At 43.8% G+C, this 121896-nt stretch overlaps 2 protein-coding genes across 3 annotated transcripts in view; one reads left to right on the top strand and one right to left on the bottom strand.

Moving 5' to 3' along the window:
- The first annotated feature begins 9189 nt into the window (after window positions 1-9189).
- SWAP70 (switching B cell complex subunit SWAP70) lies at window positions 9190-88186 on the top strand. 2 transcript variants are annotated; one of them, XM_057553329.1, is made up of 12 exons: window positions 9190-9376; window positions 33810-33950; window positions 50215-50388; window positions 67403-67630; window positions 70046-70192; window positions 71320-71428; window positions 73140-73321; window positions 78154-78261; window positions 79827-79993; window positions 85356-85554; window positions 86506-86602; window positions 86971-88186. In XM_057553329.1, exons 1-12 carry the CDS (start codon window positions 9278-9280, stop codon window positions 87075-87077), a joined length of 1758 nt encoding a protein of 585 aa, XP_057409312.1. In that variant the 5' UTR covers window positions 9190-9277; the 3' UTR covers window positions 87078-88186. The 2 variants fall into 2 exon arrangements, with proteins under 2 accessions (XP_057409312.1, XP_057409313.1); XM_057553330.1 differs by lacking the exon at window positions 67403-67630.
- Window positions 88187-114982: 26796 nt separating this feature from the next.
- The window catches only part of SBF2 (SET binding factor 2), a 481484-nt gene continuing 474570 nt past the window's right edge, over window positions 114983-121896 (bottom strand). Inside the window, exons 38-41 of the mRNA XM_057553258.1 lie at window positions 121132-121325; window positions 120324-120411; window positions 117805-117936; window positions 114983-116788 (exon numbers count right to left, since the gene is read on the bottom strand). Coding sequence (XP_057409241.1) covers window positions 116690-116788; window positions 117805-117936; window positions 120324-120411; window positions 121132-121325 — 513 coding nt within the window. The 3' untranslated portion in view covers window positions 114983-116689. The remainder of the gene's footprint in view (window positions 116789-117804; window positions 117937-120323; window positions 120412-121131; window positions 121326-121896) is intronic.

Genomic DNA, 121896 nt, shown 5'->3' with positions numbered 1-121896 from the left:
TCTAGAGCGCAGGCTCAGTAGTTGTGGCGCACCGGCTTAGTTGGTTCGCGGCATGTGAGATCTTCCCAGACCAGGGCTCAAACCCGTGTCTCCTGCATTGGCAGGCGGATTCTTAACCACTGCACCACCAGGGAAGCCCTGACTTGATGTTTTGATATATGTATACATTGTGAAATAATTCCTCCAGTCAAGCTAATTAACATATCCATCACCTCACATAGTTAACCAGTTACCGTTTTTTTTTTTTTGGTGATAAGAACTCTTAAGATCTACCCTCTTAGCAAATTTCAAGTATACACTACAGTACTGTTAACTATATTCACATTTCTGTACATCAGATCTCCAGAACTTATTCATCTTGTAAAACTGAAACTTTGTGCCCTTGATCAACATTTCCCTACTTCTCCCTCCCCCCAGCCCCTGGCAACTATCATTCGCCTCTTACAGTCTATGAGTTTGAGTATGTTAGAGTCACATACAAGTGAGATCATGCAGTATTTGGCTTTCTGTGTCTGGCTTATTTCACTTATCGTAATGTCTTCCAGGTTCACGCATGTTATTGCAAATGTCAAGGTTTCCTTCTTTGTAATGGCTGAATAATATTCCATTGTATATGTATATATAGGTATATGCCACATTCTTTATCCACTCCCCATCAATGGATATTTAGGTTGTTTTCGTATCTTGGCTGCTGTGAATAATTCTGCATTGAACATGAGAGTGTAGATATCTCTTCAAGATGCTGATTTCAATTCTGATGTGTGAGTGTTTTCCCTACACCAAGCAATCCTCCAACACCAGCTGGTGTCAATTCCAACACTATCTACCTGGAGATAGCATCACATCTCATAGGTTAAAGGCTCAGACCCACAAGACTCACATGACTTCAGATGCCAATTCCAAGTCCAAGTTGTTACCTGTGCTTCTGACCCACTGGCTCTATATCAGAGGTTCCCACGACCCCCTCCTTGGCGATTTGATTGATTTGCTAGAATGGCTCACAGAAGTCAGGAAACCAGTTTACTTATTAGATTACTGGTTTATCACAGAAGTTATTAAAGGATACGAATGAACAGATGAAGAGATACACAGGGTGAGTTTCCGAAAACAGGAACTTCTGTTTCTGTGGAGTTTGGGGCCTGCATGTGGATGTGTTCTGGTTCACCAACCAGGAAGCTCTCCAAATCCTGTGTCTGTTGGTTTTTGTGTTTTTATTTATTTGGCTGCATCAGGTCTTAGTTGTGGCATGTGGGATCTTAGTTGCGGCATGTGGGATCTTTTGTTGCACTGCGCGGGCTCTTCGTTGTGGTGCGCGGGCTTCTCTCTAGTTGTGGTAAGTGGGCTCAGTAGTTGCAGCGCGTGGGCTCCAGAGCATGCGGGCTCAGTAGTTGCAGCACATGGGCTCTCTAGTTGTGGCGCATAGGCTCCAGAGCACACGGGCTCAGTAGTTGTGGCACGCGGGCTCTAGAGTGCGCGGGCTTAGTTGCCCTGCGGCATGTGGGATCTTAGTTCCCCGACCAGGGATCCAACCCACGTCCCCTGCATTGGAAGGAGGATTCTTAACCACTGGACCACCAGGGAACTCCCTCCTTTTGGGTTTTTATGGAAGCTCCATTACATAGGAACAATTGATTAAGTCATTGGCCACTGGTGATTGAACTCAATCTCTAACCCCTCTCCTGTCCCCAGAGGTCAAAAGGGGTGGGAGTGAAGGTTCCAACCCTCTAATCAAATGGTTGGTTCCTCTGGCAGTCAGCCCTTATCCTTAGGTTCTTTCCAAAATTCACCTCATTAACATAACAAACGACACTATTATGGCTCTCAACACTTAGGAAATTCTAAGGGTTTTAGGAGCTCTGTGCCAGAAATGGGACAAAGAGCAGATGTATTTATTATAAATCACGATATCACATAGCCAAAGCACCATTCTTTTTTTTTTTTTTTTTTCTTTCGTACTTCTGTGCATGCAGCTAGCTACCTCTTTCTTTCTGGAATGTCCTTCCTTCTCTTGTACAGCTATCTGTGAACTTTCACTAATTCTCAAGACTCAATCTCCATGTCTAACAAGGGCTTAATCTCTGAAATATACAAACAGCTCATACAACTCAACAACAAAAAAACAAACAACCCAATGGAAAAATGGGCAGAAGACCTTAATAGACATTTCTCCAAAGGAGACATACAGACGACCAGTAGGCACATGAAAAGATGCTCAACATCATTAAGTATTAGAGAAATGCAAATCAAAACTACCATGAGGTATCACCTCACACCGGTCAGAATGGCCATCATTAAAAAGTCTACAAATAACAAATGCTGGAGAGGGTGTGGAGAAAAGGGAACCCTCCTACACTGTTGGTGGGAATGTAAGTTGGTACAGCCACTATGGAAAACAGTATGGAGGTTCCTCAGAAAACTAAAAATAAAATTACCATATGATCCAGCAATCCCACTCCTGGGAATATACCCAGACAAAACTGTAATTCAAAAGATACATACACCACTATGTTCACAGCAGCACTATTCACAATAGCCAAAACAAGGAAACAAGCTAAATGTCCATCAACAGATGAATGGGTAAAGAAGATGTGGTACATATATACAATGGAATATTCAACCATAAAAAAGAATGAAATAATGCCATTTGCAGCAACATGGATGCAACTAGAGATTATCACACTAAGTGAAGTAAGTCAGAAAGAGAAAGACAAATACCATATGATATCACTTATATGTGGAATCTAAAGTATGGCACAAATGAACTTATCTACAAAACAGAAACAGACTCACAGACATGGAGAACAAACTTGGGGTTGCCAAGGGGGAGGAGGTAGGGGGGAGGGAGAGGGATGGACTGGGAGTTTGGGGCTGGTAGATGCAAACTGTTACATTTAGAATGGATAAACAAGGTCCTGTCGCATAGCACAGGGAACTATATTCAATATCCTGTAATAGACCATAATGGAAAACAATATAAAAAAAGAATGTATATATGTGTATAACTGAGTCACTTTGCTGTACAGCAGAGATTGGCACAGCATTGTAAATCAACTATACTTCAATAAATTGAAAAAAAAAAGACTCAATCTCCACATCTGAGAAGCTTCTAACTCTACCCTCATCCCTATTCTTAATGGGTCAGGCTGACATGGAGTTTTCATGCATTCCATGAGGCAATAGATATGGCCTTGGTCTCAGTGACAGATGATTAAATCAGGATTTTCATTGGAACATGGGGTTCAGCCTAAACTCCAGCTAGTGATGTTGGAGGAGGCTTTCAGAGTTAACCCTGTCACACAATTCTTACAGTTACAAGATCAGATTTTGCTGCTTTTGCACCTTGAGCAAACCACCCAACCCTAAGGCCTCAGAGGGTTTTGTCCTTGTTGGCATCAGAGTTCCATTATTCTCCTCCTTCCTGTTTTTCATGATTGCCCCTCCCATTTGGATGGGCTTTAGTGACTATGCCATGCTTTCACAGCTGTTATTTTATTTGATCCTCACAATAACCCCATGAGGCGGAGAGAGCTGTTTTCACCAGTTGAGGAGACTGCAATTTGTCCTGGTTCTGAGAACTTAAATCCTGGCATTGGTTTATGAAACTTCCCATGGAACCAGAAGCTTCCTCTCAGGAAAGCTTTGGGGTAATGGCAGTCACAAAGATGCTATCAGCCGCTGAGTGGCCAGGGGCCGGACACCACTCCCACATCTGCCGGCTTCAGGCACAGTTGCTCAGCATTTCTGCTTCTTGTTGCCAGATTGTGCCCACTGATTACAGGGCATTTCAGTGATGGGATAAAATTCATATTTTATTTAAAAATTTTCTCCATCTGTTTGGGCCTCTTCCTTCCCCTTTAGTGTGTGTTGTGCATCTGCATTACCCAGACCTCCTTAGGAGAATTTTTTTTAAAATTTATTTTATTTATTTTTGGCTGCGTTGGGTCTTCGTTGCTGTGCGCAGGCTTTCTCTAGTTGTGGTGAGCGGGGGCTACTCTTCGTTGCGGTGTGCGGGCTTCTCATTGCGGTGGCTTCTCATTGTGGAGTACGGGCTCTAGGCACGCGGGCTTCAGTAGTTGTGGCACATGGGCTCAGCAGTTGTGGTTCGCGGGCTCTAGAGCGCAGGCTCAGTATTTGTGGCGCACGGGCTTAGTTGCTCCGCGGCATGTGAGATCTTCTCGGACCAGAGCTGGAACCCATGTCCTCTGCATTGGCAGGCGGATTCTTAACCACTGCACCACCAGGGAAGCCCTAGGAGAATGTTTTCCTTCTTAATCTTATAAGGGGTCATGATGACCCACTTCGTATGTGCAGATCTGATTGTGTCCACTGTCAGTATGTCTTTTGATGTAGAACCCTTTGTCTCAAAAACTTATATACCTGTGCTTTGACCTCTAACAGGCAGAACAGTCCTCAGAGCTTTCTGAGAGACTGCTTCCTGCATTATAATCCTCAGGTTGGCTTGAATAAAATCTTCCATTTCTTTCTTAGACTGACTATGAGTTGATTTTTTTCTTCGACACAGGCCTTTGGCCAAGATAAGATGAGAGCTCGATAGAGCTCACTGGCAGGCCTAGTGCTCCTTGTCGGTTACCAGGAGAGACTGGGGATTAGGAAGAATTTTATTTTTGAAACCAGCATATCTTGGCTCCTTTACAGTCCCTCTAGATTCTACTTGAAAATTGAACAATTCAAACTTAGTTCCACTCCCTTTTTGTATTTTGTCTTAGAGGAATAGTAGAAGCCAGTTGGCAATTTCAGTGTTATGATTGGAAATCTCCTTAGCCAGATCCACAGAATCATTAAGTATCTTTACTAGTTTTCATTAGATACTCTTCCTAGTTTTTACATTATCTCAGGCAACAGTGTTGCCGAACTTTTCACCAGCTATAACGTTTTGTCCAACTCTATTAGTTTGCTAGGGGTGCAACAGAAATTTATTGTCTCACAGTTCTGGAAGCTAGAAATACAAGATCAAGCTACCAGCAGGGTTTGTCCCTTCAAAAAGCTATGAGGAAGAATCTTTTCCATGCTTGTCTCCTAGCTTCTGGTGATTTGCTGGCTATCTCTGGTGTTCCTTGGCTTGTAGACCCATCACCCTGATTTCTGTCTTCATGTTCACGTGTCATTCTTCCCGTGTGTGTCCAAATTTCCTCTTTTTATAAGGATACCAGTCATATTGGATTAGGGCCCACCCTAATGACCTCATTTTAACTGGATTACCTCTGTAAAACTTCATCTGAGACACTGGAGATTAAGACTTAAACATATGAATTTTGGGGAGAGACAATTCAACTCAAAGCAGCAACTTTCAACAACAAGTCCCTCACTGTCTTTCAAACCTTCACTTGAGATCCTTTTAGCTTCTGCCACCCCCCTGCCCAAAGCCAGTAACACATGCTTTTTGTTAACAGTATCTAACTTCACAAATTTCAGTATCAGTTAGGGGCTGGTCAGGGAAGCAGCACCACTAAGGAATACAGGATTTATCACAGGGATTAAATATAGCACAATTGTAGGAAAAGCTGGGGGAGAAAAAGTCTGGAAGGAGATGGCTGGAGGATCAAAGGAAACTAACCAGGGATCACAAAGGAAAGCTGGTGAAGAATTCTATGGAAGGTTGTAGCCTCTGCATCTGGAAATGGCCTGAAACTGATAGGTCATCAGGGCTAGCAGTCAGGAAGACAGCTTGGATTGAACTGGGGGAGAGTGAGGGCAAACTAGAATCCACAAGGACAAACTGGAACCTATGAGGACAAAACAGAACCCATAGCTATCTCTCATGCTGCTGATGCAGGTGGTCTGCAGGAGAAGTTGATGCATTTACCACAGAACTACATGTGTGCCTTGCCCCAGAGGCTTGGAGAAGCTGAAATAGGAGATGCGGTGGGAGCTGGAGGAGCTGGGGACCAGTTGCTGCTCTGCACCAACAATGTGCCAGCAGGTCAGTAACAAGTTTACAATCTGCAGCTGGTACCTGGCATCTTCAGAGCACAAGGGCTGCTGCTTCACTTGCTCCTCTCAAATCTTACACAAATTTCTCTTGTGACCAATCCTATCTTGGAACCAGACTGGGAAGGGAAATTTGGGGGACTAAATTTCAGTTTAGTTAAATTGACACAGCACAAAACCACCACATGAGCCAAATATCAACAGTTGCATGGTACCAGGATGCTGTGTCTCATATGTACTAGTATCTCATTTAAGCCTCATCATCACAGTTTTGCAAGATAAATATTAGCCTTCCCACTTTACATATGAAGAAATGAAGACTCATATTTGCTCATAGGTAAGCAAATGGTGGAGTCTGGATTCTGCCCTACATCTGTGTGGTAGCCAGCTTCCAAGATGGGTCCCAGTGGTTCTTGCCTTCTGATACTCATGCTCTTTTGTATTTCCCCTCCCACCTTAAATAGGTCTGACCTGAGTAATCAGTAGAGTATTGCAGAAATGATGATAAGTGACTTTTGAGGCAGGATCATAAAAGACATTGCAGCTTCCACCTTTCTCTTTCTTGGACCACCTGCTCTGGGAAAAGCCAGCTGACATGTTGTAAGGACACTCAAGTAGCCTGTAGGTGGACCCATACAGGGAGGAACTGAGGCCTTTTGTGAACAAGTCCATGTGGGTGAGCCATGGTACAAGTAACTTCTACAGCACCAGCCTCCCCTTCAGATGACTACAGTCCCATATCCTGACTGAAACCTCTCAGGAGACCTCAAGCCAGAACTATATGGCTAAATGGCCTTTAAATTCTGGACCCATAGAAAATATGAGATAATGTTTATTATTGTTTTAAGCTGCTAAATTTTGGGTTAGTTGGTTACACAGCAGTAGATAATTAATATAATCTGTTAGGTTCCAAAGCACAGCTCCTTCCATGACATCATTTTGCTTTAAAATTTGTTCAGATTATGAGAGTGGGGATTGTGGAAGAAGTAGGAATTTTTTTTTTTAATATACATTTATTTATTTATTTATTTTTGGCTGCGCTGGGTCTTTGTTGCTGTGCACGGGCGTTTCTCTAGTTGCGGCGAGCAAGGGCTACTCTTCAATGCAGTGTGCGGGTTTCTCATTGCGGTGGCTTCTCTTGTTGCAGAGCACAGGCTCTAGGCATGTGGGCTTCAGTAGTTGTGGCACGTGGGCTCAGTAGCTGTGGCTTGCGGGCTCTAGAGTGCAGGCTCAGTAGTTGTGGCACACGGGCTTAGTTGCTCTGCGGCATGTGGAATCTTCCCGGACCAGGGCTCGAACCCGTGTCCCCTGCATTGGCAGGCAGATTCTTAACCACTGCACCACCAGGGAAGTCCAAGAAGTAGGAATTTGAAAGTTCAGAATGTACTGGTCATGTGATCCCCCCCCCCAAAAGTTTTGAAATATCTTTTTTTTTTTTTTTTTTTTTAATTAATTAATTAATTTATTTATTTTTGGCTGTGTTGGGTCTTCGTTTCTGTGCGAGGGCTTTCTCTGGTTGTGGCAAGTGGGGGCCACTCTTCATCGCGCTGCGCAGGCCTCTCACCATCGCGGCCTCTCCCGCTGCGGAGCACAGGCTCCAGACGCGCAGGCTCAGCAACTGTGGCTCACGGGCCCAGCCGCTCCGCGGCACGTGGGATCTTCCCAGGCCAGGGCCCGAACCTGCGTCTCCTGCATTAGCAGGCAGGTTCTCAACCACTGCGCCACCAGGGAAGCCCTTGAAATATCTTTTTGATGCTTCCAGATACAGAGAGAGAAGGAGTGTCATCTAGTGGTTAATCTGAACCTTGAGAATTAGGAGGGTTTCTTTTTTGTCACTACCTAGGGAAAGCTGAGTTGGCATGAAGAAATTAGAGGTTAAATCATGTGTTTTTGTTGACTGGCAGACTTGAGCTGGAGTTGGGGAAGATCATTGATACAGACTGGATTCTGGCAAAGCAAGAAAAGTCCTGACAAATGGAGAAGTGGGGCCTCTAGGGCACTCACACTGAGAGACTGATAGTCCCTCTGCTTTTGCCCCTTCCCTTCAACTGGGCCATCCTTTCCTCTGCCCCACCAAGTTCCCTGTGGCCTGAAGCTCACTGAAGCTGCTCCTTCCTTTTCTGCTCTTTCCAAATCCCCCTTCCTTATGATGCCCTTTTCCTTTTAATAAAGTTCATATATGTGCATTTAGGAACATAAAAGAGGAAAACAAAACCAAACTTCATCTGAGAACCGTTTCCCTTTGAAAACTCTTGGTATTTGTTTTTCTCTCCATTTTATCCAGATTTGGTCTTGGATTGGAGATGCAAGGCACTGTGCCTGGTGACTTAATCAGACTGGAGTCAGCCAGCAATATTTATTATCTTAGGATGTGAGCACTAGGAGAACCCTTCCAGAACATCTGGAGCAACCATGCTCATTTCATACGTGGAACATTTGAAGCCCAAAGAGGTCAAGTGATCATTGTTAACAGATATCAAATGAACATCTACAATGCGGAGGACGCTCTTCCGGGCATAGATAGGTTCTTTTAAATGGTCCACCCAGTCTGATTAGTAAGATAGGTGGAGTGATTTGCTGGGGTCCTTCCAGATCTCCTATTATGCAAGCACAGAAACATCAGGAAACAGCAGCATTACCCACATCAAACCCTTCCTAAATTGTGAACTGTCCCTCAACAGCTGAGAGTTAGAAAAGGTTGCCTGACCCTCTGATTTCGAAACCCACCTTAAACCTCAACTCTTTGCCCCCGGAGACCACTACACAGTAGGCATCAAGAGATGTTTGGGAAATGCATGAACCAACTTCCCTCGAGGCCCTTCCCTGCTTCCCCTCCCCCTCCTCTCCCACTAGGTACTGTGCCAGCATTTGAGCCCCTGACCGGGGACTTTTGGGGATCTTGTCTGGCCTCCTCAGACAGTAACCCCGTCCCCGGGTCAGGAGCAGGGCTCCATTTCTCACTGTGGGACGCCGGCCTCTCATATTTTTTCTCGGGATAGGGGCTCTTGTTTGGGGGGCATGCGAGCACCTAAAATGGCCCGAGCTGGTCTTGGGAGCACTAGGCGGATGCGTGGTGGCGCTTGCCGTTCTAGCCGGGAAAGACGGCCGGGCGTCCCCACAGGCAGGGAGAGGCGGACCACCCGACCCAGCGCTCCCGCTGCACAGCGCGGTCCGCCGCGGGCGCCGAGTGGGCGGGGCCTGTCGGGGGCGGGGCCTGCCGCTGTCAGGTGACAGCGCGGCGGGCGGTGGCGGCAGAGGCCCAGGGGCGTCAGACGCGCCGAGTGGCTGGCAGGACAGTCGCGGCAGCCGGGGTATCAGGGCCGCGGCCATGGGGGGCTTGAAGGACGAGCTGCTCAAGGCCATCTGGCATGCTTTCACCGCGCTCGACCTGGACCACAGCGGCAAGGTCTCCAAGTCCCAGCTCAAGGTGGGCGCACCCGCCTCCCCCGGGCCCGCACTCGCCCCTCCCCGGCGCGTGCTCTACTACCACCGGGTGGAAGCGGGCAGGCGGGCGGTGACCCTAGGGAATGGCGGACCGGAATGCGGCCGAGCGGCCTGCTCGGGGTGGAGGGAGCCGAGACCGGGATTTGGCATTTTTCGCCTCCCTCTTACTTTCGGGCCTCGCGCTCGGACCGGTGCGTTAGTTCCCTTAGGGCTCCTGGTGAGCAAGGGACGGCGCGGCTGGGGGCTCTGAAGGGCGAGCCGGTCTCCCTGTTGGCGCGGGAGGCCCAGAAAGTTTGACTCGGAGAGTGCGGTGGGAAGCTCCCTTAGGAAACCTATCCAAAGTTTCCTCCCCGTTCTGGGAGAGGAAGGGACTTGCCCAAGGTGACTGGTCAGAGCCCTCTAAGGGGCACGCTCCGCACCGGGGCAGTTCTCACAACGACCAGCTGGCAACCAGGCAGTTCCGAGAAGGGAGAAGTGCCCCAGAGCCCGGCCCGCAGCGGCCTCCAATTTTGGGGCGCTTTGGCGGTGGGGTACCCTTTCCGACTAGGGAGGAAGACCTAGCGTCCTCAGGTCTGGAACGAATCGAGGGTGTGCCGTGTCCCGCAGGGACCTTAGTTTCCGGGTGAGGAGCTCTGATCTGGCACTTTGCAAAAGCAAGTGCTTTTGCAGAGTCTTTATTGTGACTGCCAAAGACCCCATCATTAAATGAGCGTATAAGGTATAAATAAAGGAATGCTTGTAAATTGAGTAACCCCAAGCAGGGTAAGTGGCATTTAGCCAGGAGAAATTGGCAGCTTCTTGAAAGTGTAAAATATGGAAACAGACAAGAAGAGCCATTCATAGGCATTTAAAAATATACACATTTTGGATCTGAATGTCTGGTTTTCTTAGCCTCTTCTGGGAGTGAATTTCTGAAGATTGAGTTTGCTTTGTATACTTTGTTCAGTAATCAGGAGGTTCTTATGACTAGTGGCTTTTATGCCAGTAGGACTTAGCATTCTGCCTGTTTTCCTTTTACCCTCTTCTTTTTTTCTCATTCATAAAGTCATAGTCTGGAAGAATTCATAGAGATCATCCATTTAATCTTTATTTGACTTTATTTTTAAAATTAACATAGAGTAAAATTGACTATTTTGGTGGATGGTTCTGAGTTTTAACATATATAGATTTGTATAACTACTACCAAAATCAGGGTTCCATCAGTTCCGTCATCCCCCAAAATTCCCTCATGCTGCCCCCCTCTTCCTCAACTGCTGGCAATCAATGATCTGTTCTTAATTGCTATAGTTTTGTCTCTTCTACAGTGTCATAAAAATGGAGTCATACAGTATGTAACCTTTTGACAGTGACTTCTTTTGCTCAGCATAATGCCTGAGAGATTCACCTATGTTGTTGTGTATCAATAATTCTTTTTATTGCTAAGCAATATTCCATTGTATGGATGTACCGTAGTTAATCCATTCACCCTTGAAGAACATTTGTGTTATTTCCATTTTTGGTGATTATGAATAGAGTTGCATTTTACTCTTCACTCTTTTTACTTTTAATTTACCTATACCACTATGTTTAAAGTGAGTTTCTTATAGATGGCATGTAGTTGGGTCTTGTTTTTTTTTAATCCATTCTGACAATCTTTTAATTGGTGTGTTTAGACCAATTACATTTAATTATTGATGTTCGATTTAGGGTTACCATTTTACTATTTGGTTTCTGTTTGTTTTCACTATTTTTTCTCTTCCAATTGATGGCATTAACGAAATATTTTCTATTACTTTTGTTGTACACCATTCAAAATTGTCTTTGTGGCTGCTTATGGAAAAAGTGTCCAGAGGATTCTTGACTGCAGGCTTGGCAGGAAGTATTAAATCCTAGTTCAGAGCTTTTACCCACAGGATGTTGATAATGCAAATGTGCAGTTGTATTTTGTCTCTTTGTCTGCTTAACTGAGAGATTTTGGGATTGATTCAGTTCTGTTCATCTTGCCAGTGTTTCTGGAATTGGAAATATTAAAAAGTTTCTATTTAGTTCTCTCCTTTTTGGAGTTTTGACTCTAAAGTTCGAGGTTCATTGATCCATTGGCTAGGAATAGAGATTTTGCCTTAATTTGCTCATTCATTCATTTGTTCATAAATAACCTTTTGCATATACTTTGTGTAAGGTACCATGCTAATTTCATAAAAAGATCAGTATTTTTAGGCTCTTAAGAGTTAATATCTCCTTGGAGGAAATATCATACAATTGATTTATTAAATAGCAGACTAAAAATTACATACCCAAATTGAGGTTAAAATTTATCGCTTTGGAAAACTGTATGGGCATTCTAAAATAGTTTTGACACTTGTCTTTTTGAATTACCTTCACAGTTTTTGACGTGAGTGGTGACACTTCATGTGTTAGATACTGTGCCTAATTCTAAGGGTGATATGATAGTGAAGGTGGCGGAAAAAGAAACATACGAATTTTTGCCTTCAAAGAGTTTAAATGTTAGTAGGCAAACTAAAAGAATAGGCAACCGTTAGAGAAGTCTCTCTGTCTTTCTGTGTATATATATATATAGATTATATTACTTAGACAATTACCCTATCCTTAAAAAATGTAAGATCTGGTGGTAGAGATAAGAAGTACAGGAATACTATGGAGAGGAAGATGTTGAATGTGATAGAAGATAAGAGCCCATGAGATTTTAGAGGAAGAGACCAGTACTTTTTACTGGTGGAATTACTTCATGAAAAAGCTTTGAAATTGCCTCTGAAGAAAGCTAGAATGTGATTATGTGGAAATGGGGGGAGGATTAAGCCCATCCTATTCATTCATTCATTCACTCATTCTTTCAATGGGTATCTATTGACTGCTTTTAGCTCTAAGGGATCCCTGTGAACTACTGCAGGCCACAGGAATTAATCAGGCATTTATAGGGACTTCTGTGTAACTTATTTTGATTGGAGTGTAGGATATGAGTGTGTTTGTGTGTATGTATAAGAAAGAGTTTTTGATGGATGGACGTTTAGCTGGAGATGATGTCCCTGGGTAAGTGTGGGGCTGTTGGTACAGGATCTTGGTAGTTGAAGCTTGGAAAAAGGAGAGAAGAGGTTCAACAGTGGCCTTGGGGAATGGCTAGAGTAGGTGGTGAGAGGAAGAATGGAAGCCAGGGGACCAGAAATGGGATATAAGAACCACTTTGGGGCAACACTGGCGCTGAGGAAGAAGAGATTTTCAAGGAAAACATCGTCTGTTATCTTTGAGAGTTAATTTATTATTATTATGTACATATATTTTGGAGATTGTAAAGTTATGATATTGATTCTTCCCTGCCGTAGCTCATAAACTACATTATTTCTTCTTTTGTGAAGAGAAGTTGTGAAAAGTTTGGAGTATTGGCATCATCTTGGGAATAAATTTATTTTTGACTTTTAAGGAGATTTCTTTGCAGTACAGTACTCATTTAGATAAATGTGTTTGGGTCACTGATATAATTAGTAAATATTTTCCTTGAGGGCCCCCAGTTTAGTACAAAAATCTTACTATTTTTCTTTTGGCTGCGTTGGGTTTTCCTTGCAGTGCGCGGGCGTCTCATTGCGGTGGCTTCTCTCGTTGTGGAGCACGGGCTCTAGGCGCAACGGGCTTCAGCAGTTGTGGCTTGCGGGCTCTAGAGCGCAGGCTCAGTAGTTTTGGCGCACGGGCTTGGTTGTTACAGGGCATGTGGGATCTTCCCGGACCAGGGCTCGAACCCGTGTCCCCTGCATTGGCAGGCGGATTCTTAACCATTGTGCCGCCAGGGAAATCCCCAAAAAGCTTATTTAAAAAAAATTTTTTTTTAATTTTAAAAATTTACTTTATTGAAGTATAGTTGATTTAGAGTGTTGTGTTAATTTCTGCTGTATAGCAAAGTGATTCAGTTATACATATATTCATTCTTTTTCATATTCTTTTCTATTACGGTTTATCACAAGATATTGAATATAGTTCCCTGTGCTGTACAGTAGGACCTCGTTGTTTATCCATTCTATATATAATAGTTTGCATCTGCTAATCCCAAACCCCCAATCTATCCCTCTCTCACCTCCCCTTCCACTTGGCAACCACAAGCCAAAAAGCTTATTTTTTATACCTAAATTTTATTATTAACTAATAGCATTTTAAAAAACATCTTTATTGGAGTATAATTGCTTTAGAATGGTATGTTAGTTTCTGTTGTATAACAAAGTGAATCAGCTAAATGTATACATATATCCCCATATCCCCTCCCTCTTGCATCTCCCTCCCACCATCCCTATCCCACCCCTCTAGGTGGTCACAAAGCACCGAGCTGATACCCCTGTGCTATGTGGCTGCTTCCTACTAGCTATCTCTTTTACATTTGGTAGTGTATATATGTCCATGCCACTCTCTCACTTTGTCCCAGCTTACCCTTCCCCCTCCCCATGTCCTCAAGTCCATTCTCTACGTCTGCGTCTTTATTCCTGTCCTGCCCCTAGGTTCTTCAGAACCATTTCTTTTTTTTAGATTCTATATATATGTGTTAGCCTATGGTATTTGTTTTTCTCTTTCTGACTTACTTCTGTATGACTTCTGTATTACTCTGTATGACAGTCTCTAGGTCCATCCACCTCACTACAAATAACTCAATTTTGTTCCTTTTTATGGCTGAGTAATATTCCATTGTATATATGTGCCACATCTTCTTTATCCATTCATCTGTTGATGGACACTTAGGTTGCTTCCATGTCCTGGCTATTGTAAATAGAGCTGCAATGAACATTGTGGTACATGACTCTTTTTGAATTATGGTTTTCTCAGGGCATATCCTCAGTACTGGGATTGCTGGGTCGCATGGTAGTTCTATTTTTAGTTTTTTAAGGACCCTCCATACTGTTCTCCATAGTGGCTGTATCAATTTACATTCCCACCAACAGTGCAAGAGGGTTTCCTTTTCTCCACACCTTCTCCAGCATTTATTGTTTGTAGATTTTTTGATGATGGCCATTCTGACTGGTATGAGGTGATACCTCATTGTAGTTTTGATTTGCATTTCTCTAATGATTAGAGATGTTGAGCATCCTTTCATGTGTTTGTTGGCAATCTGTATATCTTCTTTGGAGAAATGTCTGTTTAGGTCTTCCACCCATTTTTGGATTGGGTTGTTTTTTTTTTTTTTTTTTTTTTTTTTTAATTTTATAGCTACTTTATTTATTTATTTATTTATTTTTGGCTGTGTTGGGTCTTCGGTTCGTGCGAGGGCTTTCTCTAGTTGCGGCAAGTGGGGGCCACTCTTCATCGCGGTGTGGGGACCGCTCTTCATCGCGGTGCGCGGGCCTTTCACTATTGCGGCCCCTCCCGTTGCGGGGCACAGGCTCCAGATGCGCAGGCTCAGTAGTTGTGGCTCACGGGCCCAGCTGCTCCGCGGCATGTGGGATCTTCCCAGACCAGGGCTCGAACCCGTGTCCCCTGCATTAGCAGGCAGATTCTCAACCACTGCGCCACCAGGGAAGCCCCTGGGTTGTTTTTTTGTTTCGATATTGAGCAGCTCATCTTAAAGGAGATTAAGCCTTCGTCAGTTGCTTCATTTGCAAATATTTTCTCCCATTCTGAGGGTTGTCTTTTCGTCTTGTTTATGGTTTCCTTTGCTTTGCAAAAGCTTTTAATTTTCATTAGGTCCCATTTGTTTATTTTTGTTTTTATTTCCATTTCTCTAGGAGGTGGGTCAAAAAGGATCTTGCTGTAATTTATGTCATAGAGTGTTCTGCCTGTTTTCCTCTAAGAGTTTTATAATATCTGGCCTTACATTTAGGTCTTTGATCCATTTTGAGTTTATTTTTGTGTATGGTGTTAGGGAGTGTTCTAATTTCATTCTTTTACATGTAGCTGTCCAGTTTTCCCAACACCACTTATTGAAGAGTAATAACATATTTTTGAGTAAAACAAAAATTACCGTCTCTATAAATTTTGAAACTTAAAATATAAGGAAAAAATTAACATAAGAAAGATATTTGTTGGGACTTCCCTGGTGGTGCAGTAGTTAATAATCCGCCTGCCAATGCAGGGGACACGGGTTCAATCCCTGGGAAGATCCCACATGCCACGGAGCAACTAAGCCCGAGCGCCACAACTTCTGAGCCTGTGCTCTAGAGCCCGTGAGCCACAAGTACTGAGCCCGCGTGCCACAAATACTGAAGCCCGTGCGCCTAGAGCCCATGCTCCGCATCAAGAGAAGCCACTGCAAAGAGAAGCCTGCACACTGCAACGAGAAGCCTGCACACTGCAACAAAGAGTAACCCCCGCTCGCCACAACTAGAGAAAGCCCGTGCGCAGCAACGAAGGCCCAACGCAGCCAAAAAGAAAAAAGTTTATTAAAAATAAAACATATTAAAAAAAAAAAATAAAAAAATAAAACATATTTGTTGAGGCAAACATAGATTTTCATTAAACTTATGATTAAGATAAAAATACAGAACACAGAATTTAAAAACTACTTGTGACTTACATAAGCTACTATAGAAGCAGATGTTGGGTTGTCCTCTAGTCCAGCAGTCCCCAACCTTTTTGGCAGTGGGGACTGGTTTTGTGGAAGACAGTATTTCCACAGGGCGGCGGCGGTGGGGGGGGATGGTTCAGGCGGTAATGCGAGCGATGGTTCAGGTGGTAATGCGAACAGTGGGGAGCGATGGGAATGGCAGATGAAGCTTCTCTCGCCTGCCACTCACTTCCTGCTGTGCGGCCAGTTCCTAACAGGCCACGGACCGGTACTGGTCTGCAGCCTGGGGGTTGGGGACCCCTCCTCTAGCCACAGTGACGTTTCTTGTTAAAACAGCTGGACATGAGGTCATTGCAGGTCAATATCTTGATCTTCATTAAAGAACACCCCTTATCACCTCCATGCCCTCCAACAAATACGGAACCAACTCTGCCTCACTTTCCTTACCTTGATTCTTTCTCCTTCTTCCTCCCACATTCCCTGTGATTTCCTTGAGCTTCCTCCTGGCAATTTGTGCACCCTCTCCAGGGTACCTCTGTCTCTTTGGCTCCAGTTGTGGCATTTCTGGCTCCCTACCTGAGTTGTAGCTGTATAGGTCTCCACCGGCACAGTCAGCCCGTGCACCCCCATAGCAGTCATCAGCTGTATTAGCTTAATCTGTAATTGGATTTTTAGAAGGCAACTCATTTTTTTTTTTAATGAATTTATTTATTTTATTTATTTTTATTTTTGACTGTGTTGGGTTTTCATTGCTGTGCGCAGGCTTTCTCTGGTTGCAGCGAGCGGGGGCTACTCTTTGTTGAGGTGCGCGGGCTTCTCATTGCGGTGGCCTCTCTTATGGTGGAGCACAGGCTCTAGGCGCACGGGCTTCAGTAGTTGTGGCATGCGGGCTCAGTAGTTGCGGCATGTGGGTTCTAGAGCGCAGGTTCAGCAGTTGTGGCGCACGGGCTTAGTTGCTCCATGGCATGTGGGATCTTCCCGGGCCAGGGCTCGAACCTGTGTCCCCTGCATTGGCAGGCGGATTCTTAACCACTGTGCCACCAGGGAAGCCCGCAACTCATTTTTGTAATTGTCATTGATTTGCTGTCACTATTTTTCAGGCTGGAATACAGAGGGATACTAAACTAAGTTATTGTTTTAAGTTAAGCTTGTTCTAATTGTGTAGAGATCTACTTTTCAGCTGCTGAAGTAGATAGCAATAGGCTTATGGTGGAAGAGAAATCTTCAGAAACACATTCTTTACTTGCTTTTATACTTGTATTCATTAATAGCCCTTCCTTAGAAAAAACTGTGTAGTTTAAGGCTATGTTCATCTTGAATGCAGTTAAAAACTACTGGGAGAGATTTTGATGGAAACCTTTCTTTATATCTATAGGAAGGTGCTCCATACATGTAGGTGGCTGAGTAAACATTATTGAACTTTTTTTTCACCAATTTTTCCCTTGGTTTTGATGTTTGTGCCCTTCTTTTGTCTTTTTTTTTTTTTTTAGTGAGGGACATTTGTGTGTGGATTCCATATTTTAGTAAACTTTATTAATATGCCATCTGAAACAGACATTGTTACTTTTAGGTTACGTAAATTTGCAAAAGTCATAAGGGAAATAGGTATTGGACATATTATTTGAAGGAGAAGCATTCTTCTCCATTGGTGTTTAAAAATTATTTTCAAATTATTTAGAATTTTGATGGTCTTGCAGAAAGATACTAAATCTCCAGTGTTACTTAGAAATACATGCAATGCCAAGAAGTTGAAAAGATGAAGCCTATCATTTAAACAAATGTACATCAAAAAGAAACTTTTTGAATAGTTCATATATACATATGGTATAAAATGCATAATGTACTAAAGGGCATTTACAAAAGTGAAAAGTAAGTTTCCTCCAACCCCTGGCCCACACTAGTTACCTGCCCCTGAGGTAACCATTGTTACTAGTTTTTTTTGTACTCCTTCCAGAAATCAAAATGTACCTTAAAATTGAACTCTCCTACACTGTTGATGAGAATGTAAGTTGGTGCAGCCACTTGGGGAACAGTATGGAGGTTCCTTAAAAAACTAAAAATAAAATTGCCATATGATCCAGCAATCTCACTCCTGGGCATATATCTGGAGAAAACTATAATTCAAAGAGGTACATGCATCCCAGTGTTTGTTGCAGCACTGTTTACAATGTCCATTGACTGATGAATGAATAAAGAAGATGTAGTGTGTGTGTATATATATATATATATATATATATATATATATATAACACACACACAAACACACACACACAATGGAATATTACTCAGCCATAAAAAAGAATGAAATAGTGCCATTTGCAGCAACATGGATGGACCTAGAGATTATCATACTAAATGAAGTAAGCCAGACAGAGAAAGACAAATATCGTATGATATCACTTATATGTGGAATCTTAAAAAAAAAAACAAATGAACTTATTTACAAAACAGAAACAGACTCACAGACATAGAAAACAAACTTGTGGTTACCAAAAGGGAAAGGAGGAGGGAAGGATAAATTAGGAGGTTGGGATTAACATATGCACACTACTATACATAATATATACAGTATATTCAACATTTTGTAATAACTTATAAGGGAAAAGAACCTGAAAAAGAATATATATCTGTATATATATAACTGAATTACTTTGTTGTACACCTGAAACTAACAGAACATTGTAAATCAACTATACTTCAATAAAAAAGTATCTTAAAATTAGTACTCTTATTGTTATAGTTAGTGTTGTTTTCTTAAATATAGCAAAATCTAGTGATAGTTTTCAAACATCTGTTATAATTTTACTTTACAGTTATGGTTGCAGTGTGAATTACATGTCAGTGCTGGAAATGTCTTGAGTAAGCTTATTGGCTCTGCACTCTTATCCTGTTGTTTTTAGAAATGCAGGGTTTTGTTTTGTTTTAAATTGTGCCCTTTTGAAGTAAAAGAGCTCACAACTAGTGAGGATGTAAATGAAAAAAAACTGAGGAACAACATGGGTAGTTTGAATCTTTATTCATTTCTCAATGATAGATTTTCAACTAAATGTTCTTTAATTTTTGCCCTGCAGTTGATTTGCGTATCTTGTGAATAATGTCATGTGCTCTGTTCCCATGTAGGCATTTAGCTTCAAAATTTTTTAATCTGGCTAGTTACAAAAGTAATTGAGGCTTCCCTGGTGGCGCAGTGGTTGAGAATCTGCCTGCTAATGCAGGGGACACGGGTTCGAGCCCTGGTCTGGGAGGATCCCACATGCCGCAGAGCAACTAGGCCCATGAGCCAGTTACTGAGCCTGCGTGTCTGGAGCCTGTGCTCCGCAACAAGGGAGGCCGCGATGATGAGAGGCCCGCGCACCACGATGAAGAGTGGCCCCCACTTGCCGCAACTAGAGAAAGCCCTCGCACAGAAACGAAGACCCAACACAGCCATAAATAAATAAATAAAAATAAACCCAAAGTTAAAAAAAAAAAAAAAAATTTGAGCTTTAAAAAAAAAAAAAAGTAATTGAGCCAGGCCAGTGGTCTGTTGAAAATATAAAGGAAGCAAGTTGCAGTAAAGGGCTTTTATTGTGTGAAACACAATGTAAAAGATTTGGTTAATTCTTGTGAACTTGGCATGTATAGTATTCCCTCCCTAATCTTTAGTGTTATGTTTCTGTTAACCCCTGTGGTTAAAGTTGTTTCTGTTCTAAAAATCTAATTTAAAAAAAAACCCATTTAGAGAACCAGAGCATGACTCACGAGCGAGCCTGTGAAAGTCTTTGTAAATATTTTTTGTATCTCACCAAAATGAAACAGTAAAGACAGCTCTCCAAATAAAGAGCATGTAAGAGACATTTAAAAATCTTAAAATGGTAATAATGGATTCTGGATTATTTCCTTTTTCCGTTTCTTACTTGCTAGAAACTTTTCAGTAAGATAGACTGGAAGTTTTTGTTTTTTAGAAATATATGTAAACTTTTGCTTTATTGAGGATTATATTCAATCCACGAGGCACTTTTGTGTGTGTGGCCTTCCATCTTAATAGCCAGTGCATTTCTAATCTTATGACTCAGAGGCTCTTAATCTTCCTGGTCCCCATTTTGTATTTCCTTTGGGGTCTTACTGCAGTCCCAGAGGTGCATAGTAACTGGAAGCTAGAGACGGAAGAGGCTTTGAATGACCTTTTCTCACTTATTCAGTTTGCCCTCTCATTCCCCGTCCCACCCCGCCCCCCAGGAGGGTTATTGTAATCCCCTCAGTGATTATTAACACATTGGAATCCAAATCCTGCAACTAAGTCTAAGTTAGTCTTTGCCTCAGCTTCCTTTATGTTTCCCAAGGCTTCATTTCATAAATCTATTTTTCTGCTCTGCTTTCTGCTTTATTTCCTTCTTCTCATTCTACCTTCAGATTCCTTTTTTTTTTAACCCAAAATCTGTGTCTACTTGAAACTGCAGTTTTCAGAAATTAATTTTTAATTGTGGAAAGGTATTTGGGAGTAAATCTGCATATAGTCAAATTTCACATAAGGAGATCTTACAGTTAGGAAGAGATTTCTACAATATCAGAAAAACTAGTTTTTTCGTCTCAAGGTTCTATGCCTTCTTTACCCTTTGCTTCCTTAGGAATATTCAGCTTTACAGCCACAATGGCTTACCAACCAGAAGTGACAGCAGTTAGGATAAAAGTTGTTCTGTCAGATGGACAATGTCGAAGGTATTATATTTCACTGGGTAGGCACCTCTGGGAGGATGGAGCGCTACCTGCATTACCAGGCAGCACATCTCCATCAGTTCTTTTTCTTTTTTTAATTGAAGTATAGTTGATTTACAGTGTTTTGCCAATCTCTGCTCTACAGCAGAGTGACTCAGTTATACACATATATATATTCTTTTTTTATATTCTTTTCCATTATGGTTTATCACAGGATATTGCTATACATGTGGTATACATTAGGACCTTGTTTATTTATTCTAAATGTAATAGTTTGCATCTACCAACCCCAAACTCCCAGTCCATTCCTCATCAGTGCTTTTCGTTCATAGGGTGTTGTATGTCTCAGGCAGATGCTGTTACATTGGAGTTGAGAGCAGGAGCTGGTAGGCAGCTGACTTAACTCTCAGTGACTTCCTTCAGTGATGATTTGAGAAAATGCTGTTAGATAATGGGACACCAGGCTGTTAGATCGAACTAGGTTGGAATTCTGAAGTTCTTCACTGGGGTGATTTTGGGGAATTTGCTTTGCTTGTTGTATTTAGGACTCGCTGTTAAATGGGGATAATAAGACATTTTAACAGTATACTTGCTTGTATAGATGGAGCTCACAACCTCTATGTGTTACAACAGAACATTTACTAGCCAACTGTTTCTTACCAAACACTGATGTTGAAGAAAATTGATCTACAAAACAGTATATAAATTTGAAGGTTTTAGTCTATACCTTTTGCTAGGTACTCTGGGGAAGTGAAAAATATACAGCATTGTCCCTTACCTTGAGGAGTGTGCAGTTTAGTAAAGAAGATAATACATGAAATGACTACAACAAGATAACGTATAAGCAAGTTCTAGAAAGTGTGGAAAATGAGGTCTGTAGGCCATGCTGTCCAGTACATTAGCCGTTAACCACATCTGGCTATTGAGCACTGAAAAGTAGCTAGTCCATGGGACTTCCCTGGTGGCACAGTGGATAAGACTTTGTGCTCCCAAATCAGGGGGCTTGGGTTCCATCCCTGGTCAGGAAACTAGATCCCACGTGCATGCTGCAACTAAGAGTTCGCATGCCGCAACGCCCGCCTGCTGCAACTAAGACCTGGAGCAACCAAATAAATAAATAAATAAATATTTAAAAAAAAAAAGAAAAAAAGAAAAAGTAGCTAGTCTGAAGTGAGATGTGCTGTAAATATAAAATATACACAGGATTTCAGAGACTTAGTACAAGAAAATAACGTAAGATATCTCTTTTAAAAATATTGATTACATGTTGTAGTTATAATATTTTGGATACATTAGTAAAATTAATTTTACCTGTTTCTTTTTGTGTTTTAAAAATGTGGCTATTAAACATTTTTAATTCCATATGTAGTTTGCATGATATTTCCGTCAGATGGAGCTGCTGTAGAAGTTTAAAGGAAATAGAGAAAAAGATGCAGACAGTTTTAGGGGCTTCCCTGGTGGCACAGTGGTTAAGAATCTGCCTGCCAACGCAAGGGACATGGGTTCGAGCCCTGGTCTGGGAAGATCCCACATGCCGTGGAGCAACTAAGCCTGTGTGCCACAACTACTGAGCCTGCGTGCTGCAACTACTGAAGCCCGCGCGCCTAGAGCCCGTGCTCTGCAACAAAAGAAGCCACCACAATGAGAAGCCCGCACACCGCAATGAAGAGTAGCCCCTGCTCGTGCACCTAGAGAAAGCCCACGCACAGCAACGAAGACCCAACTCAGCCAAAAAATAAATAAATAAATAAATAAAATAAATCTGTAAAAAAAAAAGATGCAGACAGTTGTAGACAAGAAGCGTTTCATGGAGGAGATGGAATGTCAGCTGCTTCTGGAGGGAATGGGGCAAATCTTGTCCAGTATAGTCACAGAAAGATGACAGGTATGATGGTGGCATTGTGGATAAGAGCAGGAGCTAAAACTTGGAGTATTTGTGAGCAGTAAGGATATACTCTGGGTGGAGTAGTGTTTAATTTGAGGCATGGTGGAAAATTAGGATTTAAAGGAAGATGGGGTTACATTTTAGACGGTTTCATTCTTGTACAGAATAGATGATTAATATGTATTTGTTGACTATGTTAGAATGAGTAGTTTAGAACTGATCCTGTAAAGAGGGGAAGTTATTAATACTTTTTGGGTAGATATATGACAAAGATAGAGTTTTGAGATTATTCTAACAATGTGGGTGTGTTGACATGAGGGGAGAGGCTGGAGATGGGGAGACCAAGTGGGGGACTGCTGTGAAAGTTGATGCGTGCTAGACTGGGAAGGTGGCAGGGGAATCAAAACCGATATGCTTCCTACCCTCATAGAGCTTGAAGTCTTGTGAGTGATATAGATCAGCAAACCAACATTTCAAATATGATATAAAGTACATAGTGCTGGGAAACACAGAGGAAGGGAACCTACCTAGCCTGTGGTGAGGATTGGAGGAGTTAGGTCAGAGAATGCTTCTAGAGGAACAGTTGTCACTGACCTTAAGAAATGTGTGAAGCTCCTCTATAAGAACAACCGTGATGAAAGATTTGGAAAGTAAATCCCTCAGAGGCACAGGAAAAAGTGTCAGGAGAGAGAACACTGGTTAGGGAGTCAGGAGACTTGTCTCTGCTCTGTTATTTGTGTGACCCTGGAAGGTTTCTTCTCCTTGCTGGGCTTCATTTTCCTCATTTGCGAAATGTGGAATAGCAGACAAGATCTTCAAGGCTTAGCCTTCTAATTGAACTTTGTCAGCTCGATATGTTTACCACAGTCTTATCCTGGTGAGTGGTCTTTGTTAGGGCCTCAGAACGGAGAATGGGAGCTGCTGCTGGGGGCAGGGAGCCCTTGTTTCCCCAGTCCCACATTCTCTGGTTAGCCAACAGAGAAGCTCACTCAGTGGAGAGAGGAATGGCATTGGGCGAGGGGGCTGAATTGGATCCAGAAATAGGACAAACTATAAATTTAAAAAGTACAAGAATAGGAGAGTCCATAGTTTTGTTGTTAAGGGAATGGTGGTACCAAAGTTAGAATCAGGGTGGGAAACCTGTTCTGGGGAGAAAGGTAATGAACTCTCCTTTGGATTTTTTGGATGTGAGGCAAATTTAGCATAGAAATCTTTCATCTTAGTGATATAAACCAGAGCTCAGTTGATAGGTCAAGACCAGAAAGGGATCTGAGAGTCATTAAGGTGACTTAATGTTTTCAGAATTGAAGCACTTTTTTAAGAACTTGGGGCTCAAAATTGGGCTTTGGGAAATGTCCAGATTGGGAGAATGAAGGGTAAGGGAGGTGACCCCATAAAGGTAGACCAAGATAGAGTAAGTTCTTTGAGAAATTTAGAAAATAGTATATCATGGGACCAAAAAAAGTCTTGAGAGGATGATCCAGACTGCCCAGTGCCAGAGACTTGGGAGAGTGAATTGTTTAGAAGGTATCTATCCCAGGTTGGGTTCTCCAGGAAACAGATGCTGAGACAGAGCTGGGAGTGCAAAAGGGTTATTGGGAAGAAATGCTTATGGGAAAAAAGAGAGGAAACAGGATTGGGAAAAGGAGCTGTCCAGTCATGATACAGACTTAACAAAAGCAGGAGCTCTGGAGCAAAGATGGCCTGTTAGAGGACGTCCACCCTGGGCAGAAATGGTGTCACCAGCTTGCTTAGTCATTGGCTGAGGTGGACCCCGGAAGTACTAATAACTAGAGGCTCTCAGCTAACCACAGTCCTTGTAGCTGGGCAGCAGTTCCTTTCTTGAGTGGTGCAGCTCTGTGTCTACCACAGAATCTTTTTGAAAAAGCTATTTCATAACATTGATAGGGATAGAAAGAAGCCATATTATAGTGACTAGAAGGGGACAAGGGGACAGAGTGGTCAGAGGATGGGGCAGCAGAGGTAAACCTCAGATTTGTGATCTTTATCATCACCTTGGGTGTACACTGTGGCTTCAGATCTCCTCTTGGAGAAGAGTGTACTAAATTGAACTACCTAATTTCTCTGTCTTCTGCTATAGACTTCTCTCTCATACACTGTTAATTCCTCTTGAGTCCTTTCCTAAAAAATCTTTAGTGGAATTTTTAGAAACTGGACTGCTTTACTAGATCTCAGGTCAGATGAGTACTGCCTGCTAGTTCTGGTAGTGTTAATAACTAATGGAGGTATTATTTTTTTACTTCAAAAATGACCTGAATTAGAGATTCCAATTAAACAAAAATTCTTCCTGGAAAGAATATACTGGTAGTATAGTGAAATACATTGAAAGACTCACATCTAAATAAAGGTGATAGAGAAGCAAACTAAATGAAACTAAACAACAGCAACAAAAAAAAAAAACAAAAAAAGAAAGAAAGAAAATTCTTAAATGGGACTCATTTAGCAAACATTTGTTGACATCAGGCACTCTCCCCTTGGCACTTTATTAGGTTTTGATATTGCAGGATAGATACAATAAAGATCTTCTCTTTAAGGAGCTTACAGAGTAGTGGGAGAAATAGAAACAGAAACTTACTGGAGTTAAATCTTCTTATACGTGATTTATCTTCCTTTTTAAATAAAATATTTATTTATTTAGGCTGCTCTAGGTCTTTGTTGTGGCACGCAGGATCCTTTTTTTTTTTTAATATTTATTTATTTCTTTGGTTGCTCTGGGTCTTAGTTGTGGCAGGCGGGCTCCTTAGTTGCGGCATGTGGGCTCCTTAGTTGTGGCATGCAAATCTTAGTTGTGGCATGCATGTGGGATCTAGTTCCCTGGCCAGGGATAGAACCCGGGTCCTCTGCATTGGGAGTGTGGAATCTTACCCACTGGACCACCAGGGAAGTCCCTGATTTATCTTCTTAAAGACATTTGTTTATGCTGTGATCCAGTGGGAGGCTGGAATCTAAGGAGGCTGCCCAGATCAGGAGACTTTGTTGCCCATAGTGTGACTTCTTCAAGAGGCATGGCAAAGCATAGTTCTTTGTGAATGACTCAAGTGAGTTAATTTCATCAACTTTATAGTCCTACAATGATGTCTTCATATTTTATAATTTTATTGGTGCTCTCTAGCTGAAACCCCAGATAGAGAGCACTAATAAAATTAATTTAAAAAATTAATTTAAAAATTTTACATAAATATAAAAGCTTCACTTTTTCTGATTATAAAGGCAGAACATAGAATATTCAAACAACACTTTAAGGCAGAGGTCCCCAACCTTTTTGGCACCAGGGACCGGTTTCATGGAAGCCAATTTTTCCACGGAATGGGGGCGTTGGGGAGGGTATGGTTCAGGCAGTAATGTGAGCGATAGGGAGCTACGGGGAGCAACAGATGAAGCTTTGCTTGCTCCCCTGCTGCTTACCTCCTGCTGTGCAGCCTGGTTTCTAACAGGCCGCGGACTGGTACTGGTCCATGGCCTGGGGGTTGGGGACCCCTGTTTTAAAGTATAGAGACAGGGACTTCCCTGGTGGTCCAGTGGTAGAGAATCCGCCTTACAATGCAGGGGACGTGGGTTTGATCCCTGGTCAGGGAACTATGATCCCACATGCCGCGGGGCAACTAAGCCTGTGTGCTACAACTGCTGAGCTCGTGTGCCTCAACTAGAGAACCTACGTGCCGCAAACTACAGAGCCCAGGTGCCCTGGAGCCTGCGTGCCACAGCTAGAGAAGAGAAAACCCACCACCACAACTAGAGAGAAGCCTGGGCACCACAACAAAAGATCCCGCATGCCTCAATGAAGATCCCACGTGCCACAGCTAAGACCCGATGCAGCCAAAAATAAATAAAATAAATAAATATTAAACAAATCTTTAAAAAAAAATAAAGTATAGAGACAAAGGTAAAAGTACCTGAAATTCTACCACCAAAGGCAGATGCAGTTAACTTTGCAATGATTTTCTAACATCTTTCTCTCACCATCCTTCCTCCCTCTTTCTCCCTCTGTCTCCCTTGCTTCCTACATGTATACACATGCATGCACATATGTGCATATACTCATACATATATATCCTTTTATATAAATAGGATCCTATTTCATATGCTTTTGTAGCCTATTTTCTTAAACAGTGTGTTAGGGTCATGTTTCCATGTCAGTGCACATAGATACAGACACCATCATCCTTTATGGCTATGAGCTATTTCACTGTGTTGATGAGTTATGCTTTGTTTAACTACTTTACTATTCACAGATATTCGAGATGTTTTGATGTTTTCAGCCAGGGATGCTGCTAAACTTCCTACAATGCATAGGACACCTCCCCCTGCTCCCCAGCAAAGAATTATCTGGCCTAAAATGTCAGCAGCGACAGAGAAAACCTGCTCTATACCTTCTCCAGTGTTGGGTGTCGGCAATTTTTACTCCCCTGTGTCTGCTTAAACACCAGGTGTTGTTTTTCAGGCAAAAAGTAGTAGCTCTTTTAGTTTGCATTATGTTGATCACTAGCGAAGTTAAGCATCATTTCCTATACTTATTAGTCATTAGCTTCTTTTGTGAATTTTCTATTCGTGTCCATGGTCCATTTTTTTTTTTTTTTAATTTTATTTATTTATTTATTTATTTATGGCTGTGTTGGGTCTTCGTTTCTGTGCGAGGGCTTTCTCTAGTTGCGGCAAGCGGGGGCCACTCTTCATCGCGGTGCGCGGGCCTCTCACTACCGTGGCCCCTCTTGTTGCGGAGCACAGGCACCAGACGCGCAGGCTCAGCAATTGTGGCTCACGGGCCTAGCTGCTCCGCGGCATGTGGGATCTTCCCAGACCAGGGCTCGAACCTGTATCTCCTGCATTGGCAGGCAAATTCTCAACCACTGCGCCACCAGGGAAGCCCCCGTGGTCCATTTTTAAAATTAGGTGTTCACCTTTTATTTAATAATTTCTAGGAGTAATTTGAATATTGGAGCTATTAGCCTTTTTTGTTTGTTTGTTTATAGTGTCTCTTTTTAAAGGGAAATTTAAGAATTTTTATGTGGTCAAATTTACCAGTATTTTCTTTCTGTTTTCTGAAGAGGGCTAACTTAGTGAATTATCCAAAATAACTTATTAAAGGTAGCCTATTTAGAATGTAATCCAGTGGCATATACTGTAGTTCAATGGTATACGTTCCGTGGACACATCACAACAGACGGTTTTGAGTTAGACATCCTTCCTTAATGTGTCCATAAGTGTTATGCTCCCACTGAGTCCTCCCTTAACCCTCTGCTGGTCACCGTAAAGGATATGGAAGAACAACATTAGGCAGGGTTTCCTCCCTTACTGAGCTGCAGTTAGGTATTTGAGATATTACTGGTATGTGAAACAGAATTCACGTAAGTGCTGAATAGGAGTTCAGTGGACAGAGGGGGCGGTGAAGGTTTCCTAGAGCTTATGAAGAATAACCCAGTCTTGAAGGATGTGACTAGGCAAAAGAGAATGTTTCCAGGACAGGGCACGATTGTGGGACAGGCAGTTAGGAGACCTGGGTTCTTGTTGTTGATTTGTTACTAATCGGTTTGTGACTTAGGCAAGTCTCAGGCCTCAGTCTTTTTATCAGTGAAATAAGGAGATAGCGGTAGGATATTTCCTAAGAGCATTGTCATTGTTAAAGTATTATGGTTTTACTGTGAAAAGAGGATTTTTAGAAAGAATTTGTTCAGCATTTATTGAAAGCTGTCTGCAGGATTCTGAGTAGCACGTTAAGTGCTGTGGGGATGCAAGCGTAGGTGAGACATGGGCCTTTCAGAAATTTCCAGTCTTATGGGAGAGAGAAAATCATGTGTGGTAGTGTAAGATAAGAAATACATAGTGCTTGGGAAATGCAGAGTGGGGAAGACCATCTTGATTTTGGGTGGTGGAGGCTTCAGAAAGGGATGGCAGTTATGTTAGGTAGAAATGGAGGTGTAGGGGTGATTAGAGCAGAGGCCTGGAGGGGGCAGGGGAGTGATACAGGGTTTGTTTGGGGTGCTGTGAGTAAGCTTGTTTGACTAGATTTGTACAGTTGGTGCAGAGGGGTGGGAAAAAATAAGGCTAGAAATGTAAAGTGGGGCTGGCTTGCCAAGTGACTTAAATGCAGAGCTCAGATACCTCTTTGGTTTTTACTTCCATAGGCTTTTGATGACTTTCAGACAAGGTGATAATGTGAGGTCAGCAGCCTTTGAAGATTAATTTGGTAAAAGTGTCTAGGATGGTGATTGATTGCATTCAGGGACTGAGTCAGAAGATGACTGAGATTTCTGAGGCTGAGTATGATAAAAGATAATTTAACAGAAAGCAAGCAGGCCTTAAGCAGTGACAAGCAGGATGAAAAGATATTGTCGGGAAAGGGAAAATGAGTCCTTGTGGTAAGGGGCGGGACTTCTATTAAGACAATGCTCTTAAGGCAGGGCATAGCACTGGTAGGAAGTTGGTCATTCTGTTAGGAAGAGTTTTCTGGTAATTCGCCATGAGCTTGAAATTTTATAAATCAGACAGGAATTTTCACATTTAAAAAAAAAGGTTGCCCATTATGAATTATAGTTCTGTAATTGTGTCGGTTCAGATAAGCTTGTCGGAATAGCGATCCCTACCCCCCTTTTTTTCAGTGTTGAATTTTGCCCATTGCGCACATCCTGTAAAGGGAAACAGTCTGTGACTGGGGGGCTCATTTCAGAGAACCTTTGTAATCTCTACATCTTTGGGAGGGAGGAGGGTAAGCATTAGGCACTCATGTGTGTTAAAATACTGTTTAGTCATTCATCATCCTTGATATCGTTTCAGGATAGTTGGAGCAAAATGCTTAAAAAGGGTAAATGGCAAACTGCTGAAAAGGAACAGACCACACGAGCAGTTAATTAGTCATCTCTTGTCAGCGGAGGCCCTGCAGAGGCACTAGCAGACAGCTATGAAGGAACTGGAGAGATGAGGGTCTGGCATGGATATGGATCTTTTATTGTAGTAACAATAGTTTATTCTTCAAATTGGGGCCTGAGAGCAAAGTTGCTTAGCAATTATGTGGGCGTTGAAAGAATGGCCTTTGGAGGAGCAGGCATTTGAAGTAGGGTAAATTCAACTTTCTCAAGAAACTTGCAAACACTGATTAGAGTGATTCAGGGGCAGTCCTTTTACAAATCAAGAACTTGTAGTCCTATTTCCTCCTGATTGCTTTTGTCCTCATCTGTTTTCCAGCTTCCTCATCTGGAGAGGATGCTAGTACCTCTTGGAACAGTTTCCCCCAAAGGCGGGTGCTGAGAGATGAGGGCTTCCAGAGAGAGAGTGGTCCCAGATTTCTAGACGGATGTGTTCTTCACCACTGGATTTAAGTTGGCTCCGCTGAATAGCTCCAGCCATGTTGCTGGGTGCTGGAGAACTGACCGGGTGGGCACCAGTCCATCACTGCACCTTAGCAATAACATACATGCATGGCCACAGCATGCATGTCACTTTTGTATAGTCAGGGCTCTCTGTTTTTCCAGGAGGAGAGGGAATGTGGCAGGGCAGGGAAAGGGCACCAAAGTATAAGGTTTGGGTTCTAGACCTAGTTTCACGGCACATAAAACTCTGTCATCTGGGGGACATCTCCTTATCTCTCACTCAGCCTCTTCATCTGTAAAGTAGCCATACCATATACTTTCCAGGGGTGAGACTAAAACCAACTAATGGATGAGGTGAGTCTACTCTAAAAAAGCATAAACTGCTGTTTAAGCTTATGGAGATTTTACTTCTTGTTATTAGTTTATATTCTGACCTTCAAGAATTTGTTTTTTTAAATACATGTTACTTTAAAAAAAAAACTTGAGATACTGTCTAGGCTTTTAAAAAAGTTACTGATAAATTTTTTTTAAAGTTTAAAAGATGGCACTTTTTTTTTTCTTTTAGTTACAAAACTTTTCTAGTTATCTATTATTCAGTTTGTTATTTTGTTTGAAGAAGACTTCCCAGTTCTAGGCCTTACTAACAATGAAAAAAGCCGAATTTCTGATCTAAATTAAAGTTCTTTCTGTTGAGTTCATGAAATGAGTTTGGGTTGATAGTTAAGGATTGAGCTTTTAAAAACATTATTTTTAGAGACAAGTCACCAACTCTTCCTTTTGCAGTGAGGATACTGAGACTAAGCGAGTAAGTAGCAAAATATTCTAATATTTAAAAAGGGTAAATGGCAAACCACTGTACAGGAACAGACCACATGAATAGGGCTGGTACTCAGGTCTCCTCCTCCAGAGTCCTTTAATATAATCTGCTGCCTCCCTCACAGTTTGCTTAACTAAATGAATGTGGTTGAGAAAGTTATCACTGAATTCAGTTATCCCTGTATTTAATTGTCCAAGGCTGAAGTCTAGAGTTTAAATCTAAATCTTCAGTGGGATCACTGGTTGAACTAAAGCAGCTACGCAAAGATGTTGTTGACTTTAGAAAACTGGAAACATAATGTTCCTTGTTACTAGAGAGTGTTGGACCAGCAATTACAAAACCTGACTTCTAGTCTCAGTTCTCCTAAGTAACCTTAGTCAAGAAAAACAAATTTAATCTCTTTGAGCCAGTACTCACCATCTATAAGATGAGAAGGATGACAATATGGCATCTAAGGCCCCTGCCAGGGCTTTAGTTGGAGGATCTGTGAAACCCAAAGGCAAAGAAAGGGATGGGTGTGAGAGAGATTGGTGTCTGCTTTTTGTACCCTGAGGATTTTGCATTAATCAGTTACTTTTCTCATGTTATTTCTCTATTGGAAAGCTTTCCAATTGCCCTTTTCCTATCCAAAAGCTCTTTTTATTTTAAGGCCTAGGTTACATTTCACTTAATCTGTGAAGTCATTGTAGCACACACTATTCTCTCTGAGCTCATTTATTGCCCTTACATCTTATTCATCCATTAGTCATGGTACATTGCTGTGGAATATGTCTTCCTTTTATACCTAAACTCTAGGGAGTAAGTTAATGTAGAAGAAAAAGTGTAGAGTTCAAATATAAGTAGATTTAGCTGTATGGGCTTAAGCTGGCCATTAAGAAAAGTGTGTGTGTGTGTGTGTGTGTATGTGTGTGTGTGTGTATGTGCGTGTGTATGTATACGTGTGTGTATATATGTCTCTGTGTATGTGTGTGTATATGTCTGTGTATATGTGTGTATGTGTGTATATATACGTGTGTGTATGTGTGTGTGTGTTTACTTTTTAAAATAGTTATTATGTTTTTGAATACGTAAAATTTTTTCCTAAACTTAATGAAAAGGGAGATACAGTAAGAAATCTTTTGCTCCTGGTCTGCAGTCATACTAGTTTTCTCCCCATGGTTACTCGTTTCTTATATATCCTTCTAGAGTATCTTATTTCTTCTTCCTTTTTCTTTTACACAAAAGATAACACACTATATGTAGTCTTAGGTACATTGCTTTTTTCACTTAAGTTATCTTGTAGATCTTTATGTATCACTACCTAGTGAGTTCCTCACTGTTCTTAACGTTTTATGGACATACCATAGGTTAACCTGTGGTTGGGAATTTTTACTTGAAAAAAGTCCCAAGTAATTTTAAAATGTGAATGACTGTTGAGCCTTATGTGAGGAGTATGCTCTATATTTCCATGGTATGTTGCAGTTTTTAAGCTCCTTACATTCCTGAAGTTGATTCTCACAAAACCTTTTTGAAGGTAGATAATTACTCTGTAGGTTTTACTAGGTAAATAGAGAAAGGAAATGTCTAGGATTTTGCTGACTGTGGTGCAAGATTCTGTAAAAGCTCCACCGTGCCCTTTTCATGTGCTCTACTACTGGCAAATAGAAGTTTTACTTGAGAAAAACAACCTGCTTTGTAGGGGCTGATAGAAGTCTTCATTACTTCATTTATAACCATTTGTGAGTTTACTTCCTTTACTTTACTTACTTCCTTAAAACCAGTAGAGCATGTAGAAAAGGATCTCCACATAAATGAAGCTTTGAGAAACAAAACAAATGTACAAAGAAGATATGCAAATGTTTTTTTATAGGTTAATTTTTTTAATCTTAAAAAATTCTAACGAAATATGTGTATGTAGAAAAAAGTAACTTGCTTTATGGAATTGAAAGTATTCATTGAGATGAATTTGGCTCCTTAAGCGATTAAATGGGTAGGGCTGAGACAAATAGGGAAGATTTCAACCTGGGATTTAACATCTAATAAGATTCTGTGTCAGAGGCAGCATGGCCTTAGCTATGTAATTTGACCTGTTTAGAATGCACAAATGGGATGGAAGGGATTTAAGTTTTATATTTAGATGTTCATTTATAAATTTATTTATTTATTTTAGCTGTGTTGGGTCTTCGTTTCTGTGCGAGGGCTTTCTCTAGTTGCGGCGAGCGGGGGCCACTCTTCATCGCGGTGCGCGGGCCTCTCACTGTCGCGGCCTCTCTTGTTGCGGAGCACAGGCTCCAGACGCGCAGGCTCAGTAGTTGTGGCTCACAGGCCCGGTTGCTCCGCGGCATGTGGGATCTTCCCAGACCAGAGCTCGAACCCGTGTCCCCTGCATTGGCAGGCAGATTCTCAACCACTGTGCCACCAGGGAAGCCCTAGATTTTCATTTAATAAGAAACAAGATGAGTACTGAAAGAGCCCAGACTGCCCACTCAACTATCTGAATGTTAAAGTGTGCACTTCGATTATTGCAAGACCAGGACGCAGATTTTCGACAGAATGTTTTCAACCATTTTGGTGACTGCTGAGATTTTTTTGCTATTGATTTTTCATGTATTTCTAAATTGGGCCCTTGATTTCTTTCTCTTTTTATATTTATACTCTTTTATACTCATCCTGAAAACTTAGCCTAGCATCATAGAATTTTAGAGATGTTTGGATGCTTAGAGATTACTAATTAATATCTGGTATATTTGTATATTAACTTGGCCCTTTATATTGAACAAAGGAGAGAATTGAAGCCCATAGAGGTTGTGGCTGGGCCCAGGTCAGCCACCTTGTCCAGAACCCCCAGCTGCAGCTGTTCAGAACCAGGTTCTTTCTCTTACAGCTCTACTTGACGGACTGCTTTACTCGGGGAGAAGTTTAATTTTAAACACATTCTCTTGCTCTTTCCCCCCTTTTTCTTTCTAATGTGGGCCAATTAATAAAAGACTACAAGCAGTCTGGTAGTCACAGATCTTGCCTGGAGCCTGGCTCATTGTAAGGCATGTAAGAGAGACTTGTTTGAAGTGGACCAAAACTGGGGAGGGAATGAGACACTATGGGTAACAGGTGGGGAGCTGGCAGCTGGCAATTTATTCTTCATCTTTCTCTCCCCAGGACAGGGAGCAGCCAGTTGTGTTCGGACAGTGAAGGTGCCACGTGCTGGTTAGTGGATGCCTCTAAACTACCCTCTTTCTCCCTTAGGTTCTTTCCCATAACCTGTGCACAGTGCTGAAGGTTCCACACGACCCTGTTGCCCTTGAAGAGCACTTCCGGGATGATGATGAGGGGCCTGTCTCCAATCAGGGCTACATGCCGTATTTAAACAAGTTCATTTTGGAAAAGGTATGACTCTAATCTTTTCTTGCTTACAGCATTGTTCAGATTGCACATTTCAAGTGGGCCCCATAGCCCCTTGTTGGTGAGTTCACTAAGGAGTTTAGGTGTGAAGCATCACGAGATAAATCAGAAAGGAAAGAAAGAATGAGACTGACAGTACTTCCTATTTCTCTCTCTTCTCCAGTGTCTTCTAAAACTTCGTTCGGTATTTTTACGACTTGGCTCTTTTTTGGAAATTAAGTATTTTGTATTAATCTGTACCTGTCTTCTCTTAGGGAGCTGTTTTTTCTTTTTAAATTCTGGTTCCACATGTACTGGCAATGATTGTTAAAGCATGGATATGATGGGGTAAAATGTGATGTTAATTATCTTTATAGATATCATACAGCAAAGCTTTCATCCTAGACTTTTTCGGGTGCCACTTGGATGTTTCCTCTGGGATATGTTATGAGTAAAGATGCTGTAAAAAATGATTATGTGTTTGGAAGCCATACTGGTATTTTCTGCTGGGTTTGGTTTCTCCCTTGGTTTGGATAATTAAAAATTGACACATTAAAGTTTTGACTTTAATGTTCTTTTATTTTTTTTAAAGAAAATCTAAATTGATGGCACATTTAATTAAAAACATTGGTGATTAAAAAATTACAAAAGGTAGCTTTGTTATTAAATAGGCAATTAATACAAATATATGAAATAAAAAGTAAAATCTCTTTACCGTTTTTAGTCTGACTCTACAGGAGTAACCACTTTTAACTGTTTGATGAATATCTTTGCTGACCTTTTTATAGACATGCAAATACACACCTATACAATACATAGTGTTTTGTTTCTGTACCAATAGGGTCATGCTACACATAGTTCAACTTACTTTTTTAACTGAACAATATATTAGTGTCATCTTTCCATATCATGTACATTTAGTTTAGGTATGAAAGTAATCATATATGCACATGAAGGGTTGGGAATTACTGCTTTTGCTTATTTTTATAACACCAAGCTTGAAATTTTTGGATATATGTCAAAAATGTCTTTCAAAAAGTGACAGTAATAATACTTTTAAATTAAAAATAAAACACATTAAAAAGCCTGTTTTCCAATCACCTAAATGCCATAACTATTGACATATTTTTTTCTGTTGACTCTTTTGGGATTTTTATAGCTATTTATATGTATAAATTCTTTTTATAGTTAAGTGTCTTTTTTATAATAGCAAAGTACAGTAATTAAAATTTATAATAATAATTTAAGTTACTGGTATGGAAAATACCAAAATGTTGGTCAGCATTCTTTTTAAAAATCACATTATATCTTTCAGAAATTTTGCAGCAAAGATTGTCAAAATTACAGTGTATTCATCTAAGTAGTATTCTTTGTACCTATATCTATTATTCCATATCAGCCTCACAATACAATTTTTTGCTCTTTATTTGTGTGTGTATGTTTTATACATATACTTGGTCATGCTTTAATTAGAAACAACTGCAGAGGGAGAAACCACACCATAATGAAATGAAAGACTTGATCAAACTCACAAAAGCCACATATTGTGTGATCCAATTTATGTGAAATGTCCAAAATAGGCAAACACATAGAGATATAGAATAGATTAGTGGTTGCCAGAGGCTGATGGGAAGTGGGAATGGTGAGTGACTACTGATGGGTTTGGGATTTCTTTTTGGGGTGATGAAAATGTTCTAGAGTTACATAGTGATGATGGTTGCAAAACCTTGTGAATATACTAAAAACTACTAAAATGTACACTTTAAGGGTGAATTTTATGGAATGTGAGTTATATCACGATAAAAAAGATCCAAACAAATTATACAGAAACTGATGTGTGAGGTTTCAAAACTTCACAGTATGATGCTGTACTATTTTCTAAAGCTTTTTTGGGCTGCCTTTCTGTTTACTAATCAGGTAGCTCATTTGTGTTTGTAGTTGTATTATAAGTAAATATGTCTTTTTTTGTGAAGAAATTCTTTTTATTTATAAAAAATTCCCCCAGCTTTATTGAGATATTATTGACGCCTAATGTATGTAAATTGAAGGTGTACAACGTGATTGTTTTTAATATAAATATTTAAAAAATTTTATTTATTTTTGTCTGCGTTGGGTCTTCGTTGTGGTGCATGGGCTTCTCTTGGCGGTGGCTTCTCTTGTTGTGGAGCACGGGTTCTAAGTGTGTGGGCTTCAGTAGTTGTGACTCTCGGGCTCTAGAGCACAGGCTCGGTAGTTTTGGTGCATGCGCTTAGTTGCTCCATGGCATGTGGGATCTTCCTGGACCAGGGCTCGAACCCATGTCCCCTGCATTGGCAGGCGGAGTCTTAACCACTGCACCACTAGGGAAGTCCCCCAACATGATGATTTGATATATGTATATATTGCGAAATGATTACCACGGTAAGGTTAGTTGTGTTATCGTTGTCTCCCATAGTTACCTTTTCTTTTTCCCCTGTGGTTATAGCTTTTAAGATCTACTCTCTTAACAACATTCAAGTATATAGTCCTGTATTGTTAATTATTGTCACAATGCTGTGCACTAGATCCCAGATCTCATTCATCTTAAAGCTGGAAGTTTGTACCCTTTGACCAACATCTCGCCATTTCCCCTACCCACCAGCTCCTGACAACCACCATTCTACTCTCTTAGTTCTTTGAGTTCATTGTTTTAAATATTCTACATATAACTGAGAACATATAGTATTTGTTTTTCTGTATCTTAAAGAAATTCTCTTAACCATGATTAGTTACAACAGCTTCAGAATCCTTGAGTTTACCGTTTGATATTTCTGCACTAATTTAAATAAAAGACAAGAGGTTTTGAATACAACCATAGTGGTGAGAACATTTACACTCCATTAACAACCCCTAAGACAAGTGGTTAGGATATGGTGCATGCCCAGATCCCACAGAAGGGGTTAAAATTAGGTATATCCCTTTTTTTTTCTCCCAATATCTATTTTAATCAAATTTAGGCCCTATGAACTAGAAACAAGACAGTCAGTCTGCAATGGACCATCAAACCCAAAGGACTCCCTTTTCTCTGTGCATCTAGGACAAACAACGGCTAGTTCCCTAATTTTTTCCCCTAAAGTATGTGTTAGCACTCTGGCATCATGGACTTTAAATAAATAAAAATAAAAACTTATTGTCTTCCCTACTTTTAAAATACAAAAATGTATTTGGAACAGATAGTATAACCTCATCATATTTTTACTTTTTAAAAAATTTCCATTTATTTAAACTAAAATCAAAACCAAAGACAGTTCACATAGTAAATATGTCTTATATTCAGCAAATGTTTGATGACCTACTGTGTGCATGTGTTTAATCTTAAAAACTAAAGACAATAAGCAGAATTATGTCTGTTATTAAAATATATAGAACACGGACTTCCCTGCTGGCACAGTGGTTAAGAATCTGCCTGCCAATGCAGGCGACACGGGTTTGAGCCCTGGTCCGGGAAGATCCCACATGCTGCAGAGCAACTAAGCCCGTGCACCACAACTACTGAGCCTGTGCTATAGAGCCCAGGAGCCACGACTATTGAAGCCCGCGCACCTAGATCCCGTGCTCCGCAGCAAGAGAAGCCACCACAATGAGAAGCTTGCGCACCGCAATGAAGAGTGGCCCCCGCTCACCACAGCTAGAGAAAACCCGCACGCAGCAACAAAGACCCAATGCAGCCAAAAATAAATAAAATAAAATAAATTTATATATATTAAAAATATATATATACACATATATATAAATAAAACATACAGGGGGATTCTCAGAAATCTGGAAATTGCTTTGTTTTTCAGTGCTAGAATTTGTGTGGGCTGGACTAGTAGATAGAGAAACATGGTTGAATATCTTGAAGTGCTGTACCCTGATACCACATTTTGTTCTCCTTGATGTAACTCTCTTTAAACATCTTGAATTTTAAAGTTTTAAAATGTTCTTTGTTTTAGTATTTAGGTATTTAAAAGTTTTGTAACTGGGGGAGAAAATACAGCAGTATTTAAAAAGTCCAAAATTAGCCACAAAATTTGGAGAAAAACTTTATTCACAGAGCAAGTGAGGATGTGATGAAACAGTGAGCCCTTGTTTATTATTGCTAAGCCACCTGGAGTGGAATTTTGCCTGGCCTTCAATCCAAATAAAGCAGGCAAGGTTTTCGTGGTGTGGGTTTAAATTGAGCAAAGATTTGTGCCTTGTTTTGAAACTTGGTTGAAAAAAATGCCAATAGTGACTGAAGAATGTTAACATAAAAACTTAGAGATTGTCATCAGTTATGCAATGAAAATATGAAATAATTAAACATTTGCAAGATGTGCTTTCCTATATATATATGTGTGTGTGTGTATAAAGTCTCATTTGATCCTCATGGTAATCCTGTGATGATGCATAACTGGAATTCTTATCCCCATTTAACTCGGGAGGAAATAGAATGCATAAGGTTGCCTAGCTAAAAAGGGGTAGATAGATTTTGAACCTAAGCCATTTCACTTCTAGACCAGTGTTCTTTTAACTATATGTACTATTGAGGGATTAGTTACTCCCTTCCAGAATTAATGTGTTCCAGTTACTGGATATGTAGGGGCAGGGGTAGAATGGTTTAAAAGCCATTCTGATCATCTCAAACTATCTCAGCCTCCTTCTAGTTCTCTTAGGTTCTTTCTCAAGTGTTTTAAGGTGATTTTTTTCTTCTTAATTAGTATCTGGTGTCCCTCAGTGTTCATTTTGGTCATTTTTCCTCCAGGTTATTTGAGAGATTTTCTGCCTTTGCCTAAGAGAATTACTCAGAAGGGGTTGAGACCAAGAGATAAATTATAATGAAACTTGCTTTGCAGAAATTAATTTTTCTATTTGGTTTCTATATTTGCTTCTTCAGAGAGAAAAATTCCTGTTTTTCTTCACATTGATAGAATTTATTTTCAGCTTTCCTGAGGCTTCAGATGATTAACATGTGTGTTCTTGTAGCAAATATTTTGCCTCCGCTGATTGTTAACTTTTTTTTTTCTTATTTGTTAAATTTCTTCTTTAGTAAATAGGATTCTGGGGACTTCCCAGGTGGCGCAGTGGTTAAGAATCCACCTGCCAATGCAGGGGACATGGGTTTGAGCCCTGGTCCGGGAAGATCCCACATGCCGCGGAGCAGCTAAGTCCGTGTGCCACAACTACTGAGCCCGCGTGCTTAGAGCCCATGCTCTGCAGCAGGAGAAGCCACCGCAATGAGAAACCTGCACACCACAACAAACAGTAGCCCCTGCTCGCCACAACTAGAGAAAGCTTGCGCACAGCAACGAAGACCTGACGCAGCCATACATACATACATAAATAAATAAAAGAATAGGATTCTGTGAACATCTAGGAAGAATTTTTTGTGAGCTTCCCCCCACCCCCCTTTTTTTTGGGTAAAAAAACCACTGCCTGGCTTATCTGATAATAATTGAAGAAAGTGTTATATTGTTAACTTTTTACTATTGAGCCCTAGTAGACTACATAAAAAACTAGTTCTGCCTCAGCATGTTTATGAGGCAAACTAAGCCTTTCATGAGATTTAATAGCCTAATAGGCTTTTTGGTCCAAATCATGGTCAGTTATTTTCCCTGATTCTACACATTAAAGGTTGGTCTGGGCTATTTGATGATTAAAAACCAGTAATCCATTGGCAATAAGCCAAGTCCTAATTGGGGAATTTGCTGCTTTCTAACATAATCCTTTTTGTTTGTTTGTTTTTTTGGGAAACATACACACACACACACAAAAGAAAAACACACAAAGAGAAAAATTTTTGTTCAATATAATGTCCCTTTTCTAGAGTCTAGCAGTCTCTGCTTTCTGTTTTCCTAGGCCTGGACATTTTTACTTTCTTACCGGATGCTTGCTCTTCCTGTGTTAGTTATAGTTCTCCCATAAAATGAGTTTTCAAATTCCTTTTAGTGGAATGAATATGCCTTTGCACTCAAAATGTTGTCAAATGTATGCCTAACAAGTGTCATTTAATAGGAAGGGGTACTGCTCTTAATTAAGTTCCCCAAACCATGCTTTTGTACAGTTCTTTCTTATTGTCCTATAGCCTATGTTACTTTTTTCTTTCATTGTTGCTTGAAAGTTATATGGTATTAATTTGGTACAGTGGTCAAGGTGGACTCTACATTTTGATCAGATTTGTAAAGTTATACAGGACTAAAAACTTCAGAGTGATTAAAGAGGTTCCATGCTGAGAATATGGATGACTTTATGTCATTGAATACTTTGGCCAGCAATATAAATCTAAGGGTGATATAGTTTAAAGAAATATTGTTTTCAAAAATAGCAGCTTTACTGAGATGTAATTCATATACCATACAGTTTAACTACTTAAAGTGTACAATTTGGTGGTTTTTAGTGTAGTCACATTTTTGTGCAACCATCACTAAAATCAGTTTTAGAAGATTTCATTACCCTCCCTCAAAAAAACTGTACCCATTAGCCCTTACTCTCGTCTCCCACAGCCCTAGGCAACCACTAATCTACTTTCTACCTCTATGGATTTACCTATTCTGAACTCATACAATATGACTGGAATCATAATATGTGGCCTTTTGTGTATGTCTTCTTTCACTTAGCATCATGTTTTCAAAATTCATCCATGTTGTAGTACATAACAGTACTTCATTTCTTTTTATGGCTGAATAATATTTCATTATGGATATACCATATTTTGTTTGCACATTGGGTGATGGACATTTGAGTTTTTCCCACTTTTTGGTTATTATGAATTTACTGCTGTGAGCATGCATGTTCAAGTTTTTGTGTGGATGTATATTTTCAGTTCTCTGGTATATACCTAGGAATGGAATTGCTGGGTCATGTGGCAACTCTATGTTTAACCTTTTGAGAAACTGCCAAGCTGTTTTCCAAAGCAGCTAGGCATTTTACTTTTCTACCAGCAATGGCTGAGTGGTCCAATTTCTTCATATCCTCACCAACATTTTTTTTTTATTATAGGCATTCCAGTGGGTATGAATCTTACTGTGTTTTGATTTGCATCTCCATGATAATTAATGTAAAATACTGTTTTTAAAGTTTTTTTTTATTATGAAGGCAATAACAGGATATTGTTGAAATTAAGAAAAAAAAGGAACTTATTAAGAAAATATGTATCACCCATAACTTTAACATATAGAGGTGGTTACTGTTAACATTTTGATATGTTTGCTTTGAGTTTTTATTTTTTATTTTATTTATTTTTTTGGCTGCGCTGCATGGCTTGCGGGATCTTGGTTCCCCAACCAGGGATCGAACCCAGGCCCTTGGCAGTGACAGCACAGAGTCCTAACCACTGGACTGCCAGGGAATTCCCAAGTTTTTATTTTTTAAAATATGTTTTTATATATTATTTTTCAAGTTGGGATCATATTGAACACTTAACATTAATATTGTCTGTTCCATATCATTAAATTTTTTTAAAAAGACGTTGAGTATACAGATGCTAACATTTATTTAGAGTCTATTGTGTATCAGGTACTAAATGTTTTAAACAGGTTTCTAATTAAGTCTTTATGTCAACTCTGTAGGTTAAGTACCATCATTACCACCATTTTAAAGATGAAACGGACCTTGGGTTAAATTGCTTGCCCAAGGTCACCCAAGTACTAAGTGGTATTCAGTGACTGTATAATAGTTTTGTACTGTGACTTTATAACCATTCCCTTTTTGGTGGACTTTTAATTTTTTTTCCCACTCTTATAAATAATAGTGACTATCCTAGATAAATCTTTATCTGACTCGGATTCACTTGTTAGGATAGATTATTTGAAGTAGAATCACTAATCAAAGAGTTTGAATGCTTTCTGAGAAAAAAAATTTCTGCCATCAATTTCTAAAGCGTCAAATTGGCCAGTTTCCCTGTCTTCTGAGAACTGTCTCTGTTCCACAGCCACTTTAGTCTTGAGCTGGTTTGTATGAAATTTCTAGTTCAGAGAACATGTGAGTTTAGTTTTGTAAATACTTTTAGTGCTTTGAGTCAGAATTGAGGTGATACCTTATTCTTCATATGTATGAATTTTGGTGTAAAGTAATTATATGTTAAAAATAAGAACGACTCTACACTTTCTTTCTGGGAAATTATCCTCCATTTGGGCACCTTGAAACCACTAGCAGCCATTATTATTAAATGTGAGACTATTGATTTAATATGTGTGATACAAACTGGAATTTTGGAGCACAGTTTGTAATTGTAGATGAGATGGAGTATGGAATCATAGATTTCTAGACCTTTTGTAGTTAGAACAGACCTAGAGACCATTTCAATTTATGGATTTATTTTCATTGAGGTAATATTGAATATTGAATCCATACCCTTCAATGCCTTGCTGTTGTTTTAAGGTAAGTCCAACATCTTTATCAGGGCACACAGGGCCATGTTCAGTACGGCCTCTGCAACCTCTCTAGCCTCCTCTTCTTCCTCTCTCCTCCCTTCTTGTTCACTTCAGTCCAGCCACCTTGACCTTCCTCAGATTACTAAGACCCTTCCTGCCACAGTCTTCAGACATGCTGCTTCCTCTGCTGTAAAGTTTCCTCCACCCGTAATGTGGAGGTCTTGGCTTGATTGTCACTTCCTCAACGAGGTTTCTCCAGGTAGCACCCCACCCATTCTAGACCTAACCAGCTTTCCTGTAATGTATGCTTGCAACGTTTTGTGCTTTTCCTTTTTGCCACAGTTTTCACCACATAGGTGGTTGTGTTATTGCTGTATAGTTTGATATCTTATTACCCGCCTGGAGTGTAAGTTCTGGGATGGCAAGGACTGTTTCACCCATGTCCCACACTGTTGATTGTTTCCTTTGTGTGCAGGAGTTTTTAAGTTTGATGTAGTTTTGTCTGTTTTTGCTTTTGTTGCCTGTGCTTTTAGAATCATACCCAATAAATCATTGCCCATTCCAATGTCATGAAGCTTTTCCCCTATATTTTCTTCTTGGAGTTTTATACTTTCAGGTCTTACATTTAGATCTTTACTCCGTTTTGGACTTAATTTCTGAACATGGTGTAAGATAAGGGTCCATCTTCATTCTATTGCATGTGGATATTCAGTTTTACCAATACCACTGTTGAAGAGATGGTCCTTTCCTCATTGTGTGGTCTTGGCACCCTTCTTAAAGCTCACTTGACAGTATACATTAGGGTTTATTTCTGGGCTCTCTATTCTGTTCTATTGGTCTGTATGTCTGTTTTTATGCCAGTACCATACTGTTTTTTGTTTTGTTTGTTTTGGTTTTTTTTGGCTGTGCCACATGGCTTGTGGGATCTTAGTTCCCCGACCAGGGATCAAACCCATGCCTCCTGCAGTGGAAGCGTGGAGTCCTAACCACTGGACTGCCCGGGAATTCCCCAGTACCATACTGTTTTGATTTCCTATTAGCTTTGTAATAGGTTTTGAAATCAAGAAGAATAAGGCCTCCAACTTTGTTCTTCTCAAGATTGTTTTTTGTTTTTTTAATTTTTTGGCTGTGCCGCAGGGCATATGGAATCATAGTTCCCCAACCAGGGATCGAACCCACACCCCCTGCATTGGAAGCGCGGAGTCTTAACTGCTGGACTGCAGTTAAGGGAAGTCCCATCTCAAGATTGTTTTGACTATCATGGACCTTTGAGATTCCATATGAATTTTAGGATGATGTTTTTTGTTTCTGCAAAAAAAAAAAAAAATGCCTTTGAGATTTTGACAGGGATTGTGTTGAATCTGTAAATTGCCTTGGATAGTATAGACGTTTTAATAATATTAAGTCTTCTAGTCCATGAGCATAGAGTGTTTTTCTATTTATTTGTGTCATCTTTAATTTCTTTGAGTAATGTTTTGTAGTTTTCAATGTACAAGTCTTTTGCCTCCTTGGTTAAGTTTATTCCTGAGTATTTTATTCATTTTGATGCTATTGCAAATGGGATTGTTTTCTTAATTTTCTTTTCTGATTGTGATTGTTAGTGTATAGAAACACAACTGATTTTTGAGGGTTGATTTTGTGTCCTGGAAGTTTGCTGAATTGGTTTATTAGTTTTAATAAACCAATTATTGGGTGGAATCTCGAGAGTTTTCTACATAAGAAAAAGCATTTTATCGGCAAACAGAGATAATTTTGCTTCTTTCTTTCCAATTTGGATGCCTTTTATTTCTTTTTCTTGCCTAATCTCTCTGGCTGAGTCTTTCTGAACTGTGTTGAATAGAAGTGGTCAGAGTGGGCATCCTTGTCTTGTTCCTCATCTCTTCTCTAAGAGAAGAGAAAAGCTTTCAGTTTCTCATCATTGAGTATGATGTTAGTTGTGGACTTTTCATATATGATCTGATATTTTCTTTTTTTAAAGGTGTAAATGCCATCATTTGATATACTTCTACCTTTGATCATGATTAAACTAAAGAATAGTAGATTAGAATATAGAGAAGTAATGAGCCAAACAGACAATTTATTAAAATTAAATAAGACACGGAGAACTTGCACCAAAAAGCCACTATTTATTTCCTGGGAAAACTAACTGATGGAGAATTTGCTTGGTTTCTGATCCCATTGCAGTCTGACTTATATCCAGACTTCTCAGCTGTCTTGAAGGTAACTAACTAGTGACCACTGAATTGCAAAACCAGTAGTCTTTTCTTAAACGACTCCTCCTTAATTTCTCTGTAGCATTTGGCACTGCAGTAGCCCCTTCTTATCCGTAGTTCCTTTTTCCATGGTTTCAGTTACCTGTGGTCAACCGTGGTCTGAAAATATTAAATAGAAAATTCCAGAAATAAAGAATTCATAAATTTTAAATTGTGCGCTGTCCTGAGTAGCGTGATGAAACTTTGTGCCTTTCTGCCCTGTCCTGCCTAGGACACCAGAACATGAATTGTCCCTTTGTCCAGTGTATCCCACCCATTAGTCACTTAATAGCTATCTGAGTTATAAGATCAACTGTTGGGGTATTGCAGTCCTTGTGTTCAAATAACTCTTTTTTTTTTGGTTGTGCCGCGAGCCTTGCAGGATTTTAGTTCCCCAACCAGGGGTTAAATCGGGGCCACAGCAGTGAAAGCGCCAAGTCCTAACCACTGGACTGCCAGGGAATTCCCAAGTAACTCTTATTTTACTTAAAAATGGCCCCAAAGCACAAGAGTGGTGATGCTGGCAATTCAGATAGCCAAAGAGAAGCTTTAAAGTGCTTCCTTTAAGTGAAAAGGTGAAACTTCTATACTTAATAAGGAAAAAAAAAAAAACCTGTATGCCGAGTTTGCTAATATCTATGGTAAGAACGAATCTTCTATCCGTGAAATTGTGAAGAAGGAAAAAGAAATTCTGCTGGTTTTCTTGTTGCACCTCAAAATGCAAAGGTTATGGCCAAGTACATGATAAGTGCTTAAAGATGGAAAAGGCATTAAATTTGTACAGTAAGAGACTTCCCTGTTAGTACAGTGGTTAAGAATCCGCCTGCCAGTGCAGGGGACATGGGTTCGATCCCTGGTCCGGGAAGATCCCACATGCCGCGGAGCAACTAAGCCCTAGTGCCACAACTGCTGAAGCCCACGCACCTAGAGTCCATGCTCCACAACAAGAGAAGCCACCATAATGAGAAGCCTGAGCACCGCAATGAAGAGTAGCCCCCGCTTGCTGCAACTAGAGAAAGCCTGCGTGCAGCAATGAAGAACCAACACAGCCAAAAATAAATAAATAAATTTATTTTATTTTATTTTATTTTTATTATTTATTTATTTATGACTGTGTTGAGTCTTCGTTTCTGTGCGAGGGCTTTCTCTAGTTGCGGCAAGTGGGGGCCACTCTTCATCGCGGTGCGCGGGCCTCTCACCATCACGGCCTCTCTTGTTGCGGAGCACAGGCTCCAGACGCGCAGGCTCAGTAATTGTGGCTCACGGGCCCAGTTGCTCCGTGGCATGTGGGATCTTCCCAGACCAGGGCTCGAACCCGTGTCCCCTGCATTGGCAGGCAGATTCTCAACCACTGCGCCACCAGGGAAGCCCAAATAAATTTATTAAAAAAAGTTTTGTACAGTAAGGTATTTTGAGAGGGAGAGAGACCACAGTCACATAACTTTTATTACAATATATTATTTGTAATTGTTCTATTTTATTACTAATTATTGTTGTCAATCTCTTATTGTACCTAATTTATAAATTAAACTTTATCATAGATTTATATGTATAGGAAAAAACACGTGTATATAGGGTTCAGTACTACCTGTGGTTTCAGGCATCTACTGGGGTCTTGGAATTTATCCCTTGTGGATAAGGGGAGACTCCTGGGTTGATCAAACCTTCCTCTTACTGTTTCCTCACTCAGTTTTCATGTCTTTGTGGTACTCCTACCACTTTGACTGTTCTTCCAGTCATAATTCCTCTTCCTCCTCTTGCTTTGCAAATGTGCACGAGTCCCTTGAGGTTCTGTTTTTGATTCCATCTGTTTTCTCACTTTACATTTTCTCTCAGTGATCTCACTGACCATTGTGGCTTCAGTCATTGTCGACATGCAGTTGATTCACAAACCTGCCTCTTCTGTTAGGTTACAGTTCCTTCCTTGAGTGTCTTTGGACACCTCCATCTAAATGTCTTCCCAGAACTGCAGGTTGAAGATTCACATAATTGAACACCTGTCTTTCTTTCTCCCTTGTTTTTGTCCCCTTCATGCTGTGGCCATCCCCAAACATGGTTGGTGTGCTGCTCCTGCCATGCCTTTGCTCGTGGCATTTCCTTTCCTATCCTTTGGAGTACTTTTCCTTGTACTCTTCAATATACTTCAAGGTCTGCCTCAAATACCATCTTTTCTGCAAAGTACTAATGTAGGCTGCAGATGACCTGCTTGTTCTTTGCTCTAAACTTGGGAGTTTCCTACAGGCTATTTCTTAAAACTATAAAGCTCTTTGTGATTTTTGTCTGTGTTTGCTTTTCTAGCCATAAATCTAGCCACTTCCCCTCAGGAACTCAATAATTCACCTCATGATTCACAGAGAATCACTTCTTGTTCCTCGGGGCAAGACTGTATGCTTTCATGCACATGTCATTTCCCCTGGTGGCATATCTTCCACTTAGTGCTTTTTAGGGGTGTGGGTGGATAGAGTTGATAGTAGTGGCCTTTCAAACTAGTCCTGTAGAGATGTCTTCCATCACATAGATAGATGTCCTCCATCTACTGAATTCTACAAGCAGTTTGGCATAGAGAAAAGAGACAGAATTTGAGCTTTGATTTTAAACCCTGGTTTTGATATTTACTAGCCATGTAAACTTGGTACTCAACTTTTCTGAACCTCTATTTCCTGATCTGTAAAATTGGGAAAGTATTTAACCTTATGGGGCCAATATAAAGTTTAAATAAGAAACTGCATATAAAATGCCAAGCAACTTGGTTTTTTTTATTCTGTTTTCTTACGATGGCTCGAACTAAACAAACTGCGCGTAAGTCCACCGGCGGTAAGGCGCCGCGCAAGCAGCTGGCAACCAAGGCGGCCTGCAATAAAAAAAAGAAAAAAAAAAAGGGCTTCCCTGGTGGCGCAGTGGTTGAGAATCTGCCTGCCAATTCAGTGGACACGGGTTCGAGCCCTGGTCTGGGAAGATCCCACATGCCGCGGAGCAACTAGGCCCGTGAGCCACAACTACTGAGCCTGCGCATCTGGAGCCTGTGCTCCGCAACAAGAGAGGCCACGATAGTGAGAGGCCCGCACACCGTCATGAAGAGTGGTCCCCGCTTGCCACAACTAGGGAAAGCCCTCGCACAGAAACAAAGACCCAACACAGCCATAAATAAATAAATTAAAAAAAAAAAATGCCAAGCATATGCTAAGTCCTCAGTAAATGGTGTTAAAAAAAAAATGAAAAGAGAAGCAGCAGCTATTACTTTCCCTTCATGGGGTCATTTGTGTACGATGGGGGCATGGGAAATGGTGTCAGACTGAGACAGGGTGCTCAAGGCAGAGCACAAAGGATATATCTTCTTACTTGTGGGGAACTGGTTTACTAATGACAAATTCTAGCTAGAGAATGAGAGAAACTTCTTCCTGCAGCCAACTAGTGACTTCTTCCTTACATTACACACAACATTCATCTTTCTCTAAAAAGAAATGCTTTGCTCATGTTGTCCTGTCACCCGCTCTGCCTCCTCCCGTACATTTTCCATATTGTCCCCAATATGGCTTTTAAAATGCAGGTTGTATATGTTGCCCCCTCCCTCTCTTTCAGTACAGATAAATCCTAACTCCTTACTGTGAATTATAAGGCTCTTCGTGATCTGGTCTTGACCTACCTCTCTAGCCTAGTCTTTCACTGTGCCCCATGCAGTGGACATTTGTCAGTTTTTCATCTGACCAGTATCAACTCTTTTCTTATGTCTGGGAAATTCCATAGTGTCTTGGTGGAGGACAGGACCTATCTCACATCTCAGATATTGAAAAGTTTAGATCCTCATTTTCCCTGCTCCCTGGCAGCTAGGGCATAGGAATGTGACCTGGTGGGACTTTGAATCTGCATTGAGGGACACGGAGGATCAAGGACTGGGTCAGTAGCAACAGTGATGGCCTCATGTTATATTGGCAGTTGTGTCTTCACCCGCTGGTACCATGAGTAGTTTCAATTGCAGTTCTGACTGCCTAGCCTAGATTGGTAACGGCTTAGTTTCAGAGTCTAGATTTTTCAGCCCTTGTGTTGGATCTTTGAGGTTACCCATTGCTTTTCCAATAAATTCCTTATCTGTTTAAAGGAACTCAGGATCATTTCTCTTATTTGCACTTATAAAGAGCCTTGACTCATACCGCCCTCTAGTACCAAGTGCCCCATTCACATTAACCTTCCTGCAGTTCTTCCAAACTAACCATGGTTGTTTCTACCTCTGGGCTTTCTCACATTCTGTTCTACCTGAAACACTCTTTACCTCATTCTCAAATTGTTTTGACTCTTGGTGGTCCTTTAGGACTCAGCTCTGTTATGTCACTTTTTCTGCAAAACTTCCCCCAATTCTTTTTTTTTTTTTTTTTTTTTAATATCTGTGCTGGGTCTTCGTTTCTGTGCGAGGGCTTTCTCTAGTTGTGGCAAGCGGGGGCCACTCTTCATCGCGGTGCGCGGGCCTCTCACTATCGCGACCTCTCTTGTTGCGGAGCACAGGCTCCAGACGCGCAGGTTCAGCAATTGTGGCTCACGGGCCCAGCTGCTCCGCAGCATGTGGGATCCTCCCAGACCAGGGCTCGAACCCGTGCTCCCTGCATTGGCAGGCAGATTCTCAACCACCGCACCACCAGGGAAGCCCTCCCCCAATTCTTAAGATTGGGTTAGCTTCTCAGTGTTCCCACAGAATCCTCTGCTTACCTCTATATAATACTTATCACACTATATTGTAATTGCCTTGACATCCCTTGGAGACATGGGCTAGTAGTATATTCAGTATCTTTGCATTGTCCCTGGCAGATAATAATTACTATCTAAATTTTATCTGTTGAATGAGTGAAAAACTATTGAATTATGCACTGTGTTATGTTAAAATTTGTCTATTTGCATGTCTGTTTTTCTTAATAAACTGTGACTATTCTAAGAGCAGTGGCCAAGTTCTTCTTCACCTTTATATCCTTAATTTGTAGCATAGTATTTGGCTCATAGTAGACACTGAGAGAATGTTGAATGCATAACTGAATGACTGAGTGGCAGAGCTGTCTTTTTAGAATTTCAGTTCAACAGTTTTTCCCAAGAGAAAGTATCTTCTTTGACCATATAGGTAAAGATGAGATATCTGCATGTGGCTCATATTGAGTAATTGACATTCTCAACTTCTCTGTATCAGGATTGGTAATCTGTTTAGAAGATAATGTTTATACATGAAAAAAAACCTATTTGACAAGCCAGTATTTTATGTGCCGACTGAGTGATATGGGCAGATGTTGCTTCAGTGTCAGGCTCAATATAACATTCTTTTTTTTTCTTAATATTTATTTATTTTGGCTGTGCCGGGTCTTAGTTGTGGCTCATGGGATCTTCGTTGTGGCATGTTTAGTTGCGGCCTGCGTGTGGGATCTAGTTCCCTGACCCGGGGTCGAACCCGGGCCGCCTGCATTGGGAGCACAGAGTGTTACCCACTGGACCACCAGGGAAGTCCCTCAATATAACATTCTTAATCGAGCCTTTGAAAGTGTGGTACCTAAGCAACTACTTAGGAAATGGTTATTGGTTAATTGGATTGATTAAAATAGAAGCCTGTAGTAGGTTTTGTCTTTCTGTTTTACTTGGTTTACATGCTGCTTATTTTGGACTGGTTCATTGGAATTTTTCCTCGTTCCTTTTTAGGTCCAAGACAACTTTGACAAGATTGAATTCAATAGGATGTGTTGGACCCTCTGTGTCAAAAAAAACCTCGCAAAGAGTCTCCTGCTCATTACAGAAGACGATGCATTTAAAGTATGGGTTATTTTCAACTTTTTATCTGAGGACAAGTACCCGCTAATTATTGTGCCAGAAGAGGTAAGTGTGGCTCTGGGAAGTTTTACAGGGCCATCTTAGCATTTAATAGATCTAACTTGGAAGTATTTGTGTTATTTCAGTGTAGACATGGAAGGAGATCCTGTACTAGTGTTTTTGGATCAGAGGCAAAAAAGCTTGGATCCAAAAAAGTCCAAAACTTAGTGATTTAGGGTCATGCAATAACCATGGAGATTTGCACACAGGGTGGGACTCTTCCTCTCTAAACTGCTATAATTATAGACAAATCCATCCTCATGTTCAAAGAGTCTTTATTCAGTACAAGTCACAACATAATTTTCTGTCTACTTACATACTCGCAAAACCATAAGAAATGGCTGAGTGATGCTATATGGGAAACACGTAGGATCCAGAATGTTGTTCCCAAGGCTGATTTATGTGAGGAAATAACTATTCTTGTTTCAAAGTCAAGGATGGAGACTTTTTTTTTTTTAATTCTTTTTTTTAAAATTTATTTTATTTATTTATTTTTGGCTGTGTTGGTTCTTCGTTGCGGTGCACGGGCTTCTCACTGAGGTGGCTTCTTTTGTTGCGGAGCACAGGCTCTAGGCACGCGGGCTTCAGTAGTTGTGGCTCACAGGCTAAGTTCCTCCGTGGCATGTGGGATCTTCCCGGACCAGGGCTTGAACCCGTGTCCCCTGCATTGGCAGGCGGATTCTTAACCACTGAGCCACCAGGGAAGCCCAAGGATGGAGACTTTTGTAAAACCATACTTTCTAAAGTAAATGAAAAAGGACATTTGCTTGTTTTGTTCTGGGTTATTTTCCCTGAGCTTCCAAGGGGCGGGGGGATGGGGGGGGGACAGGGGGAATACAGGAGTAAGGATTCTGTGCTCTCTTACTGCCCTAAAAAATGATCCATGTAATCCATGCTTATTACAGTAGTAAATTTAGAAAAGACTAATAATATGCAGATTAATCAACTATAGTCCTCCCCTTAAAAAAAGTCATTTGCAATCCCCTAACCTTGGACAAATGATTTAACCTCTTGAGTTTTAATTTCCTCATCTATAAAATGGGGCTCATAAAAATGTTTATTCCAAGGGTTGTGAAGCTCTGTATTTAAAGGACTTAGTTCAGTAAGTGAAATAAGTCAGAGAATGAGGAATACTGTATGATTTTATGCATATATGGAATATAAACAGACAAAATAATCGAACAAACCAAACCAAACAAAAACATGTAGTTACAGGGAACAGAATAGTGGCTACCAGAGGGGAAGTGGGGTTGAGAAGGTTGAAAGGGATAAAGAGGGTCAACTTTTTGGAAACTAAATTTTTGCTGGTGAGCACACTATAGTGCATGTAGCAGTAGACATACAGTGTTGTATACATGAAACTTATATAATGTTATGAACCAATGTTACCTCAATAAAAAATCTAAAATTAAAAAAAATAATTGCGACTAGGGGGAGAAAATAAAAGACTTAGCTCAGTGCCTGGCACGTGATATGTACTCAGTAAATGTTAGCTCCTATGACTAATATTATTGCATACATTTTTGCACACTAGGATAAATTTCCAGCAGTGGAATTCTAAGTCCTAAAAAATGCCCACTTTCAGGGTATGAGATGAACGAAGCAGAATTGCCCTTCAGAAAGGCTGTACCATTTATATACCTACAGTAGTGATTGAGGGTGCCCATTATTATCCATCCTGCCAGCATGAGTCTAGTCTGTGATTTATTTGTATGATTCATGTTCATATTAGGAAAATCTGTTTAAAAGTTCACACTGCAATATTTTATTTCAAGTCAGCAAGGATTTACCGACTGGCAACAGTAAATGAGGCAATAAGAGGAATACAAAGTGAAAAAGAAGACTTCCTGCCTTCAAGGAATATGCAGTCTGCTCAAGGAAAAGAAAAAAATCAAGAGTAATTCAAAGCAAAATAAACTACCTGTTATAAGAGAGATGCAAATGCCATGCAAATACAGAGAAGGAAACGATTTATTCCAGCTTGAGGGAGGTCAGGGATCAGGGAAGGCTTTTTAAGAGAGGCAGTATAATGTAGTGGTTAAAAGCAGGGTCTTAAACTTTTTCAGTAAAGGGCCAGACAGAAAATATTTGAGGTTTTGTGGGCTTCCTGGGCCATATTGTCTCTGTTGTAGCTACTCAACTCTGCTGTTAATAGCGTGAAAGCAGCCACAAGACAATATGTTCCTGTGCTTTAATAAAACTTTTACTTATGGATGTTGAAATTTGAGTTTCATATAATTTTAATGGACCATGAAGTATTATTATTCTTTTGATTTTACCCCCTCCAACTGCTGAAAAATGTAAAAACCGTTCTTGGAGCAAGGGTATATAAAAACAGGCTGAGAGCCAGATTTGGCAGCTGGGGTAGATTTGACTCATGGGCTGTAATTTGGTGTTCCTTGGTTAAGAGCAGGAATCTGGAGTCAGATTTCTTGGATTTGAATTCTGGCTTCATCACTGCTCACTAGCTGTGTGACCTTGGGCCATTTACTTCATTAGTTTTTGCTGCAGTTTCCTCAACTGTAAAATAAGGCTAATGCTAGTATCTGCCTCCTAACTGCCCTTGTGAATATCAAATGAGAAGACTGCCTGGCCCTTAGAAAGTACTCATTAAGTGTTACTTATTATATTTAGTGGGAAAGTAGCATTTATGCTGGGCCTTAAAAGACGGAAGAATTTTGACTAATGGAGAAGGGAGAGGAGAAGACTTCCGGTTGGAGGGAACAGTGGGCAAGGTTATATGAGGCAGGAAAGGAAAGGAAGGGCATGTCGGAGATGAGTGAGGTATCCAGCTTGACTGAATTGCCAGTCTTTGAAACAGCTGGATTGACTGATTTACGCCAAAAAGGGAATTTTAAAAAGGATATTGGGTAGCTTACAGAATGGCTATGATGGCTGAAAAACCAGGTGTGGAGGCTATGCAGTGAGGAACCACAGGGAAAATGCGTGTTGCACCACGGAACACCTCTGGCCCTGCACACTGGGTGCTGTCCAGGAACTCAAATCTTCCTGCAAGTAACTGTTCTTGCTACCATGGAGAGTTTTCTGTGCCTATTTCTCAATCACAGTCAGGGCATGATGCATCTAACTGTTATGACCTAGGTCACATGCCATGAACTAGCTGCAAAGGAGGCCTGGAAAGTGTCCAATTGTGTTTTTAGCTTCCATATGGGGAATTCCCCAGACATAAGAAGGGGGTTAGGTGCTGGGCAGTCAAAAAGAATGACATGCCCTTTCTAACTAGAACATGATGGCTGTACAGAGATAGAGACAAGTTTCAGGTCTGGGCGACTGGGAGGTAATATAGTTGTTTAAAGCATGGTCTTTCAAATCAGACTGCCTGGTTTAAATCCCTACTTGACCACTTTTTAGTTCTGTGACTGTGAACAGATTACTTAATCTCCCTGTTTGGGTTTCCCCATCTGGAAAATGGGGATCACTACTTCCTTCACTGGACTCTTGTGGGGACTGATAGTTGATGTATGTGAAGCATTTAACTTAATGTCTGGCTCCATGATAAATGTTCACTAAACTGTGTGTGTGTGTGTGTGTGTGTGTGTGTGTGTGTGTGTGTGTGTGTATGAATGAATGACAGGGTGATGAACAAATTGGGGATATGATGTATGATGATGGGTTTGGTACATTTGGCATTTTGAGTGGATCATCCTTGTGGAGCTGTCCTGTTTGAACTGAAAGAGTACGTTTAGAGCTGTGAGAGGCCAGGGCTGGAGACAGAGACAGGGAAGCCATGGGAGTAGGTTAGATCAGGGAAGAAGAGACAGTAGTGGGAGAAGCGAGGGCTGAAGACAGAACCTTGGGCCCATTTCTGTAGCACGGGGAGGAAGTAGATTTGGTAAAGGAAGCAGAATTGGATAGTCTGTGAGGTTGGTGGAGAACTGGGAGAGTGTTGAGTCATGGGTGCCAAAGAAAGAAAAGGTTCTAAGAAGCAGAAAAGTAGTTCCTAGCATTAGATTCTATAGAAAAATTAGAGGGTAATGAGTGAGAAGTTGTCCTTGGATTTAACAATTAGGTGGTCATTGGTAAGCAAGGAAAAGGCAGTTTCACTGTAGCGGTGGGGACAGTTTCTTAGTGTTTAATAATAATAATAATAATGTAATTGTGCACGTATGTGAAAGGGGAAATAAAAAATAAAACATGCTATGGAATTTTTGTCCACAAAAATTTTGTTAATACAGAAACATATAGAAGGGAATAGAATGCTGATAGATGTAGAAAAAGATATGCTAATGGTATTTTTAAAACCTAGCTGCTGCTTAGGGAGAGTGGGAGGGAGACGCAAGAGGGAGGGAATTTGGGATTATATGTATACATATAGCTGATTCCCTTTGTTATATAGCAGAAACTAACACAATATTGTAAAGCAATTGTACTCCAATAAAGATGTTAAAAAAAACAACTATATTACAACAGTGACTATAAGGAAATCTTTCAAAAAAAAAAAAAAGAAAAACCTAGCTGCTGCTTGGAAGAATTGTGCTAATAAATCCCCAGTATTGTCTTTTAAGACATTTTGTAGTTACGCTTAGTGTTCTAAATTTATTTGCGTTTTCTTTAGAACTGGAAATGGGGTGGGTCTCTTACCTGTGATCTTTCGGTTCTTTCCATCCCTAAAATATTCACGGTGGACTTGAAAGCGGCTTTGTCCTGATTTCAGAATTAGAAATTAGTTTGTAAGGAGACTTAGCATATTCCTCAAAGCAGCTCTTACTTGATGTGGAGGACTTGTCATTAGCTTTAGATTATCACTGAGTCACAGGCTATGGAGGGAGCCAGTCAGCATCAGCTTCCTGACTGCTCTGCCTATGACACTCAAAAGATTTATGCTCGGGACTTCCCTGGTGGCGCAGTGGTTAAGAATCCGCCTACCAAGGCGGGGGCACGGGTTCAAGCCCTGGTGCAGGAAGATCCCACATGCCGCGGAGCAACTAAGCCCGTGCGCCACGACTACTGAGCCTGTGCTCTAGAGCCCACATGCCACAACTACTGAAGCCCTCACACCTAGAGCCCGTGCGCCACAACAAGAGAAGCCTCCGCAACGAGAAGCCCGCGCACCACAACGAAGAGTAGCCCCCGCTCGCTGCAACTAAAGAAAGCCCGCACCCCAACGCAGCCAAAAATAAATAAATAAATAAATTTATTAAAAAAAAAAAAAAGGGCTTCCCTGGTGGCGCAGTGGTTGAGAATCTGCTTGCCAATGCAGGGAACACGGGTTCGAGCCCCGGTCTGGGAGGATCCCACATGCTGCGGAGTGACTAGGCCCGTGAGCCACAATTGCTGAGCCTGCGCGTCTGGAGCCTGTGCTCCATGGCAAGAGAGGCTGCGATAGTAAGAGGCCCGCGCACCGCGATGAAGAGTGGCCCCCACTTGCTGCAACTGGAGAAAGCCCTCACACAGAAACGAAGACCCAACACAGCCACAAATAAATAAATAAATAATTTTAAAAAAAAGAAGCTTAAAAAAAAAAAAGATTTCTGCTCTAGGTGGCCGAAAAACTGGGACCTACATAAGACTTGATGTGGGCCATGACTTTATTTTTATGCACCCAGAGCCCAGCCAAGACTTCACTGCTTGCTTGCCTTCCTCTTTGCAGGCTGACAGGAATGTCTTCGTCCTCTCCTAAACAAGTTAATCTTATTTGAGAAGGGAATGGCCTTTTTTTGACTTGTCAGGATAGTCAAGTAGCATACCTTGTCATGTCATTGTTTGGACTTAACTCTGTTGTTTTGATGTCCTTAGCTCCCTCAGCATTCTTCTGATTAGAAGTAGAAATAGAGTTAGTTTTACAGATTATTCCTCTGTGGCCAGGAGTACTTGTGGGGGGAAAGAAGGGATCATTAAAACAGATTTATGTGGAACTGCTTTGTCTGGCTGCTGAACCGGCCTCCTAAGGTTTAAAATATGGCCTTGTATTTATTGAGCTCCTAGCTCATCTCCTGGCCTTTGCCAAGCACTGCAAATTCAAAGTTGCACAGTTTATGAAAAACAGTAGAGTCATTTCTTTAGGTGCCCATTCTCTGTTAGATTTTGTTTCCTTCCTAAGTACTTTAATAGCGTTAAAAAACCTATATTTTGAATGAGTTTTAGACTTATAGATTTTAATAAAATTAAGTATGAAAATGTACATTTAAGAATAAATTTTGAAGTATAATGTCTTAATTTGTCATGAATGAGTTTGATTTGTATTATTACAAACAGTTTTTAGGCTTTATAAATTTAAAGTAATTTTTATGTTTCCAGTAAGTCATTTACCATAATGATGGTTTGCATTTTAAGTCCAAAATATTTTTAAGTTAAGATTTAATTCTCCAGCTTCGATTAATACTATATGAGTTATAAGTAACAGTGGTAGTTACATGAATAACCTAAGTGGGGTTAGTTTGCTTTTGACTCAGTTTCCCATCACCCAGAATATCAATCAATATCAAGAATATTGAATAAATTAAGTGAAAGTGACTTAGTACCAAAAGTCAAGAAATTGCATGTCTCCATTTGAGATGGTTCTGTAATTTTTGTCAAATTATATTCATGGAAATGTGTGTCTGTAAAGTATAGTTTTTACATTAGTATTCATTTCCCACAGAGCCAAGAACAAAACAGGATGTTTGTTGCTTATTTGGAAGAATTGCCTTCTTGCAATTAAATATTAAACCTGAAATAGTTTTAAGAGATCCTTTATTAAGAAATAAAATCTGAATTGTTATTAAGTTAATAAAGGCCCTCTTCAATGATTACAGGGAAACAACTTCTAACAAATAAACTTTGGAGCCAGAGGCCTCAGAAATCACATGCAGCTTGAAAGTTTATTCTTTGTTATTTTTGGTGCAACTTGCCTTGGGAGGAGGAAGTAAGCTGCTTCCTGAAACTGAATGAGCTCTTAGAATTGATGCAGTCCATTCAGACTAACACAGCAGTCCGTGATTTATTATTTAGTATCGTGGAATAGTTACTGAGAATGGGAATGTTTGTCTCTCCTTGGCCCAATATAATGAACTAAGAGGTCCTTAAGTTATTTGGTTATGTTAAGTATATGACTGTGTTGAAAGCCAACAGGAAATGAATCTAGATTAGTTGCCCAGAACAGTCACTGGGAATGCAGAGCAGATGCTGGGTGCTGATGACAAACTCTGGAGGGTTGGGGGAGGGCACCTTCAGAAAGGTTCAGGGTGAACCTGGGAAGCTGCCTCTAGAGCTGAGTTTGCTGCTAACAGGAAACAAGGTTAAAGACATTCCAATATACATGAGGAATTGAAGCTCAGAGTGTGAGGGGCACGGGTTCATTCACAGTGGTAGGTGAGGAAAAGCTAAGCCTGTTTCTTGCCTTGTCATGCCCACGTGTGGCCTCACTACTAAAACTTCCAGTAGTGCCTGTACAACCTTTATCCCAAGTTGTGATCAGGCAGCATGGGCCCTCTTTTTGCTGCCTTAGGGAGATTGAATTTCTGTGCATGGTAACACCTCTAAGTTATTTTACTTTGGTCAATTATTTATATAATTGACTTTTTCTCTCTTGTGTCTTATTGCCTTTAAGCTTTTTTCCTTCTTCTCTTTTCTGTCCTGTTCTCTCCTTCCCTTTTCCCTTTCTTTTCTTCTTAATCATTTTCTTTTTCTCCTTTCCACTGCCTATCCCTATTACTTCTGTTTAAAAGCCAAGAAAATAACATCTGATAAGCTAAACAGCAGATGATACATCTTCAGCAAGAGAAAGGAAAGACCTAAGTGTGTTTTTCTCCAGCAAGTAAACATTTGTTGAATACCTACTGTATGCTAGATTTAGGGTATTAGATAATCTGCATACAAGAGGAGCTTATAATATCTCATCAAATTACAGTAGAACTCTTGATATTTTTTGACCTTGTGATATTTTGCGAATGTATATTTCTTTGCAAACATGTTTTTCCTATTGTTGGCGTTCTTTTTCTGTTAAAGTATGTTATTTCACAAACGACATTATAATCATTATTGGAAGTGCAAAGAAGAGAAAGAAAAAATTAATTCACAATCCTATCTGTAACAAATTAGGCTCTAATATTTTGCTCTAGTATTTTTCAAAATATTTATATAACCTTTGTGCAGTGGAAATCATGGGTAAATTTAATTTTGCCTTCTTCCTCACTTAATGTTATTTCATAAATGCTTTCTTAAATGTAATTTTATTTTTTCTGTTTTTTAAAATTTTAATTTTATTTATTTATTTTTTATACAACAGGTTCTTATTAGTTATCTGTTTTATACATATTAGTATATACATGTCAATCCCAATCTCCCAGTTGATCCCCCCCCATCCCCCCCACTTTCCCCCCTTGGTGTCCATACATTTGTTCTCTACATCTGTGTCTCTATTTCTGCCTTGCAAATTGGTTCATCTGTACCATTTTTCTAGATTCCACATATATGCATTAATATACGATATTTGTTTTTCTCTTTCTGACTTACTTCTCTCTGTAGGACAGTCTCTAGATCCATCCACGTCTCTACAAATGACCCAGTTTCGTTCCTTTTTAATGGCTGAGTAATATTCCATTGTATATATGTACCATATCTTCTTTACCCATTTGTCTGTCAGTGGGCATTTAGGATGCTTCCATGACCTGGCTATTGTAAATAGTGCTGCAATGAACATTGGGATGCATATGTCTTTTTTTTGTTTGTTTGTTTATTGAAACAGAAAGTCACAAAAATTATAATCATCCTCATCAGTTCACTCAGTCCCATGTAATTAATTTTTTTTCATCTTGATCTTTTGTTAGCGCTTTTATGAATTCATCAGTTTTCCATTAGAGTTCTGAAAATGCTTATTCATTCAGTTCAGCAGCATAGTCAGTTACCAGAAACCTGTACTTGTCAGAGTCTTTTCCATGAATTCCTTGAAGGTGAAACCCTTTTATAGGAACATATTTGCAAAAGCATCAGAGTACACCCAGAACTGTCTGTAAAAGACAAAAGACTTAAAAATGACCATGGTTAAAGATTTGATGAAAGTTCATAATAATGCAATTGACTAGGAAATTTAGTTATTTCTGAGATATACATTTTAAAGTAATAACTAGAATTATGACTTATAACATTATACCAGAACCTATAAGATTTTTAGAAATTTCATGTCTGAAACATTTATATTAACATATTTCCATACAAATAACCCAAAGAAAGTTTAGTATTAGTTGTTTTGTTTGTTTGTTTGTTTATACTGCAGGTTCTTATTAGTCATCAATTTTATACACATCAGTGTATACATGTCAATCCCAATCGCCCCATTCAGCACACCACCATCCCTACCCCACCACGGTTTTCTCCCCTTGGTGTCCATATGTCCGTTCTCTACATCTCTGTCTCAACTTCTGCCCTGCAAACCGGCTCATCTGTACCATTTTTCTAGCTTCCACATACATGCGTTAATATACGATATTTGCTTTTCTCTTTCTGACTTACTTCACTTTGTATGACAGTCTCTAGATCCGTACACGTCTCAACAAATGACTCAATTTCGTTCCTTTTTATGGCTGAGTAATATTCCATTGTATATATGTACCACATCTTCTTTATCCATTCGTCTGTTGATGGGCATTTAGGTTGCTTCCATGACCTGCCTATTGTAAATAGTGCTTCAGTGAACATTGGGGTGCATGTGTCTTTTTGAATTATAGTTTTCTCTGGGTATATACCCAGTAGTGGGATTGCTGGATCATATGGTAATTCTATTTTTAGTTTTTTAAGGGACCTCCATACTGTTCTCCTTAGTGGCTGTATCAATTTACATTCCCACCAACAGTGCAAGAGGGTTCCCTTTTCTCCACACCCTCTCCAGAATTTGTTGTTTGTAGATTTTCTGATGATGCCCATTCTAACTGATGTGAGGTGATACCTCATTGTAGTTTTGATTTGCATTTCTCTAATAATTAGTGATGTTGAGCAGCTTTTCTGCCCATTTTTGGATTGGGTTGTTTGTTTCTTTAATATTGAGCTGCATGAGCTGTTTATATATTTTGGAGATTAATCCTTTGTTGATTCATTTGCAAATATTTTCTCCCATTCTGAGGGTTTTCTTTTCATCTTGTTTATGGTTTCCTTTGCTGTGCAAAAGCTTTTAAGTTTCATTAGGTCCCACTTGTTTATTTTTGTTTTTATTTCCATTACTCTAGGAATGGATCAAAAAAGATCTTGCTGTGATTTATGTCAAAGAGTGTTCTTCCTATGTTTTCCTCTAAGAGTTTTATAGTGTCCGGTCTTACATTTAGGTCTCTAATCCATTTTGAGTTTATTTTTGTGTATGGTGTTAGGGAGTATTCTAATTTCATTCTTTTACATGTAGCTGTCCAGTTTTCCCAGCACCACTTATTGAAGAGACTGTCTTTTCTCCATTGTATATCCTTGCCTCCTTTGTCATAGATTAGTTGACCATAGGTGCGTGGGTTTATCTCTGGGCTTTCCATCTTGTTCCATTGATCTATGTTTCTGTTTTTGTGCCAGTACCATATTGTTTTGATTACTGTAGCTTTGTAGTATAGTCTGAAGTCAGGGAGTCTGATTCCTCCAGCTCCATTTTTTTCCCTCAAGACTGCTTTGGCTATTCGGGGTCTTTTGTGTCTCCATACAAATTTTAAAATGAATTGTTCTAGAAAAATGCCATTGGTAATTTGATAGGGATTGCATTGAATCTGTAGATTGCTTTGGGTAGTATAGTCATTTTCACAATATTGATTCTTCCAATCCAAGAACATGGTATATCTCTCCATCTGTTTGTATCATCTTTAATCTCTTTCATCAGTGTCTTATAGTTTTCTGCATACAGGTCTTTTGTCTCCCTAGGTAGGTTTATTCCTAGGTATTTTATTCTTTTTGTTACAATGGTAAATGGGAGTGTTTCCATAATTTCTCTTTCAGATTTTTCATCATTAGTGTGTAGGAATGCAAGAGATTTCTGTGCATTAATTTTGTATCCTGCAACTTTACCAAATTCATTGATTAGCTCTAGTAGTTTTCTGGTGGCATTTTTAGGATCCTCTATGTATAGTATCATGTCATCTGCAAAGCAGTGACAGTTTTACTTCTTCTTTTCCAATTTGTATTCCTTTTATTTCTTTTTCTTCTCTGATTGCTGTGGCTAGGACTTCCAAAACTATGTTGAATAATAGTGGTGAGAGTGGACATCCTTGTCTCATTCCTGATCTTAGTGGAAATGCTTTCAGTTTTTCACCATTGAGAATGATGTTTGCTGTGGGTTTGTCGTATATGGCCTTTATTATGTTGAGATAGTTTCCCTCTATGCCCACTTTCTGCAGAGTTTTTATCATAAATGGGTGTTGAATTTTGTCAAAAACTTTTTCTGCATCTATTGAGATGATCATATGGTTTTTATTCTGCAATTTGTTAATATGGTGTATCACATTGATTGATTTGCATATATTGAAGAATCCTTGCATCCCTGGGATAAAGCCCACTTGATCATGGTGTATGATCCTTTTAACGTTGGATTCTGTTTGCTAGTATTTTGTTGAGGATTTTTGCATCGATATTCATCAGTGATATTGGTCTGTAATTTTCTTTTTTTGTAGTATCTCTGTCTGGTTTTGGTATCAGGGTGATGGTGGCCTCATAGAATGAGTTTGGGAGTGTTCCTTCCTCTGCAATTTTTTGGAAGACTTTGAGAAAGATGGGTGTTATCTCTTCTCTAAATGTTTGATAGAATTCACCTGTGAAGCCATCTGGTCCTGGACTTCTGTTTGTTGGAAGATTTTTAATCACAGTTTTGATTTCATTACTTGTGATTGGTCTGTTCATATTTTCTGTTTCTTCCTGGTTCAGTCTTGGAAGGCTATACCTTTCTAAGAATTTGTCCATTTCTTCCAGGTTGTCCGTTTTATTGGCATAGAGTTGCTTGTAGTAGTCTCTTAGGATGCTTTGTATTTCTGCGGTGTCCGTTGTAACTTCTCCTTTTTCATTTCTAATTTTATTGATTTGAGTCCTCCCCCTCTTTTTCTTGATGAGTCTGACTAATGGTCTATCAAATTTGTTTATCTTCTCAAAGAACCACCTTTTAGTTTTATTGATCTTTGCTATTGTTTCTTTGTTTCTATTTCATTTATTTCTGCTCTGATCTTTATGATTTCTTTCCTTCTACTAACTACGGGTTTTGTTTGTTCTTCTTTCTCTAGTTCCTTTAGGTGTAAGGTTAGGTTGTTTATTTGAGATTTTTCTTGTTTCTTGAGGTAGAATTGTATTGCTGTAAACTTCCCTCTTAGAACTGCTTTTGCTGCATCCCATAGGTTTTGGATCGTCGTGTTTTTCTTGTCATTTGTCTCTAGGTATTTTTTGATTTCCTCTTTGATTTCTTCAGTGATCTCTTGGCTATTTAGTAACTTATTTTTAGCCTCCATGTGTTTGTGTTTTTTACCTTTTTTTCCCCTGTAATTGATTTCTCATCTCATAGCATTGTCGTCAGAAAAGATGCTTGATATGATTTCAGTTTTCTTAAATTTACCGAGGCTTGATTTGTGACCCAAGATGTGATCTATCCTGGAGAATGTTCCATGTGCACTTGAGAAGCAAGTGTAATCTGCTGTTTTTGGATGGAATGTCCTATAAATGTCAATTAAATCTATCTGGTCTGTTGTGTCATTTAAAGCTTGTGTTTCCTTATTAATTTTCTGTCTGGATGATCTGCCCATTAGTGTAAGTGTGGTGTTAAAGTCCCCTACTATTATTGTGTTACTGTCGATTTCCTCTTTTATAGCTGTTAGCATTTGCCTTATGTATTGAGGTCCTCCTATGTTGGGTGCATTTATATTTATAATTGTTATATTTTCTTCTTGGATTGATCCCTTGATCATTATGTGGTGTCCTTCCTTGTCTCTTGTAACATTCTTTTTTAAAGTCTATTTTATCTGATATGAGTATTGCTACTCCAGCTTTCTCTTGATTTCCATTTGCATGGAATATCTTTTTCCATCCCCTCACTTTCAGTCTGTATGTGTCCCTAGGTCTGAAGTGGGTCCTTTGCAGACAGCATATATATGGGTCTTGTTTCTGTATCCATTCAGCGAGCCTGTGTCTTTTGGTTGGAGCATTTAATCCATTCACATTTAAGGTAATTATCGATATGTATGTTCCTGTTACCATTTTCTTAATTGTTTTGGAGGTTTTTTTTGTAGGTCCTTTTCTTGTCTTTTGTTTCCCACTTAGAGAAGTTCCTTTAGCATTTGCTGTAGAGCTGGTTTGGTGGTGCTGAATTCTCTTAGCTTTTGCTTGTCTGTAAAGCTTTTGATTTCTCCATCAAATCTGAATGAGATCCTTGCCAGGTAGAGTAATCTTGGTTGTAGCGTCTTCCCTTTCATCACTTTAAATATATCATGCCACCCCCTTCTGACTTGTAGAGTTTCTGCTGAGAAATCAGCTGTTACCCTTATGGGAGTACTCTTGTATTTTATTTGTTGTTTTTCCCTTGTTGCTTTTAATAATTTTTCTTTGTCTTTTAATTTTTCTCAGTTTGACTACTATGTGTCTTGGCGTGTTTCTCCTTGGGTTTATCCTGCCTGGGACTCTCTGTGCTTCCTGGACTTGGGTGGCTATTTCCTTTCCCATGGTAGGGAAGTTTTTGACTATAATCTCTTCAAATATTTTCTTGGGTCCTTTCTCTCTCTCTTCTCCTTCTGGGGCCCCTATAATGCGAATGTTGGTGCATTTAATGTTGTCCCAGAGGTCTCTTAGATTGTCTTAATTTCTTTTCTTCTTTTTTCTTTTTTCTGTTCCACAGCAGTGAATTCCAGCATTCTGTCTTCCAAGTCACTTTTCCGTTCTTCTGCCTCAGTTATTCTGCTATTGATTCCTTCTAGTGTATTTTTCTTTTCAGTTATTGTATTGTTCATCTCTGTTTGTTCTTTAATTCTTCTAGGTCTTCGTTAAACATTTCTTGCAACTTCGTGATCTTTGCCTCCATTTTTTTCCCGATGTCCTGGATCATCTTCACTATCATTATTCTGAATTCTTTTTCTGGAAGGTTGCCTATCTCCACTTCGTTTAGTTGTTTTTCTGGGATTTTATCTTGTTCCTTCATCTGGTGTATAGTCCTCTGACTTTTCATTTTGTCTTCCTGTGAATGTGGTTTTTGCTGCACAGGCTGCAGGATTGTAGTTCTTCTTGCTTCTGCTGTCTGCCCTCTGGTGGATGAGGCTATCTAAGAGGCTTGTGCAAGCTTCCTGATGGGAGGGACTGGTGGTGGGTAGAGCTGGGTGTTGCTCTGGTGGGCAGAGCTCTGTAAAACTTTAATCTGCTTGTCTGCTGATGGGTAGGGCTGGGTTCCCTCCCTGTTGGTTGTTTGGCCTGAGGCGACTCAGCAGTGGAGGCTACAGGCTCTTTGGTGGGGCTAATGGCGGACTCTGGGAGGGCTCATGCCAAGGAGTACTTCCCAGAATTTCTGCTGCCAGTGTCCTTGTCCTCATAGTGAGACACAGCCACCTCCCGCCTTTGCAGGAGACCCTCCAACACTAGCAGGTAGGTCTGGCTCAGTCTCCTGTGGGGTCACTGCTCCTTTCCCTGGGTCCTGATGTGCACAGTACTTTGTGTCCTCCAAGAGTGGAGTCTCTGTTTTCCCCAGTCCTGTCAAAGTCCTGCAGTCAAATCCCGCTAGCCTTCAAAGTCTGATTCTCTGCGAATTCCTCCTCCTGTTGCGGAACCCCCAGGTTGGGAAGCCTGACATGGGGCTCAGAACCTTCACTCCAGTGTGTGGACTTCTCTGGTATAATTGTTCTCCAGTTTGTGAGTCACCCACCCAGCGGTTATGGGGTTTGATTTTATTGTGATTGTGTCCCTCCTACTGTCTCATTGCAGCTTCTCCTTTGTCTTTGGATGTGGGGTATCTTTTTTGGTGAGTTCCAGTGTCTTCCTGTCGATGGTTGTTCAGCAGTTAGTTGTGATTCCAGTGCGCTCACAAGAAGGAGTGAGTGCACGTCCTTTTACTCCTCCATCTTGAACCAGTCTGCCTTAAATGTAATGTCAGATGGTTGAATAATATTCTACTCAGTGCAGAAGGAAGTAACATTGATGGAGTGCATACTGTGCCAGACATTGTGCACAGTGTTCTATTTTTGTCCCATTTTATCCCTGTAGTAGTTCTGTATGATAGGTGTTATTATACCCATTTCATAGATGAGAAAATTGAGACCTAGCTTAGTTTATTTCCATTTCATTAATTGACCTCTACTACATTCTATGTATGATTCTGAGTTCTGGAGATCCAAAGATGAGTGGGACATTGTCCCTCCTACAAGGATTTCAGAAAATCTACAGGGGGCAGCGTATGAGTATAGAGATAATTTCAATACAGTATGCTGAGTGCAGTGGCACAGAAGAGGAACACCTGACTTGGGTCAGAGCAGTTTTACCAGAGCAGTGCTTCTGAAACTTTAATGTGCATATGGAAGTACTGGGGGTTCTTGTTGAAATGCAGGTTCTGATTTTGGGGTCTTCGGTGCGGTATGAGATTCTTCATTTCCAACAGGCTTCCAGGTGATGCTGATGCTGCTGGTCCACATTTTGGACTATTTTGAGTTGGGAATATTATAGACAATGTAGGATTTGAACAGATACCAGTTAGCTGGGTAGAGAAATGGGGAAAGGTAATCTAGATAGGACAGCATGGGGCAAGGCATAGAAGCATAAAAAAATGTGTTAAATGGGTAGACTACTTATAATCTATAGCAGGTGTTGGCAAACTACAGCTTGCTGGGTGAATTCAGCCCACATAGCCTGTTTTTTTTTAGATAGTTTTTACGTTTTTAAAGGGTTGTTAAAAAAAAAAAAAAACCCGAACAAAGAAGAACATATACCAGAGATGTAGAAAGTCTTAAGTGTTTACAAGCTAGCCCTTTACAGAACATGCTTGGGATCTGTGTTGATGGTGGTTATTGGTGGAGTGTAAAATCTGCAGTAGGGCATGGCAGGAAATATGTTAGAGACAGTAGGCAGGGGTGATCACAGGGGACACAGAGGAGCTTGGCCTTTATCTTTGAGGTGATAGGGAGCTAGGCAGGGTTTAAAGAAGGGAGGTGAAAACAGTAGGATTTTGTCACTGATTTGATGTAAGGGAGTGGGGAAAAGGGTCCTGGCATGGGTGAATGGTGTTGTTCCCAACTGAAATCCATAATTGGAGGAGAAGCCATTTGAAAGGTAGAGATGATTCGTTCATTTTTGGACATGTTGAGTTTGAGAGAGCACTGTAGGATACCCAGGCTTTCCAGAAGATAACAGAGATCAATTCTCATTCAGTATTATTGCATCACTGTTTTGTTCAACTGTTACTATTTCATTTACACTTTTAAAGTACTTTCATGTCACGTGTACATCCATACTCATTCATCTGAGAAAAACAGTCTGTTGGACAGCAGGTGTCTTGTAATCCCTTTCATGCAATGTGATGTGTGTGTGTGTGTAGAGCTGTCTGGAAGGACGCGTGCAGTATTTTCTACTGTTTTTCTATACAAAGCTATGTGTTTTGGCATTTAATAGACTTTTCTGGCCCAGGCTAGGAATTCACCATTGTTTACAACATTGTCAGCATTCTAATGAGAAGCAGCAGCATTAATTTCAAATAATTGGCTTATGTGGAAAATTAATAAATTGGTGACTAACTTTTACATACTTTGAGATGCTTATTGTTCAGTAAAATTAATATTCTGATATATTGAAATCCAACAGAGTAATCAGATCACATCAATTAGTTTGTGTATGATAGTATGTGTGCAGTTTGCTTTAGTTCTGTATGCAAATATACTATACTCTTAAAGGTTCCAGTTTTTGATTACTTATTCTAGTTTAATATAGAATCAATGGCATTTTATCCATACCCTTCTCCCTGGTAGTATCATGATTCTTGAAAGATACACTTTTGGAACTATAAAAGAATATTTCCTAAATTGACCTTTCAGTGTAAGTAACACAGGTACATACCTGAGTTTAAAAGTTATTTTTTTGCTATGAAATAATGTTTTAAAAATTCTTTATATAGATTGAATACCTGCTTAAGAAACTTACAGAAGCTATGGGAGGAGGTTGGCAACAAGAAGAATTTGAAAATTATAAAATCAACTTTGATGACAGTAAAGATGGCCTTTCCGTGTGGGAACTGATTGAGCTTATTGGAAATGGACAGTTTAGCAAAGGCATGGATCGGCAGACAGTGTCCATGGCAATTAACGAGGTCTTTAATGAGCTTATATTAGATGTGCTGAAACAGGTAAGAGTCCTATAACACTATTTCTCCTCACCTTTAGAATTTGACATGTTTGAAATAAAACAAATTTGCATCACAAAGATGAGTCTAAGTCACTTATACTTTTACACTGATTTAGAACAGGAATAAAGTTTCTTATTTTCCCAGTCTTGTGTTAGGCTTTCATTGTAAAGAATTATAGTTAAGCATTGGGAAGTTACTATTTTGGAAGAACTGTTTAAATGATCACATTTCTAAACATTTTTAAAGTACTTTTATGTCACGTGTACATCCATACTTATTCATCTGAAAGATCCCATGGCATATAGTTCAGTGAAAAAAACAGGTTGTTGAACAGTAGGTGTCTTGTCATCCCTTTCATGCAAAGTGATTTGTGTTTGTAGAGCTGTCTGGAAGGATGAGTGCCAAAATGTTAAAAGTGATTGCCACTGGATTGTGGGATGTCTGTGAATTTTATATTATTCTTTGTTCTTTTCTTATTATTGGACTTACTATTATATATGTTTATACATGTTGATCTCTCTTTATATATATGATATGTATTATTTTTGTAAAATCATAAAAATATTCTCACTTTTGGGAAAAAATACCTTTATAGAGTAAAGTTTTGTTTATCATATTAGATTGTAAGGTTTGTTTTCTCAGCACCTGCATAGCATCTGATATACATATGGGAGGCTTAATGCTTATTAAGTAGAATTTATATATTTTTAGTGGATTAGATTAGATTTCTTACATTATTACATTGAATAATAGCTCTGATTTGGGATTTCCTTACATTGGTCCTTTCTTTGCTCTGTTAGGTGATATTGTTTTTGCTCTTTTCTTCAAATGGAGCCCATCAAAACAATTAATTGAGGCTTAATTTGTGTAAGCTTTTGGTGCTCCAAAGAGTTATGAGACGTGGTCTCTGTCTGAAGAGAATTTCCAGACAGATTAGGATGGCAGAATATAGAACTACAGATGAATTGCAGTATGAGATAGCTTTGGCTTAAATGTTCAAGGATTAGCAAACTGAACAAGTAATATGATTAGAACTTAGTGTAATAATCAAATGATACAGCCAAGATATTATCATATATTTAACAATGTGTATAGTCTACCACAAGCTATCAGCACCTATAGATTTACTATTTAAAATGTGAGTTATTCTTGAATAGTCCTGAAGCATTTTGGCCTATAATAAGTGTACAGTTTTGCTGAAGTAAAATTTTTTTTTTTTTAATTTATTTATTTATGTATTTATTTTTGGCTGTGTTGTGTCTTCGTTTCTGTGCGAGGGATTTCTCCAGTTGTGGCAAGCGGGGGCCACTCTTCATCGCGGTGCGCGGGCCTCTCACTATCGCGGCCTCTCTTGTTGCGGAGCACGGGCTCCAGACGCGCAGGCTCAGTAATTGTGGCTCACGGGCCTAGTTGCTCCGCGGCATGTGGGATCTTCCCAGACCCGGGCTCAAACCCGTGTGACCTGCATTGGCAGGCAGATTCTCAACCACTGCGCCACCAGGGAAGCCCCCTGAAGTAAAATTTTTAATCACACATCTTTGATGCTGATATATGGGAAGGAAGCAAAGGGCTAGTAAGTGTGAGCATAGAAGCTACACTTAGAAGCCAGTAGCCTAACTACTGGTTCAGTTCTTTTGCTGCTCCTTTGGAGCAGAGTTCATTCTCCAGAATCGTGAGAGGTCAGGTAGAGAGGTACTTTGGTGCCAGAGGGTGACTGGCTGAGAAGATATGCTTGGCCAAGTTGACTGATAGCTTTTAGCATTTTCATTGATGGAGGTCTAGATTTACTGAGAATCACTGTGAGGTCTAGGTCTAGATTTACTGAGAATCTCAGAATCGCTGTGTGTGTGCGTGCGTGCATGTGTTTGTGTTTTCTGTTTTAAAGGGAACAGATAGAATAGTATAATGAACTCTCTTGTATACCCATCACCCAGCCCCAGGAATCACTGATACCTGGTTAATCCTCCCCGCCTACTTTGACCTCTCCTGTCTTATCTTGACATAAATCCAGACATTTCGTTTTATCTATAAATATTTCAGTAGGCATCCCTAAAAGATAAGGTATTAAAAAAAGAAACCCCACAATGCTGTTAACATCAGGGGTCCTGCAGTCTCTTATCTGCATATAGTTTTTGGCGAGGTTGGGGGGTTTGGGTGGGGGGAGGAGATATCTCTGAGTGTCTAAAATTCTACGTAAACTTTTATCTGCACGTGCTTGCATGAATTTGACTGGGTATAGTGCCCTGCCTTTGTAGCTCTTCAAAGGGTTCATGATCCACAAAGGGCAAGAACCTTTGATATTCATGTATTCAAGGCCACACATCAGATAATGGAGTAGGCAAGAATATCAAGGAAGAGGTATCAGCTCTTATAAATAAAAGGACAGGAGTTTATATCAGATTTAATCTTTCATAGGGTTACATGATGAAAAAAGGCCATAGACGGAAAAACTGGACTGAACGCTGGTTTGTACTAAAACCCAACATAATTTCTTACTATGTGAGTGAGGATCTGAAAGATAAGAAAGGAGACATTCTCTTGGATGAGAACTGCTGTGTGGAGGTAAGAGTCAACGCTTACCTCTTTCCAGTGCTGCCCCCTGCTGTTCAAGTAGTTTATCTTCCTTCTTCTAGACTCCAGAGCCTTAAAAATAATCTTAAAATTTACATTTCCAAAATAATATAGGCATACAGTAGCCATAGTTTCTAAACCAAAAAATTAGATACCTGACAACATTTTTTTCTAATGTGAATTCATTTTCTTATACTCGAGAATAAAATATAGGGATTAAATCTCGTTTGTACATTTAAGGGATCATTTCTTGAATAAAATGGAGTCATAAATCAGAAAGCAAAAAAAAATTCAGTAAGAAAGTGTTTGAAATCATGAATATATCAGAAAACCTGGGCCATTTTGAGTGTTGTAATAAATAAACCAAAAGAAGATGTGAGCATTGCGTTGGAATACTTAGGGTGACTTTCAGAATATTTTAGTCTCAGCTGCTAATTCGGTAAAGAAGTGAAGTCCTCAAGAACATAAAGTTTTGAGTTTTTAATTTATAGCTGAACTATTGCCACATCTGTATTTGTTGAAGAACATTTAAAATACCTAAGATCTCATTCATAAACAATAATGTGTTTTGATGGATGAAATGGTATGTATTAATGTCTTAGGGTATGCAGTGCCCAGTAAGGGGTCTTCTTAGATTCAAGTAAACATGGAGACTCACAAGATTACCACAGGCCATACCAGTCTACTTATAAGGATATAGGACAAGAACCACAGCCTGCCAGCAACAATACCCCTGGTGCAAGGAAGGGAGAGACGCATCTGGAGGGTGTGGGAATCACCCTGGGTTAGAAGCCTCATATCCCATAGGAGTCAAGACCTATTGGAACAGTCCATGGGTATATCTTCCAGGGTTCCTGTAAGAGATGTGCTAAGGTACAAGGGTTGCTGTGCTCAGGAAAGCCCAAAGCATGGCCCATCAGGTGGTGCTGGTTCTCCCAGTCTAGGTGTAGTACACTAATCCAGGGTCATTTTTACCATAAGTACTGTTGCCTAGGGGGCAGCATTAGTAAATCAGTAATATTCATTTATAGGTACTTCTTATATAAATAATTAAGATTGAATTTAATCTAAATACTTGAAAATAAGATTTTAAAGACTAATTTTGCTTTCTGTCTTAGTCCTTGCCTGACAAAGATGGAAAGAAATGCCTTTTTCTCATAAAATGTTTTGATAAGACCTTTGAAATCAGTGCTTCAGATAAGAAGAAGAAACAAGAGTGGATTCAGGGTAAGGTAATTTTTATTACTTGTCATAACTTGAGAGCTCTTTCAGCTTTGGATCTCATTAAAGATACTCGGCATTGTTTCCTCATTGTCTATAGTTATTTCTATGTGAAACAGTAGCTAGAAGAAAAACAAATTGAGAGGAGTTCCCAAAATTTTCATCAATTTCATTTGCCTGATGAATTTGTGGGAAAATTATAAACTGGACATTTTAGGTTTTTTTACTCTTACTATTTAAAGAACATGGAATTTCCCCTTTTAAGGACCGTAAAGAATTTTAAAGTAGCCATTTTGAGTATTTAGTAATGTGTAAAACAAAAAAGGAATTGTGCAATAGCTTTTGAATACTTCAGGTAATTTTCAAGATCTGTTACTTTCACAAGAAATCACTAGTTTCAAATAATTATCTCAAGAACGCAAACTTCTATTTAATAACTTTCAAACTAAAGTATTACTCCAAAATTAGTAAAGAATGAAACACTATTTATGAGATTTTATTTTTAATCATGAAAGGGGATTCTGAATGTTATATTCTTGAACATAGGTAAAATTGTTTTATTGAAAGTTATGGTCATTTTGATGTAGTTTAAGAGTTTGAGGCAAGTGTACCTGGGTCTGAATCCTCTCTCCTGGGCTTCTGGGGTTGAGTTAGGAATTCTGTAGCAGCTTTCTTCTTCTGTGGAATGGGGCAAATAATAGTATCGACCTCTCAGGTTGTTGTGAGGGTTCATAATTAGATAATGAAGATATAGTTGCACATTTAAAAAATGACACATCATTGCAGAAATGTTTGTGACAGATTGCAAACAACTTAAATGTCCATTAATTGGGGAGTGGTTGAACAGATTATGGTACAGCTACACAGTGGAGAATTGTGCAGTACTGTGCAGTATGTATTGATATGGAAAGCTCTCCAAGGCTCTGAAGAGTGTGTTATGCCAACATTTGTGTCAACAGAAGATGGAGAACGTATATACATGTTTATTTGTATATGCTTAAAGTATCTCAGGAAAGATGCACAGAAACTGTTAGCATTAGTTGCTAGTGGAGTGGAGAACTCAGTACTGGGGGATAGGAGTAGGAGGGAGACTTCATCTATGTCCTTTCATGCTTTTGGGTTTGAACAGTGTGAAAGTATTAGCTCTTTAAATAATTGAAACAATCAGGAAAGAAATCAGATTTCACGTAAAAATTATATAATGCATGTAAAGGGTGTATATATAGCAAATATTCAATAAATGGTAGCTGCTATTATCACCTCGGGAAGGGAGTATATAGGGAGATGGTTTCATAAGGTGTAGATGAGGGGCAGACTAAATACATCAGGTAGCAAATCAGATACCAGGAACTTTATATCTCAGCCCTTGCTATGTCATGTTCTTACTTGGCCTTTTGGGAAGTATAGGAAAGGGAGTTGGAAGTGTTGGGATTTCCTCAAATGTGTGTGATATTCCCAAATCAAGATCTGTTTAAGCACAGATAGGCAGTTACAGAACTTTGGAGCTGGAAGGGACTTCAGAGATCATCTCTCTCATGTTAGAGATGAGAAACCCATGCTGTAAGAGGTTCTGTGACTTGCTCACGGTCACACCACTGCTCAGTGGCAGGATCAGAATTATCCTGGGTCTCTGGTTTTATTCCCACTATGCCATTTACATGTTAGGCTTACAAAGAATAAAGGGTATTCCCTGTTTTTTCTCCCATGCCTTTCACAGCCATCCATTCTACTATCCATCTGCTGAAGCTGGGCAACCCCCCACCACACAAAGAAGCCCGCCAGCGTCGGAAAGAACTCCGGAAGAAGCTGCTGGCTGAGCAGGAGGAGCTGGAGCGACAGATGAAGGAGCTCCAGGTGGCAAATGAAAACAAGCAGCAGGAGCTGGAGACCGTGAGGAAGGTGGGAGTGGACGCTGGGCTGGGGGCGGGCTCTCATTTCACTGCAGAAGCCACAGCGACCTTACTTACTTGGTAGAGCTTTGGTTCTACCAAGACTAGGTTAATGCAACCGTAGAGAGATTTTTTTTGTGAATGGTGCTCGCAGGAAGTATATCTAGACCACTGAGTGAGACGCCCTGGTTTACCCAGCCCTTGAAAGTATGAGGGTCTCAGGGTAGCAGGGACATTTCATTGACCAGAAAAGAACATTTATAAGAACAATGAGCACAGCTGAATTTTGTCAGAGAAAGATGAGAAATTGTATTCCCCTAAGGATGTCAAGGTCACTTTTGGTGAACTGGACAGGATCTATTGCTTTTTTAGGTTTTCCCCCTTAGCTCCCGTCTTCACTCATGAGGATCTTGGAAGACCCTTAGTGTTAGAATTGTGCGGTTTTACTTATTGTTTGGAGTCAAAGATACAGTCTGGGTCAGCTTCTCTTTCCATCTCAGGGCTAGGAGGTCAAGTACCACAGGCTGTATGAGATAGTTGATGTTCATTGGGAAACTTTCTTCCTCGGTTGTGTATATCACAATTTTGGGTATGGTGCTGAGTCCCCAGTGTGTGGTCATGGTCTTTATTTGGGGCACCTTTGGGTTGATCCTGTCTGCCTTGAATCACTGAGCACCTGCTAACCACAAGCTCAAGCATCCTTTTGTGTCCTCCTTTGCAGCACCTATGCCCTGGGATGTGGCGTAGTTTAAGGCCCCAAATTCCTGGCGGGGTGCTCCCTTTGCACCCCCTAGAAATGCCACACTCTGTGCTGACTTCCTCTGTTTCTGAAGTTGGTTGTCTATCTTACTGCTGTTTTCTGGTGTGTGATGAATCATTTTTCTCTTGTTGCTTTCAAGATTTTCTTTTTGTCTTTGGTTTTCCACCGTTTTACTATGATGTGTATGTCTGTATGATATGAGGTATGTGTTAAACTCTTCGTATTTATCTTAGAGTTCGTTGAACTTATTGGATGTGTAGGTTAATATTTTCCATCAAATTGGGAAAGTTTTCAGTCACTATTTCTTCCAATATTTTTCCTTCTCCTTTCTCTCTTTCCTATCCTGCAGATACTCCTGTTATGTGAATGTTGGTGTACTTAATGGGTGTCTCACATTTCTCTGATGCTGTTTTCTTCTCTGTTCTTCAAATTGCATAATTTCTATCAATCTATCTTTGATAGATTCTTCCTGCAGCCCAAATGTATGTGTGAGAACCTCTAGTGAATTTTTCATTTCAGTTATTGTACTTTTCAACTCCAGAATTTCCATTTGGTCCTTTTTTATAATTTCTGTCTCTTTATTGATGTTGTCTGTTTGATGGGATATCATATCATCTATGACTTCCTTAAGCATGGTTTCCTTAGTTCTTTGAACATATAATAACTTCTTTGAAGTCTTTGCTAAATCCAGTATCTGGGCCCCTTCAAAGTCAGTTTCTGTTGCCTGCTTTTTTCCCCTGCGTATGAGTCACACTTTTCTCTTTCTTTGCACATGTCATAATTTTTTGTTGAAAACTGGATATTTTAGATAATACATTATAGCAACTCTAGATATGGCTTTCGCCCCTCCCCCAAAGGCTTGTTATTGTTGTTTGCTCATTTATTTGTTTCATGATTTGGCTGGATTATTTCAGTGAAGTCTGTTTGCCTCATGGTGTGCAGCCTCTGACTGTCCTCCTCCAAAGCACAACCTGGGGCATGTACACAGTGCCCTGGGGTGACCGAGGTGTCAGCAGGGCTTTTTTTGGCATTCTTTTGTTTTATACAATTTTTAAAGGTTACACTCCATTTACAGTTATTACAAAATACTGGCTATATTCCCCATGTTGTAAAATACATCCTTAAGCCTATCTTACACTCAACAGTTTGTACCTCCCACTTTCCCTACCCCTATCTTGCCCTCCCCCTGTAACCACTAGTTTATTCTCTATATCTGTGAGCCTGCTTCTTTCTTGTTATATTCACTAGTTTGTTGTATGTTTTAGATTCCACATATAAGTGATATCATACCGTATTTGTCTTTCTCTGTCTGACTTATTTCACTTAGCATAATGCCTTCCAAGTCCATCCATGTTGCTGCAAATGGCAGAATTTAATTATTTTTTATGGCTAAGTAGTATTCCATTGTAGATATGTATTCACCACATCTATTTTTTATTCATTCATCTGTTGATAGACACTTAGATTGCTTACATATCTTGACAATTGTAAATAATGCTGCTGTGAACATTGGGATGCATGTATCTTTTCAGATCAGTGCTTTTGTTTTTCTCGGATATAAACCCAGGAGTGGGGACTTCCCTGGTGGTCCAGTGGTTAAGAATCCACCTTCCAATGAGGGGGACACGGGTTCGATCCTTGGTCAGGGAACTAAGCTCCCACATGCTGCAGGGCAACTAAGCCCATGCGCCGCAACTAGAGAGCCCATGCACTGCAGCTACTGAGGCTGCGCGCTCTGCAGCCCGCATGCCACAACTAGAGAGAAGCCCGCGTGCCGCAACGAAAAGACCCTGCATGCTGCAACAAGGATCCTGTGTGCCACAACTAAGACCTGACACAGCCAAATAAATAAATATTAAAACCCAAAAAACCTAGGAGTAGAATTGCTGGGTCATATGGTAGTTCTGCTTTTTAGTTTTTTGAGGAAACTCCATACAGTTTTCCACAGTGGCTGTACCAGTTTACATTCCCACCAACAGTGTACAAGGTTTTGGGTTGTTTTTTTTGTTTTTTTTAAAAAAATTATTTATTTATTTATATTTATTTTTGGCTGTGTTGGGTCTTCGTTTCTGTGCGAGGGCTTTCTCTAGTTGCGGCGAGCGGGGGCCACTCTTCATCGCGGTGCACGGGCCTCTCACTGTTGTGGCCTCTCCCGTTGCGGAGCACAGGCTCCAGACGCGCAGGCTCAGTAGTTGTGGCTCATGGGCCTAGTTGCTCCGCGGCATGTGGGATCTTCCCAGACCAGGGCTCGAACCCGTGTCCCCTGCATTGGCAGGCAGATTCTCAACCACTGCGCCACCAGGGAAGCCCTGGGTTGTTTGTTTTTTTGATGTTGAGTTGTATGAGCTGTTTATATATGTTAGATATTAATCCCTTATTGGTCATATCATTTGCAAATATTTTCTCCCATTTGGTAAGTTGTCTTTTCGCTTTGTCAGTGGCTTCCTTTGTGTGCAAAAGCTTTAAAGTTTAATTAGGTCCCATTTGTTTCTTTTTGCTTTTATTTCTTTTACTTTAGGAGATAAATTAAAAAAAAATTGCTGTGATTTATGTCAAAGAGTATTCTGCCTGTGTTTTCCTCTAGGAGTTTTATAGTAACTGGTCTTACATTTAGGTCTTTAATCTATTTTGAGCTTATTTTTGTATGTGGCAGCAGAGCTCTTTGTCTCCATTTCTGATCTCTGTTAGTCTCTCAGCTCTCTGTTAAGCCGGCTGCCTCTGTTGGTATCACCTCCAGTTGTTCATCTCACAGTGATTGCTCTGTTGTTTTCAACAATGTCCTGGGACCTACCTTGCCCCACAGTCTGATATTTAAATTCTGGCCCACATGTAGTTTTTGAGGCCTGTCTTAGAGACTTGTTCCTTACTACACGGGGGCTCTTTGCTGTCTTCCCCTGGCTTCCCCTGTCAGACTTGTAGCTGGCCTGTGGTTTAGTTTGTTGGTCTCGTCGACTGAAAAAAAACACACAGCCTAAAATCTGAGAGTTAACGTTTTATTCGGGAACTTTGCTGAGGACTCTAGCCAGCCCGGGAGAAAGCTTCTCAGCTCTGAGGAACTGTTCCAAAGAGGTAAGCGGGGAGCCAGGATACATAGGAGTTTTTGTTGAAAAAAACAAAACAAAACATGTAGTTACTGCTAATCACAAAAAACAGATATTTCAAGTTAATGATTTTAGTGCTTTTCAATATATGGGAAGATGCAAATCTGAGCTCATTAAAATTATTCCTTAGATATGCATCTTAACTATCTAGGGCCAGTATCCTGTTTTCCTCCATCCTGAATTCCTCTCAGGGTGCACTGCTGGGACAGCTGCAGTGGCTGATGGCTTGATGGTGGGCAATATTCTTTGTTTATTGGAATGGCAAGCAACATTGTTTTGTCTGCACCCTCCTGTGAGATACCTTAGCCCTAGATTGGAAACTGAGGAGAGAGGGAGCCTTGTGTTCTTGGTTCCATGGCCATGGGGTAGAGCCTCCTTCCGCTGCCATGGCCGGGGGAGCAGTAGGCAGAGAGGGGGCCGCACCGTGGCTCACATGCCGTAGACTTTCACTATTCTTGCTGAGATTTAGTTGATTTTCTTGGATAAGTGTTCTCCGTTTGCTGTATGCCTTTAGGATAATTCCCAGAGACTTTAAATGGTTGTTTTTGCTTTTCTTCTAAATGTTGTTTTGCCAGGGAAAGGGTCTGTGGAGTTCCTCATTCACCCTTTGGGAAGTTGAGCTCTGGTAAAGTTTTAAGGAATAATGTTAAGATGACAAAACTGTATAGGACAAGCTCAAGAAATAGATTCGAACCTCATGAATGCATTTGCAAGTGAATTTAACTTAATGACTGTACTAAAATTTTCTTGGCAAAATGTTGTTCAGAGTTATTAGGAATCATTCATTTACCTAATTTGTTTTGTATGTTGACTGGGAAGATTGTTGGAATGGAATTCCAGTGGATCTACAAGTTTTATTCTGTCTTTATTGAACACTGAGAATGTTTGAGTTCCTCCATAATGTTTAAGTGTGACCATTTCTCTCCAAATGCACTTCCATTGTAATATTCCCTGCTTTTCTGTGGATGGGTTTTTGGGTAGAAACTGGAAGAAGCAGCATCTCGGGCAGCAGAAGAAGAAAAGAAGCGCCTTCAGACTCAAGTGGAACTACAGGCCAGGTTCAGCACGGAGCTGGAGCGGGAGAAGCTTGTGAGTACCACATGCCCAGAGGTGCTGCGGCCTTAACTCACAGAGCCAGCCCCGGTCGGCAGAGGGGCAAAGGCCAGCCTGGGTTGGTGGAGGGTGAAGAGCTGGTTGCCAGCTTGGCTCTGCTGCTGACTTGCAGTGGGCTCCTGGGGAAGCTACATGTTTGTTATTCATTCATTATCAGTTTATTGAGCACCTTCTATATGCCAGGCACCATGCCAAGGATATAAAGGTAAACCTTGCACTCAAGACCCCCTGGTAGAAATTTATGGAATGGGATGATACGTACTGTGGGTAGGAGGACTAAAGTTCTTGGTTTGCCTGCGACAGTCCCTGCCATCCTGGTACAGTTATTAATAGCATCCCCTTCATCCTTCAGTCTTGGCTTGGAAAATAAATAGCTACGGAAAAAGTAAGCATAAGTTCCATGACGTTGCACCTCTGTCATGAGCAAAGTGAGGGTTCTGAAGTCAGGAGAACACATGAATGCTGGTCTGCCGCTCTTGGCAGCTCTGACTCATCATCTGGTTAGAGGTTCTCATCCCCAAGAGACCCAAGGTCCAGGTCGCTTCAGGCAGCGAGCTGGTTAATTGGAACACAGGTCTCCTCACATGAGTTGCAGTGTGTGGGAGAGGGCTGGGCCCAGGGCCTATTAAATAGGCGCTGTGACATTTCCTTTAGCACCTTTTTTTGCTCAGACTTGAAGTGGACATGTTTGTGTCACGAGAAGAAGGCACGTGTGACGTGGGGGGTGCTGCCCTCGCGGCCAGAAGATCTGGGTTCGTGCCCTCTGCTCCTGCTGATGAATAACTCGTTTCTGTTTTTCAAATTAGGGGGATAGTCATATGATCCTTCATGACCCTTTTGAGGGTGAACTAAGCTAATGCAAGTAAAAGTTATAAACTGCAGAGACGTATGCTAATGTGTATGTTATTGCATTTAGGATGTCCTTGTCTTTTAACTTATAAGGCAGAGATTCAAAGCTCTTTAAGCTAGAATGGAGAAACCATAAAAGTGTTAGAACACTAATTAAGTGCTTGAGGTCCCCCGGGCAGGAGGTGCCCTAGGGAGGGAGAAAGGACGGGGTGCTGGGCAGCCAGGTAAGTGCAGAAGGGCTCACTGCAGGCCAGTCTTTCCTTTCCGCCTTATTTTAACCCTTCGGCTGTTCTGACTGGGGAAAGGTTCATTCCCTTTAGAGGAGACTCTTGGTAGAAAGGTGGTGATTTTAAGACAGAAAGGAGTTTAAAGAGAAATTATACAGGGAAATATTTTTTTCTTGAGTCTGAAATGTGGAGTGAAAGGGATGAGAAACATACCAGGGCAGGAGAACAGCGTTTAGGGTGTAGTTTGTGTACCCAGACTCTTCGGTTGTGTTCTTGGGTCTTGGCGTTGGGTGTGGTGCTCTTGCTTCCTCGGTCTTCGGGGAGTGAAGGACGGGGCCCTGCCCACCCTGATGGGCTGCGGCTGTGGGCTGTGCTGCGGCTTCACTCAGGGTGGTGGTGGAGCGGGAGGCTTTCCCTGAGGGCGAAGTCAACCTGAGTTCAAACACGACTCTTTTATACCGTCAGATCAGGCAGCAGATGGAAGAGCAGGTTGCCCAGAAGTCCTCTGAACTGGAACAGTATTTGCAGCGGGTCCGGGAGCTGGAAGACATGTACCTAAAGCTGCAGGAGGCTCTCGAGGATGAGAGGCAGGCCCGGCAAGATGAAGAGACTGTGCGGAAGCTTCAGGCCAGGTGCCGATCGCCTCATCCTCTGTGCTTTATGTGCTTTGCCTGGACTCCTCATACACTTTCTAGGAATGACTAACTCTGCTGGAGAGGGAGGGGTCTCTGACAGATTGGAGAGACCCTGGAGGCTTGGCTGGCTGGGCTGTTTATTCCCAGTCTGGGCCGCTGGGAGACCCTTGCTTCTAGGGCTAAAGACAGGCCTCAGCTACCCTCTCCCAGTTTCTAACTTGCTTCCCCATTTGCTTTCTTTAAGATGTCATGTCAGGGGATGCAGCGCTAAAAACTTCAGCTGGTCAGTGCAGGCATATCTTGTGCTTTAAGCTACGCCCCCTGTTTTAGGAGCACTTGTGGGATGAGCTAGGGTACATTTTCCATGGCTGCCATGCCACACGTGGAGCAGCAACAGGTGTTCTTTTAATCTTCAGGAGGAAAGAAAGAAGGAGGTTTCTTCGTTATGTATGTTGCCAAAAATGACTTCAAAAATAAATGCATTAGGTTTTGAAAAGTTTGATTCTATTAAGGAAAAAATTATCTTCTAAATAGAAAATTAAATGCCTAGCACATTGCCTGGCATTTATGGGTCCCACAAGTGTGTGTTCACCATGGTGTTAACCAGGGGATGGGAACCACCACCCAGTTGTCATTGGGCAGTGATGTTAGCACACCATCCACTGCATGGGAAGGTTTGGGCCCATGTGACTTGCAAAGAGAGACATTCTAAGGGACATTAGACGTTTCTGAACCTCCTCATCATTTGTGATGTGTCAGGAGTTTATAGATCGCCTTGTGCAGAGAATTTACAGGTGGGATACGTTATATATATTTACTTCTCTGAAGCTTTGAGGGAGGTTAATTATGACACGGCAGAGATTAGATAATAAAGGGAACCAGATAACTCTAGAAATTTATTAAAGTATTAGTTATTTCATGTTTATAGAATGACTGATGTTTTGAATAAGACAATTTTGGATAATGGATGCCAGTAGTTTTAAACCAGTGGTAAATATCATCATCGCCTATAAAGCTTTTAAAAAATACTCATGTAGGGCCTGTCACAAATTTACTAAATCAAAATATCTGTGGATAGGAGCCCAGGCATGGGTATTGTTATTTAAAAAGCTCTGTCTAGGGAATTCCCTGGCGATCTCCTGGTTAGAACTCCGTGCTTCCACTGCAGGGGGCACGGGTTCTATCCCTGGTCGGTGAACTAAGATCCCCGCATGCTGTGCAATGTGGCCAAAAAAAAAAAAAAGCTCTGGCTAATTATTTTGTACACTCTGATTTAAGTAAATGGCAAAATGGTTTCAACCTTTTAAATGCAAACATAACTACTACATACAGCTCTGCTCCAATAAGCTGAAATTACTGCACAAAAACTAACTACTTTTTCTTGGGGTATGTAAGGCCATTTTATGAATTTTACTACTCTAAATTGTTTTTCTTTTACCTTAGTTTTTGGAACTTGAAGTGGACAGATTCGCGCCCTCTAGTGGTCATTTTTAAGTGAGGCGAGTCCATCTCTTTCCCAAAGTCACAGGAGGCTGGGCCTGATTCAGAGGGACATTTTGTCAGATTGGCAAAGGGGGCTTTCTCCTTGCTCCCACTCCTCAGGGTAGGCCTTTCTGGGTAGGAAATCAAGGGAAGTCATCGTGGAGTTGAGATAGAAACATTTGAGTCTGGTACTAATGAACTGTAACATGATCTTAGGCTGAGGGTGTATATACAGGGCCTTTTTTTTTTAATATTTAATCATTGGTGCATTTTTTAAAAATTTATTTATTTATTTTTGCTGTGTTGGGTCTTCGTTTCTGTGCGAGGGCTTTCTCTAGTTGCTGCGAGCGGAGGCCACTCTTCATCGCGGTGCGCGGGCCTCTCACTATTGTGGCCTCTGTTGTTGCGGAGAACAGGCTCCAGACGCACAGGCTCAGTAGTTGTGGCTCACGGGCCCAGTTGCTCCGCGGCATGTGGGATCTTCCCAACCCAGGGCTCGAACCCGTGTCACCTGCATTGGCAGGCAGATTCTCAACCACTGCGCCACCAGGGAAGCCCCAGGGCCTTTTTTTTTAAAATTTATTTTTATTTTTGGCTGTGTGTGGGCTTTCTCTAGTTGTGGTGAGTGGGGGCTACTCTTCGTTGCGGTACGTGGGCTTCTCCTTGCAATGGCTTCTCTTGTTGCGGAGCACGGGTTCTAGGCGCGTGGGCTTCAGTAGTTGTGGCACACGGGCTCAGTAGTTGTGGCTTGTGGTCTCTAGAGCGCAGTCTCAGTAGTTGTGGCGCATGGACTTAGTTGCTCCGCAGCTTGTGGGATCTTCCTGGACTAGGGCTCGAACCTGTGTCCCTGCATTGGCAGGCGGATTCTTAACCACTGTGCCACCAGGGAAGCCCTAGAGGGCTTTTTAGTTAGCCTCTGTCCTTTCTTTAAGCAATAGAAAGTCATTCTTGGAACGTTTGGCATCTCATTGTTCTTCCAATGGATGGTGCCTTCTCTGTCAGTGTCTTAAGTTTTCCCAGAGATGTTTTTTATAGTGAATTGTTTAAATACAAGAACTTTGACTTGAGCCATCTGCATCTTGTTTTTTTTTTTTTCCCCCCACTAAAATTGAAGGTTTTTTTTTTTTTTTAATGTGTAATCCTGAAGGTTATCTATCCTCTCCTGAATGGGAACTCGGAAGGAAACTGTTCATTTAACATTTGGACAACTCAATTATTGGAAAGTTCGTGAGACGGAGCCATAGTCTGTCCGATGATAACTTCCGCCCACTAAATGTTTGTGTCTGTGAGGCCTAGGAGCGTACCTTAGGTCTGTATTCCCAGCAGCTAGTACGGTGTATGGCGCACAGTAAGGGACCAGGGAGTCTTTTTTGAATGAATGGAGCCAGGTTCTACTCATGGGGCCATGTGGAACAACAGTCTCTTCCATGCGATAATACTCTTCATGTATTTGAAGGCAGGTTGGCGCTGAGCCCTGGAGTGAGGTCTGGGTTTGATTCCCAGCCCTGGTACTTTCTAGCTGTGTAATTTTAGAAAAGTTAGTTCATTTCTTGCAGCCTTCAGTTCCTTATCTATACAATAAGCTCGTAGGGTTGTTGTGAAGGGTAAAGGAGGGGATGCTTGCAAAGAGTTTCGTGTAACGTCCGGATTTGGTAGTCACTCGGGGTATGTTGGTTTCTGTTCCTTCAGCTCATCTGCAGATGGGGAAGATATGCAATGTATAGAATGTCAAATAAGCATTCAAAAAAGGTGCTGACAGGCTGGAATGATGGTTTTAGAGCAAGAAGATAATTTAAAATATCAACAGAACAAGTATAGGATCCAGGATACTTGGCTTAATAGCAGCTCATTTGAAAAGATTCAGGGTTTTACTTCCCTGATATGATTGATTGCCGAAAACCTCATATACTCTCAGGCAGCCTTCATGAAGTATTCGGAGTAAATGAGGTAATAGTCCCACCATAATAATAGGAGCTGATATTTATTCAGCACTTATGACATGGTAGGCACTGTTCTAAGTACCTTACCTGCATTATCACATTTAATGGATCAGCAAACCTTTGATGGTAGGTATAGTTCTTATTCCTTTTTTATAAATGAAGAAACTGAGGCACAGAGAGGTTCAAGTCTTTAGTCAGGAGTCTTGTTTGTAAACCACAGAAACCAACTTGGGTTAGCTAAAGCAATAAAAGCATTTGTTGGAAGGTTCTTGAGAAACTCACCAATTCCACAGAAAGGCAGGTGGCCAGGCCTTGAACACAGGCAGGAACCAAGGGAGGCTGAGCAGCCCCGACCAGGCCACGGCAAGAGCCCAGCGAGGGTGCCACTGATGTCGACACTGGCATCGTGGGTCGGTCAGTCAGTTGTCCCCATTGCTCCTGCCATCACTTGACGCTAGATGTTGCTGCCACCAAAAGATAAATTCTTCACTGTCTCTGCTCCTTTGTGTCAGTGTTTTCCATCAAGACATCCCTAGACACGTGAAGGGGATTCAGGCTGGGCAGCCTAACCTCCTGCAAATGTCCCTTCCCCTCCAGACTTTCACCACTAGGATGAAGAATCCTTCCGGTCTCATTCACTGTTGTATCCCCTGTGCCTAGAAAAGCACATGGACGGTGTGGAATATATACACACTGAGTGAGTCCACTCTGCACTGGTCAGCCCACGTTGGCAGTGTTGTGTTCCCTGCGGGTGTCACACTCTGAGGGATGTCTCAGCGGGTGCAGATTGGCCCTTGTGGAACCCAGGGTAGGGGATGGGAGAGCTCATCTTACCTGAGGAAGAACTTTATAAGAATCAAGGCTGCCAGAAATAAACTGACCCGGTTTGTGAAGCGTGGCCCATCACACAGAACTGGAGAACCACCCTGTAGGATGTTGTAGAGGGAGTTCTTACAATGGTGTGGGACTGGGGATGGGGATTGGGGTAGTCAGATAGGGGCTGTAGAGTCTGTTACGTTACTTCTGCTGTTGTCGGTTTTAGAAGCGCAAACGCTCTTAGGTAGTAGTTACTGGTCTGCTGTGTGGCTTGTTACCATAATTCTGATGGTCAAGCCGGTAGAGATGCGTCCTGTCCTGGGCTGGCATCTAACCACATTGTCTACACTTTGGATACAGGTAGGGCTGCATGTTAATTTATTTATTAAATACCGGCATAGCTGGATATTCTCAGATAGGTAGCCTGTTATTAAAAGATAACATTTTGAAGTCACACAGGCCTGGGTTGAAATCCATTACTTACCTGTGCGTCATACTTTTAAACCCTTTGACTTCATCTGCAGGGATAATAACACCTTGCAGAATTGTGGACGGTTAGCAGCAATGAAGGTGAAGAGCCTGACAGGCAGTGCTTCGGTAGTAAATGGTGTCTGGTTACTCTACCTTTTGTCAGCTCCTTCTTCTCTTGCTTTCATTAGTCAGCTTTTTCCTTGGTGATAGGTTTTCGCTAGATAAAAAATGTTTTAATGTTATAGCAACCCGGCAAATTTCAAAACATGGCCCTGCCACCTGCCTGCCAGGTGAATGACCTAGTGCAGGTCACTTAACCTTTGGGCCTCACTTTTTTCATCTCTGAACTGAATAATAATAGTACTTAAGTTTATTGTGAGGATTAATTGAGAAAACACACTTCCTTCTTGGCCCATTAAGCCTTCAACTCATGTTATTTTTATTGTCATTTTTTTTTCATAAAAGTGTGAAACAGAGCTTGGAGCAGGACTTATGAGTCACCTTAGCCACTTAGTGAATCTAGTTTCCTTCTTGTGAAATGAGGGGTGGGTTAGATGACCCCCAGGCTTCTCTGCGGCTCTGGCATGCTCCGTCATCTGCTGGGTCAGGGGCGGTGACCGGGCGGGTCTGACGCCGAGCTCGCACCGCAGGTTGCTGGAGGAAGAGTCGTCCAAGAGGGCCGAGCTGGAGAAGTGGCACTCGGAGCAGCAGCAGGCCATTCGGACCACGGAGGCGGAGAAGCAGGAGCTGGAGAACCAGCGCGCCGTCAAGGAGCAGGCGCTCCAGGAAGCCGTGGAGCAGCTGCGGCAGCTCGAGCTTGAACGGAAACAAGCACTTGAGCAGTACGAGGTCATTAAACCCAGCCCTGCAAACACGTGCATTTAAATATTCTTAAACATTTAAAACAACAGGATATTTGCTTTACTGTAAGAAGTGGTGTAAGAGTTGTGTTTAGCTGTAGGTAGGAATTTTTTTACAGCCGATGGGGCGTAACAGTTGGAGTCCCATCAAGAGACTGAAACTACACGGCAATATGAACAGGGAAGGTTTAAGATAAACAACTATTAACTCTAACAGGGGATTACCTCCTGAGCAGCAAAGAAAACTCTGAGCTGCAGGAAGGGCAGACACAGGAAGCAGCCCCTGCCTCTAGGGCTGAGGCAGAGCACCCAGGGGAGGAACACATCCTCTTTGCCCCGTTAGCCCAGTGCCGTGATCCAGTCCTTCTTGGAGAGGGCCTGGCCTTCGCCCACTGGGTGGCAGAAAAGCTCAGCGAGGCGCTGAGACTGGGAAGCCACCCTCTGGGGCGCCGGTGGAAGCTGCCCACAGCAGAGGTGCCGCTAAAACCCACTGGCGTGAGCACCATGGGCGTCCCACTTGCCGCCGGAGCTGCTGAGCGGAGCACAGTGGAGCCTCCTCCAGTGTCCCGCCAGCCCCTCCACTAACGAAGCTTAAGTGGTGCCAGCTGGCGAGGGAGCGTTAGCCTAACAGCACAGGCAAGACAGCGAAGGGTGGATTTGGAGCCCAGAGGCAGTAAGCCGTAACTGGCACACAAGGATCTTATATACTCATCTATAATTAGTGCGAATTAGGTCCGCTGTGTGACCTCGGGCAGGTTACTTAACTGCTCTGAATCCTAGTTTCCACATCTGTAAAACGGGATAATAATATTTCGTGCTTCTTACGGCTGTGCCGATTTAATGAGATGATCCACTAGTGTATAGTAAGTGCCTAATCATCGTTATTTGACTCTTAAACTACCTGTGTGTTTGCCTAGTCTAAAATCTGCTTTTGTTCCAGGGAGTTAAAAAGAAGCTGGAGATGGCAACTAACAAGACCAAGAGCTGGAAGGACAAAGTGGCCCAGCATGAAGGATTAATTCGATTGATAGAGCCAGGTAGCACACTCTTTGAAGTAATCAGATATTTAGTCAATTTATTTTTCTGTTTTATTTGTGTACTTGAATTGTGCTAAAAAAAAAAAAAAACCCAAAAACCAAAAAACAAACTTCCTCAGCCCAAATATACAGAAACCCAGCTGTTTACAGTAAATTTCTCTTGAATAATCACTTGCCCTCTGATAGATAAGAAGGCCTGGTTAATCCCCTTTGTATACATCTTCTAGTTGTTTTGGCTGGTATAACCTTTATGGATGTTCCTCAGAGAAGAAATAAAGTAGAAAAGTTACTCTTTTGTCTGTGGAAAAATGATAATGTTAATTGAAGAATATAAGACTTCCTATGTTTAATGCATGTTTGTCTCTTAGGTTCAAAAAACCCTCACCTAATCACTAACTGGGGCCCTGCAGCTTTCACCCAGGCAGAACTTGAAGAGAGAGAGAAGAGCTGGAAAGGAAAGAAGGCCACGGAGTGAGCAGAAGTCATATCAGTTATGTAGGTTCTGAGTATAACTGGAAAGCTTTACGCTAAAGACAAAAGGACCTGGCTTTGCTGCTTCTAACTCTTCTTCTTTCAACACCTCCTGTGGGGTCAGTATACTAAGGAAGCCTTCTTACCTATCTGCCTGTAAAGAAGGGCTTACCTGAAAAGAAAAAAAAAGTCAGCATCATGAAGCTCTTTAATTACCCTTTCTCTGAAAACTGCAGCTTCTGAAAGTCCCCGTTAGCTCCCTCAGGTTGTCGGCGGAGCCCGCGCACGGACCGCGCAGTGGCGCCCTCGTCGACCCGCGGCGTGTGGCTGGCGGCGGGCGGCGCTCAGCTCACCGGCTATCAGAACCTCTGCGGGCCGGGCCGTTGTTCTTCCTCCTCCGAGTGCTTGTTCCTAAACTAGATGGGCCAGTCTGCTCGCCGTGGCCCGCGGTTGTTGTGGACTGCCTGTGACCACGGCTGCTCTACTGGAGAAGGCGTTTCTCCCGCACGTGGTCCTCGCTCTGACCAAGCCGTTGCCGTCCGTGTCTCTGGTTGTGCAGGTTCATGCAGTGTGACCGGTTGGCATCCTGGCCCCAGTGGCGCTATCTCAAGGAGGCAGAAGTCTTTCAAACAATGCTTTGGCTGAGATAGATACTTACGAGTCAAGGGCAGCACAGAGATGAACTAAGTAAATCCCATTTGGAATGATGTTTTGATACTAACTGAATTCCTCCTAATATTTAAAATGGTTTCAACTGTCCAAGTGCCGGCAGACCCCTTGGTTTTACTTTTGTAGTTACTGTACAGAACATTTCAGGTGTCCGTGAATGCTTGTCCTAATCAGACCTTTTCCTTGATAAATAGGGATATGATCATTTCTAGGAATTATTCATGAAAAAAGTTTTAAAATGTATTTTTGTGATGTGCTATGTTGAGAGGGAACAAAATATTTATAATTTTCAAACATTCTTACCTAAATATTGTACAATGTAATATGCTGAACTTTCTTAATTTTTTTGCTAATTTTCTAAGATATATTAAAAGTGTTTTGTATGGTTTTTGTTTGTTTTAGTAAAATGGAATCAGTAAGAAAATAAAAACTACCAGAAGAGCATACATTTTCAGCTGTCTGATTTGATAGGACAGGAGGGTAAGGTTGTGTGTATGTGTGCATGTTTTCACATAATGAGATGAACTTGGATTTAGGGACACTTCCTGAAAACACTGGGTTTGCAGTTTGGAGCCCCCAAACCAGTGCTATCACGAAGTTAGCTATGGCCTCAAGTTTGGCATTTGAGTCACTGATGTGGGAAACCGTGGTGGATGTGTCAGCTCACAAACGGGAACTTACAAGATGATTTCTCCCTCATTGTTGCTGTGCCCTCCAAATCCTCTTACCTCTGCTTTCCCGAATTTTCTTTTTATGCCTCTCAGTTTTTCTTTCAGTTTTACCAGAGTAAACAATGTGGTTTTTTTATTTTGGTTTTACACAGTTGCCAAGATTAAAACGCCTCTTGTGGATTAAGCAGGCCCACTCAGTCCAGCTTGATTGTGTCTTGGAAAACTGATCGTTTCCTTCTAGAGGAGAGAACACACGTGTTGGTGTTTTTATAACTTTTTTTTTTTGGCTGCGTCAGGTCTTAGTTGCAGCACGTGGGATCTTCGTTGTGCTCCGGCTCCTTGCTAGATGTGGCTCGCGGGCTTCTGTCTAGTTGTAGCGTGCGGGTTTTTTCTCTTGTCTAGTTGTGGTGCACAGGCTCCAGGGTGCGTGAGCTCTGTAGTTGTGGCACGCAGGCTCCAGAGTGCGTGGGCCCTGTAGTTTGCGGCACACAGGCTCTCTAGTTGAGGCGCGCGAGCTCAGCAGTTGTGGCACGTGGGCTTAGTTGCCCCGCGGTATGTGGGATCATAGTTCCCAGACCAGGGGTCGAACCCGCGTCCCCTGCATTGGAAGGCAGATTCTTTACCACTGGACCACCAGGGAAGTCCCTAACTTCTTTCTCTACTGCAGTGGTTCTCAACCAGAGATGATACCCCCCCAACCCCCCAAGCAGAAGTCTGGAGGAACAGTGTCTGGAGACATTTTAGTTGTCACTACTGGGTTTGTTACTGGCATCTACAGGGTAGAGGCCAGAGATGCTGCTAAGCATCCTACAATTCACGGGACGGTCCCTGTAACAAAGACTTACCTGGCCTAAGATGTGACTCGTGCTGAGGTTGAGAAAACCTTCTCTGCAGAAAGGCAAGATCTAGGTTCGGAGCACAACAGTCTCTTGGAGTCAGGGTTTCCCCAGGAGGAGCACCAGGAGTTGACCTCTTTGGTATAAATGGGGCACATGTGGGAGGAGAGTGGCCGTGTGCTCTGTGAGCAGGCAGAGAGCAGAGGGCGGGAGCCTTGGCTCACCCCGTGCGGGGCGTTGTGCTTCAGGAACTCTGTAAATGCCTTTTCAGCATAGGTGCAAAGGGAATGCTTTGGATATGCTTTAAAGTCTCCCTGGGATGCAGGTTGCTGAGGCGTGAAATGTAAAGCTGCCATGACCTTGATTTCTTCATGTGAGTGGCTAAACACGGGGAGGGGCTGTCGGAACCATTCAGCAGCTGGTGAGGGATGAGTGTTCAGATTTATGGCCTGGCTGGTGATGTACCTCACAGAGCACTGGTGCCTGTTCCACTTGGCAAAGCCTCTGTCGTGCCTTCAGGGTTGTGCCAGCAAGGCATAGCTGCCCTAGTGGAGCAGGGATCAGGTGACGCCAGGCCACGGGAAGTGGGGAAGAGGCGCGGCCCAGCTGTTACCAGTTCATAGTAGGGGCTCAACATTTACTGAAAGAATCAGTCTTGGGAATACTTTAAGGTCTATCTGTTTCTTTCCTCTTGCTCTCCCTCTACTGCCTTCCTTATTTTTATATTCATTTTGAGACCTGTAAAAGTCACCCCTCAACTTTAGGAAGCCATATGGTGATATCTACTCTAGCTAAAGACAACACCTACGCTATGGGCCAGCAGTTCCCCCAAGGGAAATGAGGCACGTGTCCACAAGAAGACCCTGCAAGGAGGTTCACAGCAGCTTCATTCAGGATGACCCAAACCAGCAACAACCAAAGTGCTCATCAGCAGAGAACAGATCAATGAATGTGGTATATTCAGACCAAGGATACGATGCTTTATTTAAAAATAGTGTCGCTGAGAGATGCAGCAACATGGATGAATCTCACAGACATTATGTTGAGCAAAGAAGCCAAACAGAGAAAATACTGTTTGATTCCATTTATATTAATTTCCAGAACCGGCAGAGCTAATCTGTGGATTTTGAAGTCAGAATTGTGGTTAGCTGGGGGTGGGAAGGGTGGTTATTGACTGGAAACAAGTGAACCTTCTGGGATGCTGGAAATGGGTAGTGGTTACATAAGTAAACTATATCAACTTTACACTCAAGATTTGTAGTTTGCTCTTTGTAACTAGTGCCTCTAGAATGCTGGACTGGCTAGTAGTCCCTAGGGGTCAGCTGGTCCAAAGCCCTCAACTTTGCAGAGAAGGACCTAGAAGGGGATGGGCCAAATCTACCCAGGAACAGCTGCCCCTCTTCCAGGATGTGGTTCATGACAGCACCTGCCCCCTGCTGGGTCCTTTACATACAGTTGATGTCACACGTTTTTAATCTCAGTTTTTTCTATCTCCCATCACGCAGCTGGTTGCGTGTCCCTGCTTCACCCCTCTGTGGAGGAGTGGCCCTGACCCCTCCTAGTCCTGTGCTCAGCTTCCATTGACCTTTCTGAGGTTGCTGAGTCTTTGGCCTTGGGTAGTGGGTGAATCTGTGGTGGACACTAAATTCCATCCAGGGCTACCCTCAGATTCCTTTTCCACCTCTACCACCTAGGTGCAGCACACTGCCTCTCAGGGCTGTGCACCCACAGGAATGAAGGCCTTCCTCACTGTTTATGCCCACCTCCTCAACAGCAGTCCTCAGGGCCCGGCTGAGGGCCAGCGGGACGTGATGAGTGGGAGAGGGAAGCTTTGTCTAGCAACCCCCATTCTGTTCAGCCCTGAGCCCCGCAGCCTGCCCTTCTTCCCCATCTGAATCTCTCATTTCCTGTCCCGTATCACCCAGCCTCTTCCCCTTAACCAACACTCTCTGCTTTGACCAGCAGCCCACAATGGGTCTCTTAATTACAATGTGTCTTGGTGTGTTCCTCTTTGGGTTCATCCTGTATGGGACTCTCTGCGCCTCCTGGACTTGGGTGAATGTTTCCTTTCCCAGGTTAGGGAAGTTTTCAGCTATTATCTCTTCAAATATTTTCTCAGGCCCTTTCCTCTTCTCCTTCTGGGACCTCTATAATGTGAATATTAGTGCATTTGATGTTGTTGTCCCAGAGATCTCCTAGACTGTCCTCATTTCTTTTCATTCTTTTTTTGTTCTGTAGCAGTGATTTCCACTACTCTTGTCTTCCAGCTCACTGATCTGTTCCTCTGTATCATTGAGTCTACTATTGATTCCTTCTAGTGTATTTTTCATTTCAGTTATTGTATTCTTCATCTCTGGTTGTTCTTTATATTTTCTAACTCTTTATTAAAACCTTCTATTTCTCGCTCTGTGCATCCATTCTCCTCCCGAGTTCTTTGATCATCTTTACGATCATTACTCTGAACTCTTTTTTTCAGGTAAATTGCCTACCTCCACTTAGTTCTTCTGGGGTTTTGTCTTGTTCCTTCATCCCTAGGAGGCCCCAGGGCTAGTGCTGGCTCACTGGTGGGCAGAGTCAGGGTCCTGAAGACTCTGGGTCTGTTGCCCACCCACTGGCAGGTGAAGCCAGGGCCTGGGGTTAGTGCCGGACTATGGGCAGGCAGAGCTGTTTCCTGAAGTCTGGCTGCAGGGCCCAGGGATCCTGGAGCTTGCTTTAGATCATTTGCTGGGCAGGGGGTGGTTCCTGACACACCTGGGTATGAGGTTCAGGGTGTCCCGAAGGTTGCGTTCATCTGCAACAGGACGAACAGACGAGTGGACAAGTGGACGGGGCCAGCCAGGCCCCAGTTGGGGAATTGTAGTTTTCTGCCCCCTGGTGGGTAGAGCTGGGTATTGGCCCTCTGGTGGGCAGGGCCTTGTCTAGGGCTGCGTCTAAAGGCAGCTGTGGGCTCTTTAGTCTTTAGGCAGCCTGTCTGCAGAAGGCTGGGGCTGTGTCCTCGCCCAGTTAGTTGCTTGGCCTGAGGCGTCCCAGCGCCGGCACCTGCAGGCTGTTGGGCTAATGAGCTGGAGGAAGATTTTAAAAATGGCGCCCGCGAGCTCCGGCGTCCACCAGCTCCGGCGTCCACGCAGCAGAAGCAGCTCCTAAGAAAAGCTGCTGCCAGTGACTTTGTCCCCAGGGTGAGACACAGCCATGCCCCCTGCCTCTCCGGGAGACTCTCCAAGACCAGCAGGTAGGTCTGGCCCAGGCTTCTATCAAATTCCTGCTTTTGCCCAGGTGTGCGTGGGATTTTGTGTGCGCCCTCTAAGAGTGGAGTCTCTATTTACCCCCGTCTTGAGGGGTTCCTGCAGTTAAGCCCCACTGGCCTTCAAAGCCAAATGCTCCGGAGGTCGTCTTCCTGGTACTGGACCCCCGCCTGGGCTGGGGGCCTGACATGGGGCTCAGAACTCACTCCTGTGGGAGGACCTCTGCAGTATAATTATTCTCCAGTCTGAGGGTCGCCCACCCCGGGATAATAGGGTTTGATTATATTGCGAGTCTGTCCCTCCTGTCTTGTTTTGGTTCCTTCTGTTACCGAATTAAGTCATATGGACCCTACTTGGGCCCTTTAGCCCAGCTGAGGCTCTCTGCCTTGGTGGGGTAGAGTTCTTTTTCCTTTCGGGTTCAAGCGGCCGATAATGAAACCAAAGCTGAAATTGACATAGCATAAGCTTACCCAGTGGCCAGAGAATGGAGAAGCAGGAACTAAGATCAACTTCTCCCACCTGGCGGGAGGGACTTAAAGAGTAAAGACAAAGGGAGGAGGAGCGAGGCTTACTATGTGGAAGCATATGCATTAGTCTGCGGGGGAAGGGGAGGGCTTTTTCTGAGGGAGTGGGGTCCCATCCCCTTTTTATCCTTTTTTGGTCCTTAATATCTGGTCTTGGCTGCTGGTAGGTGTGTTATTTAATATGCTAATGTAGTAAAATGAATGTATAATGAGAGTTGGGGTCTGTTGGGGGTCAGATTCATCGCCATCTTGGCCCCGGCCGGTTCTATCTGGGTTTTTCTTTTTTCTTTTTTTTTTTAAACCATTAAAAATCTGCTTTTCTTATTAAGTAATGTAGAGTTTTACCAGAGGCTGATTAAAAACTAATCTTTTGAAATGTCACCAAAATAAAATCCTTGACAGATACAACACAACTAGGTATATCATTAAAATATATTCTTAACAGAATAAAAGCCTAGAATCAGAACATTGGTTGAAAACATAGAAGCTCTACAGAGGCGGTAAATTAGGAGCTAGTCACATTTTAAATTTGCCATCAGTGTTTCTTTGCTGAAGCCCAGAAGATAGAGCAAATTGAACAGATGGTATAAGTTAACACCGTGGTTTATTTTTTTTTTACCAGATTCTGGAAGAGTAGGATTAAATGAGGAGAGCTTTTAGATTATAGACTTAAATATCCACTTTTGCTGGTTTTTCATTTTTGTGTGTGTGAGTAATTTCATTTCTCATCTCTGGACCCTTTAACTTAAAGATTTATGTTCACTCCTGCTAAAGGGTATGGGGGGCGTTGGTAGGCTGTGAGCAAAGACACCCCTGCTAAAGGTGGGTGTTGATGGGTTTTGAGCAAAGACTTGGAGCAGCTCTGGCAACATTTCTTTTTATTTATTTACTTATTTAAAATAGATTTATTGATTTATTTATTTTTGGCAGCGTTGGGTCTTCATTGCTGCCCGCGGGCTTTCTCTAGTTGCAGCGAGCGGGGGCTGCTCTTCGTTGTGGTGCGCGGGCTTCTCATTGCGGTGGCCTCTCGTTGCGGTGGCCCCTCGTTGCGGAGCACGGGCTCTAGGCACGCGGGCTTCAATAGTTGTGGCGCGTGGGCTCAGTAGCTGTGGAGCGTGGGCTCTAGAGTGCAGGCTAAGTAGTTGTGGCACACAGGCTTAGTTGCTCCGCAGCATGTGGGATTTTCCTGGACCAGGGCTTGAACCTGTGTCCCCTGCATTGGCAGGCGGATTCTTAACCACTGCGCCACCAGGGAAGCCCCTGGCAACACTTCTTTATGTCTTTAGTTGTAGAAGATCTTTTATGGTAGGTTCTGGTCTTTTTCACCGATGGTTGTCCTGCAGATAGTTGTAATTTTGGTGTGCTCGTGAGAGGAGGCGAGCTCTGGGTTTTTCTCCTGCAACGTCTTGGCCACTCTCTCACACGATGGGTCTCTGAGAGCAGCCTCCCTTGGGGTCCTATTTTCCATGTCTTCTCTCCTCTGCTCTCAAAGTCTCTACCCCTCCTATGGGTCAGCCAGGACCATCCTGGGCTGGTTCCCCTGGGAAGATGCACTGTAAGCCCACAGGCTGGTTTCAGGGGTGCCAAGACTGCAGTCACCTCCATGCTCACCTGTCCCGCAGCCCCCTCCGGAGCCCAGGCCCTACCCCCCCACGCACTGCCCAACGCTGCTGAACTGGGCTCTGTTCCCATGTGGAGGGCATTTGTGCCTGAAATATTTGTTCACAAGGGACATGCAGGGAATCCAAAAAAGGTAGAAGATTTCATCCCCAAGTCCCAAGGCCCTGTTCTCCTCACAGCACAATTAGCTGTAAGATAAAGGGACAGCGTGAATGGCTTCTCTCTACAGTGGCTGCCCTCACAGCCTGAGATTCTAACTGGTCAGTGCTTGGCTTTCAAAAGTACTGAGTTGGAAAGAACCTGGATTTCAGAGTGACGCAGACCTGGGTCCTACTCATGGTTCTACCTTGCGGTGTCACCTTGGGTGAGCTGGGTTCAGAGTCTGCGTTCTCAGAGGGAATGTGTCCTCCTAAGGGTGTCACACGTGGAGGCACATCTGTCCCTCATCGGTGAGGGAGTGCATAACCGGCTCAGGTTTCTCCGCTTCGCAGAGACACACTCCCTGCTGATGTGTTGTCTCAGTGCATTTCGTTAGAGTCTTGTGGTGAGGGGTTTCCATCTTGGCCAGGGCAGGTCCCCTAATGGGGATTTTGTCGGCAGACTGGCAAGCTCTGAGGAAATCCCACAGGTGACTGAGGTAGGTCAGTCATGGGGGCTACACTTCCATGGGCAAGTGTCACTTCTGAGTGAATAAGCGAGGGCCTAGAGTGAAGGCTCCTCCCAGCCAGGCTCCCACTTGCCCATTCACACCAGCCGCTTGGAGGGCCCCAGCAGGCTGCAAAGTGGATCTCAAGGGCCTGGGATGGCCGCCTCCCCGGAGACCCCCAAGGACCCCAGGCTCTGCTTTCCCCTCAGAGATCTTGTGTCTTCCTTGTGGCCACTTCAGCTTTTCTCTGTGGTGGCCAGAGCTGTTCTCCACCGTACCTTCTGGGGCTTCACCCAGCGTTCTTGCTGATTCCCCCTCAACACCAGTGGGGTACGGCTCCCACCGGCGCTTCAGCTCTGATGAACTCTCCCAAAGGCAAGCCCAGTGCTTGGGAAGGGCAGGCAGCCTCCTCGTAAATGTTGGCTTGTTAATAGCCCCTTTCTGAAATAAATCCTTGGTCTCAAATATGTTCCCAATACAGTCCCCCTGGGCACCATCAGAGCTTGATTGACCCGCCCTACAACTCTCCTCTCATTGGTGGCTTTTACCCCACCCTATCCTGAGGTTGGGGACAGTTTCCCTTTCTTCTTAAAGAAAGTTAATCCCAGCATACGTGGAGGGTGGACCATCAACTCCAATGATGCAAGTCCTAGTTTCCTTTCTTCCAGCCAACCCTGGGAGACTTCATGCCAATGGAGACGCTAGAAAACCCAGAAGTTCCAGAATTCCCTTGGCTGGACAGTCTCCATGTGATTTAAAAAAAGCAGTAATGTTTGTAAGATTTTTTCTTATCACAAGGTAATACCCACACAATGTGGAAAATGGACAGGGATGCAGAGAACGAAATCCTGCTCTCTAACCCGCCCCGCAAAGACAATCCCACACCCAGAGCCACCGGACCAGGTCCTCGAGCGGACCAGGTCCTCGAGCGGCCCCGGCCCGGAGGCAGGGAAAGGTCCCCGCTTTGTGGGGAAAAGCCCACGTGCGGGGCGCGGGGACCCGCGGGGCCGCCAGGGGGCAGGCGTGTGCCGCGGACCCGGGTCCCGCCTGGACCAGGCGCTCCGCTCCGCGGCTCCCGGGGGCTCGGGCCAGCCGTCCGGCGGGGGCGGGGCGGGGGCCCAGGGTGGAGGAAGCCCCCAGGCGCAGGCCCCACCGGGAGCGAGCCCTGCCTTCAGCTCATTTTATCCTCAACAACCCGGAAGCTTGGCGCTGCTTTCCTATTTTACCGATGAGGAAGGTGAGACTCAGAGAGTTAGGCAGTTGCCCAAGGGGACACAGGTCACGAGGGATCTGGGGCAAAACCCAGGTGTCCCGACTCCAGGGCCGCTCCCAGCCATTCCCAGCACGTGCGTGTGCGGGCAGGTTCAGGCCGGCCTGGGGGCCACGTGGGGCAAAGGTGGGAGCCCCCGTTCCTGCTCAGCCCCTGGGGATTTCCTCTTGGGGGCCTAAGGAGGGCCCTGCTGGCGCCCGGAGGCATGTGGATCACGCCTCGCCCCTCCCTCGCCCCCCGGGGCACACAGCCCGGGGCCCCGTTTCTGTAGGCGCCTCGGAAAGGGGGCAGCCCTCTGCCCTGTGTGGACGCGCTTGGCTGGAGGCTGCCGGCAGGGGTGAGAGTGGGTGAGGAGGGAGGCGGAGCAGCCAACAAGCAGGGGCCTGTTTCCTGCCTGGCCTGACCCCGGCTGTCCCCGGGGAGGCCCCAGCAAACTGAGCAAGGTCATCCAGGGCGAAATTCCAGCCTGCGCCCTGAGCAGCAACTTCGCTTTTCCCAATAAGGCTCAAGAAAGGACACGGAGTGTCCTCCCCACACCCCCTCCCTGTCAGCACCTCTGCTTTTGTGAAGCCTCCGCTGCAGACAGCCTGCCTGGAGAAGAGACAAAGATAGACCCTGGGACAGATAAGGAGAGACAGCGGGCACAGATAGGGTGAGGGACACAGATGAGGAGATGGGGGTGCAGGCAGGGGCAGGGCAGCAGCCCAGGCAGTGGGTCTGGAGCCCCAGAGGTCAGAAGAGCTTCCCGATCGCGCTTGTTAAGCCACGACTGGGCTCGGGTGTTGGAGAAAGATGCAATCATGGTGGAAACAGAAGGGTTTTTGTGTGGTGGGAAAATGGATTGGGCTGGCAGCCCCGCCCCTCTGGGCCACTGGTACGCGACGTGCGCCAACCTGGGACTGGTGGGTGAGGGTGCTGGAGAGTCAGTGGGGGCATGGCCGCCGAGCCTCCAGATGGGGGGGCCCTGTACCTGCGGCGGAGGGGCAGGTGGGGCGCCCCGGGGCAAATGGGGTTGCATCGAGGCTGCTCAGTCTCTCCTGCTCAGGACCTTCTCTTCCTCTGTATAGGATATTTGCACCCAGCACTGGCTGTTTGGCTTGGCAAGTGAGCAAGGCCATAAAGTCATAGCTGGCCTGCGGGCGCTCAGTCACCGTATGCAGCTGAGTCAGTCCCCACCACTTCCCTCACCCCCTGGGGGCCGGAGCCTCCGCTCCGCCCCGCCCGCACACACAGACACATCCACACAGGTATGCGCAGACTCCGTGTGGCTGAGTCGTAGCTCCTCCTCCGATAGCACGTGCCTGCACACACATGCACGCAGGTGCCCGCAGACGCCGCAGACGCTGCATGCACCTGATTCTGAGTCACCAGAGCTGTTGAACCCTGAGGGAGGGCACCGAGAGTATGTTCTGCCTTCCCTATTTAGACGCAGGTACCCATATGTATGCGTGTACGCGTACGTGCCGCCATGCATCCTGCTACATCGTGCCAGGGGATCAATAAATATTTGTGGAATGGATAAATGAGTGAACAAATGAGTAAATGAACAAACACGTGAAGATGTGAGTGACACCCACACTGCTTGGAAACTCCTGTAAACTCGGTAAAATCGGTTGGGGCAGTGCTGCAGGGTGGGTCCCGAGTCTGTGTCTGCAGGGAGTTGTCTTGCTCCAAATATAGCCTCCGTGGGCGGGCAGGGAGCCAGGGCTGCCTCCCAGACCGTGACTTCACTGGGCCTGAGGCCCAGCCTCTGAGGAGTTGGAGAAAATTAACAGAGAAGAGGCCCCAGCTTTCCACAGCCAGGGCTGAAGTGTGAGACTAGAGCTGGTGGGTGACTGTGTACTCAGATGTCAGCGGCTTGAGCTGTAGGGCACAGGGTTCTGCAGATGGGCCCAGAAAGGACCACTTCTGGGTTGGGCCCCTGGGAACTACCTCTCCTGGATGTCTTGGGCCAAATGTGCAGGAGGCACAGCCCCTCTTGAGGGCGGGGCAAGCACGGTGCCTGGGTCCCTCTGGTGGGTGCCCAACCAAGGCCTCTTAGATGGTCCCCCATCTGGGCAGGCCTGCTTGCAGGGCCGTTCCCCATCTGCAGCTTGACTCTTCCTTTCTCTAGCGGCTATGCCTCTGCCCTATTTCATCACCCAGAATATTACAGTATTACCCCAACTGATCTTCCTGCCTTAAGACTACCCCCTCTCGTCCATCTTGTTCACTGCTGGCAGTATTATTTTTCTAAAATACAGACCTGATTATATAACTTTTCCGCTCAAAAGCTCCATAGCTTTCCGCTTCCATAGCTCCCCCCTATTTAGCAGTAAAGTTGGATTGCCTTAGCCTCGCGCCCAAGACCCTTTCATAACCTGGCCCTGCTCTACCATGTGTGTTTTGCAAGGCTGATGTATGAAGAGATCGTTGGTTATGTGCTGACGGGTGGATTCGTGGACGTTAGGCTGATGGATGCTTATAGGGATGGAGGGGCCCATGGACTGTTTGATTTGTAGACAAATTATGAGATGTCTGGATGATTGGGAGGCTAGGAGTAGGGGGTGGATGGGTGGGTGGTTGGAAGTCAAGGCTATTTTGGTTCCAAGGAACAACCCGCCCCCCTGCCGCATGTCATCAGGAAAGGGGCAGGGGATGATTGTGACCTGGGCGCCTTGCAGACCTCGCTGACGTCCGGGCCTCACGAAGGTTGGGACTGCGGCTTCTCCCCGTGTCTTGAGCAGCGCTTGGTCTGGTCGCTTCTGCTCTTTGGTGCCTTCACTCACTCCTCTCCCGCCTGGCTTGGTTTTCCTCCTCGTGGCCCAGCAGTCGTCCTCTCAGCTACTCTTGCTCCTTCCTTCCTCAAGTTTTTATCAAGTGACTGGTTATGTGCCTGTTTGCACCTCAGCATTGCTTCTGTGTGCCGAAAAATAGACTGTGAACAATAAGTTACTGCCCTTGCTGAGTGTGCTTTCTAAAGGGAGAGACAGACGCTAAGCAGTTACATGCGAGGTGGTTACATGCTGTGGAGCCAGCAGCGCAGGGCGAGGAGGTGGGAGGCGAGTGGAGAGGGGCAGAGGATGATCAGGGAATGTCTCCGATCAGGGAGTATTTGAGCGGAGATCTGAACAAAGTGAGGGGTGAGCCCTGACAATATCTGGGGGAAGAGTGTTCTAGGAAGAAGGAATGGCAAGTGCGGTGGCCCGGAGGTGGGACCTCTCTGCATGTTTGAGGAGCATCAGTGAGGCCCGTGTCGCTGACGCAGAGTGAACAAGGGGAACAGGGGTAGGAGGTGAGGTCAGATTAGCAGAGGGACTGATCACCAAGGGTTTTACAAGCCATCGTTAGGACTTAAACTTTTACCCCAAGAAAGAGGGGAAGGCGTTGGAGGATGTTCAACACGGAAGCGACAGGCTCTTATATTTTCAAAGAGCCGTCTGGCTGCTGTGTTGAGAACAGACTGAAGGTGCTAGAGGTGGAGGCACGGAGGCAGTTAGGAGGCTCCTGCAGAAATCCAGGAGGTGGACCAGGGCGGCAGTGGCAAAGGTGGTGACAGGTGGTCCAGTTCAGGATGTGTTTTGAAGGCACAGTTACCAGGATTTGCTGATGGATGGGCTGTGGCTGTGAGACAGAGGAAAATTCTGTCAAGGGTGACCCTAAAATTTTTGGCCAGGGCGACTATGAAGATGGAGCTCCTGTTTCTGAAGAAGTAAGTTGTCTTTTTTGGCAGGAGGCGGTGCAGGGAGAGGTGTTATATCACAGTTCAGATGGCGTTGCAGACTGATGCTCAAGGGGGGATATTAAGATGCAGTTGGATGTAAGAGTCTGGGGTTTAGGAAGGAGCTCTAAATTGGGGTCCCAATGGGGGGCTTGTGCCATGTAGATGGCATTTAAAGCCAGGGGACGATGAGCTCATCTAAGGAGAGTGCAGACAGGCAAAGGGTTCGAGGCATGACCTCTGGGCCATGCCAGTGTTTGAGGTTTAGGGGAGGACCAACCTCCACAGAGACCTGGATGGAGCGGCCAGTGGGGCTGGAGGGAGAGCAGGAGACGAGGGGGCGAAGAAAATGTCTGAAGCTGGAGGGAGTGAACGTCACCTAGAGCTGCTGATGGCTCAGGAAGGACAAGGCTGGAGTGAAGGTTTGGTGGACACAGCAGTTCCTGGTTCTCAGTCCCGCCCGGTGTTTGCAGGCTCTGCTTCCGGGGAGGTGGTCGTGCAGATCAGCCTGGATGAGGAGGATCTGCACTGTGGCCCCCGCCGCCCTTGTCTCGGGTAATGACACGGGGACGTGGCGGGTGCCCGGGGTCCCCGCAGCTCCTGAGCTGTACTGTCGCTCTGGGTCCCACTCTTCCAAAGCAGAGGCGAGCAGCAGGCTTGATGGAAAACTTCAGTTAATGGGAAACTTAATAGAACGAAAGCTCATTGTCGCTCAGGATGGAGTCTGGAGCGTGAAGGGACCTGACTTCTCAGTAATACCTAACATTCGTCCTCTCCAGGGAAGGCACCATGTGATTGGCTAAGTCTGTCACCTCGAACACAGACAACCTCTTTGGGCAGAGTTTTTTTGCCAGGCTACTCACGTTGTGTATTTGTGCACACAGAAACACAGTTGCCTTAGTTGAGGAATCCCAAGGACCAGGCTGTGGTCTAATCAGGGTTAAGGAATTAGAACTGATTTCACTTAATACATATGATATAAGCCTCAAGATTTATGCAGAAAGAAATGTTTGTGTCCATTTTCCTCAGCAAGGGGAAGTACTAGAGCTGCAAATACTCTTTTTTAGTATAAATGGGCTGTGAGAATAGTGACTTGATAACTAGGTGTGTATGTCATATGAATAAAGGAATCTTTATTTAGGCCAATGAGCCATCAGGTCAGACTGAACCAGACAGATGGGCAGAGGCGGCTGGACAGAATGTTAAAAGGGATGATTGGTAGCTGGTCGGATGATTAAATTGGATAGAGAAATGACAGGTAGATGATGACTCTAGATTGATGGGTGTGTGAGTTTTAGGTTAATGGATGGACAGTGAATGGAGGGAGGGATGGCTCGATCCCTTGTGGCAGTGGCGCTTCAGAATCATCTGGCAGGCTTGTGAAACACAGGCTGCTGGATCCAGCCCCCAGAGGTTTTGATTCAGTAGATCCGTGGTAGGGCCTGAGAGTTTGCATTTCTAACTAGTTTCCGGGGGGTGCTGGTGCTCCTGATCCAGGGACCGTGCTCTGAGAACCACTGCCCTCTGGGGTGCCTGGGATTGTCCTACAAAACAACAGCCAAGGTGGCATTGCCAGGCCAGGTGGAGGGATGGGGATGGCATCCAGCAGGTGTCCAGGCGTCCTGTCACTGGCAACAGGCCTTTGTCCACGGCAGGCCTAGGGGCCCATGGCTCTTCCCCTGGAGATGTAGCGCCCTTGCCACCGCCCAGCACTGTCTGTCTGTCTGCCTCCAATCCCTGCCCTCCACAGCTAGGGTTAAATGGGGTCCATAAGGTGCGTGCATTTGGCCAGCGAAGGCTGGGGGCGTGGACACATGGAGCAATCAAGGGCAGTGCCCTGGCCAGCCCAGTGCGCGGGGCAGAGACGTCCCTTCCCTGAACCCCTGCGTGCCCCCTGTACCTCAGGAACTGCCCTCGGAAGTGCTGGAAGCCACTCCAGTGTTCCTTAACTTCAGCATCCCAGAGAAGGTGTTCTCGTCAGGCCAGAACGGGCCAGGATGGCTCTTGGGGCTGCTCCCGGCGGCTCTGGGGCGCAGTGTGGCTGGGCGGGCAGTGAGGACGCCCCGGGCTGGAGTCTGTGGGTCGCGCCCCCTCTAGCCCAGCTGCAGACAAGCAGGGCGGCCCAGGCAGGCCCCCTTCTGGCCCAAACCATCCTTCTGTTTGTCACCCCTGCTTTCTCAGGTTTGCCAACCTCGCGTCTCAACAGGATCCTCCTGAGCAACATGGAAACATGCTCAAGTCTCCCTTGCCTTAAAAAGCGAACAGACAGCCCCCCTTTGACCCCATATCCCCTCCAGCTGCTGCCTCCCATTCCCAGTAAACGTCCTCCAGAGAGCTGCTTGCTCGCCTGTCTCAGTTTCCTCCCCTCTCATGTACCTGCATGCCCACCAGAGTCTGGCTTCTGCCCTCCGCCCTCCACTCAGACGCGCCCGTCAAGTCGCTGGCTTCTTCCGGGACGCCAAGCGCTGAGCCCACTTCTCAGCCCCTCCCCGGCCACGCAGCGCCCCAGCCCTCCGAGCACTGCTGGCTTCTCCCACCGCTCTTCTCCGTTCCGTGCGTGACACCGCCCTCCCCTGCTTCTCTCCGCACCCCTGGCGCCCCTCCTGCCAGGTCCGCCCTCCGCCCAGTGCCCTGCAGCCACAGGCTGCCTCTCTCCCCTCTTCCTCTGAGCTCTCGCCCTCGGCTGGGATGGCTGTCCCTACTTTTCTGTCCCCCAGATGTGCGCCTCCAGCCCCTTCCTCGCTGCAAGGCCATCCCAAAGGCACGGCAGCCTCCACGGGCCCGGGGCCAAACTTCCCGTCCTGTCCCGTCCGGCGGCAGCCCTGGCCAGCGCCCGGTGAGAGGCACCAGCCAGCTGCGCCCCTCGGAAACTTGGAGGCCTTTGACACCTCTCCCCCTGGGCCTCCGTGGCCAGATGACCACATCTCGCCCCATCTTATTGCCTCAGTCGCTTTGGACTGTGTGCAGCGCTTTGCATCGTCACTGCCCCATCTGAATCCAAACCACCGTCCTTCTTCCCTGGACCACAACGGCCTCCTAAGTGGTCTCCCCACATCCTCTCTTACGTGCCTCTGGCCCATTTTCCATGTTGCAGCTGCTTCGCGCACGGATTATGCTTTTTTTTTTTTGATGGCTTAGGTGCATTTTATTGGTTTTCTTTCAGAATCCTTCTACAAAAGAGCAAAGTTAAAAAGCAAGTCCCTGGCAAGAGGGTGAGGACCATTCCTCCTTCCACAGAGCCCTCCCCCTCCCCACGTTCCCCCCCTGTGTCACTGTTGTGGTTCACGGGGGCAGAGGGCCTGCTACTCAGGAGGACAGTCAGAGAAGCTCTCACACACGCAGATGGGAGACGACTCGCCTGGAGAGGGCAGGGCCGGCTTAGGGTCACAGCAGGGGCTGGAGTCTCCAGGGCAGGAAGGCAGACCGCGTGTAGGCTGGAGGCCCGTTAGACACGGAGCTCTGCCAGGCCTCCTCAGGAACCTAGAAGAGGCTGTGAAATTTGCAGTATCAGGTTTCGGAAAACACAGGGTCAGGGTCAGCGGAGCAGCTGGTAGTGGGGAAGGCCAGGCCCAGCTAATTTCCTGTCAGAGTGGCCCAGAGGCCCCAGCCCCTCTCCGGGCTGGCCACAGGGGAGGAGATGCCGGGAATGGCTCACATTCCTCTGGCTGGGGCCACGCCGGACCTCAGGGGACTTGTGGGGAGTGAGGAGGTGGATGTGCTGAGGCCAGAGTCGGGGGCCCTCTGCAGGGACCAGGCCTCTCTGTCCAACCCTTTGGCTGGAGGGGGGCCAGGGGCTGTAGAGCAGAGCAAAAATCCATCACAGCTGCTGGAGCTTTAGGATAAAGGAGCCCAACCTCACATTTCAGATGAGGAAACAGAGGCTCAGACAGGACCAGGTCTCACAGGATCACACAAGCATCCTGGTTCTAAGCCCTGAACTCTGTTTCTTCTGGCCAGGGCTGCGTTTCCTGGAAGGCCCAGCTTTGCTGAGCTGTGTGACAGTGGGGGACAAGCGGGCTAGGTCTGTGCCACTCTTGGAGGGAGGCAGGAACCCTCACTTCCAGCCCGGGATGCGCGCTTCCCAGGTGGTCTAGGTGTGGGGTGGGCAGCCTGCGTGGGGAGGGCGTGCGTGCGAGCTGTGAGTCAGCTGAGGGCCCACGTGTCCTCCCGCTGGAGGACCCCAGCTCATTCCACGCACAGATGGAACTCTACGTCCTGGTCCAGCCCTAGGAGGGTGAGGCCATGGAGTCCTGGCCTTGAGTGGCCTCTAAGTGGCCTGGCCAGGCCCAGGGGGAGGCAGAGGTCATGGGTCCCTGGCCCGGTTGAAGTACGATGCCCGGGAGGACGAGCCGGGGATGCAGTCACACAAGTCTGGGAGCAGACCTGGCTCCGTCAGATGCTGCCGTGGGACCCTGGGCCAGTCAGTTAACCTTTCTAAACTATTGGCCCTTCAGCTGCAAAGCAGGGAGGGGCTACTCCATTTCTCTCTTTCCATCTAGTGGTACGGTGGCTCTGTGACTTGGGCAGAAGGTCTCCTGCCTGACACTGTGGGACAGAACCCCTCCCAGAGCCCGGAAGGGCTGCCCATGCCCTCGCTTTGCGGGCGCCCCCTGCTCCTCCCAAGCAGCAAGTGGCCTCCTGGGGAGGTGGGGCCAGGGCACCCGCGCTCCACCTGGCCATCCTTCCCTGTCTCCGGGCAGTTGCCTCTGAGGCTGGGGACGTTTTCCGGTGTCCCAGGCATCCACCTGCCTGTCCTGAGCGCCCCTCCCCCTCCCTCCCCTCCGCCCACCAGTCGGGCCCCAGGTCCTACAGATGCCACCTCAGGCCTGTCTCCAAGGCTTGCACATCTAGCCAGCCGCACTGCCTTCTCAAATTTGAACAACCACCGTGGCCGCGAGCTGCCCTCCCTTCTCACTTTCCCCCGTGTGTTCTTCACTCGGGAGATCTTTTTAAACCGCATCACAACCTGGCTTGACTGCCTTCCCTGCCCTCCTCCGTGCACCTTTGCATCCGTGAACTCAGCCTAAATGTCAGTCACTCAGGGAAGTCTTCTCTGGTCCTCAGGACTGGACTAGGATCTCCTCCCATCTTTCCACAGGCCCCTCGCTGTCCCAACCCTGTCACAGCTTTGATTACACTAGATATCAAACCTTGCATGTCTGGATAATGGCTTATTTTACTTGGGGTCCAGCGTAGCCAGAACAGGCATCAGCACACAGCAAGCAAGAATGATGGACAAATGCCTGAAAAGATGGACACACCATAGTTTGGGGTGATGGGCCCATTCATAGTAGGTTCCATCCTACAGTTGGAGGTTTGGGGGAACATGCCCCTTATTAGGGCTGACCACGGCACCTCACATACCAAGGCCCTGGGCAGAGACATAACTTCTGGTCACCTCCCTTTGGTGAGGCTCAAGTGATGGGGTCATGGCAGGGACCCCCAGCCCCACCTGCTAAACTCAGCTGCCCCCAGGAAATTTGGATGTTGACAGAGACAATGGGTGGGCCCGTGTCAGAAAGCGTCTGCATGTATAAGTGCCTATGTCACTGGGGTGTGTACACGTGCAAGTGTACGTGTGTGAACACGCAGCCCTTGTCTGTTGCCTGTGTGTCAGGACTGTGTTTGCGTGTGTGTGAGTGCCCCTCTCAGGGCCTTGCAGCAACTCCTTCCCAGCCCAGCCCAGCCCCCCGAGGCCATACCCTCCATAACACCTCCGCCCTCTGCCTCCCTCCTGCCTCTCCCTGGGCCATCCCCCATGCAGCATCCCTGCCCAGGGCTCCGGTGCCCTACACACACATCTGTAATTTCGTGTATCACGGCAGTTCATCTGTATGATGCTGTATTAGTTTTCTGTTGCTGTTGTAACAAATTACTACAGACTTAGTGGCTTAAAACAGCAGATTTATTATCTTACAGTTCTGGAGGTCAGAAGTCCAAAATGGGTCTCACTGGGCTAAAATGAAGGTGTCAGCAGGGCTGTGTTCCTTCGTGGAGGCTTTCCCAGCTTCCAGAGGCTGCCCACATTCCTTTGCTCATGGCCCCTTCCGTCTTCAAAGTCAGCGATGGCTGACTGAGTCTCTCTCTTATCACATCACTCTGACGGTCACTTCTGCCTCCCTCTTCTGCTTATAAGGACCCTTGTGATGACATTGGGCCCATCCGGGGTAGTCTCTCGAGGTCAGCTGATTAAGTCTTAATTCCATCTGCAACCTTAATTCTTTACCACATAAGGTAGCATCTTCACAAGCTCTGGGGATGCGGACGCAGACATCTTTGGGGGCGGTGCAGGGACGACATTATTCTGCACATCAGAGATGGTCTGTCCCTTCTTTCACTTGTGAGCTCTTTGGGCCTGTGCCGTGTCTTACACATCTGCAGATGCCCCAAGAGCAGAACAGTGCCCAGCCCACACTAGGTGTTTATTATATATTTGTTGGATAAATCTGATTCAGCCAACAATTTGTGGAGAATCCATTTTGTGTTGGGTAAGTTTACATATATCATCACAGTTTTTGTTCCCATTTTATAGGTGAGGAAATTGAGGCTCAGAGAAGTTAGGAACCACCCAAGGCCAAAGAGTAAGTGACAGAGCAGAAGCTCAGTGGACGTTGACCTCAGGTAGACAAGGCTGACACCTTTGTTCCTTTGAGTCTGGAGCTCCAAGAGAGACAAGCCCCTAGACCTTTGGTGGTGGCCATGAAAAGGCACCTCTCAGGTTTCAGACTGGCCCCCGCTGCAGTGTTCTGACCCCCGTCACCATTTGCTCTCAGGTTCCTGAGCTGCCCTGACAGGCAGTCTTGGCACGAGGTCTCCCCCACTGGCCTTGTTGCTTTCTTAGATCTGAACCGCAGCCTAAAACTCTTCTGCTCACCTTCTGTCCTCCCGTCTCTCCTCTGTAGGGGTCAAACCTACATGAGTCTGATGTCCCTCCCAGCTGCCCCCCACTCCCTGCTCCCTGCCCACCTTCCCTCACAGGTGTTAGCCCTGGAAATCTCTTGCACATAGAATCCCGTCTTCCTGTCTACTCCTTTAAGGACCAGAACTGACATAAATGGTCTGAGGAAGCAGTGTAAGAAGAGGACCTGAGACTGTCTCACTCTGAGGGCAGGGGAGGAGGATGCCGTCCCGGTTGGTGGGTGCCCCAGATGGTCCCTAGAGCAGGTAGTAGCTCAAATGCTAAATATTTCACTGGTGAGGACTTGGGAAAATTTCCTAGAGGAGAAGAGTTCTGTGGCAGGGGTGATAATTCAGGCATTTGAAAAATAAGGGGGGAACAGTGCCTTCTAAAGATCGGCTGGTTACTGCTCGCTCGTCCTGATGCCCCACAGAGGGAGGAAGAAGGACAGTGGGCCGCTAACAAGCAGCCGGCCGGTGAGTGTGACAGCAGGGATCCTGGGGGCGGGGGGTGTGCCTGAAAAGGGGCCCTTACCCCTGGAGTGGGGGACAGGTACAGCTGAGTGGCAGGTGAAGACAAATAGAGTTGCAGAGCTCCAGATGAGTCTGAGCCCTCAGCCAAGGTAGTTGCGTGAGGACCGGGCCCAGCTGGGGAAATCTGGAGCCCTGAGACCTGAGCTGAAGGCATCTGCATGGCACCCCTGAGGTCACTGGTGCTGCATCTTCCCTGACCCTCTGGGCTGGCAGGGGTGACCCACCCTTCCTCATGAGAACTGCCACCTCTGCTGCACTGAAAGATGCCACAGAGGCCTCACCCCCGCGAGTGCCCTCCCAGGAGTTGCCCCTGCTTCCTCTCCTGTCTGCCAAGGACAATGATTAGGGTTGAATTCCAGAATGATCTGGCTGGGGACGTGCTGGACCTGATAAGGGGGAAAGAGACTATCTCGTGAAAGAATAGGAACTATCGTGGATACTGGCAGGAGGAGGGGATGCTCCTGGGATCGGATTTTGAGAGTGCTTGATTAAGGCAGCTGGAGCATAAGACCGGATAAGCAAGATTCCATTGACGTGAGGACACTTTGTTGAGACACAAGATTTAATACCCTAGCTAGGATGCCAGGGGATGGAGCAGACTCTCTTAGAGGTCTGGAAAAAGCAGAGGCCGGCACTCAACGAAATGAAAATACCCAAGTTCCCCTGGCAGATGGTAGAGAAGAAATTTACGACAGCTGAGGGAAATGGGCACCTGGAATGATGTATTATGTAAGGCCAGTAGTGACGGGCAAGACAGAGGGCAGACAAGGGGGCTTGCCCTACAGAAAGCTGTAGAGATGGTGAGCAGAGCATGGTGTCCCTAGAGGCAAGACGGACGGGCAGCCAGTAGGCTCTGCTTAATATCAACAGCCAGGAAAGCAGACAGGAATGGAGGAGCAGGAGGCAGGGGCAATAGCAAGTCGTGGTCCCTTGCTGAGTTCCCAGACCTGAGCCAGTTTTCAGATATGGAGCCCAACGACTGAAGAGGTGGCCAAGTCTCTAGGAGGAAGGACCCTGCAAAACTGCAACCAGTATGTATCATGAGGATTCCTTCAGTTTTTCCCCAAAGGTCTGTGGCCATTTGTTTGGGTGACTGTTCACTAGAGAAAGGGGAGCAGTAGACAGAGTTTGAGTTGACATTAACACCTGGAGACTCGAAGCATCATCACAGGCCCTTTTTCAGAGCGGGGCCTATGGAGGTCAGGTAGCAAGTGGAATCCCGGCTACAGTTTGGCTTGCAGTGGGCTCACTGGGTCCACAACCCACCCGGCAGTCCCTTGTACTCCAGTGTTTAACTAGAATTCAGGTGCTCTGATAGTAGGGGTAACCCCGCCTTGGGTGCCTGGCCCAGTGGGTAGGAGCTCTCATAGTAGAGAAGGCCAAGTGGAAACTTCTGAAACTGCCTTCTCACTCCCTCACCCTGCTCAAGGTAGTAAATAAAAAATAACATCTCATCCCAGGGGTTATGGCAGAAACGAATGCCACCATTAACCACTTAAAGGACGAATGGGTGGTGGTCCTACCATTTCTCATTTAATTCACCAGTCCGACCTCTGCAGAAATCTACAGATCCAGGAGGAAGACTGCAGACTGTCTCAGGCTTAACCAAGTGATAGCCCTGTTTGCAGCTGCTGTGTCAGATGTGGAATCATTGCTCGAGCAGATTAATAAGGCCTTAGGTATGTGGTTTGCGGTCATTTGGCAAATGTGTTCTTTTCCACTCCAGTTTGAAAAGAGGATCAGAAACAGCTCACATTCACATGGGATGAACAACAATATTCATTTACAGTTTTGCCTCAGGGCTACGCTTGTCATAATATAATCCCTTTGTGATAATATGCCCTTTGTCATAATATAATCCCCAGAGATCAGGGCCACGTGAGTACCACAGTGATCCATTACATCAGTGACACCGTGGTGATGAGACAGGATGAGCAAGAGGTGCCTCTGTGCTGGAGGCCATGGCGAGACCACATGCAGTTCAGAGTGTGGCATATAAACCTACGAAGACTCAAGGACCTGCCACTTCAGTGAAGTTTGTAAGGGGTTCAGTGGCCAGGGGTACGCCAGGATATCCCCTCCCAAGTAAAAGAAATTGCTACATCTTGTCTCTTTCACAATGGTGAAGACAGCACGGTGCCTGGTACCCCTGTTTGGGGTTTGAGACAGCATATTACTCTTGGTGACATGGAAGGCTGCTGGCTGTAGGTGGATCCCATAAAAGGAACAGGCACTGCAGAAGGTCCAGGCTGCAGTGCAAGCAGTCCTGCCATTTGGGTCATATAATTTGGCAGACTCTCTGGTGTTGGAAGTGTCAGCAGTGGGAAAGGGAAAAGATGTAGTATGAAGCTTGTGGGAAGTCCCAGTGGGAGAATCACAGGGCAGGCCCCTGGGATTCTACAGCAAGGCTACGCGATCGGCAACAGAGGATCACACACCTTTTGAGAAACAGTTTCTGGCACGTTACTAGGCTCTGGTTCCTAAGCTCTGGAACATTTGACCGGGGCACACCATATGGGGCGTCTGAAACTGCCCATTCTGAGTTGGGGTCTGTTGGATGCATCAATTCAGAGTCACATGGGCCTGGCAGTAGACTATTCATAAGATGGAAATGCTCCCTCTGGGGTTGAGCCTGAGCGGGGCCGGAGAGCACCAGTAAACCGCATGAGGACATAGCCAATGCCTGTCCCCTGGCTGGTACCTATGGCCACATGGAGGGTCCTGTACAACCCACTGAAAGAGGAGGAAAACACCTGAGCTTGGTTTATGAATGGGTTGATGTGGTACATGGGTACAAGCTGAAGATGGACAGCGGCTGCATGACAGAGGTGTAAAGGGAAATGGAAAATATTCCCACTGGGAAGAGCTGTGAGCAGAGGACTTGGTCATGTACTTTGTGTACAATAAGTGGCCCAAGGCAGTGAGAAGACACACACACTCTTGGGCAATGGCCAAATGGCCTGTTTGGTCAGGGGCCTGGAAAGAAAAGGATGGGAAAACTGGGGACAAGGAGATGTGAGGTAGAGACAAGTGGATGGACATATGGCAGAAAACATGAAGATTTTAGTGCCCATTAGAAAGCACCCAACACATTAAGGCAGTGAGTTTAAGCAAGTAAACAAAATGACCTGGACGGTTGATGCTAGCTGGTCCTTATCATTGGCTACATAGAACCAGCACAATGAGCATGAGTGGAGTGGCCACAATGGCAGAGGCAAAAGCTAACATGGGCCCCAAAGCACAGACTCCCACATACCAAGGCCGCTCTAGGTACTGCCGCCCCTCAATGTCCAGCTCACCAGCAGCAGAGACCTATGCTGAGCCCTCATGTGGCACTGTTCCCACCTGGGGGCAAGTCAGCTACATCAGGCCCTTTCCATCCTGGAAGGGCCAGTGATTCATCTTCACAGGGATAGAGAACTCTTCTGGGTTTCCCTTTCCTGACCACAGAACCTCAGTTAGCACCACTGCCCAGGGACTTACAGAAGGCTGGATCCAAAGGTGTGGAATTCCACTCAGCTTAGCATTTGGCCAGGGACACAGCAAAGGTCCTCTTGCACTCTAGTTCATGGCTGCCACCAGGGCGCTTAGAACTCCTATGTCCAGGAACCAGCAGGGATCCTTGACCCTGATCAGCAGAAGGCAGGGCTGCTTCTACACGACGGGGGCAGGAAGGATGGTGTGTGCTGGGTGGTCCTCTAGCTGCCTCCAAGTAATCCCCACTGTAACTGAGAAAGGACCCGTGCAGCAGCCCTGACCTGAGACAGGTCTAATTACCAAGTATTCAGGTCCCTCCTCCCCCATCAAAGGTTTTGGTCACATCACCAGGCAAGCTGAGGCTGTTGAGAGTGAGGGGAATTCAAAATGGAGAGTGGGGGCGGGAGAGCATGAGATTAACTCCATGACAGGGTAGTTAGCATTCCGACTCCCCTCTTTCTCTCCTCTGAGTCTCCCTTAGGAAGAGAGGCCCAAGGGAAACAGGGAGGAGCTGCTCTCTGAGCCTGGCCACAAGGGGAGGACCGCAACCACCGTGAGAGGACGTCCCCGGGGTCTCTGACTGCAGGGACTGTGCCTGACTGTCTGCCCCAGCTGTGCTTTCTGGAATCTACTACTGTGTTTGCTTCCCTGACTGCTGCCTGCTGGTGACTAAGCGGGGCAGGGCTCCCAGGCAGGCCCGCCCTTGGGAGGTGTGGGGTTCTTCTGACGACTCCTGAGGACTTCTCACCTGTCTCGCCAGGCTTCCTTAGAACTGCTCCACAGTCTGTCTCCCACCCAACTTTTCCTCCTCCCTCCCTTCCCTTTGTCTTTCACAAGGTCACACCTGCACCCAGGTCTCCTGGGCCTCGCAGCCTCCCCCGCTTTCCTTCCCGTTCCAGGCCTGCTTCTCAGAGGACTGGGGCTAACACACCTGTCACCCCAAGCGGGGTTCTGGACCAGCAGCCTCAGCGCCACCTGGGAGCTTGTTAGACATACGGAATGTCAAGCCCCCTCTCAAACCTACTGAATCAGAATCTTTATTTTAACAAGGTGATTCATACACGCACTATAATTTAAGAAGCGTTGATTTATAGATGATTTGGTCTTGTTCAGCAAATCCTTTAAATCTCAGTTTGGAATCTCAGTCATTGCAAAGGTGAACCGTTGGAATCACAAAATCACAGATCTGGGTCCCTCATTATATAGGTCAAAGCCTGCAGAGCTAAGGCGAAGGTTCAATGTCATATCGTGAATTAGAACAGAGCCAGCACCCGGGTCTCTCACCTCCCAGCTCTTCCCACTTTGGCTCTGCTGTGAGCAGGCCACTTGCTCTAAATCTGCATTGCCTAGCATGGTAGCACTGGAATGTGGCTAGTTGTGGTATAATAAAAAACAAATTTTTTTTGGGGGGGGGTGGTCTTTGTCCTGGGTTTGCGGTACAGAGTTGCTAAAACATTTAGAATTTCCTGAGTGAAAGGAGTGCCTTTGTTATTCATAATGAGTCCCTTTGACCACACCTGTGTTTATGTGACTGCAGTGACTCAGGCTGGGGCCCCTAGATAGCTTCAGGATGAGGACTGGTTACCAGAAGGAACAACGTGTGAATAGTGTGGGAAGCTACAGCCTCTAGGGGGGCTGGAGAGTGGGTTATGAAAACATCCTGAACAAGATCCAGAGAGCTTCCCAGTTGGCGACCACACGGAAGTGCTGGGAGGGCGGCACGCCCACACCCAGAGAGGGCACGGAGGCACCACGCCATCACTGCTCCCAAGCCTTGCCCCACACATCTCTTCCACGCGGCTGTTGTTTCCTTTATGCCAAACCAGTAACATAAGCAAAGTATTTTCCTGAGTTCTGTGTGTTCTTTATGGTCCCTGGGACTTGCAACTGGCCTCTGAAGGGAGGCAGTCTTATGGGACCGAGCCCTTAACTGTGGGGTCTGTGCTGACCCTGGGGAGGATGTGTCAGAACTGGATGCGCCGCTGGACACGCAGCTGGTGTGGGAGAACTGGAGAATGGAGTGGGAAAATGACACGCATTTCGTAAGAGAAGTGGTGTCGGAAAAAAGATAACAGTGGTCCAAACTGAGATGTGCTGTAAGTGCAAAATACACACTGGATTTTGAGGACTCAATATGAACGAAGACTATAAAATATTTCATTAATAGTTTTTTGTATCGATTACATGTTGAAATAGTGTTTTTGATAGATTATGGTAAATATTGAAAATAAGATAAAATGTTATAAAATTAACTTCATCTATTTCTTTTTTTTTTTAAACAGTTTTACTTATTTATTTATTTGGTTGCACCGGGTCTTAGTTGTGGCAGGCAGGCTCCTCAGTTGCGGCACGTGGGCTCCTTAGTTGTGGCATGGGAACTCTTAGTTGCGGCATGGGAACTCTTAGTCATGGCGTGTGGGATCTAGTTCCCTGACCAGGGATGGAACCCGGGCCCCCTTCACTGGGAGCACGGAGTCTTATTCACTGCGCCACCAGGGAAGTCCTTCTGTTTCTTTTTACTTTTTAAAAAAGATACACAAGTGGCTTGCATCATGTATCTGTTGGGCAGTGCTGCTCCAAGCCCTATCTCTTCATCAGCACTGCTTTATTTTTGGCTTATTTCATAGCTCTGGTTGCTGGTTGCCGTAGCTGAGGGCATTTCCTGGTAATCAGCCTAAAATCTTGAGATTATTCAGAAATTCTTTATGAGATAATGGGGTTACTTAACTCTTAAAAGAACTCCTAGTGAAATATCTATAAATGTCAATTTTCACTGAGAAGCAAACCAGCCGCACCATTAACAGTTAACGCTCTGGATCTGGAGTGAGGCCACTGGGCGGAGGGTTTGGGAGGTAAGAATAAAGAAGCTGGGCTGAAGGTTTTGGGGAGTGGGACTTGCGCTCACGTGCTGCCTCGGGTCTGCATCTTTCCAGAGCCCGGAGTAGAAAGGCTCTGTCGCAGGAGCCGCAGGGGCAGGGGCACCAGGCCCCAGTCTTTCTTCCTTGGAACCTAGTGCCCTTCTCCCCGTCACAGCTAAGACGGGAGGAATGAAGGGCGTCCTGACACTTGTGCTCAACTCCCAGTCCCAGCTGTTTCCCCCCTTACTGAATGTCAGGAACACAGTAGGACAGAATGGCAGGTCCCAGGGCCAGCCATTAAGAAGAGAGGCCTGGGGCTAATGAAGGCCTGAGGGCCGTGGCCCGGGTCACACGAGCCCTCTAGACTGAGGAAATCTGAAGGCTCGAGACGGGTATGCCACTGCCTCACCCTGGGGGGTCCCCCTCAGGGAGGGCTCCTGGATGTCAAGACTTAGAGGTTCAGCCCTGAGGAGAACCTGCGTTCTGCTGGCTCCATTCGAGATGTAGTCAGAGTCCCCAAGGGAAACTCCAAGGGCTTATCTAGAGCAAGTGTTGTCCAGAACGGACAGCACTGATCCTTCATCTGTGCTGTTTAACTACTTCCTGAAGCAGAAAAACCTCCTTCCAAACTAGAGTTAAATTTCTCCTGCCTAAAGTTCTCACAAATTGCCATATGCCACAGGTGGTGAAACTGCGACCGGGAAGAGGTAAAGGACTTAACCAGTTTCACACAGCTCACTGGAGGCTCAGGGTGGGAGTGGCGGCCTCAGGTCTCTTACCTAAACTCTGCAGCAGTGCGTCCAGAACCCAGAAGCTCAGGCCAGCATGTCCAGTGCCTCTGGTTACTTCCTGAGCAAAGGGCAGTGATGACATTAAGAGAACCAAGGCAAGAAATGGGTTACGCTGCATTTTACCCTTGAACTTTTAGTCCCACGTATGACTCATAAATGTTGCCTTCTGAGTACTAAGCAATGCACAGTGAACTTTATTTCAGTAAATGAGGGATGCTTTTCCTTAAGAAATAAATTTAATTCAAGGTGGTTAGTGAATGCAAGGCATGTAGCGCCTTCATGAAAGTTACAAGAATCCAGTTACAAAAGAAGCACTGTGTAAAGTCTCAAATAGCTGAGGGTACAACGGGCTCCATATTTTACAGAGTACAAAAAATTATTTCATGTACAAAGAAAAATACAAATAATGTGCAAAAACCATTTTCACAGGTGGCAATTTATAAAATGAAAATGATAGAAAAACCCTTCATTCTTATCATCCCCCAATTTCTTATATATTAACACAATTCTATTTTCTAGTGTGTAGATAATTTTAAATTTGAAAATCTGATTTATTTTTAATCTACAAAGCGGCTTTTTAAAAAGGGAACCATTTCACTACTGAAATTTTATGAATGAATCAGTTAATTTTATATTAAATTATAAGCAGACTATCTGAAAAACAAGGATATAAGAACTCATATATACATATTTTTGAAATATTAGTTTGGTATTTAACATATTAACATTTCAAAACAAATGTAATGATCTAGCTACCTACGACTCCAGCCAACCGCAGCGGCCGTTGCAGAAAAGCTGTTTCTGTGCGCCGTGAGAAACAGCAATCCTGGTGTCTTAAGCTGAACAAACACAGGCTATCAAAAGTAAAGAAAACCTAAAGACCAAACAAGTCCCTACTGTTCATGTGCAGAGGTGCCGTTTGGGTATCCAGTCACGCCACAGTGCGACCTCGGTTTACACAGCTGTTGTCATAGGGGTCGTGTGGTCATAAACAGCTGGCTTCTGTCTCTCAAACATCTTCACTTTATTAGTTCAGTGCAAGTGTCTGTTTTGTGAGTTAGTGCATTCAGCGTTCTGCATGTTATTCTGTGTAAGAAGCTGTCGGGGAGCAGAAGAATACGTGGGAACACAAAGTCCTGCGTCCTCAGGGCACCTCTGGCCTAGAAAATTCAGTGTTTTGGAAACAGTATTTTCCTGCATTGGCCTGGTGATTACTGCATCATTCTCTGGACAATCTTTTTCCATCAGGATAATCTTGTGTGCCCCCCTTTGCCTGCCACTGAGCACTGATGGTCTTGCTGTGAACCCCAATGGTCGAGCAGGTATCACGGAAGCACCTTTGACAGCACCAGAGAACTGAGCATCTCTAAGGTCAGACAGTAAGAATAGGAGCCTTTGATGGAAAACCTGTTCTATGCAGAATGGAAGATAGTCTTTTAGGATTAAGATAGGATTTTGATTTTTGCTTGTCAGAAAGCTCTCCAAGGATATTAGGACCTTGGAGAACAAAAAGGATCTATCTTTCATGAAGAAGGACCCAGGTAGGTGGTAGCCACTTTGCCTAGGGGATGGGTGACAGTCGGCTCAGGAAGCATTCTTCTGATCCCTAACCATGAAGACCCTGTTAGAACAACCTAGTGCAAGATACAGGGAGGGCCTAGGGCTCTTGGCCAGACCTGTGTAACACATCCATTCAGGCTAAGCAGACTTAGCAACTGCTAAAAGAGGGGAATGGGTAAGTCTGGGTAGGAGAACCTTAGGCCCTAGGATGACTCATCAGAACCAGCAGGAAGCTGTCAGTTCCTCAAGGACTCACACACTTTTTTCCTATCTGGCAGCACAAGCCCCTCCTCCCTCTTCTGTTTGGGTTGACCGTGGGCATCAGGCGTCAGAGATACAGCTCTGGATCCTGTCCATCCACTGCTGGGCACTCTGTCCATCCTGGGCACAGAAGTTATACACACGTTTGCTGGTCTTGAGCTGTAAAATCAAATGAAGAGAACCAGAGATGAAGGGCAGGGCTAGTCTATGGCTTTGGGCAAGTGTGCAAATAAATCCCTGTGACCTTCCCTTTCCGTTCTGCCCCAGAACCTCTGTTATTTTCTCTGCCCCCCACTATCATACTGTCATTGCCTTTAGAGTCATTATACTTTCCTGGCCCCCAAAGTCAAGGGGGATGTCAACAGAAGGGCCTGGCAGAGAAGAGAGACACACTAGGAAAGCCTGACTTTGCATCTTTCCGGGGCCTTCCTTGACTGAGGAAGAGGGTCAGGAATGGCTGGAGTCTCTGGCCCCGCCCACGCACTGCACCAGTGCAGCACAGGCGCCAGGAAGGCCGAGCTTCATCCACACCATGATGGGGTTGGCTTTCATGTCCCCTTTCCATCCCCTTCTCTAAGTCTTCAGTTGGGGCCACACTGGCAGCCCAGAGTCAGGGAAATGGCTTCATAGACTGAGCAGGGCCCTAGAGTATGACCTGTGTTCCATATGAAGTCCTGCTTGGCTCTGGGGATTAGATAAGTCCCCTATCATGTGGCCCATAAAATGCCCCAAGGCCCACCTAAGGACTGCTGAAGATGTTAGGGCAGACAGACATCATGTGTGACTAAGGATGTTTTTTTGTGGATGATCAAGCATGAAGATCAATGGATACAAAGGGAAGTAATATCTGTTCTCGACAGTAGGTGGTGAGTGAATAACTAACAGTATTTAACAAGGAGTTCATCTGCTTCCACGTGTAGTTGGATACCTTTTAAAGGAGTCTTTTGTGCAAAGCGCTGTGCAGCCTTTCTGAGACATGTGGACAGCAGGGAGAGGTCAGGTTTGGGGATGAAGAGTGCTGGGTTCAAGTTCTGTAGCAATTCCCACAGCCGGGGTGGGTCTGTGACCCATGTGCAGTTAGCACCAATTGCTCTGAGGCCCCATGATTCTTGGAGGTGGATGGATTGTAAGGGATCATGTGCAAACAGAGCCAGGAAAAGACAAGATCGACTTACATCAAAGAAAGCCTTGTCACTCGTGTGCTTTGGGGCTCCCATGCTGGGGCCAGCAGGGATGACCATTTCTACCTCAGCCAGATCAATGTGGCCTTTACAGCTTGTGTCCTCACCCGAGTCATAGTATCGCAGCTGGAACCAAAAAGATACATGGGGTATAAGAGGCACAGAAAGGGAAAACAGCATGGCTTTTCAAAATGTATTTGAATACTTTCCCACATCTTGCTAAACTATGCCTGGAAGAATAGACAAGAAATTAAAAACGCTGGTTGCTTCTAGGGCGAGGAATTAGACAGCTGGGAGAAAGGCGGAAAAAGACATATTTTTTGAAATTTGAACAAATAAATGTATTACACATAGAAAAAGTCAACTAACAACTGTAAAAAAAAATATATGTAACATATAAAAAAGGGTTACTGTTTAGACTATATACCGAATTCCTAGAATTGAGAAGAAAAAGATAAACAACCTAATAGAAAAATGGTCAAAGGATTTCAACAGGCAAGTCGCAGAAGAAATGTGAGTGACCTATAAACATCTGAGAAGATGAACAACCTAACTGATCAAAGAAAAGTAAATGAAATCAATGAGATTTCACTTTTCACTTAGATTAAGAAATATTAAAATGGCTGACAATATTCAGGTTGAAGGGAAGGCACTAGGTATTCTCAAACACTGTTAGTGGGGATATAATTAGTCAGAAGCCTTTTAGAGGACAATTTGGCAATATGAACTAAAATTTAAAATGTTTATACCTATTGATACACCTTTCCCACCTCTAGAAATTTATCCTACAGAAACACTCCCACAAGCATGCAAAGACACACCTATAAAGAGGTTTCCTTCAGCACTGCCTTTATTAGCTAACAATTGAAAAGATATCTGTCAATAGGGTATTGGTTAATTAAATGATGGTACATCGATAATATGGAATTCTATACAACATTTCAAAAATGATAAGATCTATTATGAACTGGTAGGAAAATATGTTCAAGCTATCTTATATTTAAAAAGCAAGTTTCCAAATAGCATGTAGATATAAAATGACTTTTGAAAAACAATAAATACCTCAACATTTGATTGAGTGGTTACTGTGTGTAAGGACTGGACATCACTCTAACTAAATTAGTCTGGACTTCACTCTATAATCTACGTGGCAGCAATGTGTTTGGCGCCTCCGTCTCTGTGGTTCTGTCCTCAGACTTTTCTCTGCCTCTCCCTTCAGGCATAGTATGAGTAGGACTAAACAGAAAAACCATATACCTTTCGTGTTAAAGAAATCTCAAAGACTGGCAAGAATGCAGATATAATTTGATGTAATTGTAAATTATAGAAAAATTATGACATTCTCCTGTTATATTTAGTGATTTAATGGAACTTTTCTACACAGTGTAGGCTCTATGGTTTCAGAGACGATGTTGTTTAAAGTCCAGCCCCCTAAAAAGGGCTTGCATTGCATATCTGTAAAAACTTCTCTATATTCTTCCACAAAGATTCTGTGTAACCTTTATGAAACTCCTTGAGCAGAGGGAAAGGGGGTCCCCGTGCAAAGTGTCCATCTGTCAGGAGCCATCTAGATGCAGGTCCAGCGAGAGCACTGTACTGGCCTAACAGTCCGTGTCTTTCTGAACAGACTCCATGTTGGACATGAATGCATTGAGACGCTGCTCAAGGCTGACTGGTCAGGTCAAAGGTAGAGTGAGGTCTGTGGTCAGAACGTGGGAGGCCATGCGACTCTCACTAGTGAAGGGTGCAGAAGGGCTGGGTTCCACCGCAACCAAGGTCACTGGAGCAAAGCTTCTGACACTCAGGATTGTGCTGGGTGCTACAGCCACAGCAAAGAACCTAGCAGTGGGGAAAAGGCTCCCCAGCGTGGTCTGGGAGGTCCAGTCTAGTACGTGCCCACTGTGGATTTCAGGCTTGGGTGGGCACATCCCCTTCTGCCTATTTCAGGGCTCCCTCCATCCTCTGTTGCTGTCACCTTTGAGGGATAATGATGCCTTCTTTAGGACCAAGTACAGTGATGGGCACAGAGAAAAGTGTTCAATAAATGTTTGTTGAATAAATGAACACCCTCGATTTTGAATGGATGCGTTATGCTGCAAAGATGAAGGTAATCTGTGTTCTGGGGAGTATTCACAGGCACGGGTTCTGTATGTGCATGTGGTATGCAACAAGCTGAAAACCTCAGGTCCTCTCGGCCTGGGCTTTAAGAGCAGGCAGCAGGAGAGAACATGAGCATTAAAAGGCAGAGCTCTATTGCTCCTAATGCTCTGGGCCCAGCAGTCACTGCCTCCGCCCGCACACACCTGCACTCTCTCAGCAGGCTGCTGCGCTCAGTCTCAGGGCTACTGCTCCTCACTGGGTCCATGCAGGAGCCTCAGGCAGCATATGAGAGGCCTTAGGAAAGCATTCGGTACATGAAGGCTGTGCCTTTCTGCTGAGAGTCACACAACAGCCGGGGACTGAGCCTAGCCTAGGGAGAAGTGATTCCTATGGGCTGTGATGGTATTTATTACCTGATGTTTCGTTACATCCAAAACGAACCAGCGGGGCTTCCAACCTTTCAGCAGAGCCCCTCTTTTGTAGAGCGTTCCCTCAAAGGACCTAGAAGTCACGATGACATAGCAGTTAGTTTGACTTTTCATTTAAAGAGTGCTGTGAAGGGGATATCTGTTGTTTTTGTTGGTCAAGCCCCTATTTCCCCCAGATGATCCAAAAAAGATCCATCAGAGCTCCCCCTAGAATTTTTCTATTAGACCTTTGGGGAAAGGCTGCCTCTTTCTGCTGGAATTACCAAACTCCAGTAATGAGGAGTGAGGAGTGAGGTTTGGCGCTCTCAGTAGCCATTTTTTATACCGTGCTGGGGCAGATGCAGCCCGTAGGAGAAAGCAGAGCCGGCAAACAACAGAAGCCTGGAGATGCTGTGCGAGAAACTGGCACATCCTTGGCCGTCCCAATTTATGTGAGTAAATGCCTGTCTGCCTGAGCTAGCGTGCGCTGGATTTCTGAAGTCTGCCCCTGAGAAAGTGCTCACTGACACATATATTCCCTCAAGAGATCTGGCAGACGTGAGACAACAGCAATCAGGACCCGCCACAAATAACTACAACCTCTTGGCATTATTTTAGTTGTAATTTTGACTTTTCCTCTTCCAAGAACCATCTAACGCATTTAAAACAGAAACAAAGGATTAAAGCGGATCCATTGTGAGTTTACAGAAGGCGGCACGGCACAGGCCTAGCTTATTAAAGGGCCCGCGGTGTGGCCGAGGGCAGGCTGGGGAGAGCCTTTTCAGTACACCCGGCAGGGCTCAGCAACGTCAACCTGTTTTCGTCATTCTTGGACGTGTACTGGCTGTACAGCGTGGCTGCTCTCCGATCCACTCCGTTGGATGGGGAGATGCTGGCGCTCTGTTCCTCCCCCATGCTGCTGTCCGGGAGATGCAGCAGAGACCTCTTCTGATAGGAAGGGAGGTTGGTAGACACAATTCCTGGGGAGCCCAAAGGGTGTCTCTGGGGCTGAAAAAGACAGAACAGAAGCTAGGAAAGCTTTCCAAAGACTTTAAGCAACTGATCCGATAATTTCACTTCTAAAAATTTACCTCAAGGAAAAAACTGGACCATATATATGTATGTGTAAAATATATATAAAAAGATGTTTATCCTGGAGTTTTTTAGGAAACTAGCAGAAAACTAGAAACCACTTAAATGTCTATCATTATGCGACTGCTTAAAAAAAAAAAAAGGTATTTCCATACAGTGGACTTCTAGACAGCCATTAAAAATGATGCCAAAAAAAAACAAACAAACAAACAAAAAAATGATGCCGATTTACATACAGTGACAAACTGAAGGCCATGTATGCCACATATTAAGTAAAAAAAAAATGCAGGTTTTTAAAACTGCATGTATAGTAAATCCCTTTTTTTTTTTTAATAACTCAATGGATTCTTTTTTTTTTTTAATGCTATTCTTGTCTGCTTACATTCTTTTTATGTATGTATGTATGTATGTATGTATGTATGGCTGTGTTGGGTCTTCGTTTCTGTGCGAGGGCTTTCTCTAGTTGTGGCAAGCGGGGGCCACTCTT

This window comes from Balaenoptera acutorostrata, chromosome 9 (genome assembly GCF_949987535.1).
Source record: "Balaenoptera acutorostrata chromosome 9, mBalAcu1.1, whole genome shotgun sequence".
Taxonomy (NCBI): domain Eukaryota; kingdom Metazoa; phylum Chordata; class Mammalia; order Artiodactyla; family Balaenopteridae; genus Balaenoptera; species Balaenoptera acutorostrata.
This window is presented reverse-complemented; position numbering and strand designations above follow the sequence as displayed.

Excerpts from the sequence above, each read along its gene's own strand:
- SWAP70 (XM_057553329.1), top strand. The coding sequence starts at position 9,278 with ATGGGGGGCTTGAAGGACGAGCTGCTCAAGGCCATCTGGCATGCTTTC. Across the intron at positions 9,377-33,809 it reads TCTCCAAGTCCCAGCTCAAG|GTTCTTTCCCATAACCTGTG; the intron begins GTGGGCGCACCC and ends TTTCTCCCTTAG. Across the intron at positions 86,603-86,970 it reads AATTCGATTGATAGAGCCAG|GTTCAAAAAACCCTCACCTA; the intron begins GTAGCACACTCT and ends TTTGTCTCTTAG.